Source organism: Pantherophis guttatus, chromosome 1 (genome assembly GCF_059756535.1).
Source record: "Pantherophis guttatus breed Tessera chromosome 1, ASM5975653v1, whole genome shotgun sequence".
Classification (NCBI taxonomy): domain Eukaryota; kingdom Metazoa; phylum Chordata; class Lepidosauria; order Squamata; family Colubridae; genus Pantherophis; species Pantherophis guttatus.
In genome coordinates, this window is record NC_142063.1 from 102,985,676 (window position 1) to 103,129,854 (window position 144,179).

At 39.0% G+C, this 144,179-nt stretch overlaps 1 protein-coding gene across 1 annotated transcript; it reads left to right on the top strand.

Annotated features, from left to right (window-relative positions):
- Window positions 1-9,201: 9,201 nt before the first annotated feature.
- Window positions 9,202-113,795, top strand: LOC117665248 (receptor-type tyrosine-protein phosphatase eta). Its single transcript, XM_060687725.2, has 25 exons — window positions 9,202-9,530; window positions 78,904-78,922; window positions 80,379-80,594; window positions 83,512-83,778; window positions 84,040-84,306; window positions 85,185-85,451; window positions 87,411-87,677; window positions 90,597-90,857; window positions 93,087-93,362; window positions 95,578-95,835; window positions 97,384-97,647; window positions 98,662-98,793; window positions 101,496-101,697; window positions 101,839-101,957; window positions 103,273-103,360; window positions 104,428-104,466; window positions 105,037-105,045; window positions 105,429-105,516; window positions 105,802-105,892; window positions 107,671-107,744; window positions 107,831-107,965; window positions 109,213-109,332; window positions 111,075-111,235; window positions 112,364-112,499; window positions 113,053-113,795. The coding sequence occupies exons 1-25, from the start codon at window positions 9,480-9,482 to the stop codon at window positions 113,212-113,214; spliced, it is 3,969 nt and encodes a 1,322-aa protein (XP_060543708.2). The 5' UTR covers window positions 9,202-9,479; the 3' UTR covers window positions 113,215-113,795.
- Window positions 113,796-144,179: the final 30,384 nt, after the last annotated feature.

The window sequence follows — 144,179 nt, forward strand, 5'->3', positions numbered from 1 at the left end:
ACTGGAATAGGACATCCATGGCATCAGCCACAGCATCATCACTGGGTGGCGATATAAAGCTGGGTATCTTCATTTCACTAGGAATACCACACCCTGAATCATTGAATAATTTCTCCAGCAGTCTCATGTAGGGTTAAATAGGAGAGATAAAGAGACGGGGTCATGCAGCACCCCACAAAGTAAAGGATGTGGACTGGACCTCCACCCTCCTATCAACACCACTTGGAACTGGACCTAGAGGAAGAAGGAGAACTAACACAGCACAGTACCACCCACTTGTAACTCCTGGAGTCAGTCCAAAAGAATAGCATGATGAATGTTATTGAAAGCCGCTGAGAGATCAGAAAGAGTCAGGATGGACATTCTACCCCATTCCGCTCCTGCCAGAAATCATCTAAAAGTGCAAATGATGCCACCTCTGTCCCATATCCCAGCCTGAATCCAAATTAAGGGGCTCCCAATAATCTGTTTCATCCAGAGTCCTTTGAAGCTGCAGTACTATCATCTTCTCCACAAGGAAGTTTGGAAACTGGACAAAACCTGCCTAGACTGGTTGGGTCAAGTAATGGCCCCTTGAGAAGGGGGTAAAGGGGGCTGTGATTAATCCTTCCATCAAGGAAGAATGAACCACTGCCCAAACCCAATCATATATCCCCTCCCAGAAATAGCAATAGCACTCAGATTTATATACCACTTCATAGTGCATTACAGCCCTCTCTAAGCAGTTTGCAGAGTCAGCATATTGTCCCCAACAATCTGGGTCCTCATTTTCCCGAGCTTTGAAGGATGAAGGCGGAGTCAACTTTGAGCTGGTCAGGATCAAACTCCTGGCAGCAAGCAGAGTTAGTCTGCAATACTGCATTCTCACCACTGCTCCACCACAGATTCTCCCAGGCTTGACCAGCCAGGATGGTTATCGATCTAATACAGTGATTGCCAAATTAACAGCTACAAGAACCCTGTCATACTTCCACTTATATTCTTATTTAAACTTTTCCAAAGCCTATAATGCAGATAGAAATGAAGTTCAGAAGCTGATTCAGCAAACGCAGAGGGTACTTTAATTATTCAGAGAGTTGGGAATCATATATAAAGTTTAATAGACTACCATAAAACTAAAAGCAACCTATTCCCATGATAGTGATTTTGAATTTTATTGTAGCAGGCTGAAATAAGATATTTTCAAAGAAAGAAAAAATAATACTTCAAAGAAGAAGTTACTAAATGCATGTGTTCTTTGCAGTGTGTGGTGTTCTTGATGCAAATATAAACAGTTGTTTTCCATTTGTTTTTCACTCTTGAGGCTAGAATAGTAAGACTCAAACAATGCACTAATAAAACAGCCCTCAATAAGTTTGATCATGGACATATTTGGAATAAACACAGGAATCCATGGAAGGAAAATTGTTATACCCCTCCATGATTTCCCTTGTGCTCAATTTTCTTAGGATTTATCTGGCAAACATGATGTATTAACACCTAGAATGAATATAATGCCACACCGGCCTTTGGCAACACACAGTTTCTTGGGAGTAAAAAAAAAATTACACTTTATTTCCAAGAAACTGTGTATTGCCAAAGGATGGTATGGCATTGTACTCATTCTAGGTGTTATCATATCATCTTTACCAGACAAATTAAGTGTGAATTATTTCTAAATATGGAATAGCCGTATTTCTTTACTTTTCTAATTCCTCTTTCTCCAAGATTTCTTTTTGTTGCTGTTCTTTTGCGTGGAATATTGGTATTTTAAAGGCAATAGATGAGAAATGGTGAGATTTTTTAAATGATTACTACGACCAGCAAGGTAGCTTTATAACATCCAGCAGAGCATATTAAACTTTCTTACAATTTACAACATTTAAAACTGCAGTTCTATTGAAGTAAGTCATTCTGACTTCAGTAAGATTTTTTTCCCTAGACAAATGCATTTGGACTGCAGCCTAAATTTCTTTAAATTTAAGGTATTGTTCTGATATGTGTTTAAAAGCATATTCCTCCAAATAGTGCTTATGTTTTAAGAAAGCATGAGCCAAATTCCTCTTTCATAATACAGAATGTCTAAAACTCAGAGATTTCTTTCTTTCCCAATACTAGGGTTGGCTCAAAAATTTAGTATTTACAGCATGTGGTTTTAAAAGAATGCTAGGAGGGCGTGTATTTTTTTCTTACGTTATTTTGGACTTTTGGTTGCCCTTGTTATAAGCATTTGGTTTATGGGAAACCAATAAGAGGGTGACTCATTGGTGTTTTCCCCTCCCAAGTGTAAAATAATTGATCATCAATGTGTCAATCTAGAATAAACATTTTCACTGTTTAGATTAATGCTAACTTCTCAATTTGCCATTCTGACAGCTCTGCTAAAAGAATGTATGCAGGAAGTTGATGGTGTCAAGTCCTGGAAATCACTTGAACATTTGAGTTGCGCTTGAAAAGTTTTGAGACCTGGTGATACGTCTCTTTCAATGTCGCTTCTGGTAAGGACTGTGATCCCGAGCTGCTTTGGTCATCTGTGGCAATTCTGTTAAGTCTACCCTTTATGTCAGATGTTGTCCTTCTGCCAAAAGTATGGTTGTCCATACTTTGCTGATTGCCCAGTTGAACTATTTTATCAATTGTTGTAAGAAATATCCTTCTGGATTCATTCCAAGTGGGGAAAAAGACACAGGATTCATGGAAGTTGCTTGGAAAGAAGGTTTATTGATGAACAGGATCACATGGCTTCCTGAGCAGAAAAGGGTGGAGATGCTGAGAGTGCCTTGGTTTTATGCCCTCTCTGGGCCCCACCCTAGAGCTGCCTGTTCCTGTGTAAGAAATGCATTCTGATTGGTCAATCTCCCAGGGGGCAGGGGTCTTAGCTAACTTTGTAGGCTGTCTGTCTCCCAGGTGCCATGTGGTGAGTTTCTGTTGCTAGAAGGGTCCTATTATGTCTTGGAGGCCATGTCTTTTGTTGCGGATGAGCTGGCTCAGGCCTTAATGGCCCATTGACAAAGGTGAGGGCCGGGGTGAGTTTCTGCTTCCCTTTTAGGGGAAATATTCTGCCCTTTTAATATTTCCTAAAATATTTCATTTTTCTAGGAGAGGTGTGGTTGCTAACTTCCTACACTATCAATTGTAATGGATGATATCAATTATCTTCATGGCATCAATATCTTTGTCCATCCCTATGTCCTTGACTTAACAACCACAATTGAGCACAAGATTTCTGTTGCTAAGCGGAACAGTTGAGTGAATTTTGCCCCATTTTATGACCTTTTTTGCCACAGTTGTTCAATGAATTGATGCAGTTGTTAAGTTAGTAACACGGTTGTTAAGTGAACCTGGCTTCCCCATTGACTCTGCTTGTCAGAAAGTTGCAAAAGGGGATCACATGACCCCAGGACACTGCAACTGTCATAGATATGAGTCAATTGCCAAGCATCCAAATTTTGATCATGTGACCATGGGGATGCTGCAGTTGTAAATGTGAAAAACTGTCATAAGTCACTTTTTTCAATGGAGAACTGGCAGTGGAAATTTTGAGTTCAGAGAACCGGCAAATACCACCTCTGGCTGCTCCCAGAGTGGGGTGGAAATGGAGATTTTGCAATATCCTTCCCCCAGGAGTGGGGAGGAAATGGGGATTTTGCAGTATTCTTCCCCTGCCATGCCCACCAAGCCACGCCCACAGAACCGGTAGTAAAAAAAATTGAATTCCACCACTGATACAATATAATGCAACTCCATTGTACCAACTAAAAGAAAACTAGAGCCATAAATCGTAAAAGGAAAAAATGGCAACAATTTCTGTTTCCATGTTGTTCTAAATAGGAAGCAAAGCAACACTTCTGTTTCTTCCAATAAAGCTGATCCTAGCAGATTTCTCTTTTGAGTTCTGGAAACTTGCTACCAAATTTAACTTTTAACTTGGTTGGTCACACCCGGTCATTTCCTCCATGAAACTGTGAGACTGAGTGATGTATTTGCATAAAGGGAGAGTTTTAGGACGAAAAAAAAACCCCTCATGCTTGGTAGTCCATATCCATCCCTTCCTCAAGCAGCCCCAGGCAACAGATCAAGATTTTTCCTGGCCTTGAATCTGCAAACCTAGACTATCCTCGGTAAGGATCCTCTTGCAAAGTGCCCAGAAATTAAGTGGAAAAACCAGGAGTTCTTGTAAATCCTGCAAATGAATTCCAGATGCATTGGACAAAAGGGCACTGTGGTGCTCAGGAAGGTGGAGTTATGAGCTCTGTATTCCAACAATACCTGTGTGCCTTTCTAACCACAAGGTAACCCTGGAAGGCAATAGCACAGCTTTCTCCTCTGTCCTTAGTCATGCTGGTACAACTAAGTCTGCTGGATTTCTCTATGCCTCACTTCTATTAAAAATAAAACTTTTTAAAGAAAACAGGACAATTTTTTCCAGTAGGAGAAAAGGATCTACATAGGAGAAAGTAAAAATAATAGAAAGGATTACTTCACAGAATAGGTGAACTCATTTATTAAATCATAATTTACTGAATCAAGACAATTGCTTGGATTTTATCCATACATTTGGCTAAAATGAGATTGGCTAATTTTTGTTTTTATGTATTATAGAAATACAGCTGTAGAACCACAATCTAGACATATTAAGTCTACCTCTTTGGGTGAAGCCACCTAATGAATAATGTCCCATTTCTTCTGCTGCATGATTATTTATGCTGATTTATGCAGAAGAAATGGGACATCAATCCGTTACAAACACAAACAATAACGATATAGAAGCCCCCAAGTTACTTTGTATATTCATTACATAGAAAGTAGGACTCCACAATTTAATAGGACTGCAGCCTGTTATACTGCTCTAAATATTTATTTTGCTGATTAACCGTTATCCATCTCTTCAAACTAGATTGGGGGGAACCATAAAATCTGAAAAGATTAGCTACAGGGGACAACAAGCAGTTACAGTCTTTAATTACTGCAAACTGAACTTGTTTTATTTGTGTTTTCTCTTGAATAAAGTACATACCTTGAATCTGGAAGAGGGGAAAGGTTCTTGATCCTGTGCCAACAAACATAACAAAACACAGCAAAGTTTTGATTGAGTTGCTTTATTAAGATTAGTTATGAAGAGTGATGGAGAAATCAAGTAACAGTGGAAAGAAATATAACAAACTACTTTGATAAAGTTTCCGAACACTGAACATCCAAGATATTCCAAGATGACAAATAACTGCCTATAAGTGACAAACACACAAAAAAATTAACGTAGCATAGGCTTTGCCATTCACTTACCCAGGAGGAAGTTAAATTAAAAAAAAAAAAAACATGACTGAATGGAAGAAAAAAGAAAAAGATCAGTAGGTAAGTCATTTTCCATGGTTTGAGCCATATTAGAGATTCATCCCCATATCCAGTTTTACCTAACTTAAAGATCCACACCAATTATTCATTGAGGCCATGAACATATAACATCACCCTCCTTCTGTCCCTTGTCCATTGCAATTGTAGCCTATACCTGTTCTTTCCTTGCTCTTTCAGAAATAACAGTAACAGAATTGGAAGGGATCTTGGAGGAGACCTGTACTAATAAAGTTTTTCCACTTCTGCCACTGAAAGTCATTCTAAATGCTCTGAGATAAACAGGAAGATGGATTCATGTCCTGCTCTTACTGAGTACCCTAAGGCTCCTGAAATGATTGTCGTCCTGGACATTGATTTTCAGGGCCATTTGGTTTTAAGCAGGGTGAAATCCAGCAGGTTCTGGAGAACCGGTCGTGGAAATTTTGAGTAGTTCAGAGAACCAGCAAATACCACCGCTGGCTGGCCCCCGAGTGGGGTGGGAATGGAGATTTTGCAATATCCTTCCCCCAGGAGTGAGGGAATGGGGATTTTGCAGTATCCTTCCCCTGGAGTGGGGTAGGAATGGAGATTTTGCAGTATCCTTCCCCTGCCACGCCCACCAAGCTACGCCCACAGAACCCTTAGTAAAAAAGTTTGCATTTCACGACTGGTTTTAAGCAATAGAAAATCAAGATTCTCCCACCATGCAAAAGGGAAGAGGAACTGGGAAAGGAAGGAAAGATTGTGTTTTTTTTTTACCAGAATTCCCCCTGGCCCTGGAAAGCAGACATGGAAGGTGAAGATCATTTGCTGCCACTTTTCCAAGTAGATTAGAGAATTGGAAATAAGGGAGAAGCTCTTCTGGGTTTCCCCCCATGCTGCTTACCCCCCCTCCACTTGGACGAGAGGGGAATGAACAAAAAACTGGTCTTTTGGATGCCAGTTCTTCTGATAACCAAAAGCAGTGGTAGAATTCATTTTTTTTTACTACTGGTTCTGTGGGCGTGACTTGGTGGGCATGGCAGGGGAAGGATACTGCAAAATCCCCATTCCCACCCCACTCTGGGGCCAGTCAGAGGTGGTATTTGCCGGTTCTCTGAACTACTCAAAATTTCCATTACCGGTTCTCTAGAACCTGTCAAAACCTGTGAATTTCACCCCTGACCAAAAGTTCCATGTCCCCCACAGGTCTGCTATTCTGCCACTCGCCGAAGCCCTTCCCCTACATTGTAGATTAGACGGAGGAGCAAAGCGTGAGAGCTTTTTATGCATGGGTTGATTGACCTTGTGGTAAGCTGTTAAACATATTCCCCTCTGAAGTGGACCAGCAATGCAGCAGGGAATGTTTATACATCCCAAACCATCTTCACAAGTTCAACGTTAAGGTGATGAAGCTGCAGGTCTGCCCCTGGACAAGTGTTTAAAGGGCCTCCCCTCTTTTCTGAAGCTGTGGATGGTCGGTGGCTTTATTAGAGGGATGCCAAAGCCACAGGGGACACCTTTAAAACATTTAATAAGGGACATTTCAAGCTGGGAAAAGCAGCTGTGCTGCCGCACTTACATGTGGTTAAAGATGATAAAGCAGCTTCCCAAGGAGTGCTGCTTCCCCAACTTTAGCTCTAATCCTTGGCAAGAAAAGCAGGAGCAGGAAAGGAGGGACTGGGCCTTCTCTCCCCATTTCTTTTATCATGGATAGTGAGAGAAACAGGGAGAAGAGCAGCAAAGAACAGCTCCTCTGGCTCCAGTCCTGATATCCCACAAGTCTTCTGCTGCCAATAACTGGTATCATGTGAGGAATTATCCACTTCTCTTCTCCTCCAGGGTCTCTGTGCCATAGAACTCCAATTCTGTTTTACTGTCAAAATAGAATTGGGAGTTCAAATTGCAATCCGGTTTTCTTTGAACTTCTGAGTCGGCTACCATGGAGAAGAATCCTTTCTTCTGCCAATGCGGCTGATGCATCAGATAAAGGGCGTCTGGTTCAAGAAACTCTAAGTCAATTTGTCAAGGTACAACAGCTTCTTTGTTTGGTCTTATTACGTTGGTATTTTGTAATTAAAAATTCTGACCATGAAACCAGACCTTGATCAAGAAGAACTGGGTCATATTCAATGCCCAGGTGGAATGAACTACAGATAATTAGTTATGCGCAACTAGACAGCCATTTCATACCGACTTTTATTCTGCGTTAAAAGTTGTTAGAACGCCAAACATCAAAGCATGCTCTCTAAATTCCTTTTGTACAAAATTGAAAGCAAAATAATTAAGTACTGTACAGTGTAGCTGTACTGCAGACTTCTCATTTGATTGGCAACACATGCCTGCTTGCCTTAATTTTTTTTTATAACAGAAGCAGAAGTGAAATCTAAAGGTGGCTTGTATGGTGATAAATCTACGCAGCCTATTAAAAAAGGCGCAAAGAGGCTTTGAAACCAGCTGCTGGTCCTTTTTTTTTACCCTTCTGTTATATTTCTGTAGAAGAAACATCTCCCTGTATTCAGTGGAGCCATTTTCTGATCATTTTCCAACTACAATTTTCTGTTGCAGCTGGTCTGTTGCTACAAATCAACGAGGCTGCAATCTTATGCATACTTGATGGAAATAAATTTTGAGAGTTAAAGCAGTGACTTTCCAAAGTGATAATATATGACTGTAAAAAGCTGTACATTGAGAAAGAACAAGAGAAATATAAGCATAATTGAATTATGGATTTGGCGATGTTGCTAAGAATATCATGGCCCCCATAAGGAGTAGGAAATTAAAGACTGACGGCTCACTCTGAGGCAGTGATCAGCAGCTGAAAGCTCACTATATGAGGCAAATGGATGACAGATTAGGGAAAATGATTACATTTGTTTTAAGGAAATCAAAAGAAATGAACTGAGCAACATAAAGTGATTTTGAAAGATCTGTGGATTGTTGCTGGGGTCCACAGATTTGTTCATAGAATGGTTAGGGTCAAGCTTGAGTGGTCAGCCCCTAACATTACACATGTCTTCTCACAACCAGCACCTAACACTAAAGTACAAAAAATAGTCAACCTGTTTGGCAAACCCAGTTCTTGTGCCACGACAAGAGGTCGGTTTGTGCCCCTGAATACAAAACCATGGCAATCACTGCAAAGGCGGATGCTCATTTCAAAGCGATTTAATCCCAGTTAAGAAGGCAATAGCAAACCCCCACCTATATTGGTGTAAAACATTGGTACGGATGGAACCACAAAACACTGCACATGACCTGGCAACTTGACATTTTTGAAACGTTCAGGAGATGATACACTGCAACCGTTTCATGCACATTTTTTTTTTTGTTGCAAACTCCTTCCTTTGGGTAGTTTACACACCACACTGAGTCATGGGTCGTTTGGTAACCTACTGAATCAAACAAACATTTAAACCTAAAAGCAGGCAAAATGCACGCTTTTACCACAAGGCGTGAATTCAACGCAAAGAGTTTTGCTTCCCAAGATCCTAGTCGTCCGGTTGCAATCCGGGTATAACAAGCACTCTCCCACTCTCCCAACAAACCGGAAGATCCCCCCCAATCCAGCGGCATTTTGAAATCTCCCCACGCAGAAAATAATCTCCGCGAGGAAGAAGAGGAAGGAGGGGAGGCAAAAAGCTTCAGGAGAGCCGCTTGCACCCTAAACCCCGACCCGGGGGAAGAGAGAGGGAGGGAAAGAACGCGGGCTCGAACAACTTCCTAATCGGCTGCCAGCAGCAAATGCTGGGGGGGAGGCGGGGGAACCAACCCTTTAACTGCCGCCAACGTGGAGCTTAATTTCTGTCCTCTGGAAACGGCAGCGGCGGCGTGGAGGAAGCGATGAATGGTCAGAAAGGGGCGGTGGCTGACTCTTTGCCCTCCCCAGGCGGTTGCCGTGCCGGGGTTTCTGCCTGTTAGTTCGCGTCTCGTCCCTGAGTTGTCCCAGCGGCCGCGGGGCTGTGGGGGGAAGAAAAGGCTGCAGAGAAAGGAGCAAGAGGCGAGGAGAAAGGAGCAAGAGGCGAGCAGCGCGGTTCCTCCGCTTCCCTCCTCCGGGGGCTTTCATTTTTTCATTTTTTTATTTTTTTGGCGGGCGGTTTAGGAGACTTTCTGCCATGACTACATAGAGCTGCGCTGAGTGAGCGCGCGTTCCCGAGCTACTGCTGCCGCTGCCGCTGCTTTTGGGCACCATGAGGGGACTGGCGCAGGTTTTTTTCCTGGTTTTGCTGTACCTCGGCAAGGTAAGGCATTTGGAGGTTGAGGTCCAAAGGAGGGGGTGGTGGTGGTGGTTGGTGTGTGTTTTGTGTGTTGGAAGAAAAGAGGTCAGTCCTCTGCTGGAGAAGTTCTCGGTGGTCTGGCCGTCCCCCGCCTCCCCCTCCCCATCTCCCCGCATTCACCTCTGCCGCGGGTGAGGTAGCCCCTCCCCCCCTTTCGACAAACTTCGTAAACGCCTCCCGCTTTCAACTTGTTTTAACTTCCTCCTTCCTACCTGTTTACTCCCCCCCTTCTCTTTCTCCCCCATCCCCTCCCCGCTGCCATCGTCCTTGTGACACCGGGGTTTTTATATTATTTGGTTTTTTTTCTTTTCCTCCCCAAGCTGGGAAGTGGGAAAAGGTTTCACTTAGTCGCTCGGTTCCGTTCAAGAAAAGGAGAAGCTTCTCGCGCAGGTTTTGCTTGATGGACGTGCTGGAGGGTTTTTTTTTTTTTTTTTGTGGGGGGGTGGTCTTGCACCAGAGGCGTTTGGATAACCCCCCCGTCCGTCTTTGTGCAACATTAGGCGCCCGAAAAGCTCTTCGGGTCAATGGGCTTTTTAGGTTTTGCCATCCCAGAATAAGGGCCAGTCTCCCTCTCTGTCTTAGGAAACGGGCAATGGCAAACCTCTTTTGAAACATTGAAACACCTTGGCAAGAAAACTGTGCAGGGACTGTTCGCCAGAAGTCAAAACCTGCCTGGAAAGTATATACTAACTAGGCGAAGATTTAACTCTGCAGGGACAATTCACGAGTGATTGCGAAAGCCTGCTTGGTGGCAGCGTATAATTATGGAATTTGTTTGCATGCATTCCCATGTCATTCATAAATCAAACTTAGTTAAGCATTTTTAGAGGAGACTATTGGGACTACAGAAATCCGGACAATGCTACACGAGAGCAAAGAGTGAACTGGTTTTGCTCTGTTTATTGGTTGATTTTTGCATTCCAAATATTCTATCTATCCCTAACATTGGAATAAAAGATAAGCGAATGTACAAGGTGTTCAATTTGTGGTGTGTGGCCTGTCTCATCCATGATGCTAAGCCACAGTCACCTCTGTTTTTGGCTACATGTTATGTCACTTGCCACTTGGATTCACAAATCATAGTTTGTAGTAAAAACCCCAGAACTGAAAGCAATGGCTTAAAACTCTGAATATGAGCACTCTAAAGCATTTTCAAAGTTGTAATTTTCAGTGTGACAGAAAGGTGAAATGGTATGTGAGTGCAAAATGACCAGTTAATAATAATAATAATAATAATAATAATAATAATAATAATAATAATAATAATAATAATAATAATAATAATAATAATAATAAAACACTGTAAAGACCAAGCAGGAGTCCCTCTGTGAACAATTTCACATATGGTTCATGGTTTACTGTTTTAATAATGTCCTGTAGTTTATTCAATCTTGGTTAAGCTGTGGTTTAACCTTACATGAACCTAGTCCTAGCCTATGCATTCCTGGGGTTGCGAATGTGTATTTTAAATGTTTATTTTGTGAAGTGATTTCTCAATTTGTCTGAAAAATCATTGTGCCTCTAATCTAATCTGATCTAATCTAATATTTAATCTCAAAGTATACCTAATAATTGATTTGTTTGGTAAACCTAGTCTTTAATGCTGTGGTTTATATACATACATACATACATACATACATACATACAAATATACATACATACATACATAAATACATATATATGTGTGCGTGTGCATGTATGTATATGTGTGTGTGTGTGTGTGTGTATATATATATATATATATATATATATATATATATATATATACATACACACACACACACACACACACACACACACACACACACACACACACAAAATTAAAATCTCGGGCGTTTTCCCGCGTCATGTTAAATAAGTTAGTTAAAATGTTTAAAATTCTGGTTAAAATCCTAGCTTAAAATCTTCCAAAAATCCTTACAGAGCACTCTGCAAGGTCCTTTAAAACCTTAGCTAAAATCCTACCAGTACCTTAAATAAACTAAACAAGAGCCTGAAGATGACAGAGTTGTGAGCCTGTCGAAACGTTGCTAGAAAGAAAAACTTTTAAGGTACTGGTAGGATTTTAGCTAAGGTTTTAAAGGACCTTGCAGAGTGCTCTGTAAGGATTTTTGGAAGATTTTAAGCTAGGATTTTAACCAGAATTTTAAACATTTTAACTAACTTATTTAACATGACGCGGGAAAACACCCGAGATTTTAATTTTTTGCATATACACACCCGCAAAAACTTAAGACATATATAATATATATATACATATATATACACACATATACATATACATATTGTGTATATATATATATTGCTCTTTGTACCCCTTCTCACTTTTAAGAACTATGGAGGTCAACAAAAGAGTTTTTATTTGTATGGGTTATATTTATCAATATTTACCATACCAAAAATTAATATGGACACATTAATGGAATACTTACTAAATGGTCATTATAAATGATATAAATTATCATAAATATTAAACCATTAAATATTAACAAATAACACTTTGTTATAGAAACTGTACAACTATTTTGTAACAAAGAGAAAAGTGACCTTTTAATTTTTGGCAAATATCTTCATTTTGATTTTGTGGATCCTAAGAGGATCTTTGAGAGGGGGCTTGGCATCCTTCGACCACACTTTCAGAAATATTCTTCAATTCATTTCAGCTTTAACGGAGTTGGAAGGATGCAGTTTTGCTACCCTTCCTATACTTGCTGAAATATTTGCTTAGTTTTTTTCATTTGCACTGTGTTCTTTTTTATCTACTTGTGGTTTAGCGTGCTGATCATAAAGCAAAAGGAGCAAATCTTCCTTCCCTTTTTCCCAAATACATATCCATTTTAATATGAGTTTGCAGAGGAAACAATTATTCTAATATGCTATTACAAAATGAACAGATGGTAGATAGCTGAGATAACCAGTAGAATGGAATAACAAATAACAAATGCAATGTAGCATTAATTCATTTAGGAACTTACAGAAGGGGAAAGTCATGTTGGATCTAGATTAATTTATCTAGAGAAAGATAGTGCATCTCTGCTGTAGTTCAATCTCAGTTATGGAAACTATACCGGCTCTCTAAATCCTTGTAGATTCTTTAAGAACTCCAAATTTTATTAAATACTTAGAATTCTAATGCAAAGGAAGAAGGATTATTTAGTAAACACAGAGCTAAAGTGTAATTATATTCACTTTATTTAAATATAAATGTCATCAAATTAAATTGTACACTTTGTCTAGCATTGTAGTGTATTGTAGTGGTTTTTCAAGGACTTGTTTCTAGAGACTAAAGCCATCAAAAACAAAGGCCTGGTTCACATGTTGTACTTAGCTGGGAATTTTACCAAGATTTGCAGAATTATGCTATGCCATAGCTGCTTGAATTTGGTATATAGAATATACTATAATTGTCTAGATTCACACCCAGTGATAAAAATGGTGTGATTTAGGATGAAATTGGTCTTCAGTTTATACAATACATGATCCAGGCCATTGGGAACCCCAGCTTGTGAATACACACATTTTTAAAAGATTGCCTCCTACATGTGATGCATTTGCCAGCAATCTTCCCATAAGAAAGATGTGTAGCCATGCCCAACTAAGGAATACCCTATGAATTAAAAAGGAATTAGTGTTTTTTACAATGAGATGGAGAACTTTTGCCTTTTGATACTGCTGAATTACAGCTCTTAGCATCTGTCCCCACTGGGCATGCTGGCAGGGGTTACTGGAAGTTATCATTCAGCTGCATCTGGAGGACTATATGTTCCCCACCCTGGTTAATGATATGGTTGGTCTTTTTCAGGTTTAGTAATATTGGCAGCAACAAACTTTCAAACTATTGTTACTGCAGTTACTAATTTGTAAGATTTATAAAATACTTTGGTCTGAATGGCTCTTAGGAGTTTGCAATTATCTACTTTTGCTGGAGAACTTTAAAAACATGGTGCTTATTATCAGAACTTTTTCCTCATAACATTGGATATATTCGGCAAGGCATTGACACCTTTTTTGCAAATACATATCTGCCCCATTGCTACTGTTATGATACACCTAACTATAAACTGATCATAGAGGCTATGTTTGCAGTACATACTTGGCTAAAACATACTTGGTTGATTGTGTAATTTACGTTTATAGTAAAATAGAAAACTTGATTTGATTTTAATGATTCTGTTAGCATTTGGGCATACAGCAGGATCTCAAACTCTGAGGTCATTCAGTACTAAGGATCTTCTAAGATTATTTAAGATAATCATATCTGCATACAAATGAACCTGGAAAATTAGGTATCCTTGTTATCACCTTCCCTTTCAGTATAAACCAGTTCTTCCCTTCCATCCCTCTGGAATCCAGGAGAGGATTGAAGGGGAGGAAATCCTCACCCGCCCTGGGTCTGACTAAATACCGAAAGGGAAACAAAAACTTTGTAGCTCAGCCAAGCTGAAGTGGATAAGAGAAGGTCACCAGTCAATTCCAGGATTTAAACAAAAATCAACTTTATTAAAGGTATCAAAAGAACATAGGAGTCCACACATAACAGACAGCCGAAAAACATAAAATACCCCCCCACACACACACAGATATACACGCACTGAAAGCTTTTAACTACAGCTACATAACTTTCAACCTTACTTGACATAAACTCCCATCCAGGATTCTAGCCAACTTTCTCTCAACTCACTTCCAAACTCTTTCCCCATTTCGACAACCTGAAAGACCCCCCCCTTCTTTTCTTCGATTGGCCCTTGTGTTTGGTGACTGTGAGCACATAAGGCTGGCTTGTAATTTAAAGGGCTGACTGTGCCCCCTACGCAACCTAATAGGGGTATAAGTAGTTATGTGTGATCGAAGTATTGTTGAGATCTTTCACTATCAATTATTTCAATATTCCAAAAATATTTGGCACAGGTGCCTTAAATGCCTGCAAATGTAACTGAGAAATGAATAGCTATTTTATTTAATGATCAAATCATTATACATTTGGCATCCTTAGAAGCCAGTGGAAAAATATAATAGGAATGCAAAAAGCATGTATTCTTCTACAGATAAAATTTGCAAATATGAGAAGGCACAGAAGTACAGCACCATTGCATCATCCAAGACTTAAGAACTTTAAACTTTAAGGAACTAACATGGTATTAAATAAAGAGCTAAAAATGCTATTTCTTAATGAGTGGGCTCACACTTTGTATCAAGTCATAATTTAGGATTTGACTTAGCAAGTTGATTGAAAAGAACGGTTAATGTTTTGTAGTCCATGATTTATTGCTTAGCATAAAGCAACATTTTTATGGGTGTGGATTGTACTTTTTATAGTAAAAAAAAGAAACCGGCTGCCGAAGGCCTGAAGGTTACACTAGTGACATCACTGAGGATAAACCAAAATGTTCAGCCGCATTTCAGTGTTGTTACCTGAAGCACTGATGTGTCTCATTGATATAGATTGAAATAGATGCATTCAACTTACCAAAGCATTAACCTTGGGGACTACGGGATGCCTGCCTCTAGCTTAGTATGTTAGTAAATCCAAACAACTGTTTTATTCAGTCAGTCATTGAATGGGACATGAAGCTCATTCTTTCCAGTGCTTATATATAATATTCATAGCAATGCTTTAAGAATACAGTGACCTGATAACTTATGATTTACTGAATAAACTAAATGGTGTCACAGAACTAAGACATAAATGAGGTCTGCAAATCACAATACTTTGCCCAACCTTTGAAATAATTATGATACAATGAGATTTATGAACCCAACTATTCACTTTGCTGCAATTCTGCTACCTTCCTCAGTAAGAAGTCAGTTTAAAACTCCAAATTTTGCCATCTCATAGCCAGTAAACACCTTCACCTTCAAAACAAACTGGAAGACTCTCTGAGATTCTGAAATCCATCACAGAATAATGTGTCAGAGGAAAAGAAAAATGAGGGAGAACAAAGCTTCATGGATACTAGTATGACAAGTAGTAACCCGGCGGTTCAAGGTGGAGTTTGGAGAGTCTCAGTTTGAAAGGGGTTTTGTTCAAACTTCAGCCACAGGTGCTACAAAATAATTTCTGAATTCCTTCCATTAGAGGGTTGGAGGAGGCAATGAGCAGTAATGCTGTATTCAAGTTCTAATAGTTACCACAGAAAAAGAGGAAGAAGTCATTGCCTGGAGAAGTGAGATAGAGAAACTGTCTGTCAATAATTTGTTTTCTTGTCTTGCAAATGAATAGCAAGGGCAGCATGGAGAAGCAGGCATCAATAAATTGCCCGTGTCACTGAAGAGCATTTGCCTTCCTGTAGATTTTGGAGACAGAATTTAAAAATGAAAAGGAGGTAGATTAGCCATCATCCAGAACAGAATCAGTAATTGAGCAATGGTTACTGTTTCTAATTGTCTTTCCTAGATTATTGCCATTCCAAGCAAGCAATTTGTAAATGTTTATAGAATATGCTAAAGACACTGTTGCATTATTACTGTTGCAAATTGATTGAGGTGCCATTGCAAATACAGTTAATCCTCAAATTATGACGGTAATGGAGCCTGCCCATTATAGTTGTAAGTCATAATGTCAAATGGGTTGATCATGTGACCCAATTTTACGATGTTTTTTGTGGCAGTCATATTGTAAGTGCAAATGCTACGGTTGTTAAGCGAACCCATTGTTTGCTATGACCTGTTTTGCTGAAAACACAGAAGTGATGGTTTTCTGCAAAACTTCCATAAAATGTGGTCATGTGACCACAGGACACTTCAAACCACCATAAATAGAGTGATGTTGCTAAGTACCTGAAGTGTAGTCACATGACCGAGGAGGTGATCACTGGAATTTCAGGTCTGACTCCATTTTCAGATAGGTTGTAACTTTGACTGTAAGTTTGACTATAGTGATAGTTAAGTCCTATAGTTAAGAGGAGGAGGAGGGAAAGTAATAGTTTATGACGGTAGATCAGTGTTCTTTATAAAGAAGGTTACATTGCCATGTGGAGGTGGGATAGGTTACTTTCCCAAAGTAATCGGCAGCTTCTTTTAGTTGGTGTATTTATTTATATTAGATATTATATTAAATATTTGTGCTTTACAGATAGTCCTTGACTTACAACAGTTCATTTAGTAATTCTTCGAAATTATAACAGCACTGAAAAAAATTACTTATGTAAATATTTTTCACAATTACAACTGTTGCAGTATTCCCATGGTCATGTGATCAGAATTCAGACCCCCTTGGCAACGGGTTCATATTTGTGGTGGTTGCAGTGTCCTGGGGTCACGTGATCCCCTTTTGCGACCTTCTGTCAAGCAAAGTCAATGGGGAAGCTGGATTCACTTAACAACAATGTTACTAAATTAACAACTGCAGTGATGCATTTAACAACTGTGGCCAAAAAGTTCGTGAAATGGGATAAGGCTCACTTAACAATTGTCTTGCTTAGCAACATAAATTTTGGCCTCAGTTGTGGTTGTACCTATTTATATTAAGTATTGATTTAGGCAGTGCTGTACTCATCTAGATGGACTAGCGTTTGAACTAACTTAGTTCACACAATATGCTACACCAAAACTAAACACATTGTGCCTTAGGGCTGTGGCAGTAAACCTAAGACATGTGTCATATGTGATGTTCCATATTATTTTTGGTGACATGTCAGGCCTGCAGACCCTTTGGAGAAAGCCCTGCCCTCAGATGGCTTCTAGAGCCTCCCAAAAGCATGCAAGAACAGGGCAGGCTTTCCCTCTGTTTTTTGAGACTGCAAGGTTACACAAGAGCATTTTCCAAACTTTCTAGGCCTCGTTTGACCTGGAGCTGCTTTGGATGGACATTTTGAAAAATATTGTTATTAAATACATTAAAATTATTGATTATTCTGTTATAAATTGTTTCTCTCTTGACCTGGGAGCACATCTTCCCCCAGTGACACACCAGCAGAATCAAGATAGGTAGGGGTTCTCCATCACTGGTTTAGTGTAATAATCCCAGCAGGAATTGTTCAGTGTACTGTTACCTATAGGAAAATGTCAATCCACTTAAACCCAGATTATTTTTTTAATGTTACAAAGAATCAGTGCGGACAAGGCAAGCAGTCTTCCTGGGGTATAAAGGTGAAAAAAAAATCCCGCATTATCTGAAGTGAATCTCTCTTTCTACTGGCCAGCACTAAATATAACTTCTTAGTGCAGTAGAAAGAGAAATTAAGCATTGTGATATGATATTCTTTATAATATTTTAATAATATATAGGCAGTTACCTAGTTTAAGAACAAGTTCCATTTCAAATTCAGACTTTTAATTCGAATTTGTAAGTCGGACCTCATCTCTATGAACAGACTTGTTGTTAGTTGCGAAGTCATGTCCAACCCATCGCGACTCCATGGACAATGTTCCTCCAGGCCTTCCTGTCCTCTACCATCCTCTGGAGTCCATTTAAGCTCACACCTACTGCTTCAGTGACGCCATCCAGCCACCTCATTCTCCAGCACCATAGTTCAAAGGCCTCAATTCTTTGGCGCTCAGCCTTTCTTATGGTCCAACTTTCACAGCCATACATTGCAACTGGGAAAACCATAGCCTTGACTATTCGCACTTTTGTTGGCAGGGTGATGCTTTTTAATAAGCTATCTAGATTTGCCATAGCTTTCCTCCCCAATGAACAGACTATTACTAAAAATGGTGGATGGCATTCTCCTTCCTTGAGCCACTGAAAACGATCTGTATATTAAAAATATGCAATTTCAGCAGTTCATTAAAAACACCATACGGCTTCAGCAGTTCATTGGCTGGATTCCATTTTAGAGTAATTGGCAAACCTGGTTGTCCTTGAGTTTGACAATTGTAACCATGGGATCGCTTGTAGATAAATTCCAAGGTGAGTTTTATGCACGTCTGTCAGTATTTATCTCTCAATTATACTTAATGCAAACAGCTAGCTGTTAAGAGAATTTTTTTTATGTTAGAGAAGGGAATAACTGAGTTTTAGATCTGTTGATGTATAGTATGATTTGTAGCTGAAGAATGCTGGCTTTATATCTAGCAAACAAAATGTTGCTGCTTCCAAAAATAGTGCATGCAACATATGGACAGTTTAAGGCAAGAAAAAGTAATCTACATTTTTTTCTTGCAGCTCAGTCAAGATCTGCTAATTGTTGACAATGCTGAAGGAAGAAATAAAGAATTGAGGACTAGTTCCAACTTAAGTATTGTTAATCAATGTCTCTTCACTGCAATATAAGAAATTTGTAACTACAACACTTAGCAAATAAATCATAACAGATTAATATTTTACATTCAGAGTAGCAATAGCTCTTCAGCCTGTGGAATATGATTCATTTTTTTCAAGCAGCTCAGATAATTTTACAACTCAGAGAAGTAAAAACAAAAATGCTTTGAATTCTTGGCTTTTGTGAAGTGCACTTACAGTATGCCAGTTCCTATATCCTGATGCTCCATTTAGGATTTGTATTTAACCACTAGTGAAAAATAATTTTGGGTAAATTGATGCTACTTACCTCTTTCCCCAGAGAGTATAAAACACCCTTCTAATTTCATATTCAACTGCTTCATATCCTCACACATCCATAAGGTGTTTTGTACCTTTTGTTTGTTTGTTTCCAAATTACTTTTGCCAGATTGTCACAGTAGTGTTAGGACTTTCAAATTTCTGCAAGCGTTTTCTTAAAAAATTCTTCCTTGCCATTGTTTAGGAATTTCTTTTGGAACAAATTAAGGAGTTTTAACTAGAGACAACTTGTTTTTAGATTTACACATATTTGTGAATTAACTAGAAACTTACTTACCAAAAGGAGGACCATAATCATTCTCTGAACCCTTGCTTTTCTGTATCTTTTCTGTGCCATACCTATGAAAACTGAGCAGTTGTCTAATTGGCAACAGGTTGTTGGCAGATGACAAAGGATAATGACAAAAATTAATGGCACAGGATCAGCCGGCTTTGGTAAATGAAATATGCGTGCTTGGTGGTGCCTTGCTGTAATGGAGATGAATAGACTACAGAAAAAGATCGCTTTTTCAGTCACTATGGATTAGAATTTTCAATTGGGTGATAAAGCCAAAAACTGCAAATAGAGGCATTGGACATGTTGCAAGATGCATTTAAAGCAGATGTACTATTAAATAGATTATCTGAAGTATCTTGTATTAGAACTATAGAGATGTAGTGATATGGGCCTGAGGTCCCATAGTTACTGTTTTACAGATTCTTACTGCAAAAAATACTATAGTTGCTTAGGCTGCATATTGCAGTAATTAATAAGAAAAAAATTGGGCTAAATAAAGCCTTCTTTTTCTAATTTCATTTTCAGTATTTTATTTTTTAAATTTGCAGTGAAAGCTTCATTTTCCTTCTGTTTTTTCCTCTTTGTATTGGCTAAGCCAGTCTCCTTAAAGAAACAAATTCTTAGCTTCAACATGGGTTCCAGCTGCTCAGAAAATTAGCAGCCAAGTTGCTTTGGGAGATTCTGCCTCTCTTGAATGGTGAAAGATGACTGTTTTCGTCTCCCTCCTCACTTTAAGTGGTGTGAAAGCGTCTGGTTATACTGCATTGCTCACTTTATGCTGGGCAGTGATAAATGAGCAGCAGGAACACGAACAGAGAATTTGGTCAGTAAAAGCTGTTCTAGTTGGCAGGTTGGCACTTCTCACTGCAGCCAATACCACTGTCGGTCTTGTTATTTACATTGGCTGGCCTAATCTGTGCTCTGTCCAAACCCCCTTTGGTTGTACTAGATAGTTTTTGCAATTAGATGAGACTGGGAAAGCGATAGGAACATATACGACTAAATGAGTATCTATCCAACAGATCATATATGTCAGACAATTCAGTGGGTAAATGCTTAATTCCTATTCCATATTGTGACAGCTTACACTCTTAACTATAATTCAGTTTATTTTATTGAATGATTCGTTTTGTATCTGTTATTGATTACTCTTCACATTAAAATCTCTTGGCCTCTGGGTTACCTAACTATAAACGAGAACCGTGTATGTTTTGTTTAGTGCATGCTGAATACTTAATGACACTTTTGGTGACTGGGTATTCATTGTTTAAAAAGACTTTGCTCTTACCTTAATCTTAGTGCGTAAACCAGGCCATTGACCCATTCCAATAAACTGGGATGTTTTAAAAATCATGGTTTTATGTGATACAACTTAGCTTATCTGTTTGGAGAACCATGCAGTTGGAAGCTCAAACCACTATTTAAAGTGTAATTACTGTCATCAAGCCTTTGATTAAATACCTCTGGCATAGAAGCCCATGTTCCAATAGAGGCAACAGTCCATGGACAATCAATGTAAAAAAAAAAAAAAAAATCTCCAAATGCTTGTCTGAAAACCATTTCCCTGAAATTTCCATTTGTTGGTTCCAGTTCTGTTCTCTAGAAAAACTATTTTATTTTTATTTATTTTTATTATTTAATTTAATTTAATTTATTAATTTAGTTTTTAGTTTAGTTTAGTTTAGTTTATTATTTTATTGCCTTCAATTTCTGGCAGAATAGGAATCTTCATATTGACTACCTTGATCCCACCAGGTTAATCTCTGTTTAAGAAGCAAATGTGGTTTTTTTGAGGGACTGTTATCTTTAATTTTAGCACGAGAGCCTCTGGCCCAGGAACAGTAGCATGATTCATTTTATACTCTTGGGCATAACAAGATAATCCTTTGAATTAATAACCAACTTCAATGTAGCTGGAGATTTTTTTTACCAGGTTCTTAATTATCTATGATTTCGTTTTCATTTTGCTTAGTCATGATTCTTAATATGTGATAAGACCTGGGATTCTTATCAGTTAATAAGGCTTCTGCATAGTTCTCATGTGGTTACATGTTTATCATGAAAAGTACAGTAATCTCTGTTCACAATATTATAGTAAGCCATAACACGGTTTACTGATTTTGGCTTAGTGAATCCCACCAATATACTTCATTCAATAAACTTACCATGCTTTGTGAACCTAGATTTTTTATAATGATATTGAGTAGAAAAAAATTATCTCCAACTTATTAAAAACTTTATGGCTTCAGTAGGAAAATGTGCTTTCCCTGCTGTTTCATCATGGATTTCAAATTTAACAATTCAAAGTATATAACCCTTCTGAAAAAAAATAGCTGTGTGAATTATTTCTAATTGCTTCACTATAATTCAGGATGTTTTTTATTTCTTAAATCTGACAGAACATTACCTTAAATTTACTCATGTGTATGATGAAAAGTTGTGTATTACATTTATTTCTCTCTGTGTGTGTGTATAAAATAAAAATTAAATTAAATAAATTTCATGAATGGTATAATAGTCAATGTGATATAGACCAACCATTGGGAATTAGTAGGAATATTTTTATATTCCTACTAATTTTATTATTAGTATCGTTTAGTATTAGTAGTATCGTATTAGTAATGATACTAATATCGTTATCAAAATAAATTACCTTATTTTGGATCTATGGGAGCATAATAAACTTATCTGCATAAACAAAAACCAGGAAGTAATGCAAAGTGGAGTAAATAGAACTAATGATAGGAAGATTTTTAAATTTAGTCTGTTTAGATTTGCATACCAGTGTTTCTGTCAGCGGAATAAGCCATAGATAATTGGTTTAAGCTAAACCACATCACACGAATCAAAACTAAGCCACAGTATGGTTTAATATAATGGGATTATTGCATCATTTTCTTGTGCCCTATTTGTACATGTCAGGAAAGGAAGTAATTGTACAAGTATAGGACCAAGCCCTCTCAATTTTTTTCTGTAGCTAGAGGTTTGAATAGATTAAATTCATAACATTCTTGCATCATTATGTTGAAGCCAGGAAACGTACTAAACAAAATTGAATTCACAGTTACATTAATCTGCTATTAGAATTTAGCTTATTTTATCACCAGTTCCTGATGCAAATATAGTAAGTGAGGAATCTGCTGAATCAAAGCAAAAGTCTGATTTGTTGCTTCTTGCAATGTCTATGATGAAAGGAGACATTGCTTGTGCTCAAGGCTGAGGTAGCGCCCTCCTGAATGCTCATCAGTAACAGTAACAGAGTTGGAAGGGTCCTTGGAGGTCATCTAGTCAAACCCCTTGCTCACGCAGGAGACCTGTACTAGGGATTCGAACTGCTGACCTTTCTGATCAACAAGCTCAGTGTCTTAGCCACTGAGCCATCAAAAGTGCCTCACCTAAAACTCAGAAAAGAGAGGAAGCTTTCTGACTGCTTACCGTAGTTTTGAGAAAAAAAAGATAATACAACAAAAATATTCACAATAGGGAATGTTCAAAATACAGGTGAGTTCTTGTAGTCTATAAAAGTGGGAATTCTGACCCAAGAAGTCAATCTTCACCTCAGCTCTGACTTTATAAAAATCTTAGGAAAGCTTCTACTTCGGCTTCCAACTTCTGCCATATGAAGTCAATGACAACAGTTACAAAACTTTTGTTGGGATTACTAATATCTTTAAATATTCCAAAAATGCTGCAGCTATTTATATGTTGCTACCAAAATAGCTTGTAGTAATTAAAAAATGAAAGCCAGTTTGATGTATTGGTTAAGGTATCGGACTAAAAACCGTGGGACTGTTAGATTTAGTCCTTGGGCACAAAAGCCCGGTGACCTTGGGCCAGTCACTCACTCTCAGCCCTAGGAAGAAGGCAAGGGCAAACCACTTTCAAAATCTTGCCAAGAAAAATTAAGAGAGTAGTCCAGGGAGTCAACAATGACTCAAAAGCATACACAAACTCAATAATAGTCACACACTGTGAAATCTTAAGGGAACACAGTACATACCATCTCTCTCTCTTTTTCTCTCTCTCTCTGTTTCAAATATAAATCTAAGGAAGAAAAGTATTGTCATAAGTGTCTGGAAGAATCTTAAATAATCATTTGCATATTAAAGCCACATATGTATTTTCATAGTCACCTTCAGTCTGCCAATTATTATAGCTTCTGAAACAGTCCTGAGTTGTAATTTTTCCCCACTTAATAAGATCTATGATAGTTTAACTCCGAGGTCTTCAAACTTGGTAGCTTTAAGACTTGTGGACTTCAACTCCCAGAATTCATGGCTGGCTGGAGAATTCTGGGAGTTGAAGTCCACAAGTCTTAAAGCTGCCAAGTTTGAAGACCTCTGGTTTAACTGGTTGGTGTTTACCTTCATTATTCAATTAATTCACATTCTTTACACATATCTAGGGAACAGTTTCCTGTTTAAAGTGAAATAGGGCGTCTTTGGGTCACTGCTGATAAGCTGCTATCGTCTTGGATATTTCAGTAGTGGGAAGAATGTTCTGGCCTTTTTCAGTTCTTACCAAGTCCTGCTTTATTGATGGCAAAAAGAATTTCCTTAACATTTGAATAGCTCCATGTTCACTAAAGAAACTGCTGCATATGTTTGCTCTGTAAGCGAGTGCCAGGAGATCTCTCCTTTCTCATTCTTTCTCCTAATCTCCCTCTGGGTGATTCCTTGAATTCTTAATGCTATACAACCTAACAAAAGACTTTGGAGTAAGCGTGTTGAATATAACTCTGGTCCTCAGGTTTTTCACAGACTAAAGTTCAAAGGATTTTTTTGGTAGCTGATAATTGTGGAGAAAATATGGCGGGAAAAGGTATATGCTTGCTGTTTCCTCAAGTGATTTTTTTAAAATTCTTGTTGTTTTACTAAACAAAAAGAGCCCCAAAAGAATATGTTATATTATAAAAGAGGGGTGGGAGGGAAGAAAGCTAAAAAAAGAAACAATACAGGGCATATAATCACAATTATAGATGTATATATGAAGTTGTACAGTAAACATTTCAGTGAGTAGAAGACATAATTTGTTACAATCATCCATATCTAATACATTTTGATAAATTATTGATTTGTAAATTGCTGGTGACATCAGTTCTGCAGACACTGAATAAATTGGAGTTTTGTATTTATATTTCAAATGCTATTGAATTTCTATTCTGTCTTGTTCTTTTTTTTCTTCTTATCTCACATTGTACCCCACTTGCTCTAGAGCTCACAATAGGATCCGTGAGGGCTTCCCCTAATTGATTTGATCTGTACAATAATAACCTTGTGAATTAAGTTGAACTGGAAGAAAGTAACTAAACTACTGTTTCCCAGTCCAGTATCTGATCGAACGGCACTATTGACTGAGGACTTCACCTTGACTCTTCCTATTTCTATTCTTACACCGTAATCATTCCATTAGCTTATGTACTGTAGCAGAATTGTAACTGATGTGGAAAAAATGGAAGAAATATTGTGAACAGAGGTTTACAACTTGTAGTTCATAGGTGAAGTGTTACTCAAGATCTTTATGATGATTCAGATAGTCATAATAGGAATTAATACATATTAAATTTTAGATAAAATGACACTGGGCGAAAATCTTGACAAATTAAAAAACTGGGCCAAACCAACAATATATAGAGATATTAGATGATGATAAAACATCAGCTAGCAACATGATGTGGCTGCTAAAAGAAACAGTGGTAGCCTTAAGACGCAATATTAAATGAACAATGTCTAGATCACAGGAACTGATAAGTGTACAGGTAGTCCTCAATTTATGACCAACATTGAGCCCAAAATTTCTGTTGTTAAGTAAGACATTTGTTACTTTTTTTAGTTTTGCCCCATTTTACGACCTTTCTTGCCACAGGTATTAAGTAAATCACTGCAGTGGATAAGTTAGTAACCTGGTTATTACATGAATCTGGCTTCCCCATTGATTTTGCTTGTCAGAAGGTCGCAAAAGGTGATCCTGGGACACAGCAATGGTCATAAATATGAATCAGTTGCCAAGTGTCTGAATTTTGATCATATGATAATGGGGATGCTGCAAAAATCGTAACTGTGAAAAATGGTCATAAGTAACATTTTTCAGTGCTATAACATTGAAGGGTTACTAAATGAAATGTTGTATGTCAAGGACTACCTGTATTCTATTATGTTTGAGTCTACAGGTAGTCCTCAATTTAAAACCATTCATTTAGTGACTGTTTTTCAATGGTATTGAAAAAAGTGATTTTTGATTGGTCCTGACACAACTGCCATAGCACTTCCATGGTCAGGTGACCAAAATTCAGGCCCTTGGCAACAGGTTCAGATTTATGATGGTTACAGCACCGTGGAATCATCTGATCATCATTTGCAACTTCCCAGGCAGCTTCTGACAAGCAAAGCCAGTGGGGGAAGCTGGATTCATTTAACAACTGCATGATTCACTTAAGAACTAAAGCAAAAATGTCCATAAAATTGAATGTGGCTCACTTAACAACCGCCTTGCTTAGCTGTGGAAATTATGGTCCCAGTTGCATTAACTTGAGAATTACCTGTAAACATAATGCCTCCTGGTGACCACATGAACCAAATCCATGGAATTTCTGGCAGTATTTTCAGAACTGGTTTGCCATTGCCTCCTTCCTAGGGCTGAGAGTGAGTGACTGGCCCAAAGTCACCTGTCTGGGTTTGTGCCTAAGGCAGGACTAGAATTCATGGTCAACTGGTTTCTAACCAGCTGGTGCCTTTAATCACTTCATCAAATTAATTCTGACTTCTGGAATGCTGCATTGATATAGAGTGCCTCAAAGACAGCAGCAACCGAAATATATTTAGGCAGATAATGATAAGGTTGGTGAAGCTTCTGGATATCAGATCTTGTAACAAAATTTCCTGGGCTCAAAATGATTTCACAGAGTCATTTATAATTTCCTTGGCAGTAATATAAAAGTGTTCAGAGCACCTATATGACAGAGAGATGATAGATTAGATAGATAGATAGATGATAGATAGATAGATAGATAGATAGATAGATAGATAGATAGATAGATAGATAGATAGATAGATAGATGGATGATGGATGGTTTGCTATTGTTGCCTCAATTTATCAGGCTTGTTTAAAGCCATGGTATGGCTCTTATGATCTCCTATAAAAATATTGAGCAGACCAAACTCTGCTTGTTTTTTTCATTTGGCAAGATTCATTTGTTCCAATGTAATATGCTGCTTAGTAGATTTCAAAAAGTAGAGACTCCATCAGCAACTAGGCTGTTGGTAGCGCAATATTGGAAGAAGGACTCTTTGCCTACTATTGAAGAGTGGATATTGAAAGTAACGAACCTAGCAGAAATGGCGAAAATCTCAGCGTACTTGAAGGACTATACACAAGAAAGATACGTATTGGAATGGAGAAGATGGATTGATTATATTCAAAATAAGTATCAGACAAGAAAATATCAAATAGTTTATGAATGAACGTTAAGTATTAGAAGTATTATGTTATCTATAGTGGAGTTAAGGTTTCAGGGGGGGAGTTAGTAGTCTGAGGATAAATTAATCTAGTTTATGATTGTTAAATGAAATACCTTGTATTTTGCTCTGGGAAGTCTGGGGGGGAGGGTGGGATGAGGGGAGGGAAAGGGTGGGGGGAGCATGGGGGGGAAGAAAATTCTTGGTTTTTTTTGTAAAACTTTTCAATAAAAAAAAAAAGTAGAGACTCCCTGCCTCTCTGTATTTGTAACCATTTTCTGTTTTTGTTCAGAACTTCTGATTCTATTGAGTCAGTTTGATATAATCTATAGAATGACTTGTATAGTATTGTTTTGCCTTGCACACAAAAGCAGAATTATTCAGTAAAACAAAAGCACGCTGGGATATTTACTTTGATTTCCAAATTAGTTGGAAATAACTTAAGCAAACATGAATTTATGATATCAAACAGCAGAGCTTCTAGAGGTGAATCAATGTTGTTTGTCTTGTTAGCAAGAGGATGCTGGTTTCTTTGCTTAACCACTAGCTCTGCTGTGAAGTTTATTTCATCTCAAATGTGCAATATCATTTAGGGATGGACCGGATTCATATCTATCAAAAGATACTTGTATAACTACAAGTAATCCTCACTTACTGAACAGTCATTCAGCAATTATTCAAAGTTACAGCAATGCTGAAAAAAGGAGACTTATTGATCGGTCCTTGAATTTGTGACCATTGGGACATCCCCACTGTCAGATGAGTGTGAGCCAGCCACACATTTGCAATTATCACAGCGTCCTGTGATCAATCAATCACATGATCATCATTTTCAGCCTTCGCAGTCGGTTCCAGAAGCCAAAAGGAAGTAGCAAGTTGTGGATTGTGGAACTGGCATTGTAAATTGGTATGGTCATGTGACATTTTACTTAATGACTGTGCCACTTACCAATAAAGGTGCTGGTCCCAATTGCCATCAGTAAATGAGGACTATGTATTTGTACTAAAGTAAAGGAATATTATTTCAACGGGACCAGGACAATACCTCGGAAGAAGTGAACTTCTCTACTATGCAAAACTTAACTGACAATGCACTTCAATGCCTCCTATGGTCATTAATGCTTCATGATGGCCAAGTTGTTGATTCTCCCAGAAAATAATATAATTCTATAATAATATAACAATAATTATAGATTCTAATTTGAAGACTTGAGATAAATGTTTGTTTATCCTTGTAAAAACTAGATAGTGGAGAGTGATGCGCGTGAGTTTTGGTTAAATGCCTCAATTTGCTTTGCTCTCAAGAGCATGTACTACAGGCTTCTCAGGCTCCAGATGTGTTGGAATTGCAACTCCCAGATTTTCAGTCAAATGGGTTGAAAGGCGATCTGGGAGTTGAATTCACTACATTTAACTCTCCTTTGGATTAAGCTCAATTACTGATGACTTCATGATCATATCCAAATAGTTTTCTTGGAAACATTAAAAAGTGGTTTGCAATTGCCACTTTTGGGGATGCTTTTTCAATTACCCAGCTGAGGCCATAATATTTCCTATTGGGTCTCCCATCAAAGTTTTAACCAGGTCCAACTCTGCTTAGCTTCCAGGCCTGGGCAAGGTCAGCCAAGTGCTATCATCTGCTGGGACATGTATAGTTTAGCTTATTTTTTTTCTGGCTGGAATTAGTGCTGTCCTTGTGTTTTTCATTTGTTTGGTACTGCAGTTCAGTTCATCTTTGAAGATCATTGTCACTAAGTTAAAAGAACACTTCATCTGTTGCCCTAAACCACATCTAGATTTAGGATTTTTAGATGCAATTTTGCTTGAAAGTTGTATTAGCAAACTCAATGCAGTCTGTTTCTTGTTTTAGTTTTGTGGGTTGAGAGGACAATGAATACTGCATGACTGACTTTCTAACTTGTCTGACTTAAAAGCAGAAGATTTAAAATAAGGTGAAGAATGTAATAGTCAGGGTAATTTGTTAGAGAGATTACATATAAATAAAGGTTTGGTGACTTCATTGATTTTGTCATATAGTATTTTTGGAAACAACATCAATGAGGCATGCAGTTGCTTCTTTACAAGTTATGTTTTAACTTTTCAGTTAATAGAAGTAGCCCTGGAATTTCCTGGTCATCTCTCATCCACTTACTAACCAGATCTGGCCCTACTTAGCTTCCAAGTCAAAATATGATCAAATGCCATGGTCTACAAAGATTGGTCATGCATGGTTTACTTAACTTAGGTGGAAGCTGAAAGCAGAAGAGAAAACATAACCCATTTCCATTTATATTAGATTTCTTTTCAAAAATCATGTAGTAGCCATGGTGAACTAGGTTTAGATATATTAGGGAGAACTGAGGGCATGTGATAGGCCAGTGATGGCAAACCTTTTTGGCACCGCGCGCACATCTGGGCTGCAATCAGAAAGTGGAGCTACCCAGGGGGCATGTGTACACCCGAAAATGAACTTCAGGTTTCAGCTACTGAACTTCCGGCTTCAGCCAGCTACTGTTCCGGGTTTCTGGCACACATCTGCACGCAATGATCACCTGGCCAGAGCACATGTTCACTCATGCAGGAAAATGGAAAGTCAGCTCTTCCAGTTTCCGGCACTGCCGCATGATCATTGTGCGAGCATGTGCGCCAGAAACCGGAAGAGAAATGGGTGATGCCATGCATGCCAGGCAACATGGCTCCGTGTGCCACTTTGGGCACATGTGCCATAGGTTCACCATCATGGTAATAGGCTTTCTCTCAAAATAGATGTCACAAAATTTATCCCTTCGGAAAACAGCTGCTGTAATAAGCATGGCCAAGCACAAAAGGCCACAAATGTCTCTGAAGGGCTATCTCATTCTGATAAATGTTGAAGTGAAACATTCCTTCAAAATAGGAATGAAAGATGTAGGCACAAAGCAGGCACCTGAAGGATGTAATGGTTAGCCAGTTTGTAACTTTAATGTCAAAGTGATTTTCTTTACTCAGCAAAATGTTTGGTTGAGGTTTGGCTGATTTTGGCTCTGATGTGTTTTGCCTCATTGAGGCAGAGGACAGTGCTGTGTCTTCTTAGCAAACCAATATTTTAATCCACAATCCACAGTGGCAGAAAAAAAATCTTTTTACTGTACAAGAAACGCTATTGCAGTTGCTTGCTGCTACTTTCCTTCAGAAACTAAACTCAATTTCTTTTTGCTTTTTGTGCTAAGCGGGTGGATTTGCTTCTAACCACTGCAGCAAGAACGATGTCAATGGGGCCTAATGTGGATATTCCGGGGTTTGCTTTCTTCATTCCTACATCTCATTTATTTTGCTAATTAACATTTGATGAGGCAGATATTTGTGTTGAGGACATCATGTTGTCTGTTCCTGAATTAGGAGACCTGATCAGCCACATAGTTCAAAACACATTTTATCAATGTTCTCAGTGGTGTCAGTGTATGCAAACTAGTTTCTAATATAGGCATGGCATACTGGCCTGTGTTACTAAAAATTAGAGCTGTAAGGGACCAGGATAGAGCTGGAAGAGACCTTGGAGGTCTTCTAGTCCAATTTCCTGCTCAAGCAGGAGGCTATACAATTTCAGGCCGGTGGCTCTCTAGTCTTTTCTTAAAAAACCTTCACTGATGAAGCATTCACAACTCCTGAAGGCAAGCTGTTCCATGGTTAATTGTCTGTCCTCACTATTAAGAATTTTCTCCTTAATTCCAGGTTGCTTTGCTCCTTGATTAGTTTCCATCCATTGTTTCTTCTCTTACCTTCCGGTGGTTTGGAAAATAAGTTCACCCCCTCTTCTTTGTGGCAGTGTGAGTGTTCCCTCAAATATTGGAACACTGCTATCATGTCACCCCTAGTCCTTCTTTTCTCTCGACCAGCCATACCAATTTCTGCAACCATTCTTCATATGTTTTTGTCTCCAATCCTTTAAACATCTTAGTTGCTCTTCTTTGCACTTTTTCCAAAGTCTCAACATTACATATATGAGAGTTACATATACTGTATAAATTATTTGAGCTCTTACTAAAGACAAACAAAAGTGTGTTCATGTGGCATTATTGGACTATATTGTCACTGTTTAGCATGTAGTGTCTAAGAAACTATGGAGCAATTAGCTCTTCCTAAAACTGAAAACAATGCTGGTGAAGAACAGAGCAGACATGACATATGGAATAAAATGCCTGCAGGTTTAATACACTTGATATTATGTCAGTGTCTAGCTCATTTGTTATGAATTAATCTTCGCATATGTATGAAGAAAAAATATTTTTGGAGCATTTTTTAATTCTACTCTTTGGCAAAATGAAAAAAAAGGCAAAAAGATTATCTGAACATCCTAAAAGGCTCAGCAGTACAGCTTTTCTTGCCATATAAAAGGTACCTGAAAGGAGAAGCGAGAGAGAAGGAGGGCATTAGAGCAAGACTCCTGTGTTACAGTGAAAATTGGAACTTTCATTTCTAAGGGAAGTTCTTCAAAAAGAGAAAGGCAATTTTCTCACAGATGACAGCTGTCAATTGTACTACATTTCTGATTGAACCTTGTCTGCAATAAAATCATGCCTTTTAAGTTTGTAAATTTTTCCTCTTCTTTCCCAGCTAAAGGTCATCTACAAGCATTATCAAGGTTCTCCACATAATTTTTTCTTACTACATTTTTACAACCTGCCATCATAATAATAAACTTATGAATTATATAACTTGTTTAAAGTTATGGCATCTAGCAGCTAGATTAACATGCTCATAAAAATACCATAATTCAAGCCAAGTGTTCATTTTATCATACATTTCCTCTAAATTGACAAGCATATCATAAATGTTTTTTTTTGTTTGTACTTCCCTAATTTTGCTTATAGCTGCTGTGCATACTTTTCAGCCAGAATTCTTGTCAGATGACCTCTCGAGCACACTTAATCTTCCTGTTATTTTTGCATTCAGCCTTCCCTACTCTAAGTTATATGGAATAATAAAGTATTATTCCAATTGTCGGGTGTAGGCATAGTCTTAAGTTGTATGTTGAACAATTTGTACAGACAACTCCATAAGCAGACCATATCCATATTTTGACATTTCTCTAGATGTATCTTCTACCTTATCACTGATCAACATTCATACATGTAAGACTTCCTTTTCATCTTCACCATTTCACCTAGTTTTAGGTTACAGGTAGTCCTCAATTTATCATCACAATTAGGCCCAAAATTTCTGCTACTTACCAAGGTTATTAATTGAATTTTGCCCCATTTTATGATCTTTCTTGCCACACTTATTAAATGAAGCACTGCAGTTGTTAAGTGAATCTAGCTTTCCCATTGACCTTGCTTGACAGAAGTTTGCCGAAGGTGATCGCATGAACCTGAGACACTGCAACCATCATAAATATGAGTCAGTTGCCAAGCATCTGAATTTTGATCACATGATCATGGGGATGCTACAACGGTCATAAGTGTGAAAACTCGACTTACCACCATAATTGAGGCCAAAATTTCCATTGCTAAGTGAAGCAGTTGTTAAGTGAGTTGGGTCTCATTTTATGAAATTTTTGCTACAGTTTTAAGTGAATCGTGTGATCATTAAGCAAGTCTGGCTTCCCACATTAACTTTGCTGGTCAGAAGCTGCAGTGCAACAGTCATAAATACATGCTAGTTACCAAGTGCCTGAATTTTGAATATGTGACCACACTTGCAACGTTCGTAAGTGTGAAAATGGTCACAAATTACTTTTTTCAATTCTGCTGTAATTTCAAATGATCACTAAACAAATGGTTATAAGTTGAGCAGTACCTGTACGTTTGTTTTAAATGTGGAACATTTAAAAAAAAAGATTCTAAATTTAGTATGCTTTTAGGTTCTTTTTCAAAATATCTCTACTAAATACATTTTTGACACAATTGGATTGCATCAGAAAGTTGCTTCTTTAACAAATCTTGTCCTAACATATAAACATATTTTTGACAATTCTAAAGCACCTATTGCTAGATTAACCCAAATAATATTTATTTAATGTTATTCAAACCTATGAATACTTCTATTAACTTCCCTTTTAATTGTGTTACTTGGGACATATTTTGAAGTAGGAATGTTATCAACACCATTTCTTCTTCTAAATAATTTAACAAATATGCAAATGACTAGAGCTGCCAGTTCTCAGCAATACGTAATGCCTTCCTAAGTGAATGTCTACTGAATGAACTGGCTATCTACTTGTTCTTTTTATCCTCTGTTCTTCCTTGATAGGATAGGAGTCTGTTTTTGCTGGCAGAGCACTCCGGCCACCACAGGCACCCCCAACAGGAATGACGTCGAGCTGGCCACGCCCATCCCGGCCCCTCCACCCTGGCCCCCCGAGGTCAAACACAATCCTGATGTAGCCCTCAATGAAATAAGAGTTTGACACCCCTCTTCTAGAATATACACACCGGTATAATTTGTGTCAAGTACTTAATTAGAGGATGCAAAGGACCTGAATATATTTCATATTCAGTAAGATGCATTAGTATTTAAAATTAGCTGCCACTTTCATTAATTTGTAACCTTCCCCTAAAATAGCAAAAACATATTTGGTCAAAATGCCTTTATATTAAGGCTCAAAAACAAGAGTAGCACAATTTTAGTTATCCCTGGCATTTAGAATCAGAGGTTTTTTTTTTTTTAAACTACATGTCATTTAATAAGACACAGTGGGTGGGCACATATAAGCCAAAATTGAATTAACCTCATTGTGGTTTACTATGATCTGTCAACCTAATCATTTGGCTGGTCTGAGGGAAAAATATTTCTCTTTCAATCAATAGCTAAACTGGGGATTAGGGGATATCTGGGCATGGTTGAATGGAGGAGAAAATAGACAAGTTTTTGCCTACTGTTCTGCTCAGCTTTGTTCAGTTATTTGATTGTGAAGTGGGAATTTTCTGTTCGTGCAACTCATCCAAGATGAGAAAAAGGAATTCAATTAAATAGATATACACTGTTTCCCTGAAAATAAGACACAACCAGAAAATAAGCCCTAGCATGATTTTTCAGGATGCTTGTAATATAAGCCCTACCCCAAAAATAAGCTCCAGTTAAGATTGTCAGCAGACAGAGGTGTTTAGTACTGTACTTAGACCTAACCGGAAAATAAGCCATAATGCATCTTTTGGAACAAAAATTAATATAAGATACAGTCTTATTTTGGGGAAAACATGGTAGACTGGAAAGGTCACAATGAAGTGCCCACCCTTAGCCCAACTTAGACAAATAAGAAAACTAGCATTAATAAGAACATGGAAAGTGCTAGAATATTTGTCCAGAAAGAACTCTGAAGAATTACCAAAACCTGCTGGAAACTATTTTTATCCTAACAAGAACTTTAGCAAAGGAAGGTTAACCAAGCCCCAACTGGCTATAAAATAGAGTTAACATCCCTTTTTATATGACATTAGCAAATTGTACTTGCATTTGACTGTCTTTTCCTCATTGTTTTTTTATAGTGTAGCATTGTGATTTTATTTTATACACATACCTAATGGATTAAAATGAAAGATGAGGGAATATGTACAAGCAAATGCTGAGGGGAAATATAGCATGGCCTGGGTCAGTGTACTATTTTTATATATGAAACAAAAATTTTTTGACTTCTCTAATTTTCAATCATTTTTAAACAGGAAAAACAGATTTATGAGGGCATGCCAGTGCTGGGAACCTGAATCTAGCTGTTCCAGCATCAAGAACCATCATGCTGAAAGTTATAGTTCAGTGACACTTAGTGAGTCAAAAAGTTCTTCCTTTTGATGGAACAATATAAACCCAGTTGCTTATTCATTTACAGAGTACTATGAGTGTATATTGATGAAGATTCTCAGTTATCCAGGTAGAGTTGTCTGGAAGTTGTCATGGCAATAGGACTTTTTTTCTTGTCAGTTTGAAAAGTTTTGCTGCTTCAGTCCGAGCAAGTTGATTAAGGAACACCAACTTGCTCAGATTGAAGAAACGTATCTAGATAAGGAGCAAAATGTTTCAAACGATAAGGAAAAGAAGTTCAGTTGCCATAACTCATCTTCCAGAGTCACATGAGTGATTTAAGATGGGGAATGTCTTCTAGGAGATTCTAATTGTCATCTGTTACTCCATAGTACTAAAAGTTTATTTCTTTGTTTATTCATTTATTCATTATATTTATGTAGCTTCCCATCTCACAGTCAAGTCACTGTTGCTGGTGTACAATGATATTTTTGTGTTAGAATTTGAAAAACCATTGAATAGATTGAGCAAAGAATTGCAACTAATGTCTTCCAGTACATACAGTATATGGATATGTGAAATAGTAATATGATGATAATTGTGACTTAACAATTTTGAATATTGTTAAGTAAGGAGGAATAAACACGGTTACCAAAAACAAAGTTCTGACCAGCAAGCTGCGGTTCATGTAAAATAGCTCTACTTGGTAACATAACAGGAAGTTTAAACTTTTTCCTTGTGTAAACTGTTTTTGAATTTCCAGCAGAGCTCCACCAGTTCATATTTACAGTATCTTTGTTACAACACAAATAGTCAATAATATTGCACAATACATTTGAGACACACAGAATTATGTTTCATCTAATTAAAGAGAGAAATCCAAATTATGATATAAAGGCAGTTTCTTATGATCTTTTTTCCACTCCCCTCCCCCCCCCCAATGTGGCCCGCATGACTAAACGTCATCTTCATGAAATGCCTTGTCTTTGCCATTTGGAGAAAACACTGTGAGAAAGTGGGTAATTGAATGTACTTGGCATGATGGCAAGAGCACTTGGAGCTGCTGTCATTTAAGCCTTAGCACCTCTGTTCAGATTTGCCCAAAGGGGAAAACTGGAAGAAAATTAAAGAAGACTAACAAGAAAGCCTCTTACAGTATTTGAGACAAAAGAGATGATACACATGGACCCATATCCATCAAATAAAAGCAGGCAAGGTGCTCATTCTCTGCATTTAGGGATTTTTCCTCTAGCCACATAATTAATGCATCCTTATCTTTTCATTGCCTCTGTCACTCACAGAAAAATAAATACAGTCATTGATCATAAGGTAAAGGTTCCCCTCGCACATATGTGCTACTCGTTCCCAACTCTAGGGGGCGGTGCTCATCTCAGTTTCAAAGCTGAAGAGCCAGCACTATCCGAAGACGTCTTCTTGTGGCCGGCATGACTAAACGCCAAAGGCGCACGGAACGCTATTACCTTCCCACCAAAGGTCTCTATTTTTCTACTTGCATTTTTTACGTGCTTTCGAACTGTTAGGTTGGCAGAAATATAGGTCTGTATACTTCTATACATAGAAGTATACAGATTTCTATATACAGAATATATATATATATATGTATATGTATATGTATAAGTATATGTATATGTATATGTATATATACATACATATATACACAGATATGTGTGTATATATATATATACACACACACACATACACATCTGTGTATGTATGTGTATATATATAGCCTAGAAACTAGTGGATTGGGATTTCACTGAACTAGGGCTGCAGAAAAATCTTGGTTTACGTAGGAAGAACCTGGCTAAAGAGAAATACATATATATGTGTGTGTGTGTGTGTGTGTGTGTGTATGTGTATGTGTATACACACACACACACACACACACACACACACACACACACAGAAGTATAGAAGTTCATAGGTAAAGGTAAAGGTTTCTCCTGTTCAATCATGTTCAACTTTAGGGGCAGTGCTTATCTCTGTTTCCTAACTGAGGGGGCCAACATTGTCTGAAGACACTTCCGTGGTTATGTGGCCAGCATGACTATGTGCCAAGGGGCAGGGAATGCTGTTACCCTCCCACCAAAGTGGTATCTATTTATCTACTTGCATTTGCATGCTTTCAAACTGTTAGGTTGGCAAGAGCTGGGACAAAAAACAGGAGTTTATCCTGTCACGTGATATTCAGGTCTCGAACCAGGCTGTCAGCTTTCTAGCTGACAAGCTCAATGCCTTTAACCATTGATCATAGGGTTAATATCAATTGTGAATTGGTTTTTTAAATATTTTAATATTAAACCATTAATTAACCATTAATATTTTAATGGTTTGCATTTTAACAGCAGCCCATAGATTTTGACTAGTATATTCTAACCTGCATTTTTGATTGCCTAATTTTTTTTCTGTTCTCATGTTTACTTTTAGGGTGCTTCTTTTTGTGACCCTTTCATAAAACATTGTGACCCTGCAAGGTTTTAAAATCTAAGTTCTCTAAAATCATTAGAAGACAATTTCAAAAGCAAGAGATATTTTGACATCCTTTTTCTTCACTTCAGTAGCCACCACTTCAGTGATGTAATGAGAAAAAGTCCCAGGAACTTATTTTATGCTTAAATGCTCCGAATTTCACTGTTGAGCCAAGCAGAAACAGTATTGAAGCAACAAGCTGGTTATTCTAGTTAGTATAACCCTGGCTATTCAGGCTACCCAACGCATTCTAGTATAACCGGACAACATTTCAACAAAATCTATTCATTTCTCTTCAATAGAAAAGGGTATTTTCATTTGGCAGGCTTCTTTTCATTGAGTGATGAAATCCATGTAAGTTACTTTTTGAGGCATGAAAACTGCAATGTATTGACAAGCCAGAGTTTTGATCTCTTTCTGTTTGGGCCATAGCAGTGCTGTTGTACTGTTGCGCTTAGCATGACAGGAAAACAGATTGTTATAATAATATATGATAGGAGATCACAATGCATAAGAAGGGAAAAAATAAGTGGTCCACAGATAGTTCAATGGAAAAAATATCTGAGTTAATTGAGGTACATAGCATGTCACTTCATGTATCAAACTAGGATAAAGATTTATTTTTAGCAAAATCTAATATTAAATGGCCTGTGGCTGAATGAAACCTTATTCAGAAGTGGAAGTTTTGATAACTTGTAATGCACTGCTTCCAATGTGTGCTAACCCATGGTTAACAGAACACAGTTTGCTGAATTAATCAAATTATTATTATTATTATTATTATTATTATTATTATTATTATTATTATTATTATTTATTCAATTTATATACCGCCCTTCTCCTATTGGACTCAGGGCGTTGCACAGCCAAGGATAAAAACATACCAATACAAAATTCAAAATCAATTAAAAGAATTATACAAAGCAAGAGAATTGCTTGGGATCATTGAATTGGTCCAAGTCATTAAGCCCAAAATTAACAAATTGCATTTTAGTCTCTCACCTGTTTCTGAAACCAGCCTTGAAGTACGACAGAATATATATTTTTTAACATTTACATTTTCACCTGTCTTTTTAGTCACTGTATTTATATCTTGGCCTTCCGCACAAAAGCATAGGATAGCAAATATAAGATTACTTTCAGCAGTGCTTTGGGTTTTTTTTAAATAAACATAACTCATGACTTTAGGTACAATTATATAATGTCCCTGAAAACCTGATTATTCTCCCAGGCCTTGGGGTTGGGTGATTGTGAGACCCTGTCTCTTTTGTCTTTGAGGTTTTTCCCCTTCGGCTGTATATAATCTATTTTTCTATGCTACTGTTTCCTCCTTTTTAAAAGTGTAAGCAACCCAGAGAGTCATCTAGAGTCAAGTAGTCTGTGAATTGTAAACAGACAAACATATTGGTGATCTTTTTTTCTCTAACTAAAATTGTAATGTAACGAATAGACTTGTCAGGTCTGTTCCAAGGACCCATAGATCACATCCCCATCTTTAGTTCTATCTATGCTTGCAAATTATTAGGTTTTGGGGGAAGAAATCCATTTCAAAATGAACAGGTTCAAATGTATCTGGCAATTCTGCAATTATATTTGCCTTTTTAAGTGAAGGTTTTTTAATGTTTCCCCCCGATTTATGTGATAGATATATATTTTAGTCATTATAGCAGTCTTAAAGTAGAAGGTCTGACTTTTCTAGTTAACAGACTTCCAAGATAGGGAATTATCATTAAGGTTTTTTTTTTCTATTTTGTTGCATTTGCTAGAGACAAGCATGATCTCTCAATTGTATCTTTGTGTGGTTCCATCTAGCAAATTACAGAAAATGTTCTGTGTGAGTGACTGTCTAGTCTGATGAAAATTGTCAATGGAGCTATTGTCTATTTTTTAAAAAAAGATATTGCTATTATTAGAGATGGCTGGACACGAAATGATTTTAACCACTATCCTGAAAAAATGTCAGTACTGGTCTCATTTACTGGGCTAATAACACTGCTTTGAATTCAGATATGGAATTTAACTGAGACGAATGAGAGAGCTTCTGTTCTGTCCATTTGGCCTGTCTCTGATAGAGCAGATTACTTTAGAGTTTGTAACAGTAATCCTGTTGTGCATAGTTCATCTATTGCTGGCTTCTATAAAGTACCATTGTAGGGTAAACTTTATGATGCAAGCTACTGTAGTTTTTAAAAGGCCATTTGAATAAAATAGAACTTAAAATGGCTGATGAGGCCTATTTAGTCAGTTTGGTTTGCATAGTAAATGGGGAAAAGGGTCAGCTGAGATTGCATCTAGTCAGTAATATACTACAGTCTGACTGCATTCAGTTTACATGGTGAAAATGTATAAAAAGGCAAGCCAGTCCCTCTTTAACAAGGTTTTGTTCTTTGGAGGGAAAGGCAGACAGTTCTGTCCCTTTGACTTGGCAAAGTTAGATACTATTTTGCAATGGTTTCTTTCTTTTACAGTAGGTTAGTGGCTTTCAGACTTGTTAATTGTATAATTGATTAATTAATTAATACAAAGAGATGTATGAAGATGTATTAGGATGCTGTTCCATCTACAGAATTTAGTGCATTGCAAACATCCTCTGAATTATTCCATTACACACTCTTGTTCATGTGTAGTAAGTATCAGACCGTTGTGCCCTATGTCCTTCATGAACAGAAAGTAACTTTTGAACTGTGGCTGTGCAATGTAACAAAAGAGTGATGATTGTATTGCTGGCAAATTGTCCATTACCATTCCCATTTTGTTTAAGAAGTATCTGATAATGCTTTGGGAAATAACGGGTTCCTCAAAGCACAATCTTCTTGAAGAACCCTTTAGCTGGGCCATGACTTTGTTTTCACGCACATGTATTTTGTGTGAGAAATGGCAGTCTTCTGGAGATGAACCGTTCCATAGACATAGACACTATTTTGTTCGGTATTACCAGAATAGTGTGTGATGAAGCCTTGGGAAAATGAATTCATTGCCACAGTAGAGTTTCTTTGGGGAAGTATATTTATAAAACATCTACTTCCTTTTCTCCCAAAGATCTTTAAAAAAAAAAAAAGATTTATATGCCGCCCTTCTCCGGAGACTCAGGGTGGCTTACAATGCGTTAAGCAATAGCCTTCAAACTTTTGTATATTTTATACAAAGTCAGCTTATTGCCCCCACAAACTGGGTCCTCATTTAACCTACCTTAGAAAGGATGGAAGGCTGAGTCAACCTTGAGCCTGGTGAGATTAGAATTTACAGTAATTGCAGACAGCTGGTGTTAATCACAATGCTTTTAGTCTGCAGAGCCACCAGGCCCCATCATAAAGGAGGAACCAGAGAATTTCAGTTTTAAAAAAACACAACATTTTGCATTTCCACTTGTACAATCCAAAACAGTAGTCTCAGTGTTTTGAAGTAAAAGTACTGTAGTCAGGCTGGACAATATTATCTTTTGCACTAAATTCATGGGCTCTACGTAAAAGTAAACCTTTCTTCAGGTCAGGCTTGACTCCTAATAACTTCTTGGATATAGCCATACAGTTTTCTTAATTGTAATGTAGAACAGTTTGTCATTGCTGTCTTAACTTCTCAGTATACTGCAACGTAAAATTCTGGCTTTCCTTTAGGATCCCTTATTGAAATACTAAGTTAGACCCTGTTTATTTTCTGGGTTGACAAAGATGCTGCCATGTAGTGACATAAATTCTCTAATAATCCCTTCTTCTGTGTTGATGTTCCCTGGAGATCTTTCATCGAAGTATGAACCAGGCCCAACCATGCTTATTTCTGAGTTTAGATAAGGTCAGGCAGATGATGCTGTCAGCTGAGATGTACAGTATACTCTGTATTCCCCTCCCCTTCTAATATGCTGTTGTTGCTTATGTTCTTCATAATTTGAACAAGATTTTTAGCCTTGTTAATTTCTTAACTGATTTTTTTTTAACTTTTAACTTAGTTTTTAATTGTGTTTTAGTCTTGTTTTTATATTGTTTCTATGATGCTGTTTTTAAACAACCCAGAGTCACTTAGATGAGATGAGCAGTATAGAAAATAGACAGAGAGACAGAGACAGAGTGATTGATTGATTCAAAACAATGCCTATTTCAATAAGCACTTTTATCTCAGTGTATTTTGAACTCCAGAATGGAGACTAGGCCATAAGCAACCTTTAATTCTTCAGAGGTAGAATTAATGCTTCACCTTCTTTTTTGTATCTCTAATTTATGTTTTTTGACAAACAGACAACCTCTGAAAAAAGAATACAAAATTCCATGTATGTTCCAAGAAGAGTGCATCCAAATTTCATTTCAGGACTGCTTATTATAAGGAGGGGTACAGTAGTTAGATGCTAAAGCCTATTATTTCAATCTCCTGCCAAAACGAGTTCTCAGAACAGTATATACTCGTGATGGCGAACCTATGGCATGTGTGCCAGAGGTCGCACGCAGAGCTCTCTCTATGGGCACACATGCCGTCGCCAGCTGGTCTTCGGGTTTCCGGTGCTCCGGCACATGCATACGCACAGGTGTTCCGGTTTGGACACTCGGTGCCAAAAAGGTTCGCCATCACTGGTAGATACTATACATTTTCTCTTAAATTAGTGAATGCTTCTCTTTTGGGTTCATGGTTTGAACAAACAGATGAGACAGTAGGAGCAGGTGTGCTATTCAGCAGGTTCTGACAGGTTCTGTAGAACCGGTAGCGGAAATTTTGAGTAGTTCAGAGAACTGTCAAATAATACCTCTGGCTGGCCCCAGAGTGGGGTGGGAATGGAGATTTTGCAATATCTTTCCCCTGGAGTGGGATAGGAATGAGGATTTTGCAGTATCCTTCCCCTGCAACACCCACCAAGCCATACCATGTCCACCAAGCCACGTCCACAGAACCAGTAGTAAAAAAAATTGAATTCCACCACTGAGTAGGAGAGATCCTACTCCAGGATCAATTCTTACCCTTTTTGGCAAAAATGAATGGAAGAAAAAGACCTGGATATGATTGGTATGCATCTTGTGTGCTGGTGTTGGCCCTGAGATATTGTTTAGAAAAGAATGAGAAATGGGAAAGAAAGGTTGTAAGATTACAGGCTTATATAATTTTAACTAGGACTCATGGCTCAGAAGGACTGGGTAATTAACTTCCCTTCCTTCCCCTCCTCTCTCCCCTCCCATCCACTTCCCAGTTCTGTTATGTGAGGAAAGCAGGTAGTAGTTGAGGCTTTTCTGTTTTTAATAAACAAACATGCATTTGTTTCAAAGGCATAACCCATTCATAGTCCAATTTAGGAAATAAATTCAAAAGTCTAGAAACAAGAAACAGCTCCAAAGGTATAGACGTGGTGTAACTGGCTACTCTTATCACATATTTTTGAAAGCGTATATTGTATTGTAGAGATGATATGTGCTTTGATTTTTAATTAGGAACATTCTGTGGCTGTTCAGTGAACTTCTGATTCCTTTAGCAAAATTCTTACTGGAAGGGTCTACTCCATACTGTCATTTTATGTTTAGTAAATATTCACAAAACTGTAATGTTAATAAATAACTAAATGCTAATCTCAGTTGCAGTTTTACTTGCTTTCGTTTTTGAAAGGACAAGGAAATGCCTCTCATATTGAGCCTAAGGAATTTTTATATATCTTTTGTGATAGGCAAAAAATGTTTAAAATATTATTTATCCCTTCTTTCATAAATTGAAAGAATTTATGATTCTTTATATCTGATTATAATATATAAAACAATTGTTAACACTGAACACAATCTTGTTATGTGTAGAAAAGAGTTCTTGACATTATCGCAATCAGATTATGTGAATAGTGCAACTTTAACTTGGCATCAATGGAAATAATTTAGTATCAGAAGTTAAACAAGAAATGTACTTGCTTGGCACTTTAATGTTATTGTGATTGGCACCCGTAAAACGAGAGAGAAAGAAAGCAGAAACGCAAATATAATTGTTTCCTGGAACGTAAAATATTTTGTAAATTGTTTCCTGGAACTTAAAATGTTTTGTGATTTCTGGGGGTCTTAATGGGGGTCTTAGAAATGTATACAACAGTCCTGATTGAAATAAAAAAAATTGGAAGGTATATCAGCTCATGTATGTGATTGAGCAGTATTTTTCATTTTTAAGTAATTTTCCATTTCTAGAAGTAAAAACTACATAAAGTGAATATATCCAAAGAGTTAGATAATTAGGAGAAAATGGAAGAAAAATTATGCAACTTAATATCTGGAAAAAATGTGGAGATATATTTTATTAAGTTATTCAACACTTGCATTATTAGGAACCTTTTAAGAAGAGCAATTGCAACCATTTGCTGGATTTGTTTTCAAACTGATTTTCCTTTCAATAACCAAGTAGTGTTCCAGATAAGAACATAGCAGTAGAAAATTATTTTCATCTTTTTGTCTTTGTGGAAAATGCCACATGGTCTGTGCTTCTGAGAAGTGCCAAGAACCTTTATTGCAGCTGTAGCACTACCAATGTTTGTGTGTGTACCTTTGAATCAATCTTGGATTGTGGTGACTGCCTGGACAAGTATCTGCGGTTTTCTTGGCACCATTTTTGGAGGTGGTTTGCCACTGCCTTCTTCTTAGGGCTGGGAGAGGGCCAATGGTCCCAAAATGGGACTCAGTGGGAGAGTACCACACTGGAGTGGTTACTAGATTAATGGCTCTTCCTGCTTCCCCACCCACTTTTTATTCTTATATCACTGTATCATTGTTTTCATTTTCATTGTTTATTCTGTTGTTCCATTACTTTACTATAGTTATGTTTACACTTCTTTTCATTTCCATATGTTTATTATTATAAGCCACTTAGTGTACCCCCGCAGCAAGATAGGTGGCAGATAAATTTAACAAGTCAATAAAATCATGAAGCTGGCTTTGTCCCTAAGGCAGAATTAGAACTCAGTCTCATGGTTTCTACCTTGGTGTGTCAAACTACATCATCCAACTGGCTTTCCTTTTATCTTTTAGTCAACCAAAATTTTCCATCACAGTTTGCAGTTGCTCAGATCTTCATCATTGGCAGAAACATATATTTTGTAGCCTTCAATTGTTGCATACAAGTAGTCCTCAACTTACAATCAAAATTTGTGCCCAAAATTTCTATTGCTAAGCAAGACAGTTAAGTGAATTTTATTACCTTTCTTGCCACAGTTAAGTATTAAGTAAATAATACTTAGTTAAGTGAATCTGGCTTCCCCATTTTCTTTGCTTGTAAAAGGGTCGCAAAAGGTGGTCACATGACCCCAGGAAGCTGCAACTATCGTAAATGCATGCTAGTTGCCAAGCGTCCTAATGGGAATGCTGCAACAATTGTAGATGTGAAATACAATCATGTCACTTTTTCAGTGCCATTATAACTTCAAACAGTCACTAAACTAATAGTTGTAAAATGAGAACTGTTCTGCTCTGTAAATACAATTAATTGTATAGAATTAATCCTGTTTTGCGTGTTTTTCTAAAATCATAATTCATCTCCAAATATGGGTAAAATGCAAATTTCTCTGGGATATTTTATTTCTTTACTTAACAATGACAGAGCAAGTGTCTGTTGTAATAGACTTCTTAACATCAGATCTAACTTTTTAACAAAAACATGAATGCTCCTAGAGAGGCTCTGGAGCCAGGTGAGAGAGAAAAATGGGCCTTCCCCACCACCACCCGAGGCTCTCCGGAGACAGGAAACAGCGTGTTTCCCTACTTCTGATGGGCCCAAAAGGCCCCTGCGCGCCGGAGCTGAGCTCACGTCCCCACTGATTCAGCTACGCGTGCCACCTGTGGCACACGTGCCATAGGTTCGCCATTATAGCCCTATGCCACTTCAGAAAAATGGTTGTCCAATCTCTTCTTAAAAACCACAACTTCCCACCCACAATTTCTGCAGGCAAGTTGTTCCATCAATTAATTGTTCTAACTATCAGGACATTTTTCCTTAGTTCTAGATTCGTTCTCTCCTTGGATAATTTCTATCCATTGCTTCTTATCCTGCCTACAGGTGCTTTGGAGAATAGGTTGGCACCCTCTTCTTTCTGGCAGCCCCTTAAATAGTGGAACACTATTATCATGTCACCCCTAGTCCTTCTTTTCATTAAATGAGACATACCCAATTCCTGCACCATTCTTCATATTTTTAGCCTCCAGTCCCCTAATCATCTTTGTTGCTCTTCTCTGCACTCTTTCTAGAGTCTCAACAAAACTTTACTTTTCTCTACATAGAATTTCATTTTGTTAGATAGCGCAAAATGTTAAAGTCTGTTAAGATTCTTCTGAATCTTGAGCCTATGTTCTGAAGTATTGGCTATTCCTGCTGCATATAAAAAGTTGGGTGCCATATGAATCAAACAAAGCATTTTTAAATATAGTATCCTTGTTTATAATTAAGAATCTGCAGAGTTACATAATGTGAAATAAAATGAAGAAAATAACTTCCTCCTGGCAATTAGGCAACAAAACATTAGAGATGTACAACTCAAAATATTAGGTAGGTGGAACATTAATAGCTTGCTAAATCGTGTGGACTTTTTAAAAAGTATAAAATAAATACTTGTTGGATGTAGTTCTCTTCTTTGCTTTTTTCAGTTTCTTGGTTACCCTCTTTTCATTCATTATCCATACCATGGTGTAGTAGACACTTCGTTAGATTAACCAGCAACCACAATCCTTTATGTCTAGAAAAACAAACACCATTGGCAAGTTCTTCTAAGCAGCTATTCGAGTCTGTTGCCTATCAAGAAAAGCATTCCTGCACCTTTATAAACAGAACAATTTATTATTTCGCTTCTCTCAAGACTGGGCAGCCGCTCCCAAACAAGTCATGCTAGCTAAAAGATTTCTTGATGACAGGTACTTTTAAAAGGATAAATCAATATATTGCTGTGTTTGACTTTCTATGGCACTTGTGTAGGCAACCTTCTTAAGCAATGAATAAGAAACTACCCTAATTCTGGCATTTTCAGTAAAACTTTAGTACATCACTGCATTGGAAAAGAATATTATGTGAATGGGGCTCTACATTTTAATTAGCTGCTACCAAATAGAAAGCATTAGGGCAAAACAGAGAAGCTATTTTAAGAGCAAGAGGTGTCTTTGCATCTCTCTCCCTCCCTCTCCCCAGCAGACATAGAATTTCCTCTCTTTTCATACAATAGGTAAACTGTTCCCTGTTCAGTACAATTTTACTGTACAAATAGATACATGAAAGGAAAAAAATTACAAAGTACATGCATTTCTGGTCTGATCTTCCCCTTTCCATAAAAAGAAAAAGAAAATGGTCGTTGCTTACCTGAACGACCTTTTATACTCGACGTTCAGACACTCCTCAGTCTGGGTAACAATCACTCCTATTTGCACAGCTGAGTGTCAATCAAATCCCTCTGGAGCTGGATCCACCTCACTTCCTGCTCCTTCCTCAGACTTTTCACGAAGACAACTTGGTTCAAGAGCATTAGGACAGCCATGAAGAAAAACTCCGCCAGGTAGTGACACAGGAAGCAGACAGCTACAGAGGGAAAGAAAGCAGACCTCCACCAAGGCCAGACGCGGCGAAAAAAAGGGAGGGACAGAGTGTCTGAACGTCGAGTATAAAAGGGTCGTTCAGGTAAGCAACGACCATTTTCCTACTCGCCGTTCAGACACTCCTCAGTCTGGGACATACCCAAGTTAGAGAAGAAAAGGGAGGGAATTAAGCCGTAGACTGGCCTTGTGGAGAGATTACAGCCTGTAATACCCTTCTGCCAAAGGCAGCATCTGCAGAAGCAAACTTATCCAGCCTATAGTGACTTACAAAGGAAGAGAGGGAGGACCATGTGGCCGCCCGGCAGATATCATCTACTGAAGCCTGGGTAGCCCATGCCGCTGATGTTGCAGCACTACGGGTAGAATGGGGCAGTATACCACCCGGGACAGGGGCCTCCCTTAATTCATATGCCTTAGATATACAGGCCTTGAGCCACCTGCCCACTGTAGCAGAAGAAACCTTCTGACCCAGGGAGGAGGGAAGGAAGGACACCAGCAGAGCCTCAGTCTTGCGAAAGGAGGCAGTCCTTTTAAGATATCTTCTCAAAGCCCGTCGCACATCCAAGGTATGCCATCGCCTCTCAGCAGGATGACGCGGGTTCGGGCAAAAGTTAGGTAAGACCAGTTCTTGGGCTCGATGAAAACGAGTGTTCACTTTGGGAACGAAGGCAGGGTCGAGGCGTAGAACAACCCGATCAGGGTAGAAGACACAGAGGTCACTTCTCATGGACAAAGCTGCAATTTCAGATACTCTGCGAGCCGAAGTAATTGCCAACAAAAAGGCCATCTTTAAAGACAAGTAGCGTAGGCTGGACGAAGCAATGGGTTCGAACGGTGCACCCGTCAAGGCCTGCAACACCAAGGTAAGGTCCCAAGTGGGGTAGCGGTGAATCGGCGGAGGCCGCAAGTTTGAGACCCCTTGGAGAAATGAACGGATTCTGGGATCCTGAGACAAAGGAACTCGCGCCTCCCCAGACAGGACAGTGGCCAGAGCCGCCACCTGTCGACGTAGTCTCGCAGGGGCCAAGCCTTTGGAGAACCCCGCATGCAGAAAACGCAGAATGTCCGGAACTGACGCTGTTGTGGGATCCACGTGATGATCTCCGCACCATCTTGTGAAGGTAGCCCATGAGGCGTTATAAATACAAATTGTTGATGGTCTTCGAGCTGCCTGAATGATGGAGATGACGTCTTCAGACAAGTTGTCCTTGAAGAGCTTTATGCGCTCAAATGCCACACGGCTAATCGAAGCCACTCTGGTTCCGGATGACAGATGGCCCCTTGAGTTAACACAACCTTGTCGGGTGGAATCCTCCAGGGCGGTTCGACCGACAAGTTCTTGAAGTCGGCGAACCACTCCCGACGAGGCCAATATGGCGCTACCAGCAGAAGATTCGCCTGCTCTTGAATAACCTTCCGAATGACTTTGGAGAGGATTGGAAGGGGGGGAAGGCATAGAGGAGCCCCCTGGGCCACGGACTCCGAAGAGCATCCAGACCCTCCGCCGCTGGAGATGGGTAGCGGGAGAAGAATCTCGGCAATTGGGCGTTCTGAGCCGTCGCAAACAGGTCCACTAGGGGAAGGCCGAACCTCCTGGACAGGTCCTTGAACAGGCCGGGGTCCAACCTCCACTCGGCGTGATCTATTTGGTCTCTGCTGAGCCAATCTGCTTCTCGATTGAGAGTCCCCGAAATGTGTTCGGCTTTTATCGATGAGAGGTGTAGCTCCGCCCACGACAGAAGACGCTCCGCCTCCTGCATTAGAGTCCAGGAGCGGGTCCCCCCTTGTTTGTTGATATGGGCCTTGGTGGCCACATTGTCCGTTAGAATCAGAAGGTCCTGGCGATATACGAGGTGTTTGAAGTGTATCAGGGCGAGACGGACCGCTCTGAGCTCGAGCCAATTTATATTGTGAAACAGTTCCGTCGACGACCAGACACCTTGGGCTAACTGACTGTTGAGGTGAGCCCCCCAGCCTCGCAGACTTGCGTCTGTGGTCAACACCATCCGAGCTGGTTCCAGGAATGGGGAGCCCTTGTCGAGGGCCGGAGACAGCCACCACCTCAGGGAAAGGCGCACAGGAGCTGGGACTGTTACCTTGAGAAGGGACTCTGCTCGACCTTGTCTCTGGTAAGGGAGCAGGAACCATTGAAGGCGACGAAGATGGAAACGCGCCCACGGGACAATGTCTATGCATGAAATTAATTTTCCCAGGAGCTGGGAGAGTGTCAGTAAGGTCACAGTCCTGTGTAGTAAGACTTGAGACACCAGTTTCCGTATGCTGATCTGTCTGGAGATAGGAAGACCACACACAGGCTCGAATCTATTGTTGCTCCGAGATGCAGAATACGAGACGTGGGAACCAGATGGCTTTTGGCAAGATTCAAAGTGAACCCGTGGTCTTGAAGGGTCTGAAGTACTAACTCCCGGTCGTGGGTCGCTTGCTCTAGGGAAGACGACAGGATCAAAATGTCGTCGAGGTAGCATGCCAGACGAACAGGAACCTCTCTGAGCGACGCCGCCACTGCCGCTAGCAACTTTGTAAATGTCCTCGGAGCGGAGGAAAGGCCAAATGGCATAGCCCGATATTGGAAGTGGTGGTCTCCAAAGGCAAACCTGAGGTACTTTCTGTGTTACTGGTGAATAGGAACGTGCAGGTACGCTTCCTTTAGATCTACAGATTGCATTAGATCCCCCCGTCGGATGCAGCCGAGCAGAGACTTGAGGAAATGCATTTTGAACCGACGGTATACGATGTGATGATTGAGACGTCGTAGGTTCAATATGCCTCTCCAATCGCCCGAGCTCTTCGGAACCAGGAATAGCGTTGAATAAAAGCCGGTTCTGAGTTGGTCCGATGGAACTTGTTCTATGGCCTGAATCTGCAACAGATGGCAAATCTCGAGCGACAGCAGAGATCGCTTCTCCGGCTGAACCGGCCAAGGGCAGTGAACATAAAAGTCCTGTGGCATTGTGGCGAATTCCAAACGTAATCCCTCGGTGACAGCTTGGACAATCCAGGCATCCGAGGTAGTAGCTGGCCACAGGTGAGAGAAGGCCTGGAGCTTGCCACCGATCGGAACCGGGAACGGTGAGTCACTTCCCACGCCTGGCGAAACGGCCAGCAGATTGCTTGAAGGGTTGTCTAAAGTTGGACTGTCGGCGACCACGGTCACGAAAGGACGTCCTGTCTGAAGTTGGCTGGTACTGGAACTGCGAGGGCCGGTAATAAGAGGCGCCACCGGCGCCTTGGTCCTGCCGAAAGGGCTGTCGGTTATACGGTACGTAGCGTCTGTCCTGGCGGCGAAAAGAAGTAGGCAACACCTTCTTCTTGTCTCTGTTCTCCACCAGGACGGGATCCAGGGATGATCCGAACAAGGCAGGGCCCCTGTAAGGAGCAGCAGTCAAGCGCCACTTGGACTTGGCGTCAGCTCTCCAATTACGGAGCCACAAGAGACGTCTTGAAGACACCGTTGATGCCAAAGCACGGGAAGCGAACTTAGCCGCGTCCAAAGATGCGTCCGCCGAATATTCAGCGGCTGCAATAAATTTTGCTAGGTCTTGTTGCAATCGCGCATCTTCAGGAGGAAGCCGTTCCTTCAATTGACGCAACCACACCAGCGATGCCCGATTAAAGAAGGAAGAAGAGGTTGCGGCCCGAATGGCCCAAGCCGCCGCTTGATGCGTCTTATGAAAGCCCATCTCGGCCCATTTGTCCTCAAACTTGAGGCCATCCCCCAGCTCACCTACCAGGATGGAAGAAGATGTAAGGCTAGCCACCGGATCATCAATCGTAGGTAACTGCAGGAGTGCATCCAGAGCCGGAGCCGAGGCATAAAGCTTTCGATCAAACGAATTCGGACCAGATAATGAAGCGGGGCGGTCCCAAGGCTTCTGGATGACCTGGCAGGAAAGGTCAGGGCACGGAACAAAGTCCTCATCAGGTTGAGGCAGATTAAACAAATGACTGTTAGGGCCTGCTGGAGCAGATGAAGAAGAACCCTGAAGAGGGGTGGAATCCATGTTAGTTGCTGCTTTTGCTTTGCGAAGCAAAGAGCGAAACAAGGAAGGCTTAAACAGGCCTGGGAAGGCCGGCTTGTCCTGAATCTCCTCTTCATCCTCCGACATCTCAAAGTCCTCTAGGAAATCGTCCTCCCGGGCTGATTCCGACACAGGACCATAGGGAACAGATTGGCGTTGTTGTTGATGTCCACTAGGAGGATGCAGATGAAAAGCAGGCGCAGGAGAACAAACTGGGACAGGAAAGGCACCAGTGGATTGCTGTAACCCCATTTGGAACATATGGGACATGGCCTGAGTAAAAAAGGACTGAAAATCCACAGGCTGACCAGACACAGGACCCGCCTCAGGGCGGAGACCAGCTGCAGTGGGTGTAAATGTAGCTTCAGGAGCTGACCTAGAAGCCTGAGAAAGGTGGCTAGCAAAACTGGATGAGCGTGACCTGGCACTAACACAGGGCTGATTAGTAGCAGACAGTGGAAACCCCTGAGAAGTAGATGGGCAATCTTCTCTTAACCCACTAGCCAAAGTAGTTATAGTATGGGAGGCCGAGGGGTCACAAGCCACCTTCTGGCCTAGATCTTCCTCCATAGGCCCCGGGCAAGATTCTTGAACCTGTTGCCTGGCCTTGGCAAACTGTTTTTCTAGCGCCTTGTGCCTACGTTGGGCATCCTTATCTACAGTGGCAGATTTGGAGGACTTCCCCTGTTTTGAGCTTTTTGACTTCTTCCCCCTTAGCTGTCTAGGGGAAGGCACTGGGGAGGGAGAGGGACTCCTGTCCAGATCTGAAGAAAGAGCGACTGCCTCCCTGTCCTCCATGAAATCAACTGACAGTAGCCCCAACAATAATTAGCAATGAATTGTAAAAATACAGGTATCTATTTCTAAATATAATGAATTAATTAATATTAATTTTTTTTTAATAAAGTGATTCCAACAACTTTTTACAAGAAAAGGGGGCTTCAGATATAACGAGGCAACAGCCAAACTATCAAATTCTTTTTTATATATATATATATAACAACCAAATTTAAAGAATTTGTACTTCCCTTGAAATCCTCAGGCACACCTCTGCAGACAGTTGAAAGGCGCAGGTATGAGCAGGACAGCGTCCAAACCTGCAAGCCACCTAGCGACCCTGGAAACCAAAGCCCAGGTCGCTGTGCCCCCGGAGCAGCTCAAGGAAGCGGCGATGGTCTGGCCCAAAATGGCGGCCCGCGAGGAGAGATCCAACAAGTCCTAAGCCAGGCGAAACAAAGCGCCTATGGCCGGACTGAAGCTGCAACGAAGGGGGCAGTCACAGACGGTCCAAAACGGCTAATGAGTATGCCAGCCGGCAGGGACTCAAGCCGCTAGGTTCGATGGCCGCTAAGTCGTTTTATAGCCTTGCGCGGTGACTGGATGCAAATGGCGGCCAAAACAACAGAAAAATAAGGCGCCAGCCAAGCCAAGCCGCTAACAGCGGCCGGAGCCCCGAACCGCCGAAATGCACTTGAAGCTTCACCCAGGTGAAGGCAGTTAAAGCGCAGCACTTTCACCACAAAAAGAAATTATATTGAGCCAAATTACAAAGGAAAAAGATAGAATTACGAGTCAAATTTAAAGGAGTAACAGACACTAAATGCACTTGCAATGGCTGAGTGAAAAAGTCTGAGGAAGGAGCAGGAAGTGAGGTGGATCCAGCTCCAGAGGGATTTGATTGACACTCAGCTGTGCAAATAGGAGTGATTGTTACCCAGACTGAGGAGTGTCTGAACGGCGAGTAGGAAAAACAGCAAATCAAGCAAAAAAAAAAAAAAAAGCACCACAACTATTTGGATGTCTCATGGGACCCACTCATATCAAATTAGCTTCATCCAGAGTTTTAACTGACCATGAGAAACTTACATTACTGGACCTAAGCTTTCGGACTCATGCTAGAGCCCATCCTCATTATTATACTCTGCTAGAGAGAAGTTCCCTGAAGATGGGCTCCAGCAGAAATCTGAAAGCTCGGAAAACTAAACCTCTGGTTCCATTGACTAACCCCGATTGGATCCTGCAATATTATTCTGGGACACATATATTTGTGTCCATTCCAAGTCTGCTTGTTTGTTTTAATATATTATTTATTTCAAGATCAGGAAAGTCACTGCTATGCTACAATCAATTTTATGGGAATTTAACAGCTAAGATATACCATTATTAAATGTCCATAAAACCTGAAAGAAAAAGAATTTGAATGTCCCAACAAGACAGTTAGAAAACATTTTAGCCCAGGGCAGTAATACCTCCAAACATTAGATTGATAATACTGTCAAATTGTTTTTGCCTCCTGACAACCACATAGATAGGGGGGCAAATCAATTAGAAACAAAATCTGATTTGGTCATTCAGGTCTTTCAGTGGTCCAAACATTAGAAGGACAGGTGTTTATGGTGTGGGGGGTAACTCTTGGCAGTCAGCAGTATATACAATCTGATCATTATCATTTACTCCAATAAAGCTCTAATGAAAATCACGAACATACCCACAGAGGAATTACAGGCACTACCCACACAACTCACTAATTACATCATATATTTTGGCTACGGGAATATTTTTTTTAAAAAGTACTTGACTTCTAAGTAGTTTTTATATTATGTCCCATGAATTTGCCACTTAACAGGGTTGGAATGAACACTCCCTTTCTATGTTCTCACTTTTATAACCCAAGTTATTTTAATGCCTCTGTGCTTTTGGTTTTCATATATAAATCACATGTTTTACTTCATTGTTTTAAAAGTTAATTGCATTTCTATTAAAAGGCTATTGAAGAATCAGATTTGTGCCAGCAACCACTACAGGTTTTTTCCAATCAAATCATGACTTATTTTGAACTTGATAATATATATATAAACCTTAGCATTTACTCTGATAACCTGCAAGTCAGCTTCTGGGTGAAAGCAAGCCTATAGTCTAATCAACGATTAAGTCATTTTGCCTTATATTTGTGGCTCTGAATGTATTCGCTGCAGGATACAATACTGATGTAAGCCAAAAGTTATTTTTATCATATTTTTGAAAGTTCTGTTTTTCTTTACATCTCAGAATAGGAAAGTAAGATGTTTGGGTCTGTTAACATCTGTTAATTTTCATAATATATAACCCAGTACATCAATATACATTTCTTCAGTCTGAGGAAGTTTCAGAAGTAAAGCAGAGCGATAGAGGGACAATCTATTTATCTGGGCTACTTTTGTATGCAGTTTAAGGCTACACAATTTGCCCTGCACACTAGCCAAAGTTTGGCTTTGTTCTTTATTTCTAGGGATTCCTGAAATAAAAATAAGATGAAAAAGTCAAAGAAAGAAATTGCAGTTTGAATTGCAAGCCCATCAAAATAACACTAAAGCAGAGAAGGTTCAGCTTCAAATTGTTTTCAAATGAACTGCCATTAAAGTAATGTTTACATAAGGAGGGACCATATATAAGCAAACCTACTTTTTTAAAAACTTGTGCGGTGCTGGAATAATTTCACAGGAACGGAAGTACAGTATTTTTATGTGGTTAAAAAGAACCACTCACAATTTCCAGCACATTGCAAATTCACTGAATTTCACAATTCTGTCTAATAGAAATAGAGAACATAAGGAAATAAAAAGAAATCCCAAATGTAAATTGGATTGCAGCGAGAAGACGAATCTCACTTCTGGCAGAATTAAGTGTTCTGACCCTTTCATGAACTCTAAATAGTCAGCTCATAATTTCACAAAGCATTTGAAATGGAAAGCATGTTGCATGATGTTAAGAATCTGAGCCTCTCTATCATTTTGTTTTGTTAAGTAGCCAAAGAGTCGAAAAAGAAGATTTGTGTTTAAAAAAGTATCTTCTGTTGATTGTTATCTGATGGTGAATGTTTTCTACAGTGTATAAGTTGTCTGATACTATACTTGCACAGAAGGCATTATGCCTATATACATAATACACATTTGCACATTATTTAAATATTGTAATATGACTTAGGACTTATTACCAATATCAGAAACCTCAAGAAACATGAAAAGCTAGGCCATCTTTTAACACCTATGTCAGTCATCCCTTTACCAGTTTGGTCACCTTCATCCTCTCCAACTACTTTTTTATTGTAACTTGATGTGGGTATTATACTAACTCTAGCCTCCAGGTGAATGCCAAGGCTAAATAGAAAGCAAGAGGAAGATTATGGGGGAGATAATATTTTGTAGAAATTCTCCAATGGAAAACCCAGAAATAAGACAGAATCCAGAAATTGCAGTGCTGGGGACACTTATTTTGATCATAAATAGCTCAAACCGCTCAAACACAGTATTAGTAAACTATAGCCCAGTGATGGCTAACCTTTTTGCCATCGCGTGCCAGGAGAGGGGGGGGCAGGGGAGGGTCACGCACCGCTTGCCCACACCAATAATTTTATGCGCCCTGTCCTGCGCATGCGCGCGCAACCCCCCCCCCCCGGTTCCTGGCACGTGATGGCCTGGTAGGCCCGTTTTTCTTTCTTACCTGATTCCAGATCCTCTCTATTAATCTGTGGAGGGCAAAAACAGCCTTTTTCGCCCTCTGCAGATGCATAGAGAGGATCTGGAGCCAGGTAAGAAAGAAAAACGGGCCTCCCCCCACCCAGCCCTTCTGGAGGCAGGAAACAGCCTGTTTCCCTACTTCTGGTGGGCCCAGAAGACCTGAAAATCAGCTGGTCGGCACGCACATGCGTGCCAGAGCTCAGCTGGCATGCCCACTGATATGGCTACACGTGCCACCTGTGGCACGCGTGCCATAGGTTCACCATCACGACTATAGCCCATACTGAACAATGACACTGAATTTTTCAAGGCATTGGTAGCAAGCCCATTCTTACAAACAGGTACCTATCCAACTTGAAGCAGCTCCTCACAAGCAGCAAGAAACAACAGGACAATAATGCAAACTTGGGTATCAGATATTTACTTTGTCCCTAACCCATTAGCATCATCATAGGCCTGGAAGAGCATATGAAGGTACCTCTAATGGGATATATCCCATCATCTGCCAGCAACACTCCTTTGGACAGACAGACATACTTTGTACAAAAGAATTTTAATGGGCACAAATCTGAAATCAGGACTCAAAACAAGGGGAAAAAAATAATATCAGAGTATTTCAGTCTCCCAGGATATTTTATGGCAGACCTCAAAGTTACTGTTTTGGGAGGAAAATGTGACTTTAACACCACTGAGAGAGAGATTGTTGTGAATTCACATACATCAAAAGGTTTCAGGCAATCTCAAAAGATCTGAACATAAACAATGAGTTTTAACACATTACAATTGTTAATTGTTAAGGTGCTTGAGATGTGTCTCACATTTTATCTGCACTACCAATCTATATTTCCTTTCATTCCCACTTGCCTCACCTCAAATTAAACCTTACACAGCTCTAATGATGCTTTGCATCTGATGAAGTGAGCTGCACTCACAGAAGGGGCGTTGGTCTTACCTGACACGCCTCTTCTCAGTGCGCTGCGGGAGAAGCTTATGCCTTCTTATAAAATTTGTTAGTGAGCAAATGTGCTACCAAGTCTCCTCCGGATTTGACCACTGTAAACTGACATGCCTCTCCCTTTACAATATATACTACGAAAATTGTGACATTAATTTTTCCAGAATAAAACTTCTGTGTGCAAGTATGGAGAATTTTAATACATCTCATGATAATGCATGCATAGGTCTGACTGGCCATAGAAAAAGTTTATTTCTGATTTTCAGAAGCAGCCCTGGCACTTTATACAGATATTATACAATGTCTCTATAAAGAGCTAACATAAGTTAAGAGGGTGTGTGTATGTGTGTTTGTGTAAAATAGCACAATTGTAGATGTTCTGGCTCATTAGGATAAATGAAAGTACCTAGCTGGCTACATTATGGTCTGAAAAATCAGAAGAATGAAAAATTTGGGAAGTGATAAGTAGCAAATAATGTGAGGAAAAAAAACCCCAATCTTTTAAAAAATTGAGTACAGGTAATGAACTGAATATTGTGACAGAATCAGTGGCTAAAAATAACAAATTGTTAATAGAAATGAGTCATCCAAGAAACAATTTAGTCTAAAGTATGGCTTGGCTATTCTCCTCTCTCACGTAACCCAGCACAGTCATCTCTTGGCCAAATAATAAGCCCTATAGTACTTTCTCCCCTCTTTTTGGCAGCTGAAAATGAAGAAAGCTACTAGTGGATGCATTTGAATGAAAACATTTCTGTTGAAAAGCTGACTACGTAGTTAATCATCAGCTGTATATGCCAAGTACTTTTTAAAGGTATGTTGGAAGGTAAAAACCCCCAGCCAGGCCATATATCAACCCTCCCCCCCACTTTCCATTCATTCTGCAAGCAAAAATCTCTCTTGATCCACATGCAGTTATAAAAACAGATGAAACCTTTTTCATCCTATGTAAGCTGAAACTGACAAAGCTCAGCCAGCCGTACCTGGGAAACCTCCTACATCACAGTAGTGCTCCTTAACACCAGATCCTCAGAGCCAATCCCCCTCCCCCATAAAATTTCCACACAGAGTAGATTTACACATCTAAGATCAGCTCTACCCTCAGGGCAAGAAATAAACTTCCTCTCCAGACGTTACACATCCCCAGGGCAAGAAAGCCTCAATTTACACACTTCAGGATCAAAGCTCATTGTTACTATAAATATTACTAATCTTAGCTTTCTGTGCGGCCTACCTTTTAATTGATGTACTGTACATTGTGCTGTCAAAATACAATCTCTGCTCATAGATATGACATCACTGATCCCAAGCATCTTCCAACATTTTAAACTAATACATAATATACTAATGATAATATAATAATATATTCCTTACACCTATTTAAACATAGTATAATAACAGTAATTTTATACCGTATTCTTATACAATTATACATATCTATACCTACATATACATATATACAATTCACATACATATTTATCTATAATAATGTATATAATTCTAGTCTAACACTACACATTTGTTTCAGCTATCCTCCTTTTATCTAACCATTCATAGAATATCTATGTCCAATGTTTTTAATTTTGAACTACTAATAAAAAACTTTTTAAAAAAGAAAATACTGTGTTTCCCTGAAAATAACACCCTGTCTTATATTTTTTTGAACCCTGAAATAAGTGCTTGGCCTTATTGCCATGCACTCAAAAGCCCGATTGGGCTTATTATCAGGGGATGTCTTATTTTGGGGGAAACGGTATAATCTCTGCTCCAAGTGATTTGCTTTGTGTGTTCTATGGGGAACCAGGCTAGATTTGAACCAAGCACTTTGCTTCTAAAAGGTACAAAGAACATTACAGTATCCTCAACATTACATTTGCGGGCTCTGCCCATTGCAAATAATGCCAAACAGAGGTCATTATTATATAAGATGCTAAAAAATGCTATTTCTTACTTGATTAGAATAGATGGTGGATATGAGAAAGTTCCCACAAATGGCACAGAAAAAAAGTTGCAAAAAAGAGGAAGTTGCCAAGAACTACATATTTTCATTTTTTTTCTCACTGTTCCTGCTTTTCAGGCCTTAAAAATATTCTAGACAGGAAACCAAAACCATGAATACTAGCATTACCTATATTGTTGCAATAACAGAAACCTGAAAGCACTCCCCACCACCCTTTAATTTTTGAGAGAACCTGGAGAGATTCAAGAAACTGCTCTCCTCCCCTGGGAATATTATTATGCCTAAATTGCATTTCACACCAATTTATCTGTATTCTCAGTTGTTTTATGAAGCTTAAGCACTAAGAAATGAAGACAGGTAGTCTTCAACTTATGGCTACAATTGGGATGAGAAAGGACTTTACCTAGTTCTAAGGCAAATACATCAGTATATGAATCAGTATTAGAAAAGTTTAGGAAGTAGAGAATCTTGATTCAAAACAAAACTTTTGAACTTTCTCATAATTGAATTCCCCTGAAGAAAGTTGTTGTGATGAGCTTCAGTTATATCATGAATGGGAATGTAGTATCAAAAACTCTATTCATAGACACCAAAATGTAGTTAATGCTACTCAAAAATATTTCATGGAAGACACTTACTCTGGTTCTTAAGCACATCTACCATATAGTTACATAATGAAGTGAGAACCATCTTTCCCTTTGTAAAGCTGTGTACAAGTGAATAATACTGTATGTAGCAGGAAATTATTAAACAGAAAAAAATGTATTTGAAATATGATGCATTGTTGCTTCATTCTGCTTTACCAGTATGTCATATTTTATGTTTTAAACATATCTTCATTCAAAATCCAAGCAGTTACATAAAATCAATAATGAACATAATAACATTATTTAAAGAAACATACGAATACATCTAAGGAACATAAAGATAATTCTCAGGTATTAAAATGTTCTATATGTGTTGGTCAGCGATAATATTTTAAGCTAATAATGAAAAGAATTCAACATCATCTCCATTTGTAACTATATTTGGATGGAATTTGAGAGCATCTGAATAGAAAAGACCTTCATTAACAAGCAAACACAATGTGTACCGTAATTCTTTCACAGTTGATGCATTCTAGTTCTATGTAAATTAGTTTCTTGTGTTAGAAATCTAGTTTAACTGTGGACAAATTGGAACAGGGCTGGATTAGATCAAAGGTGAATCCAGCATTTAATTCCCATGGTGGCTGATCATTTCCTAGTGGTAGGCCCACAGAGATGTGACTAGTATATTAGCATGCTCTTGCTCTCTTGTTTCTTAGCAACTGATACAGTTATGTGAACTCTGATACAATCTAGAATTTTGTAGAAAATTCCACTGTTTACAGAGATTCCTTGTATTATTGTTATTTTTTGAATCTCCCATCATTCAGCTTGGACTGATGCCTGGAAAATTCCCTGTCCTAATGTTTTTTGGATGGGGGAGCTTTCTTAATACTTATATAATTTTATACACCGCTATTCATTCTTTCCTGTTTTTATTGTTGTTGTTGTTGTTATTTTAAAACTTCTCAGATGCTCTACCGTATCCTATGAAGACCATTGCTCCAGATCACTTTGGTTACTTTTATTCTGTATCTTTTCTGCTGTGTAAATACTCTATATGCAGTGTAGCAATAACATCTCTTTATAATTCTTCCAGATGGGATTGCAGCAAAACTCAGTGAAAGTCCAAATAAACAGTGTCTATTACATCCACCTTATCCACATAGTCGTTGATAGCTTCGAAGAATGGTACAAATATGTGAGAAAGGATTTATTTTGGGAGAGATCACATCTGTACATCTTCCTATTGCAAATGAATAAAATATTAATGTAATGTTGTTTAATTAAAAAAAACCTTTCAACATGGAAATTTAGGATGGCAAGGAGAAGTCTGAACTAGATTAGAAAAACTTTCTCCTTGGATTTCTAGGCAAATATACGTAGGGAGGTTTACTAATAGACTGGTCTGGAGTGGCTGGCTTGTCACCCTTGTTTCTAGATCATTGTCTGTAAACATACATTTTGCCTAATCTAATATCCACTGATTTTCTCAAATATCAACTGCTGGGGATTTAGCCACTAAAGGACATAGATTGCTAAACTAACTGAACCATTGGTCTGATTTTACAAGGACTTCCAAATGTCCTTTTGAATGGCAAACTAAATGGGATTGCATCCTTCTTTGTTTTACAAACTAGCAGGATATATAGGAGCTTGTATGAAAAAAAGAATCAACTTTCTAAAATACAGGTAGTCCTCGATTTACAACAGGTCACTTAGTTATAATGCCACTGAAAAAAAGTGACTCATGACCATTTTTCAGACTCGCGACCATTGCAGCATCCCCATGGTCACATGATTTACATTCAGCTGCTTGACATTCAGCTGACTCACATTTATGATGGTAGCAGTATCCCAGGGTCATGTGACCTCATTTTGCCACATTTTGACAAGCAAAGTCAATGGGGAAACCAGGTTCATTTCACAACTGGATTACTAATTTAACAACTGCAGTGATTCCCTTAATAAATGTGGCAAGAAAAGTTGTAAAATGGGGCAAAACTCACTTAACAAATTTCTCACTTAGCAACATAAATTTTGGGCTCAATTATGGTCGTAAGTTGAGGACTATATTTCATAAGATTTATATTAATAATATAATAAGGATTTTTTTCCTCTTTGTAGAATCAGCTGTTTACATTATTCCAGTTTTCCCTGAAACAGTGATGAAGTGTACTAACCTATCATATATTAGACCTAATTTAGCATGTAATGTTGCACTTTTAGAAATCCTTAGGAACCCCTACCCCTATTAAAAGAGAGGGGGTATGACCCCTCCTGCTATAATTTCTAGACACTCTCTGTAGAATATCGGTTGTACTTAATGCATTGAATCATAAATTATTCTTGGTTCAACACATCTGGAACACATGAGATTGAAGAAAAAGGTAGTCTGAAACAACGAGGGATAATAAAATTTTACAGGAAGTCAATAGTCAGTGGGAATGATGTCTGTCAGGCATTATGGACCGAAAACAGTTTGGATAGTTTTTGTCTAGAAAATACATAGTTGTCATATGGCATCAATGAAGAGATGCCCTTGATTGAGAAGAATTGGGTGATAATTGGGTTCTGTTTGGCTGCCTTGTAGCACTGTCAGTGTCACATGGTTACTCTTTGAGAAGGGAAAGGTTTGAAAAAAATGATTAAAATCATTTTGTTATATGAACTAGATAGTTATTATGGTAGATCTAAAAATAAATTAGACCACAGGTAGTCCTAGGGTTACAATGGCAGTTGAGACCGGGATTACTATCACTAAGCAATGCTTATTGCTTATTTAAGCAATGCTTAAGGTATGACACCATGTGACTGCATTATTTACGACAGCAATCTCAGGCAGTCCCAGTTGTCATTGTAGCCCCAGGACTGCATGGGTTGTTAAGCAGGAAGAGGCAGGAATCTCAGATATGGGGTGGAGTGACATAGGGAGATGGGGGAAGCCAGGCTGCGCATGAGTCAGGGGAAGGCCGGCAGAAGCTGCATGCAAGTGAGGGATACTACAGTGGAGAGAAAAGATGGGACCAACTTACCAGAGTGACTTGTGATCCCTGCTGGCATCTCCATTGACTTTGTTTATGGGAAACTGGCAGGGAAGACTGCAAATTGTAATTGTGTGACTGCAACTTCCTGCGACAGAGCTGCAAGCCGGACACCTGAGCCCACAGATCAAGATTATGTGAACATTGGGGTGCTGCAATTTTACTTTGAAAACTGATTGTACTACCATTTTTTTCAGCACCATCATATATTTGAACAGTTGCTGAATGAATGGATGTAAGCCAAGGACTATCTGTAAATCTCTTACCAATAGCAGCCTTACAAATCACTTTTTCTTCACAAGACCTAATGGGAACTAAGAATGGTTAGAGTTGTCTTCGCATAACTTGGCATCCTCCTGAAATGATGTGCTACAATCTACTTTTTATTATTAATAAAAATAAAATTTGTACATCGTCTGACTTCCAGTAACCGTGGCAAGGCTAGCTGGTGATATTAAAATTTTTAGTCTAGCATACTTGGAGTGTACTGATTTAAGGAACGCTAAATTATAATGTACTTTAACTTTGTAACCCTAAAAGTATTGTCATATGTTTTTTGGTATAAATTGGTTAGTTGATGGTTTTTAATAAAGTAGATACTTTCTTCTTTAAGAAGAAATTCAGGACAAGACAAAAAAAATACTTCTCTGTCTTTTATGGCAGAAACCACAATAATAGAACAAAATGAAAAGTAATAAGAAACGTATTCCACAATTTCCACAAAAAAATCTTTTTTTTTTGTTTTGATGTTTTTTACTAGTTGTTAAAGGACAAAGCAGAGTGGTGCTTAAAAGTTTGTGAACCTTTTTGAATTTTCAATATTTCTGCATAAATATGATCTAAAAACATTATCTGTTCTTCACACAAGTTGCAAAACTAGATAAAAAGAATTCAATAAAATGAAACAAAAATATTATACTTGTTCATTGATTTGTTGAGGAAATGATCCAAGGCTACATTTTTGGTGGTAAATGTATGTCAACCTTTGCTTTCAGTAACTGGTATGTTCCCCTTGGGCAGTAATAGCTGCAACTTATACATTTCCAATAATTGTGGATCACAATTCTGCATATTGGCTTGGAGGAATTTTAGCCCATTCCTCCTTGCCAAACAGCTGCAACTCAGGGGTGTTGGCTGGCTTCCTCTCATGAACTGCCTTTTTGGGTCCTTCGACATCATGTCTAAAGGGTTATTTAACATCAGGACTTCAATTTGTCCATTCCAAAACATTAACTTTCTTCTGCTTCAACTTTCTTTGGTTGTTAGATTTGTGTGCTTTGGGTTCTTGTCTTGATGTATGATCTATTTTCTCTTCAGCTTCAGTTCATTGACAGATACCCTGACATTTTCCTGTAGAATTTGCTAGTTCAGTTCAGAATTCATAGTTTCATCAATGATAGTAAGCTTTTTCAGATCAGAGGCAACAAGGCAAGCCAAAACCACAATAAAGAGCCTTGGTGGTGCAGCGGACTAAAGTGCTGTTAAGTAGCACTTAGCTGCCAGCTGCCTGCAATCACTGCTAGTTCAAATCTCACCAGGCTCAAGGTTGACTCAGCCTTCCATCCTTCCGAGGTAGGTAAAATGAGGACCCAGATTGTGGGGGCAGTAAGCTGAATTTGTATATAAAAGAACACCGTTCAGGGGGGGCTGAAAGCCCTACTAAGCAGGTATATACAAAAGTATGAAGGCTATTGCTTAACACATTGTAAGCCGCCCTGAGTCTCCAGAGAAGGGCGGCATATAAATCGAACCAATAAATAAATAAATAAATGTTTCACAGGTGGGATATGATTCTTATGTTGGGAATGCAGTTTTTGCCTTTCACCAAACATAATGCTTTTCTTTCAGGCGAAATGTCTATGGAGATTCTCAGTCATCCAGGTCATAGCTGTCCCAAAGGTGCTTTTTTCAAAAGGCTGCAATGTTCTTTTTGGAAAATAGTGGTTTTCTCCTTGCAACCCTGCTATGCACACTATTTTTCAGTATACTCCCAATTATGATCTCACGAACATTGACATTCCCAATGTAAGAGAGACCTTTAGCTCCATTGATGAACTTAAGTTCCTCCTGGAGTTCTTTGAGACCTCCCAGAGAATTACATGTTTTGTTCTTGGCAAGATCTTGGTTGGCTGATGATTCCTGGAGAGGATAACAATTGTGTTGAATTGCCTCCATTTGTATACAAACTGCTTAATAGTGAACTCCCTGGAAATAGTTTGATGGCCTTTTCCAGCCTAGTGAGCATCAACAATTGTTTTTGAGAGGTCCTCAGAAATCTCCTTTGTTTTGTGCCATAGCACACTTCTATATAGATGTATTGCAAAGATCAGACTTTGATAGAATTCTGTTCTTTAAAAGAGGCAAGATCTTCTACATTCATGCCTGATTATCATGCCATTGATTGAAACACCTGACTCTAATTTTCCCTTCCAATAAACTGACAAATCTTAGAGGTTAGCATATTTTTGGGACATACAAATAAAATAGCTTTTGACCATTTTCTGCAATAATAAATGAACAAGTAAAACCTCTGTGACTCACTTATTTAATTGGATTATTTCTATCTAGTTTTAAGACTTGTAGGGAGAAGAGAACATTTTAAATAATACTTATGCAGAAATATTAAAAATCCAAAAGGGTTCACAAATCACTGTACATGTAGATGGGATTGATTGCTTACATATACTGAGAAATATGTATTTCTCAATGAAGTTTCTATACATGCTTTAAACAGTTATTTGTGTGGGAGGTGAAAACAGTCATAACATAGTTAGGCATAACATTCTAGGCAGTGAAATAACAAATTGCTGCAGATATCTGCAGCGACTGTAGGCATAATGGAGACTCTTCAGATTTTTCAGATAGGTAAGAGACTATCTGGAGACTAAATCATATGAAGAATGGTTACAGGAACTGGGCATGGCTAGTCTAGTGAAGAGAAGGACCAGGGGAGACATGATAGCAGTGTTCCAATATTTGAGGGGCTGCCACAGAGAAGAGGGGGTCAAGCTGTTTTCCAAAGCACCTGAAGACCAGACAAGGAATAATGGATGGAAATTAACAAGGAGAAATTCAACCTAGAAATGAGGAACTTTCTGACAGTGAGAACAATCAACCAATGGAACAGCTTGCCTTCAGAAGTTGTGGGAGCTTCATCACTTGAGACTTTCAAGAAAAGATTGGACTGCCATTTGTCAGAAATGGTATAGGGTCTCCTGCTTGAGTGGGGGTTGGACTAGATGACCTATAAGGTCCCTTCCAACTTTGTTAATCTGTATCTAATCTGTAAAATAAATTAGTATTTCTTAGGAATATTGTCATAGATATTGCTCACTTTTGACCATGAGAACTTAGTAGAAAAAGAATTACCCGGGTTTTCTCTGAAAATAAGACCCTGTCTTATAATTTTTTGAACCCAGAAATAAGTGCTTTGCCTTATTTTCGGGGAGGTCTTATTATTTTGGGATGCGTGGAAGAAACCAGAGGAAATGATGGGGACTGGCTGCCCATGCATTTAAATATTTTCAGGGAGAGCTTATTTTCAGGGGGGGCTTATTTTAGCGCATGCGCTCAAAAGCCCGATTGGGCTTATTATCAGGGGATGGCTTATTTTCAGGGAAACAGGGTAGATACATCTAATGCATTTTACAATCTCTGAGTTGTGTAGGTCACTATGGCATGAGGCTGTGAGTTTTACATCTTGATACCAGAAACCCAAAAAAATTTTGAATTAGCAAATAAATCACTGAAATAGTTACTGTATAAACTGAGCAAAGAAATATTACAATTGCAAAAAGGAAAAAATAACAACAGAAATATATGGAAATGCAAAATATATTTATGAAATATTATGGAAAATTATACAATGGTGAGGAGATTTAAAAAAAAAAAGATGAACATTTAGAGTAGAAAGTGCCTACATTAATAGAACAACAAAAGCAGATGGACCTATAGCAGTAAGAGAAATAATGGATGCAATAAAAATAATAGGAAAAGCTCCAGACCCTGGTGGACTATATACTACAAATATTTTAACAATAATTTGACACTGTCCTTACAAATAGTAATGGACTCTGTTTTTTCAGAGTCTTGGAAAGCAGCAAATACTGCTTTAATACACAAAGAAGTTCAAAACCCAACTTTACTAAAAATTTACCATCCAATATCAATATTAAACAATGACTATAAAATACAGCAATTTTAGCAGAAAGCATAAAAGCTGTTATGAAATATTATATGAAAAGCAGTGTGAATTTTTACTCAAAAGACAACTGAGAGACAATACATATAGTAATTGGGACAAGAATTACAAAATCTTAATTACAGCAATCTGTTGAGAACCCTTTCCTTTTGTTAACCAAATCCCACCAGTTGTTAGGCAAAGATCTATCCTGATCCAAGCCTTTCTTGATTTGATCCCTCCCAGCCCCAAGCCCCTCAGTAAGCTAAGAGCCGGCCTCCTGTGCCTCCTCTTGAATTCCCCCACCTGTATACCTCATCTACCAACATTTCTGCCATTTTGGCCCACTCATTTTAAGATTAGTTATTAGGAATAATCGTGTACTGTAAGTAGTTTAGTAAATAATAAGAATGAGGCGCAGGTGTGCAGGTTTAGAAAAATATCCATATCCCTCTGAGGATTATGTGAAATTATGGTTCACACAGTATTGTTTGCTATATTTAAACTATATTGGGGAGTGAATTAGTTTGCCCATGAGCAAATAAACAGTGATTATTTTTTCTTCTTCCATAGTTTGTTCTGGATACAGCTCACATTTGCTGCTGACACGTAAACCAACATTTTTTCTGAAAAATTTTCAAGATTGAATCTGGGTTGGTCACCGGGATCCACTGACCAACCCAGATTCAGTCTTGCAACATTATCCTGGGACTCGTACATTTGCCTTCATTCGTAATAATTTTCTTTCAGTGGACATTTCAGAGATGCGTCATAGCTTTTTCCTGCATATTCTAGACTAATTCTAAATTTATGGTTCCTGAACTTTGCTCACTGAGCAAATTTTATTATACTTCGGTTATGATTTGTATTCTCAGACACATGAAAGTGCTGACTCTTTTTTTGTGCCATTCCTCCAGTATTCTGGTACACCTGCTAATAGAAATCTTACTTTGTATGTTGGATCAAGGTGGACTCACTGATTTGAGGGAGAGAACTAAATATGAGGATCATTTACTTCTCCACTGCTTCTTAAGAAATTTCATATGTTTATTTGTCCAGTAGGCCGATCGTTTTTTCCATGGGACAATTAGCACACATTTTCGCTTTGTAAAATGTGCATATGGCAAATGACTAGGCAACCAGTAATCCAGGTAACGTTGTCATAAGGATTAAAGAAGATCCTTCAGTGAGATTGCTCTATAGCGCGACCCGGGGGTCCATTAACTGAGGCGAGACCAGGTTAAGTCAAACAGGAACTCTTTATTGCTAACAACAGCTGTAGAGGTTTGAGAGAAACAGAACAGAGAACAAGGAGTTTGACAGCTATTTATACTGTAGCTGTCAAACTAAGCAACCAATAGGAGGGCAACATTCTCCCGCCGGCAAGTCCATGCGTCCTAGCCAATCAGGGACGCCCGTCGTAAGTCGAGGACTTAAGAGAGATTGTGCCTTGCCACATAACATTTTATTCCATATATTTCTGGGTAATTGAAGGGGAACTTCCAATCTAATATGAATCATCATACGCTGATGATTTTTTGCAAAGCTTTCAGGGGATTTCCTCTTCTTTTCTTGCTTCTTTGACTTTTTACAGTGTCTCTTTCTCCCTTCAAATTATCCTGTAGAGCTTCTGGATTTTCTTTTCAACTCTATAGGCATATAGTTGCATCCTTACTTTTCAACATTTATAGCTTGAATTTCCATATATTCTAAATTCTTAAGAAACATTTCTATAAATAAAGCTATAGCTATAAAACCACTTAGGCTTTGTTTCCTTTCTAAGACAATGAACCTCCTTTTCTCATATCTCTAAATATTGGTTTAAAACATGTATGGAGGTTGATTTTCCTCCTTTTAAAATTTGGGAGCTAGTGGATCCTTGTTGCTGACAGGAAATAGTCTCATTTCTTCATGGTTTTTTTAAATATGTCAGCTGAGCTTAAAAAAGTATTGAATTAAGAACTGTTTCACAAAGTGAGTTAAATCATATTCCATGTCAAATAGGGGTAGTCCTCAACTCATGACCACAATTGGAATCAGAATTTCCAAGGCTAAGCAAGGCGATTTTTAAGTGAGTCTTTCCCGATCTTGTGATCTTTTTTGCCATGGTTGTTAAGAGAATCACTACAATTTTAAATGAAACCCGTGGCTAAGTGAATCCAGCTTCCCCCCCCCCCATTGACCTTGAAGCCAGCTGGGAAGGTCACAGATGGTGAACACATGACCCTAGGATGCTGAAACCAACATAAATATATACCTGTTTTCAAGTGCCCAAATTTTGATCACATTACCTTGACGGGGCGCTGCAATAGTTTGTAAGTGCGAAGATTAAAAAGCATGCGTTGCTTTTTTCGGTGCCATTGAAATTTTGATCGCTCCCTAAACAAATAGTTGTAAATTGAGAACTACCTGTACTTCAGTACATATCTGCATTTTCAGAGACTCAAGAAACTCCTGAGATAAGCTGAAAAGCTATGTAACTATTAAGTCACATTTATTTGTAAAATTTATATCCCATTTTTTAAAGTATTTAGAAGGTCAAAAACAACATATCCTGAAATAAGATGTTTTAGTTACTTGTACAGTTATGGAGCTGTATTCATCAAGAATGCTTGTTGGGTACATAATGCTCATTTTTAGGTACAGACATATGGATATGTTAAAACATATTTCCACTTTTTAACTAAGATACTAAGTAGTATCTCTGTATCTAAGAATCAGAAAATAGCATATGATTGACCAGCTAGAAGGATACAAAGGATAACTTTCCAGATGAAATTGCAAAATTCTTTTAGTTTATGGTGAGATGGGGATCTCACTGACATATAATTGGTACTTTTATTTCAGGTTTTACTGGCTTTACTTCATTATTCCAACCTCTTAGGGTGCACCTTTTTATGTAGTGAAAAAGATAATAGACCTAACGTAAACACAACTTTTAACAATAGGATTTGTGATAAATTTATAAAACATACACAAATGTCTATTTTGTTAATATACATTAACATTTAAATGTCACAAAAATTTTAAAATAAAGAATTGCTGTATAACCTATCAATATATAAAATATAGCCTACTTAAAATGATAAACTAAAATAACTAAACTAAAATAACTAAAAAGGTAGAATTAAATTAAATTTCATAACCACAGCACAAATCAGCTATTTTTAAAATATATAGAAAGATTTAGTTTAAGATTTTTCAAAAAGAGAGAATTACCACTGAATCAAATTTATCTCGCTGCACTTGGTTTTACCTCCATAGTCAGAAAGTGCTTATTTCCATATTTCATTCTAAAGCACCTTTACAAAACGCCTCCTTTATCTTACCGTGTTTCCCCCCTTTTGACCCCCCCAAATAAGGACTTGGCCTTATTATCGGGGGGGGTCTTATTATTTTGGGGGTGCAGGAGGCGGTGAGCGTGGGACCGGATGTCCTGTCGCTGCTGTCGCCTACCCTCCCTCTTCTTCGTGCCAGCCGAGCAGCCCAACACGTCCCACCCCACCCCACCCCAATGGCGACAGCTGCTTCCCTTCCCCGCCATCTCTTTATCGAGAGGGGTGGCAGGTGGGGCGGGGAAGAAGCGAGATGCGTGGAGTGAGATGTGGCTCCCCTCCTCTTCTCCCCCCCCTCACCGGGCATGACAGGGCTCCTGCCCCTCAAACTCGCAAGAAGGTTTTCTTTTACAGCGTGTTTCCCTGCACACAACGGCAAAGAAAGCAATGGAGCTTGAAAGTTAAGACCTGCATTCCGCTTCTTGCCTGCCCTACTTGCCACCCCCAAATTGCTTCCCTAAAGGGTCTGGGTGACTAAGCAAAGGTCAGGAGCCCTGCCCGGTGAGGAGGGGGAAAAGAGACGGCAAGGAGAGCCACATCTCGCTCCACGTGTCTTGCTTCTCACTGCCCCACCTGCCATCTCTCTCGTTAAAGAGGCAGTGGGGAAGGAAGCAGCCAGGCTGCTGTTGCCATTGGGGTGGGGTGGGATGTTTTGGGCTGCTCGGCCAGCAGGAAGAACAGGGAGGGGAGGGCATGTCCCCCCCTTCCCCTCCCTCCAACCTCACCTTCTCAACTCATTTTGGTTGCACGGCAAGCAACCAGGGGAAATGGTGGGACCGGCTGTGCATGCATGTAAATAGTTGATGGGGGACTTATTTTGCGAGGGTGGCTTATATTATCGCATGCGCTGAAAAGCCTGATTGGGCTTATTATCCGGACATGTCTTATTTTCGGGGAAACACGGTAGGTTTTGCAGATTCTCAATAAGATAAACTTTTCATGTCCAAGCAGTATCATCTACAACTGCTTGGGGGGTGGGAGGGTGGGAGTTCCGGAGGAAATGGAGGGGGTCGAGCCTGTCCAGATTGTGTTTTTACCATCGGTACTGTGAGGGGGAGGGGTAGATATGGCGGGAGCAGGGGGCCATATCATGTTAAGGGAGCACGCACCCGCTGTCTCCATGCGGTAGCGTGCTCCGGCCCCCAAGGCTCCACTCGTTCTCCAGGTTGCACAGATCCTCAGGGCCCGGGCCTTCGGCTGATGTTGTGCAATGCCAGGTCCGCAGTAAATAAAGCCCCCCTCATTTGTGATCTTGTTCAGGAGGGGGGAGCGGACCTGGCAGGTATTACGGAGACCTGGTTGGGCCTGGAGGGAGGGGTCCCTCTGGTAGAAATGTGCCCACCAGGCTTCCACGCATTCCATCAACCGAGGTCTCAGGGGAGGGGCGGGGGAGTAGCGGTTATTATTAGAGAAGGTTTTAGGCCGAGGGAGACCACTGTTCCTCAGACGGCTGGTTGTGAGACCCTCCTTGTGAAGTGGGGTCATGGGGTTCAGATGGGTTTGCTGATCACGTACCTGGCTCCCTGCCACGTGGCAGCAGCCCTGCCCGAGCTACTCAACGTTATCGCCGCGGTGGCGGTTGATACCCCCAGACTTATGGTCATGGGGGATTTCAACCTGCCGTCCGTGGGTGAGACGTCTGAGGTGGCTCGGGAGTTCATGGCTTCCATGACGGCTATGGATCTGACCCAGCTAATTCATGGCCCTACGCACAAGGGGGGAAACACACTGGACCTGATTTTTGTCTCTGGACAGTGGCTGAGTGATCTCGAGATAGGGGACATAGTCATCGAGCCCTTGTCATGGTCGGATCACTCTCTCCTTCGCCTTGATCTTCGAACCGCTGCTCCCCGCCGCAGGGAGGCGGAACCGATAAGATGGTACCGCCCCAGGCGCCTGATGGAACCTGATAGGTTCCAGACGGAGCTTGGGCCAATGCCTGAGGTCCTGGCTCACGCCTCGACTGGAGACTTAGTGGCCGCCTGGGATAGGGCGGCCGCTGGAGCTCTGGATCGAGTCGTGCCTTTGCGGCCTCTGACCCGGCGCCGATCTCACCTGGCTCCTTGGTTTACTGAGGAGCTGAGGGAGATGAAGCGCCGGAAAAGACGCCTAGAGAGTAGTTGGAGGGCCAGTCGCACTGAATCTGACCGGACACTGGTAAGATCTCATATTAAGAATTACCTAGTGGCGATAAAAGCAGCGAAATGGACTCATCTTGCTGCTCTTATTGCGTCATCAGATAACCGCCCGGCCGCCCTGTTTAGGGTGACCCGCTCCCTGCTCCACCAGGAAGCGAGGGAGGACCCCTTGGAGGGGAGAGCCGAGGATTTTGTTCAGTATCTGTACGACAAAATCATTCAGATTCGGGAAGATCTGGACTCTGACTGGGTAGATCCAGTGGGGATGACGGAGGCAGGTCCTGAGAATGTTATCTGGGATGAGTTTGACTCTGTGACCCCTGAGGATGTGGACAGGATTCTGGGTAGACTGAATGCGACCACATGTTTGTTGGACCCGTGCCCCTCCTGGTTAGTGCTGGCTTCCCGGGAGGTGACGCGAGGCTGGCTCCAGGGGATTATAAATGCTTCATTGAGTGAGGGTGTCTTTCCCGCCACCTTGAAAGAGGCGGTGGTGAGACCTCTCCTCAAGAAGCCTTCCCTGGACCCGGCAATATTGGCTAATTATCGTCCAGTCTCCAACCTTCGCTTTGTTGCGAAGGTTGTTGAGAGTGTGGTGGCACGACAGTTTCCCCGGTACCTGGATGAAACGACGTATCTAGATCCGTTCCAGTCGGGCTTCAGGCCTGGGTACAGCACGGAAACGGCATTGGTCGCGTTGGTGGATGATCTCTGGAGGGCTCGGGACAGAGGTTGTTCCTCTATCCTGGTCCTATTAGATCTCTCAGCGGCTTTTGATACCATCGACCATGGTATCATGCTGCACCGGTTGGAAGGGTTGGGGGTGGGAGGCACCGTATTACGGTGGTTCTCCTCCTTTCTCTCCGACCGGTCGCAGTCTGTGTTGACAGGGGGGCAGAGGTCGACCCCGAGGCCCCTTATATGTGGGGTGCCACAAGGATCGGTCCTCTCGCCCCTTTTGTTCAACATTTATGTGAAGCCGTTGGGCGAGATCATCCGTGGTTTCGGGGTGGAGTACCATCAGTACGCTGACGACACCCAGCTGTACATCTCCACCCCAGACCACCCCAACGATGCCCTTGAAGTGATGTCCCGGTGCCTGGAGGCCGTACGGATCTGGATGGGGAGAAACAAGCTCAGACTCAACCCATCCAAGACCGAGTGGCTGTGGTTTCTGACATCCCGATATAGTCAGCTGGTGCCATCGCTGACTATTGGGGGCGAAGTATTGGCCCCCACGGAGAGGGCTCGCAACTTGGGTGTCCTCCTGGATTCACGGCTGTCTTTAGAAGAGCACTTGACGGCCGTGACCGGGAGGATTTTTCATCAGGTTCGCCTGATTCGCCAGTTGCGTCCCTTTCTGGATCGGGACTCGTTACGCACGGTCACTCATGCCCTCGTCACCTCCTGTTTGGACTATTGTAACGCTCTCTACATGGGGCTCCCCTTGAGGAGCACTCGGAGGCTCCAACTGGCGTAGAGTGCGGCCGCGCGGGTGGTGATGGGAGCGACGTGGCGCTCCCATGTAACGCCTCTCCTGCGCGAGCTGCACTGGCTCCCGGTGGTCTTCCGAGTGCGCTTCAAGGTTTTGGTCATCACCTTTAGAGCGCTCCATGGCTTAGGACCTGGTTATCTACGGGACCGCCTGCTACCACCAATAGCCTCCCACCGACCAGTACGCTCCCATAGAGAGGGGCTCCTCCGGGTGCCGTCGGCCAAACAATGTCGACTGGCGGCCCCCAGGGGGAGAGCCTTCTCTGTGGGGGCACCTACTATCTGGAACGAGCTCCCCCCCGAGATACAGAGGATTCCGGATCTGCGTACCTTCCGTCGCACGCTGAAGACGTTCCTATTGACCTAAACTTCTCCTCTTTTAAATGGGAATTTTAAATTTGGTTTTAAATTATTGGGGTTTTAAATATGGTTCAGCCAAATTTATCTAACTTGTTTTATTTCTATTTTAAATTTTGTATTTATATGTTTTATTTCATGGCTGTTCACCGCCCTGAGTCCTTCGGGAGTAGGGCGGTATACAAATTTAATAAAATGTAAAATGTAAAATGTAAATGTAACTGATGTCAGGTTTTTGTAAATTAAGACTACCTAAGATTAGATGGATAGCCATTAGGGTTAGTCCTTGATTTACAACCAACTGAGCCCAAAATTTCTATTGCTAAGCAAGATAGTTGTTAAGTGAGTTTTGCCCCATTTTTAAGCCACAGTTAAGTGAATCACAGCAGTTATTAAATTAGTCACATAAGGTCATCACCTGACCCCGAGATAGTGCAACCATCATAAATACATGCCAATTACCAAGTGTTTGAATATTGATCATGTGACCTTGGGTGTGTGCAATGGTTGTAAATGTGAAAAATTGTCATAAGTCACTTTTTCTAAGTGCTGTTGTAACTTTCAACAGTCACTAAATAAAAGGTGGTAAGTCGAGAACTACCTGTACTCTGCATTGCTTTAAAGACTACATTGCTTCAATAAAAGTCCTGAAATATCTTATGTTGACAGCAGTATGTATATTTGGTTATGGAGAGAAGAAAAAGCAGAGTAAGAATCAAGGGGAATCAATTAGAAGAAATATAGTTGGTGATTGCTTGTGTTGAAGCTTAGATATACACAAATTATCATGTTCTTTCATAAAGAAGCATTAAAACTTCCTTGTATAAATTAATAACTTACTAAATTCAGAAAAGATACCATAAACAAAGTAAGTTAATTGCATATTTAAATTGTATGTTATGCAATGAAAAGAATTACCACATAAAAGAGTTTTTTGGACAAAATGTTCTTCCGTTATAGTTTGGAAGATAACGTATCGCCTATGACAGCAGATAACTTTTTAAATCACTTTAAATGCTAGATGCTTGCAAATAGCAATAAAAATACTGTCTTGCAACACTCTTTTTAACTATTACGAGGTTATGGAAAGCTACTGTGGGAAAGAAGATATTGGGGACAAGGGAATTGTCCAATGAAAATACACAAATACAAAGCAGATTATCAGGCAATACTTTTGACTACTATAATATCAGACCTATTTTATCTCAGGTCCATACCCTTTCTGTTGATTTCCCCCCTTCCACCCCCCCAATTAATTTACCAGTGCAGCCTAGATAGGTTTGAAACTCTTTCCTTATTAATCCAGTCTCTGGAGGTAGAAGGCACATTTTGTAGAGGAGGCAGCCATTCTTAGAAATGACAGTGAGTTCACAGTCACCTTACCCTTCCACCCACAAGTCAGAGGTGACATTGTTTTAAAGTCACTGAAGACTTCTAGTAGGAGTAACCGGAAAAGTACACTGTGGCTGTGTCCGTACAGCACAGTAAAATGAAATTCAGTGCAAGTTTTCTTCGTATATCTAATGCGCTGTGCCACAAATAAGCACATATTATGACTTACAATAAGGACTAATTTACACAACATGATGAAGTAAAAGGCTGACCTTACAGAACACACAGAACCACAAACTACCCAATCCAGTTTATCCAGGTTTAGTATACTGTGTAAATCCAGAATTTGCTCTCTCCCCCCCCCCCACATCTCTGTATTGTACTTTATATACAAAATACAGATAGTCTCGAGTTACGGTTGTAACGGAGCCTAGCCTGCACATTATGGTCACAAGTCATGATAGTTGTTCAGTGAAGTGCCCATATGATCATCTTGCATAATGGGCCCCCACACATGCTCTCCATTATACTAGTTAAGCAGAGCAAGGGTAGGAGAGACCCTTTGAGGCCTAATCAGACCCAGGATTGCCTGCCTCAGGCCTTCCAAAGCTTCCTCTACCCCGAGGCACTCCATGCCCTGCTTTTTGTCCCTTGTGATCCTTCCAGGCCTTGGGCTTTCTTCCCCATCTCTGGGCCCTGCAGACATTGGATTTGCTTCTCACTGGGCTGTGCAGAAGCTGCCCTGGGTGGCTGAATGGCTGTTTCGGGAGCAGGCTGCAATAGCCTCGCAGGGCCCTGTAGCCTCTGCCACTAACTTGAGGCTCCCTTGGGTGGCTGAGTGTTGAGTTGGGAGCAGGACAAAGGCCTGCAGGGACCTGGTGAGGTGGTATGGGCGAGGGAGATAGGCATGGAGGAGGAGTGCTGCAGCATCCCAGTGATTGGTGCAATGTCGAATGACCATAGGGGCACTACAGGAGTCATAACTTTGAAACCAGAGGATAAATAGCTTTGTGTATAGTGGAGTCCATCGTAAGTTCAAATTGTCACTAAGTGACTGGGCATAAGTCGAGGACTACCTGTATTAAAAGTGACTAATTAATAATTTAAAAAATGGTGCTAGAGGTATAGTTCCAGTGGTGGGTTTCACTTACCTTTGCTACCGGTTTGCTCACGCGCACTCACTATGCTCATGCGCATGCCTCTTCTGCGCATGCGCAGAAGCTTTTGCACGTGCGCAGAGCGTATTTGATGATGTTCGGGTGGGTGGGCAGAGCCTCCCGTTATCGCTACCGTTTGCCTGAACCAGGGCGAACCGGTAGCAACCCACCACTGCATAGTTCCTATCCTTTCAAATACAGTGATATTTAGGTCATAATAATTACATTGTTAATTGTTTCCGGGAAGCACAACAAACCATCTGACTAATGCTTAACCTTGGTTTTGGCCAGAAAGGGTAGCAAGTCAGCAAGGCAACCAATACCGACAAGTTTCTAGCTTGCACGTTGATTATCAAAAAAAGAGAATACCGGGATAAATTTTTTGTATCAAAATACATTGAGTAACAATTTCAATGAGTTTTCAAAGCAGTTGAGTACTGAGGTACCACTGTAAATCATCTTTAAGAGAGCAAAATACTGTGCAAAAGTCGGTATTTTAATTTAAAAACAACAAATCGGAAGAGCTATACAAAGATTTTAAAAAAAATCAACCTACCTGCAGTTTGCACTGACTTTTTCATTTATATAGACGAAAGTTGGATTTAACTTCCTGATATAGGCAAAACTAACCAGCTTCTTAGCTAAATCATTAGTTTATATCAGAAATCTGAAGGCTGATGAGAGCTGATAAGGAAGCATCTTGTTTGTTGATACATAAAATGTGAAATTTTTGGATTCCTGGCAAGTGATAGAGTTTATTACATTTACATTCTTCTATTTGTTCTTTTAAAATGAAAAGCCAAGATAAAAGCGGTAACTTAAATGAGTAAATCGGTGATTTCAAAATTCAAGCCATGTGTATGAGGGATTTTGGAGTTGGAGATAAGATTTAACTTTGCAATGTTTATGCAATAAATCCCAGAAGTTAATCAAAGTTGAATAAAATGCATTGCAGAAAAGGAAAGAAGGCAACCATGATCCTCTTTTAATGAAAGATAAATGTGTCAATACTAAGTTTTTTAATGTGTTTTCAGTGCATTTATGGTTTTATTCTGACCTCTTGTGGCGTTCTCTCAGTATTACATGAGATAATTCCCAGTGTCCTGTGTGCCTTATGAAATATGAATGATAGTATTAATATATTTGAATGTGCATTGATAGATGGATCATTCTCCTTAACACATTACCTCATGGAAGCAGGAATTAAATCGAATATGAAAGTAATTTTTCAACAGGAAATACAGATTGTAGAAAAGCAGATTAATTGGTGTTTTTAGAGACAATGTTCAGATAAGTTTAAGAATGTTGAATCCCTTATATAAGAAACTCCCAGACTTTCAATATTCTTGCAGAATCTATAATATTTCTGAGTTAGAATTTATCAGAAGTAGTAAAACTGCTGAACGCCCAATTTATATACAGTAAGACGAGAAATTACGGACTTTTAAAATGTATTTGCAGTACTTTGCTTAGCTTATAAACTCTGAGTTTCATTGTGAGGCCCTGAATGACCTTTGCATTCATGGACTTCAGGCTGGGCTGGGAATTGTAGGTGTCACTATACATAATTGTTAGGGGTGAAATGTAAAATGTGTTACTACTGGTTCTGTGGGCGTGGCTTGGTGGTGGGGGTGGTAGGGTAATGTGACTGGGTGGGCATGGCCAACTTTTTTTTTTTTTTAACTTTTCAAAGCATTTTTTCTTATGCTTTGAAAAGCCTCTGGCGATCTGGCAACTCAGTTGGAATCGTCAGAGACTTTTCAAAGCATTTTTTTTTACCACCTCTTGGCCAAGAGGTTGCAGAAAAAAATGCTTTGAAAAGCCTCTGAGGATCCCAGCTGAGCGGCATGATCATCAGAGGCTTTTTTTTTTTACTTTTAAAAGCATTTTTTTCGTCAGAAGAGGTTGTAGAAAAAATGCTTTTAAAAGTAAAAAAAAAAAGCCTCTGATGATCGTGCATCTCAGCTGGGCATGGGGGGGGGCGCAGGGATTTTTATTACCAGTTCTCCGAACCACCTGCCGCCATCGCTACCGGATCAGGCGATCTGGTCCGAACCGGGAGCATTTCATCCCTGATAATTGTGTATACTTAGTGTTATCTGGACCCAGACTATGCTTTATAAAGAAAGAGAAATGGAGAGCTATCTTCGCAGATCAGGGATGTCAAACTCAAGGCCTGCAGACTGGATCTGACCCACTGGGTGCTTAGATCTGGCCTGTGGGGCCGCCCTGGAAACAGTGAAACACTGGCCCGTGAGGCCTCTGCCAGTGAAAACGGAGTTAGTTTTAGTTTTCGCTGGCAGAGGGTTGCAGGAGGCCATCACAGCTAGAAATAGAGCTCGGCAGCCAGTTCTCACTGGCACATCACTCGGGCCACCACAGGCGCCCCCGACACGACTGACGTGATGCTGCCCATGCCCACCCGAGGTCAAACACAATCCTGATGAGGCCCTCAATGAAATTTACACCCCGGTTTAGATCATACAGAGACAAGTTTTGTGTTCAATGTAAATTGATTTCTAATACTAGAATTTATAGCTAATATGTATTCCTACCACTTGATTATCAGATGAAAGTTTTGTTTACAATACAAGTACTTCTCGTTTACTGACCACTTGTTCAGCAACTATTCAGTTACAATGGCCCTGAAAAAATGAGACTTATGACTGGTCCTTGAAGTTGCAGTGTACTCATAGTCACATGATTGCAATATATTGCACATATATTTACTATGGCTGCAGTGTCCCACAGCTGAGTGATCACCATTTGCAATGTTCCCTGGTGGCTTTTAACAAGCAAAGTCAATGAGAAAACCAGTAGAAAGTCACAAGTCACAGTTGTGTGACATCGCACTTAATGACCCCCACTTATTTGTTTAATAACCACAGCTGGAATTGATGTCATAAGTCAGGGCTGTCACATGACATCATGGTTAATGATCACACCGCTTCGCGACAGAGTTGCTGGTCCCTATTGCAGTCAGTAAGTGAGAATTATCTATATTGGATGGTTTCAATTAACACTATTCAGTAACGTTCAGCCATTTGATGGAATAGAATTAAATTTTACATTTGCAACTAATAATTTAACTGGGACATTTTTGACATTTGAGGACATTTAACTTTAAATGTCCCTCAAAGGGAAACAAATTTGAATCTGGATCAATATATTTTTAAATTTGACTGGTGTGTTAGAACTATAACATTGTTATAATATTGATACAGAGATATACAGTACAACTAGTACTAGTGTAATCCGTTGTATACAGATTCAAAATATTTTAACACTATGTATAATTTCTTGTTTTACAGGTAAAAGTCACTGCTGCATGTAAGTACTATGCTGTTATATATCTCACTTTCAGTATTATGCTTAAAAGTTTTCCCAGAATCAACACTGATGATTCTGTATTTGTATAAATACTTAAAACCACATACTTCTATAAAGAACCTAGGAAAGATCACGGTATTTAACCTATAATTTGAAATACACTGCTTTTCACCATAACAAGTTTATTGAATGTTGAAAGGGTAACATAATAAACTTCATATACAGAAGTAGATGGTGACCAGGCTTATATAGCATGCTAAGCTCTGATTAAGCATGTTTGTTAAAATAAATTAAATTTAAATTAAATAACTTTATTGTCATTGTACATGTATACACAGTATACCCATACAACGAAATTCACTTAACACCCAAAGACCAGGTCCAACACACATAACAATCCCCAAACACACTCCCACCCAGCACAATTTTCCACCCCTAAATCACCCAAACATCCACACGACAGACCAAGTAATACTGTCCAACAGTTTACTGATGGTGGCCCTTTAGTTCATTGTTGAGTGCAATTATAGCTCTGGGATAAAAACTATTCAGAAAACATGTGGTCTGAGTTTTAATTGTTCTGTATCTTCTGCCAGAAGGCAACAGTCCAAAAAGATTGTAAGCAGGATGGGAAGAGTCTCTGAGAATGTTATGCAACTTTCTCAAACAGCGAGATTTGAAGATGTCTTCCAGGGCTGGTATTACAGGTAGTTAATTACAGGTAGTCCTCACAACTGCAATTGAGCCCAAAATTTATGTTGCTAAGCAAGGCAGTTGTTAAGTGAGGTTTGCCCATTTTATAACCTTTCTTGCCGCAGTTGTTAAGTGCATCACTACATATTTGTTAAATTAGTAACACGGTGATTAAATGAATCTGGCTTCCCTATTGGCTTTGCCTGTCAGAAGGTCACAAAAGGTGATCCCATGATCATGGGACATTGCAGCTGTCATAAATATGAACCAATTGCCAAGCATCTGAATTTTGATCTCGTGACCATGGGGATACTGCAACAGTCATAAGTGTGAAAAACGGTCAAACTTCGAAGAGTCACTAAATAAGTGGTTGTAAGTCGAGAACTACTGTACAGTTGATTGGGTTCACACACAATAAATGTATGTGAATCTTGATACATTGGCTTTGTACTACCTAAGCCAGCCTTTTAATATCTGAAGCAGTGGGATATCTATGAGGGTGCAGCATACCCTGTTCACTCACTCTTTGCATTATATTCTTTGCAAATGGTCTAGTGAAGAATACATTAACAGTCCATCAGTACTATATGCCTCCTAATCTTAACAGCATCAACTCTTGTTCAATTCATGATATCTGGAGCTTGTATAAATTATAAACTATTTTCCCCACCAATTAATAAAGAATAAAAACTAAATAATGTTGCACTATGTTACGAAGTTCTGGTTATTTAAAAAATATCTTTTTCTTTCTTTTTCTGTGTAGGTATCGAATGCAGTTCCTTAAACAACGTAACAGTAACAGAAAAAACAATAAGCGTCCAGTTAAACGACAACTTTACAATAACAAGTGTAACTTTTCAAAATAAATCAGATGTGGGTCTTCCTGAGAAAGATTTAATATCTAATCTTTATCCTGGTTTTCAGTATATTGTTCATTTCAATAATACAAGTAAAAGTTGCTGCAAATATATTTTTACAAGTAAGTAATGGATTAGAAATTCCACAAAAATAGTTTTCAAGATCATTCTGATAGGATTGTCATTGTTACATTTTAAGATGAGAGAAAAAATGTATAGTAGGTGTTGGAAGGAAAAGCCATCTCGTTCAGTTCCAAGCTTGGGAGAAAGACGCTGGAAATAACACGGAGGTTGATTGGAAAGAAAGATTTTGTTTATTGGTGAACAGAACCACCAGGGTTTGTGATTCTGGGGGAACTGACCCAGAATCACATGCGGTTGGTGGTTATGCTTCATCATCTTTCCAATCAGCCTCCATTTTATTCCCAGCTTGGAACTGGAACTGGATTTTTCTTCCAACATTGGTAACTTAGCTCACTCAAATTAACTAATAATTAGCTCATGATTAAGAGATCACAGCTTTCTTTTTTTTCCTGGAACTAGGTGTAGCCAGTGAGAAAATGAAGACTGGATTTAACTTTGTCAGTATTGCCTTACTATCAGACTTCCTTTGGCTATCTACACAAGAAACTACAAAATTAAGACTTGCAAAGATACCAAATGTTTGATAAGTAGATATATTGTAGCAAAGTCCATGAAGCCATTGTGAAAGAATTCCAGGAACTAGGTTTTAAATGCAAGCCTTATGTATAATGTAATCAAAGTTCAGTTTTTTCTATCTTTTCCTCTTCTTGCATGTTTTAATCAGATAAGACATTCTTTGGAGTCCTTGGTACTTTCAGAGAGAACTGTGGGTTCCGCTGTTCATGCCTCTCCTACTAGAAAGATATTTTCTTCTGGGTGGCAGAAACAATTTCTACTGCTTTGATACTAGCTTGATCTAGTATAAGGGTAGTTGCTTCTGCTTTGAACTATGGTGCTGGAGAAGACTCCTGCGAGTCCCTTGGACTGCAAGGTGATCAAACCGGTCAGTCCTAGAGGAGATCAACCCTGACTGCTCTTTAGAAAGCCAGATCCTGAAGATCAAACTCAAATACTTTGGCCACCTAATGAGAAGGAAGGACTCACTGGAGAAGAGACTAATGCTGGGAACAATTGAGGGCAAAAAAAGAAGGGGACGACAGAGAATGAGGTGGCTGGATGGAGTCACTGAAGCAGTAGGTGTGAGCTTAAATGGACTCCAGTGGATGGTAGAGGACAGGAAGGCCTGGAGGAACATTGACCATGGGGTCACAATGGGTCGGACACGACTTCACAATTAACAACAAAAGTTGCTTCTGACTGTGTAAGAAGTGATTCTCATAGTTAATATTTGCCAAAGGAAGGTTTTGAATCAGCTGTAATGCCTGGTTATGTCATGAAAATTAAATTCTAGCACACAGGTGATACAGCAAACCAAAATCCATGTACTTATACCAACTGCCTCCCACCTACAATATCTGTTGATACAACCATCCATTAGCTGTTTGTTTTCAGGTGGTCGTGTGTTCTAAACAGACTGCGGTGATCACTTCCAAGGATTTTTGGTGTGTAAAATGTAGAGCTTTTAATCTCTATCCCCCAATAGTTTGGTTCAGAAACTTCTGCTGGCAGAAAGATCTCTCATCCTCTTCCCCCTAATAGCTCTTAATTCTGAGAGATTGGAAGACCTAAAAGACTATCTCAGTAATAGATCATCATGAAGCAAATATGTGTGGTCACTAAGAGTTGACGCCCATTTGATGACATATAATCAAATAAGCAATATGGAACTGGAGGGTAAGGTGGAAAAACTGTTACAAGGTACCAGCTTCCCTGTTAATCCAGTGGAAATACCTTACCAGATCTAAAGCTTTCTGTCTGTCAGTCCAATTCATTATTAGTTTTATAGCATTTGTTAGAAAACTGGAATGAGAATGGTAAAACTAACTCTCTTTCAGACTCATACATCTCTTCTATTTATTCTGTTAGGTCATTGCCTATTGCATCATTACTCAACGAATGGCCCCCCCAAAGAAATGGACCCAGCCTTTCTCTTGGCTCTGTCTGTTTTAGCAGTTTTCTAAGCCTGAACTTAGAACTTGGTGCGAATCCTTTAAAAAGGTTCTGTTTGGAGCAATTACAGTGAATTCCTTCATTTTCCAATTCTCCCACTCTCTGAAGATCGCTGTCTTGTGGTCTCCTCATGAGGAACACTATAAGGGGAACAGCTTGAGCAATCTCAAGTCCTTTCTCTGTCCAGATAGTGTCAAAGTAGCCAATCTCCTTGTAGGCTTCCTGTTTGTGGTTGCAAACATTAGCTCCACTTTCCACAGAACCATCTTCAGCCCACCATCTTTCCCAGAAGTCCAAAAACAAACAGATTTTCCATTATTAAAGAAGGGGCAGATGGAAACCTTCCTTCCCATTCAACAAGATCTTGCACAGGGCATAAAATGTGGAAGAATTTAAATATTGATTTCATAGTAAATAGGGCTTGCATTTGATACATAGTAGGTGCTGGAATTCTTTCATAAAGACTTTATTATCATATTTCCAATATGTCATGCTAACACGAGCCTCATAGGTTAATTTGTTAAATTTTTGCTGCACTACTTTAAAAAACCTTATCTCCAAACTGGTTGTATAGGGATGTAGACTGTAAATTACATTTTCTTTCTTTTCTTATAAAAATATAATTGCATGCCACAGGATAGGGTTTCAGCCTGAAACTTTCAGATAAAGGAATAATTAAGTTTTGCTACTATATCTTCCTTATTATTAAATTTTAATATTGGTGTTGCAGCATTTATTTATTACATTCTGCTTCTAAAGTCTTAATATGTAATAATATTAAACATCTTTTTAATTGTCGTACCTTAAAATGGTACCACAGTATTAGAAACAGTGAAAAAGAGAAGACGTACAGTAACAAATCGTAATCTGGGTTAGTAATACTTAATGGTATGATAAGATTTTAATTCTCTGATCAGAGAAAATTGTTTTCTGTTTCTTAAACAGAGCCAAGTCCTGTTCATAGTATTCATGCTGAAAATATCACCAACACAACACTGAACTTAAGTTGGAAAAATGATGATAAAAATGCATCTAGTTACACTTACCAAATAGTTGTTGATGTACCTGGTGATCTTCATAATAAAAGTTCTAATAAATTGAGTGAGCCAATTACTAACTTGCAACCTGGAAAGTCATACAGATTTAAAATATATCCACAAGTAGATGGTGGTAAAACTAAAGGAAACCCAAATGAAACAGTTGTTCATACCAGTAAGTACACTTTATTAAGTGAAGTGATTGGAGTAGTTAATGCTTATGGCTATTAAATGAGCTTCAATCATTATTATATCACTCTCCTTTATCACCATCTAAAACTAAATGTAAACTCTTTTTATGGAGGGAAGTACATATAATTAAGTCCATTAATTAATTTCATTAATTTCAGGTGTGCTTGGATTCTTGTTAACATTTTATGTACATCAATATTTTTTGTTTTATTTACTGGTAAAAGTAATTTTGTTTTTTTCACAGAACCCAGTCCAGTTTCTAGCATCCACGCTAACCATCTCAATTCCACATCAATAATTCTGACTTGGACCAATGAAGATGTAAATGCTTTAACCTATATTTACAAAATACTTGAAAAAGGACCTGATTTTCATAATGATATGTTTTCTAATACTGGAAATACAATAGTCAGTAATTTGCAACCTGGAACGTTATATAGCTTTGAAATAGCGGCACAAATAAATGGGACCAATATTACAGGAGACACACAAGAAATAAGTCTTTATACAAGTAAGTACATTAAATTAACAATGCAATTAGCCTGACTCTTAACTGGATGTTTTTATTTTGTTTAACTTTTCCATATGTTAAATCTAGGTTACAATAATAATATTTTGGGGTGTTTTTTTTTTTTTGTAAAACAAGCCCACTCCTTTCTTTGTTAAGACAAAAACACTCAATTTTTTGGCATTTTATTTGTAAACATCAATGCCACAAAAGTGGATTTATCTTGGAGGAGTACCTTGTGCTTCTTACTGGCTTGCCACATCAGGCCTAATTCTATTATAAAAAAAGGCAGAATCTCAGATATTGGGTTGAGTGAGCTTAGAATTTTCTGTATGGTTGAGAATATTGTAGCACTAGGGTAGTAGTTATTGGAAAAAAAATATGTTTCAGCTGACACAAAAGAGACGTTCTTTCTCATCTTTCTGTTCAGTGGAAGGATTCTGAAATAAAAATGAAATAAAATTGAGACAACTACAACTGGAGAGTGGAGGTGGGGAATAAATGGGCAAATTATTATTCCATACCTCTTTCACAGTTTATTTTACATACAGTCTTTGAAAACCTAAATAGAGTTTTGTATTTGTCAGTTTGATTCACAATTTGGTACAAATTCCATTCTAATCCAAGATAATTTGAAAGAAACATTTAATTGTTTTACTTAAACTGAGCCCAACTTTTCAGTCAACACCCAAAGCATCAATATTATAGCACTATAATAAGCTCCTAATTTGTCAAATAGAATTAGTAACTAGAGACATACTGTATGTTGTACGAATTAAAAAGTTGCAATTTACATGATGATTTCTAATCCCATAGAAAAAATGCTAAATATTTAATCTTTATTATCATTCAGTACGTAAAAGTCTTTTTCTCTTAAATAGAGCCCAGTCCAGTATATGATATTAAAGCTGAAAACATCACTACTACATCCCTGGATTTAACATGGAAAAATAATGATACAAATTCATCAAGTTACACTTATCAAATACATATTGATGGACCTGGTCATTCTGATAATGAAACTTCTGATACTACCTATGTATCAATTCCTTACTTGAAACCTGGAACATTATACAGGTTTGAAATATATGCACAACTCGATGATAATAAAACCAAAGGAGATCCAAGTGAAATAAATGTTTATACAAGTAAGTACATTAAAATAAGAGATGTGATGTATATTTCATTATTACATAAAATATTTATATAAAATATTATCTGCATGTGCCCTCGGAGGTAAAAATTATACATTTCTGATAAAGAGTTGAACAAAAGAGGGTACCATGTATAGTATGCTGGAAAACTCTTTCCAGCATACTATACATGGAAGAATATAAGTACAGGTAGTCATCGACTTAACAAGAGTTCATTTAGTGACCATTCAAAGTTACAACGGCACTGAAAAAAGTGACATGACTTTTTCACAGTTATTGCCGTTGTAGCATCCCCATGGTCACATGATCACAATTCAGACACTTGGCAACTGGTTCGTATTTATGACAGTTGCCGTGTCCCAGAGTCACGGGATCAGCTTTTGCAACCTTCTGACAAGCAAAGTCAATGCGGAAGGCAGATTCACTTAACAACCGTGTTACTAACTTAACAACTGCACTTAACAACTGTGGCGAGAAAGGTTGTAAAATGAGGCAAAACTCACTTAACAATTGTTTCACTCAGAAACATAAATTTTGGGCTCAATTGTTGAGGACTACCTGTATTTCTACATCATATATCATTTTTCTTGTGAAATATTCTGAGATTTGGTTTATTTGTACTGATTTATTAATTAATTTCCTGCAAATTTCCAGGAAAAATGTTTGATGAAAAGAACAAAAATAAAAGGCCTGGGGAAATCAGAAGTTCTTTTCTTTGCTCAGAAGATTAGAACAAATATGATTCTCTATTGTTGGCATTCCACACCTAGAAATTAACCTTTAAAAAAAAAAGCTTTGTTAGTCATCTTGTTGTGACATCACTTGCAAGAGGGCTTCTAAAATGGTCACAGTCTCGGTAGGGATACAGAATAAGCATTAAAGCATTAGGAATATAGAGATTAGTAAATATCTGGCTGATTTTTCAGTGCACGTTAATTCAAATTTATTCCAATCTAATAATTATTTTATATTCTAGGCTGAAAAGTTTGACGTTATAGAACTTTTATATGCATTTTCCCTAATAGGAGAATATCTTAATATAAATTACTAAATGGTCATTTGTCCAAATATTTAATACAAAATCATCCTGCTTTCTCTTATCGCCAACTTTTGAAATAGAAATTTTACATAATTTAAGCTAAAAATTTACTTCTCTTGGTGTACAGTTTTGAGAAGTACATTTTTAAGATGGGAAGAAAAAGTGCTTTGTATTTTGCTTAAGTCTTGTTGAGAGAATAATGCATGACAGCAGATATACTTTTATGCTAATATTCGTTTCATTTGTTTTTATGTATGATTTATATCCCACTTTTATTATTTTTATAAATAACTCAAGCTGGCAAACATACCTATTACACGTTCCTTTTATTTTTCCCAAAACAACAACCCTGTGGGGTGTGTTGGTTTGTGAGAAAGTGACTGGCGCAAAGTCACCCAGCTGGCTTTTGTGCCTAAGGCAAGACTGGAACTCACAGTCTCCTGGTTTTTAGTCTGGAGCCTTAACTGCTAGAATTCTACATTTCAATCCTACAGAATCTTCACTGTTTTTACCTCCTCACATTGCTACTGATTAAATTCACCCAAACCCTTAACTAGTTTCAGTGAAAAAGTGAATTACAGCTCCTGCAGATATTTTATGCAACAACCATGCACCTATTAAAACCACGAGGAATACTATACAACCTGTGTGCATCAATTGCACAATATATATTTACATTCATTAATCTAAATGTATTTTCCTTATAAAATACATATTATAACATATTATAAATACTATAACACTATAATAAGATCCTAATTTGTCGAATAGAATTAATAACTAGAGACATACTGTCTGTTGTGTGAATTAAAAAGTTGCAATTTACATGATGATTTCTAACCCCATAGAAAAAATGCTAAATATTTAATCTTGATTATCATTTGGTACGTAAAAAGTCTTTTTCTCTTAAATAGAGCCCAGTCCAGTATATGATATTAAAGCTGAAAACATCACTACTACATCCCTGGATTTAACATGGAAAAATAATGATACAAATTCATCAAGTTACATTTATCAAATACATATTGATGGACCTGATCATTCTTACAATGAAACTTCTGATACTACCTATGTATCAATTCCTTACTTGAAACCTGGAACATTATACAGGTTTGAAATATATGCACAACTCGATGATAATAAAACCAAAGGAGATCCAAGTGAAAGAAATGTTTATACAAGTAAGTGCATTATTTTTTATGTATTTTATAAGAAAACTTACATGAGCTGCACATCTCACAGTGACTCTGGGCCGCTTACAGAAATATAACTCCAAATAAAAACCCATAAACTCCCCCACCCCCATGACAACAATCAGACTATCCACTTGATGGGGTCCCCACATCCGTGGGCAAAACCATGTGCCTTTTGAATGAGTGTCAAGGTGGAGGTGAATTATTTCTGCAAGAATGATTTTTCCACATGGAAAGGGCTACCATGGAGAAGGCTGTTCTTCTTGGTCCCACTGAATGGACCTCCTTAAGAGACGGGATCTGTAACATACCCTGCTTCCCAACTCTGGTGGATTGGGTAGAGCACAGGTGTCAAACTCGATTGCGTCATGTGATGTATCATGACATATCGTGACTTTTTTGCCTTTGCGGAGCCAGGGTGGGCGTGGCTTGCATGTGACGCATCCGGGACGCATGATGCCAGTTTGACACCCCTGGGGTGGAGCAATGACCTCTTAAGAAAATGGCAGACCACAGCATCCATAAAATGCTGGAGCACCACCCTCTCCCATAAAGAAGCATTAACTACTGCCAGAACCCACCTACATGCCACCTCTGGGGAAGCTTTCACAAGCCAGGGACATGGATTTAAACACAGGTGGTTGTGCCTATATCCTTCCTAGGATTCTGTTCAGTTTTTTCAATAATGTGATTACATAAAATGTGCACTATATAAGCAAAGCTGTACAGGGGTATTTATGTTAAACAAAAGAGGCTACCATGTACAGATAGCTCTCAGCCTATGTCCCTTCATTCAGTGGCTGTTCAAAGTTTTGATGTCTATAGAAGTTCTCAATTTATTATTATTCAAACTTATTATTCAAACTTCTATACCGCCCTTCTCCTTTCGGACTCAGGGCGGTGAACAGCCAAAATAAAAACATTTATACATAACATTGCAATTAAAAATAGATTTAAAATAATTAATAAATTTGGCCCATAATTTAAAACTTGTCAATTTAAAATCAGTATCAAAATTTTAAAACCAACCCTAAAATCAAGACAGACCGGCTAACTGAAAAAAGTAAGTTTTTAGGGCCTGACGAAAAGTCCGGAGGTCGGAGATCACTCGTATCTCTGGGGGGTAGATTATTCCAAAGGGTAGGTGCCACCACAGAGAAGGCTCTCCTCCTGGGGGTCGCCAGCCGGCATTGTCTGGCCGACGGCACCCTGAGGAGGCCCTCTCTGTGGGAGCGAACCGGCCGGTGGGAGGCTATTGGTGGCAGAAGGCGGTCCCGTAAGTACCCCGGCCCTAAGCCATGGAGCGCTTTAAAGGTGATCACCAACACCTTGAAGCGCACCCAGAAGTCCACTGGAAGCCAATTCAGCTCGCGCAGGAGAGGAGTCACATGGGAGCGCCCCGTCGCTCCCATAATCCCCCGCGCGGCCGCATTCTGCACCAGTTGGAGCCTCCGGGTGTACCCCAAGGGGAGTCCCATGTAGAGAGCGTTACAATAGTCCAGACGAGAGGTGACAAGAGGTGACGAGTGCTTCAATCATCCAGGTCATGATTGTCTCAAAGGTGCTTTTTTCAAAAGGCAACTAGACTTTCTGAAGAAGCTTCTTGGATGAGAAGTGAAATGTTTTAAGAAAAAAAGAAGAAGAAGAAACTCCAAAGAAAGTCCAATTGCCTTTGGGAAAAAGCATCTTTGAGAAATCATGACCTGGATGATTGAGAATTTCTATAGACATCAAAACAGCCATTGAGCGATGGTACAGAAAAAATAAAGATACATCCAATCCTCAAAGTTTTGGCCATCAAATGACTCCCGTGGTCACATCACAGTCTGCTCAGTGTGCCAATTAGCAATTACATTGTTGCAGGAAACCATGCCATGTGATTGCCACTTGCATCCTTTGCCATCTTCCTGCAAGCAAGGTCAATGGAGAAGCTAGTAGGGAAGGCAGCAAATTACTCCAGTATGTATTCTTTCATTTGCATGTGGCCTACACTGGCCTTCCAGGCCTTCCTCTGTTTTCCCCAACTTGTATCTCATCTGCACCAGGCCTCTCAGCCTCCCCTAACTTGTGCAATGAAGTGTGATCCTATGTAGCTGAATGTGTGCTGCTTTGGGGTAAACTTTTCTGCATCTAAGTGTTATAATTAACATGTTATAGTAGATAGCAACTTGACATTATTTGCATCCTACCCTTTTTCTTGGGAAACATTCTCAGATTTGATTTATTTCTGTTGACTGATGAATTTTACCCCATGATTAAGCTACCTGCTAAAAGTATTTAAAGGACCAACTAATTATGAAGGAGAATCGGTGTTATGATGACACCATTCACAGTACTGGAAATTTAATGTATTGCAGCTCAACAGTCAGCCTGCTGCTTTGTTGTGGTGAATTTTGTAAAATGAGGATTGTATAGATTAGAAGTGAACTTTATTGTGAAGTTTTGAATGTTTTGTGATTTTTTATGCTGAGAGTTGAATATTATTTTATTCCAGAGTAAAATAATCAAGAAAGGATGTAAGCTAAAATGTAATTTCTTCTGTATGCGAATGTCAGTAATACACTATTTTTTTAAGATATGAAAAGAAAGTGGTTTGCATTTTGCTGAAGACCTAATTGGAGAAAAATGCATGATCATGGATTTATTTTGATTTAATATTCATGCTGCTGTGAAGGCTGGTTGAAAAGGGTGTCCACATTTCATTTCCCTGCCCCCACCCCCCACATTCCTACCTGGCCCTGATTAAGAACTCAAACCCTTAACTAGTTTCAATTAAACTGAATAAAATTCCTACAGATATTTATTCAACATTCATGCATCTGTTGAAACCATTAATTATCATTCAACCATGTCTGTCTGGTAATATTTTAGACTGAATAATATAAAAGCATTTTATTTCTTAAACAGGACCCAGTCCAGTGTATGATATTGAATTTGAAAATGTCACCACTACAACTCTGGATGTAAAGTGGAAAAATAATGATACAAATGCATCTAATTATACTTATCAAATATACATTAATGGAACTAGTTACTTTGACAATAAAACTTCTAATACTTCGTTTGTGAAAGTTGATGGCTTGGAACCAGGAACATTATACAAATTTGAAATTTATGCAGAAATTGATGGCAATAAGGGAGATCCAAAGGATACAAGTGTTTATACAAGTAAGTGAATTTAAATGATGTGACTGTACAGGAAGCCCTCGATGTATGATGGATCCTAGGATAATATGTAAATTTGATTTGCAATTTATTTGAAATTAAATTGACAAATTCTGCCATTATGGAGCCTAGAGCAAGAGAACAAGTACAGGTAGTCCTTGAGTAACAACGGTTCGCTTAGTAACCGTTCAAAGTTACAATGGTACTGAAAAAAGTGGCTTAGGACCATTTTTCACACTTAGCAACCATTGCAGCATCCCCATGGCCATGTGATCAAAATTCAGACACTTGGCAGCTGACTCATATTTATGACGGTTGCCGTGTCCCAGAGTCACGTGATCAGCTTTTGCAACCTTCTGACAATGTCAATGCGGAAGCCAGGTTCACTTAACAACTGCAGTGATTCAGTTAACAACTGTGGCAAGAAAGGTCATAAAATGGGACAAAATTCACTTAACAAATTTCTCACTTAGCAACATAAATTTTGGGTTCCGTTGTGGTTGTAAGTTCAGGACTATCTGTACTAATGCACAGATTTCACTGGTATCCTCAGTTTTATAAAGTGTACAAAATAATGTGCGTCACATTATGTTTCTAAACCTATTGAAATTGGAAAATATTGGTCCTCTATATATTGGAATTAAAAGAGCATAAAAGCCCAAAGAGATAAATAAGAGATAGTGCATCTGAAATAGAGCATATATTTGGAAAAATGAACAAATGTGACTAGTTGTATTTTTCAAAGCACTACTATAGGTAGTTTTCAACTTACAACCATAATGGAACCCAAAATTTATGTTGTTGTGAGGCATTTGTTAAGTAAGTTTTGCCCATTTGTTAAATAATTTTACGACCTTTCTCGCCACAGTTGTTAAGTGAATCACTGCAGTTGCTAAATTAGTAACCTGGTTGTTAAGTGAATCTGGCTTCCCTATTGACTTTGCTTGTTAGAAGGTCACATAAGTTGATCCCATGACCCTGGGACACTGCAACTGTCATAGATATGAACCAGTTGCCAAGCATCTGAATTTTGATCACATGATTATGGGGATGCTGCAAAGGTTGTAACTTTGGTCATGAGTCACTTTTTTCAGTGCTGTTGTAACTTTAATAATAATAATAATAATAATAATAATAATAATAATAATAATAATAATAATAATAATAATAATAATAATTCAAAGTCATATTTCTATGCCGCCCACTCTCCAAGGACTCTGGGCAGCTTACACCAAAGACAGTATACTAAATAGCATATTGCCCCCAACAATCTGGGTCCTCATTTTACCCACCTCGGAAGGATGGAAGGCTGAGTCAGCCTTGAGCCGGTGAGATTCGATCTGCTGATCTGCTGAACTAGCAGTCAGCTGAAGTAGCTGCAGTACTGCACTCTAACCACTACGCCACCTCAGCTCATCATTCATGAAGTGAATGGTGAATGGTCACTAAATGAACTGTTGTAAGTCAAGGACTACCTGTATTTGTTTTATACATTTATTTTCCAGATATATGCTCTATTTAGGGGAACTAATTATGTTTGGCAAGAATTTTTATGCTATATCTAGCCAGGATCTGAATTTTAGGCCCTATTCAAATAGCAACATTTTGCCCACAAAACCTGATTTGACCATCAATGTAGCGTATATGTAGAAAAGGAACACCCAAACACATACAAACAAACATTTTACTACATATATCCTGAAATTTTATTTAAGACAGAGCCAAAAGAAAGTATTAATACTAAAAGTTTAGCAATTTCACTTATGTTTTAAATCTTTACATGAGGAATATATTGAAATAATACTTTATATGTGTTTTTCTCTCGTTAACAGATATAGTTGACTGTGGTTCAGAATCTTAAATTTTTGTTACTGTTTTCACAAGTGATTCTGCCTTGTTCACATATACTTTGTATATTACTTGTCTTACAATAGATGGGAAAAATATTCTGATAGTCTCAAAGAATTGTCCTTTTTTATCTTTCTGTTCATTACAAATAAATTGAGGCATAATTGGCTGGGATGATGGAGAGTATTGTACATAAAATCCCATGCCTTTTTTCTGTATATTTATCTTTCTCCTGTGTACTCCTATATATGTTGTTTGAAAATCCACACATTTGTGTCTATACCTTTGTCAGTACTATTTGAGTAGTTGCATTCACTGTCCATAATAGTAACAAAATCTTTAATCACTTCAGCACCTAAAATAATACCTTTTTTTCTTAAACAGAGCCCAGTCCAGTTTATGATATTAAAGCTGAAAACATCAGTACTACATCCCTGGATTTAAGTTGGAAAAATAAGGATCCAAATGCATCTAATTACACTTACCGAATACGTATTGATGGACATATTCCATCAATACGTCCTTTTAGCTTCCCTTCTAGTAATACATATGTGTCAATTTCTCACTTGGAACCTGGAAGATTTTATGAGTTTGAAATATTTGCACAAGTCAATGGCAATAAAACCGAAGGAGACCCAAATGGAACAACAGTTTATACAAGTAAGTATATTAAATTAGGTTATTTTTTTTCCTGTGCATTATTTTTAAATGCACAGTATGGAGTTAAATCAAACAGAATGTCTTAACGTGATGAAAGAATAATATTTTAGTGCAGTATTAACTTATGATTAACAATGCTACTTGACATGTTACTATAATAATTGGGCATTGGGGATTGGAAATTATTTTATTTTCCTCTCATATGTATCGTCATGTGTAGTATATTTTTATTTGATGAAAGTACATATCTACCCATTACCTTAATTCTCTCAGAAAACAGTTTATATAAGTAAACAAGTAAATAAAATAAGTTAATTAAATTAAATAAGTATGTTAATATAATGCTTAAAGAGTATTCTTTACATTTGTATTATGTTTTCAAAGAAAACAAGAAGAGATTGACTTTGATATTTGTAGAAAAATTTCAACAGTTAAAGCCTTAAAAATATTTTTTGCTCTAAAGTTGAAATCTATTTTTCTTTTGTGCTTTCCACAAACCCAATCATATCTCTGAGTTTTTTCAGCACAAAAATTAGCTTTGTTTGATGGTGATAATACTTCTCCATGAAGTATTCTGCTTATAAAAAATGTTTAAATAAAAGACAAATGTTTGTACCTTTCAGGCACAAATAACTTGGAACAGGTGTTTAGCTCAAAGTACCTCAAGTTTATTGTTCTGACCTAGGCTTCCTGAGACAGTAAAAGGCACACAATTAGTCCCCAAAACCCTCTTTTTATTTCAACGGCTGTGAATTCTGTTCATTCCCAGCCCATGATGAGTCACAAATAGTTTGTAAAGAGTCCGACAGAAGTCTGCCACAGTCCTTCGGGATAAGGCTGATAAGCACCCACTTTTATCTCCCTTGACATGCAGTCAAAGACCTAATTGACCTAATTGCAAGGCCACATGGAGCACAGAGACAAAACAGAGCTTCAGAATTTAAACCAACCAGCAGGAACAAAGTTGCTTCCTGCAAAGGCTCACATGCCTTTGCTCCTCCTTTATGTCTTATGGGAAGGGCCAATCATCTGCAAGCCTTACTCCCGAGTCGCCTCATTTGTCTTAACTGTTCTTTCCTTCTGGCAGCTCTGCGCATGCGCGCACTGGGAACAGGCTCCACCTGTTCCTCTGCCTCGCTGACATCAGAGTCTGGAGGCTCTGGAGTCAGCACATAACTCCCAGATGGCCCTGTTCCCATCTCTGCCTCCAATGCAGAGCCCTTGTCCAAGCCTTCCCCAGACTCCAGGAGTGGCCCATGTAACTCGCCAGACTCCTCACTGTCCAACTCTGCTGCCAGTTCCGCAGGCTGCCGGCAGACCACATATGCTACCTATTCACGTATCTGATCTTCTAATGGTCAAAGCAAATTAGTGTTAGATAGGAATCAATGGGATTCAAGGAGGATTTAGGTCTCTTGTGGAAGCGGAGGGACTCTAAACTGATGATGCATTTGACAGGGTTCAGCCTGGTCATCTCCTACATCACCATCAGAATTTAAGAAAATGGTTATTGGAAATCTTGAGCCAGATCTCTTCTATATATTGGTGCTTTTCATTGTCACAACATAAGTCATGTTACAAAGCCTTTATATTTGCACAGATACTAAAACATTTACTGCATTGTGAATAATGAACCAGTAATCAGTGTAGTAATCATGTAGGTGATAGCCTGAAGAAGAAATAATTTGGAAAGCCCCTGTCTTCCCGTAGTTTGACAAATAAAAATAATCTTTTGTTCTGTTCTGTTCTATTCTCGTGTTGGCTATGCAGTTGATTTGGATTCTGATGGGTTCGTAGACTGGTTGTAGGTGAATGTGTCTGTTAATGGAATTGCTTGTTGAGTCCCAGGCTTTGATGAACTCACAAGGGTGGCGGGGTAGCGTTGCCAATGATTTTTGTATTCCCTAATCGAACTGATGCTGTTTGGTGTTGGTGTGGGTAAGGATTTGGGATCATGGCGTTTGATTGCCAGCCGGTGTTCGTGGATCCTGGTTTTTAATTGATGTGATGTTTGTCCCATGTAGAATTGGTTGCAATGGTTACAGCTGATTTTGTAAATTACATTGTTTCTTTCATCCTCCTGTATTTTGATTAAGGTATATTGTTTTAATGAATAATAAGCGAGATGAAGATAATGATGATAACAACAATGACATAACTGTCCTGGGCACATGTAGGTGTATGTGTGTATTCAAATACTTTTTTTCCTTTACAGAACCTAGCTCAGTCTTCAACATCACAGTCAAAGATGTCAGTACAACCATGGTCAACATATCATGGGAAAGTCCTGATGCAGCTGCTTCTACATACTCTTATAGGATACTCATCAATGGAACACCTAATAAAACATCCCCAACTACTAGCACTGAAATTTCAGAGCTAAATCCTGGTACTAATTATCAATTCAGCATATATTCCATAGCAGCAGATAACAAGACTAAAGGGACACCCGAAAACATAACTCATTGGACAAGTAAGTCTCTAGAGATGTACATACTAAAGATGTGCAAATTGCTCTGTGCACAGAATAAACATTTTCATATGATTTGTACACGGATGGAAATCTTTGTGCCGGATACATCTGAAAACTGAGTTGAAGATCTTATTTATTTTATTCAGTGTAACAAAAGCCACTGTAGGTGGGGAACATATTTAGAATTTTGGTACAGTAATAAAAATAAAAAATAACAATACGCAACAAAAGGTAAAAAGGATGGCAACAGGCATGATAATAACCGATAGGCTCACCTAACCTCCCAATCCATTTTGAAAGATCAGCTGTGTTGAGACCAACCTAATTTCAGGGGGAATGGGATTCTGAGGGCAAGTGCAATAGAAGAAAAGGATGTTTTACTTTGAACATAATCCAAAAAGAATATATTCTGGAATGGACAAAAATAGTATTCAGATATGCTGTTCTGTTTCAATTAGATGTTATACCTAGCAATTGGATGTTAAGCCCTATTATTTCTTTAATTCCCCATCTGGGTTAGTACAGAAACTAAATATTAGGACAGATAATTTTAAGAGATATTGGTCAATGCCACCAAGTCCCACGATTCCTGTAACTCATAAAAGATTTACTCTAGAGATGCACTTTTGTGAGATGTCTCCTTTGCAGAACAACTTTTCCTGGGGGTTGCATACAAAAGTAAACCTTATATTCTATCAGCTCTTGTACCACTAGGAGTCTCTGTCATTTCCATAATATATGGAGGGGTCCTCATTGGCTCCAGTTACTGGCTGGCTAACACATTAAAATTGCGTATTGATATAACAAACATGGTTACCAAAGTATTCTATTTTCCTGGGATGATGATATACCTTATAAAATGGTTGTTGTCCTATATACCATGCTAAACTACAAAAATAAAATCTAAACAAGGATAAAACTAACGAAGTCTACCATATATTGTATCTCTGACTGAACTGATTAAATGTGTTGAGTGAACCCAGTCAATATCTACCCGAGATTGTCTTGAAATCAGAAAACTCAGGACAAATAGAGGTCTAAAGATGATAGAAGATTGGAAAACAGATTACAGCAAATAGGAGCTAGTTGTTTTGTTTTCAATGACTCAATCCTGATATTGCATAAATGTAATTCTGAATCTTTTCAAGGTCATAGGGAATGCTTCTTCAAATGTTTTTAAATTTGTGACAAAGAGAATATTTCTAGTAGTGGAAATCTGTTCAGGTCTCCTCAAAAATAAATGCCAGTGAATCAAATAAAGCTTATTCCATAGGAATTGTTAATAGAATAGCCTAAATTTATTCACTGGGTAGATGAAATTTATTTTAGTTCACTATTTTTCTCCTTGTGCAATAATAAAACATGTTTATGTTGATATGGTTTTTCTCTTAATACCCCATTTGCATTTCTGGGATGAATAACTCTTTGAAAAAGAAACATAACTAAGGAAGAAGTTTTTCTTTCCTCCGTGCTGCTGCACTTTTTATTATAATTTGTCTGTTTATTAAATAGCAAATGGACAAACATAGATGTTCTCTTTTATTGTAGATCCAGCATCAGTGGATAGATTTGATTGCAATCTGGTAGAAAAAGAGCCACAATTAAGTCTAAACTGGAGCCATCCAAATGGAAGTTATGATGGCTTCAGAATTGAGGTCCTAAACAATAATTGGAACAAGACTTTGGAGAAAAAATATCAAACCATTGTAACAGGCCTGGATTACTTTACCACTTATACCATTAGAATTGTCACCCTTTCATATAAGAAAATGAGTGTTCCTCAGGAAAAAAAATGCCGCACAAGTATCACTGGTAAGCATAAAGCTACCTTGTATGGACTTGTTTAATGAATAAAAATGATACAGCTGTTGCATGCCCATCTGTATTTTTACATGAGAAATGTACTTATATGAAAACCACTGTGATTAATGCTTCCATTTTTCTCCCTGGCACCCCTCAAAATCTTTCTAAATTTCTTACTAAATTACTAGAGCAGATCTGTCAGATAACGTATCTGAAGAAAAATGGTACCTCTGTTCCTTTTTATATATTGATTGTATGTATATAACATTTTTAGATATACAGATGGGGGCATTTTCTTATTAATAAGTGATATGTATGTGGCCACTAAGTGTTGACACCAGCTTGATGGCACATAATCAGTCTGATTATGGCAATACATTTGTATCTCCATATCCTGAGGTGAATTATCTAATTGGAATATATATGTATGTATTAAAAAATTACTAGTTCAAATGAGGAGATGCTAGTCCATAAAGGAACATGGAGGCAGTTATGAGCAATTTTCAAAACGGCCTCTTTACATCCCATTCTGCAATTCAGCTTGGAACAGAAGGGTGGGGCGTGGTGTCCCATGTGGTTAGGATGTTGTATCAAAAGACCGTTGAGAGGTTGACGGATCAGCAGTTCAAAACCAAGAGCAAGCAGCATGACGGAATGAGCTCCTCTCCTTGCCGAGCTCCTGTCTATCTAGCAGTTTGAAAGCATGCAAATAAAAATAGATAAGTAGATTAAAAACAAGTGGGAAAATAACTGGGACATGAAATGAGCCCCCCCCCCCAGGCATCTCCTGGGCAACGGTGATGCCACCAGCTAATCCTTTCAACCTGGAAGTGCCTTAGTAGGTGCTTTGAACACAGATGTAGAAGTTGTACTTGGAACATGGGTTCATAAAATTTGTATGATGTGCTGAGGGCTGTTGCTTTGTGAATAAATCTCTGGGCAGTGATGGTTTGGCACAGTGTTGTTGTTTTTCCTTATTCCTTCCATATCCTGATAAGGTCATGGTTACTTTTTCTTTCCCAGATCCCCCGCCTTTGCTCGTGTCCCCTACTGTCAAGGCAACCAGCCACAACTCTTTCAGTGTTCAGTTCAACAGTTTTAGTTCAAGTCGTGGACCTATAACAGCATATGCAGTAATTATTACCACGTCAGAAGGTAAAGTATGCTATCCCCTGGATCATTATTTTTTATATTGATCTAAGAATGTTTTATCTTTATGCCATGAATATTTACTGTATATATGAGGGCTCTTTTATTTAAAAAAAAAAATGAAGCCAAAGTCAGTCAAAGCTAAATTCTAAACCAGCACTTAAATCCAGTATATGCCAAATGCAAAAGTCACTTCCTCTTGCTTTTAAAACTGTTGGGAAAATAGCAGTTACATTGTTTATCAAATGCCTAGATGATCTTGGCTGTTTTGAAAAGCTAAGCAGGTTGGACTTCATTTGATGGGAGACCAGGAATTATCATGATTGTGAGCTAAACTGAGAAGTAAAAAAAAAAAATCCCCAAGAAAGCAGTGCCAAGCAACTTCTATATTGTTGCTGAGAGCCATTTTGGTGTAATGGGGAAAGGGCTGGCACAGAAACCAGAAGACTTGCTTGCAGACCTCCCTTAGACATGAAAGCCAGTTTGGTGATCTTCAGCCAGTCACTCTCTCAGCCCAACTCACCTCACAGGGCTGTGGCTGTGGGGAAAACAGAAGGAGGAAGTATATTTACTGCCTTGAATTATTTTTAAAAGCAATAAATGCTGGATTTTAAAAAAATCTAATAAATATATTAAAAAACAGCACAGATAATTCAATGAAATCATCAACGGTTTTCCAAACATTTAATATTGTATCTTTTTTCATAAAATGTAACAGGAAATTATTCTGAACTATGAACAGCATATATCCGTGATGGAGAGCCTATGGCACGCCTGCCGGAAGTGGCACACAGAGCCATTTCTCCGGGTACGCGAGCCGTCGCCCGTTACTCTTCCGGGTTCTGGCGTGCTGACCGGCTGATCTTCATGCATGCCAGAAACTGGAAGAGCAGCCACCCGGTACGCATGCGCGCCCCAGGCAGCTGCTCTTCCGGTTTCTGGTGCACGCATGCGCACAGGCCACCTGGTCTTCCAGTTTCTGTCACACATGCGTGCACGAAGACCACTTGGCCGGTGCGCACACACGCATGTGTGCACACACGCTTCCGTTTTGGTACTCAGTGCCGAAAAGGTTCACCAATACTGGCATATATATTCAACTATGCTTAATTTTTGTGCTGAGATGGACAGCTCGTCAATCTATTTAATCCCCAAAGTATTGTATCTATATTTTGGTGGGATAAATGCACTATAGTGCAATGTGATGCAGTTTATTAATTTTAGGTGATTATTGGCAAAACAGTATTTTGTGTTGAGTGTTAGACAGTAATGTTCTACCTATCATTCATTATGAGACAGAAATGTATTTGTGTATATAAGATGTATATATACATAAATACATTTCTGTCCTCCAATAATGAATGATACACACATACAATTTTATATGGCCATCCATCTCAAAGCAGTCACTCTGCTGTGAATGTTGTAAATACAGCCCTGTATACCATCACTTCTTAATTTATTGAATGTGAGTATTTAATATTAGGAAATGCCTTTAGTTTCAAGATGGTTGATAATAGTATGTTATGAAATTAGCTCCCTGTATTTTGTCTGCTTTCCTTCCAAACCTCCAGAACAATTCAGTAGGGATCCATTTATTCAATTACAATAATTACAGAGTTAAGAAGCTTCTTGGATGAGAAGCGAAATGTCTTCAAAGAAAAACAAGATAGTCCAGTTGCCTCCTGAAAAAGCATCTCTAGTTAAATATTTCTCCTCTGTTTTGGTTTGCAAAACACTCGACACCTGAGTTTGCATTTGTGTGTTGTGATCACCATGAAGGCAGAGCTTTGTTTTGAAGAAAGATACGTTTAAAATAAACCTATGCTAAAGTAGTTTTCTAAGTCCTGTTGGAATTACGGTACATAATTTCTATAAATTGCAGGACATTTTGAATTGCAGGACATTTTGAAGGCAGAGATGAGACTTGTCCCTGTAGGAGATCAGCCATGTACCTGAACAATTGCTCAGCAACTATTTAAGGAGCTTCAAAACAATAAGCAGAAACTATTATAAACATCCTCCTTTGCAAAATTTGTAGTATTGTCCTCGGGGGTGGGTTCTTCTTACTGGTTCGCATCGCGCCCACGTGTGCACTCTTCTGCGCATGCGCTGAAGCTTCTGCACATGCACAGATCACTTATGATGACATCCGGGTCAGAGGGCGGAGCCTCCCACCGGTTTTACTACCGGTTCTTGGGAACCAGTCTGAACTGGGGACCACCCACCACTGATTGTCCTCACCAAAATACCCAATTTGGTCAAGGAATGTGAGCATTGGATATTTATTTCTTTTAAAAAGCAAAAACGGAAGTGAATTAAAAGGCAGCATAATCAACTTCAGAAACATTTAGCTGAAAGCAAGTATTTCTTTTTTCCCCAATGAATTCTAGAAACCAAATTAACAAAACACCATTTTGTTAATTTACTCTTAAAACTGTATATAAACCATTTCCAAAAGTGAATTAAATTAACTGTTTTTAGAAATTTGCACTTAACTTTTGTTCAGGAGTAGAAAATCTTGCATCTATAGAAATGAGATATGTTACACACCAACAAACTTCCCAAGCAGCTAACTAAATAAATAGTAATAATTCATCTCACTGGGGTTTTTTTTCTTTTCATTTTAAAACCAGTCTAATAGTATTTTATTGATGTGCTGCTTTTCATTTAACTTTAGCTTACGATGTGTTGTTCTTTCTAATTAGGTACAGTCTCAAATGAGACTTTAAAGTACACATATACTGATTTCAGGAGTAAAGAAACAAATACTTATGTTGCATATATCAAAACTGAAGAAAACCGTTCATCTTCTTCTACCAAAAATCAGGATTATGTTGTTGAAATAGGAAATGAATCTAAAACATATGGTTATTTAAATGGAAAATTAGATCCTCTTGGGTCATACAGGTAATTTTTCTCATGTTTCATAATGCAACTTTATAATACATGTGAATAAAACATGATGAATGAGTAATCTACATATCTCTGAAAACTCTTGATTATATCTCAGCCTAATAGCTATTTTCTTTCTTCCCTACCTTTGATTAGGGCACGTGTTGCCGCTTTCACTAGAATTGTATTTTTGAATGAGACCATTGTCAACCCAGAGAAGAGTTATGTCGCATTTTCAGATCTTTCACCATCCATTGCCTTACCTCAGAATCCAGGTATGGATCAAATTCTTTTTGCAAACCCAGCTCTATTCTAACCAAACCTTTGAATCTTCAGATTAAAATCCTTACTAAAGTTGGAGAGAAAATCAATATTGTATATTTAGAAATAGTGTGCATGCACACTATGCACTTACGCAAATGTGGTGCACTAGTGGTGGGTTTCAAATTTTTTTACTGCCGGTTCTGTGGGCATGGCATGGTTGGCATGGCATGGCTTGGTGGGCGTGGCAGGGGAAGGATACTGTAAAACCTCTATTCCCACCCCACTCCAAGGGAAGGATACTGTAAAATCTCCATTCCCTCCCCAATCCAGGGGAAGGTTATTGCAAAATCCCCATTTCCCCGGATCAGCTGGGACTCGGGAGGTAGAAAATAGCTGGGGGCGGGGCCAATCAGAGGTGGTATTTATCGGTTCTCCGAACTACTCAAGATTTCCGCTACCGATTCTCCAGAACTGGTCAGAACCTGCTGAAACCCACCTCTGAGCTGCATGCGCCAATCACTCATACAGAATCATCCATCCCCTCTCCCACCCACCCCCTCCCGGCCAGTCCACCAAGCTGGAAAGATTGGGGACCACTGTTCTAAGACATTTCTCTGCAGATGAAGCTGCAATAGTCTAATATGAATCTATCGTATCAGTGAATTACTGAAGCCAAGCTTTCTCCATCCAGATAGTTTAACTTGGTGTATTCTCCCTATTAAAGGAATCTGCATGCATACATGGGACTTGTTCTATGCTACTTTGAAGCTTTACATGTGCTAGCATATATGAGAATTCATACACTATAAATTTTACTTGGTGTTCTTAAGATTCAGGAACAGGGGCTGCTTTGCTGTTGTTAGCAGTAACAAATATAAGGGATGTGTGAATTGGCAATTCATTTTGCTTTGATGTAGTACATCATTCTATATCAGGGTTTCTGAAGCTTGGCAGCTTTAAGATGTATGGAGTTCAAATTCCAGATTTCCCCAGCCAGCATGCTCTATATCAATTCAGTTTTGAAGTTTTGAAGCTTATCCAATTTAGCTGGCTGACTTTATTAAGGACTAAATTGTGGCAATAAAAGCAAAAAAATAATAATAGCAAAATCAGAGCAGCATAAGTGGGTGGATACAATCATTAAAAAGAGGCATAAAGGATCTAAAAATATACATCGAAGAAAAATGAAGATCTAAAAAGAATGATAAAAAGCTAGAAGATATAAAAGACACACACAGAGAGAGACTAAGAGCAGGTTGAAGAATTAGATGGGTGTAAAGGAGCATAAAAGTATGCAGAAAACTATATCGCTTTTCTATTTTCCAGCTGTCATCACAGGAGGTGTTGTTGGAAGCATTTTGGTTCTGTTAGTTATTCTTACAATCGTTGGATTCATCTTCTGGAAAAAGAAAAGGTATAAAAACAACTTCATAATGCGGCTATTTTGAATTCCACGACCTATCGTGGCCATCTCTACTGCAGAGTCCATCAAGATTCTCCAAATTAATTAAGCCTGGACTCCCAGCATTCCCAGCTAGATTATTGTTTGTGTGGGGTTTTTTTAGAAATCTTCAGCCAAAACATCCAGTCAGCATAGCTATTAATGGATTATAGGAGTTGTAATTCAAAACACAGACAGTTTGTTTCTAATTTGTTCTTGCTTTAGATCTGATGCTACACAGATCTTTTTCTTGGTGATAAGCTTGTATTAAGTATACTGGAATGGTGAGGCAGGACTGCTACCGTGTTTCTCCAAAGAGAAGGCCGGATCTTATTTTCTTTTGACCCCCAAAAAAACAGCTAGGCCTTCTTTTTGGAGGGTTCTAATTATTGACTCACCTTGCAGCGGTGGCACCGATAGCCCCACCCTGCAGGAGCCCGCTGTTGGCCTACTTCTTCTGCGGCCACTTGCCGCCACTCGCACGCATCTGGAGCTCTGTTATTGGCTGCAGATGCCTTCCGGCAGGCATCTAAAAACAAAACAGAGGCCAGGGCAATGTGTGTGAGTGGCGGAAAGCGGCCGCAGAAAAAGCAGCCGCAGAAGAAGGTGAGACAGGTATCAGGGTATGTAAGGCCTGGTAAGTAGGGCAGCTCCACCCACCATCCCCATGCTAGCTTATTTTTTACCTACTTTTTAACTACCCCCTGCTCCCCGGGATGAGCAGGATCTTAATTAGGGCTAATCTTGTGGGTGGGGCTTAATATGATTGCATGCATTCAAAAACGTGATAGGGCTTCTTTTCAAGATGAGTCATCTTTTTGGAGAAACATGGTAGTTACTCAAAACTGTCTTGTCACAGAAAATTGAATACACCACCATTTACTAATTTCTGAAAACATATTTGTTGCCTACAGAAAAGCATAATTTATGGTATAATGTAAGTGCCTTAACTAGATAGATGAAAGCTGCACAACTAGTTTGATGTAAATATTAAGGAATGAAAATCCCAAGTAACTTGTTTTCAATCTTCACTTTTATAGGAAAGGTAGAAATAACGAAGTGCCATTTACTCAAATTGAGTGAGTTGAATTTTTTTTTCTTTGCCTAGTGTTCAGAAATCTTTGAATTTTTTTTCTGACCTTGGTTTGAAAATAGATGGGAGAGAGTGATTATATAAAGAATCTGCTGGATTTGGGCAGCCGCCAATACATTTAAATAAATAAATAAATTCCATAGCATTTCCAAAGCTTTACAAACAATTAAGGTTTGTTTTAATAAGCCATTTAATCTTTAAGGAAACAATTCACGCAGTTGCTAATTCTGCAAATGGTATCATGTCTAGTTTTATCTTAATAATAACAATGTTAAAGTTCCAAATGAAGTAACGTCTATAAGAAGCAGGGAAAAAAGGAACAAATAATTGGAAACAGCATTAACATAGCTTAAACATGGATAAAATAAATTTTTAAACCGATGCATTGTTTTCAAAACTTAATTAGAACCATTAATACCACAACAGGGAATTATTGTAGGGAATTCATTACAACCTTTGCTGAATCTCAAATATTATATATAAAAATTGTTTTGCTCAGTTAATAAAGACAATAACTAATTTATATTTTTCTTTTTCTTTCTTTTTTTCTTTCCAGACCTAAAAAGTAAGTAAATATTTCTAGCCTGAAAAAATAGAATTATTGTTTCTACCTTTCTTTCCAAATACTTACACATTCTGATTTCTGTTTATTTTCCAAGCTATATACATGATTTTTGAGTGAATTTTTTGTTTTACTTTACATGTTAAACGCTTCACTTGTCAAGTGTTTCTTTGCTTCACTTTGCTTTTGACTTTTAGAATTTCTAAATTGCTATTGACTCTCATTCATATCTTGATATGTTTCACCACTTCTCAATGGACACTTGACTCATATGCAGGGACATTTTTTGCATAATTAAGGAGTTAAGTCCCAAGTGACTCAGTACTTTTTTGTGGTTTGAACAAAACAGTACACTAAACAGTAGCTGCTGTTTTTGTTTTTTGCAGATCAAAGTTACTTAAAGTTGAAAATTACGAATCTTATTTTAAGAAACAGAAAGCTGACTCAAACTGTGGGTTTGCTGAAGAGTATGAGGTATGCTTTTTAACAATTCTTATTCGCACAGGATTATTTTCCTTGCGTATATGGTCACTTCCATTATTAAGTGAATTCTTGCAATTTTCAAGAGTTACATATTTGAGTGCATTTCATTCAGTAAGGAACCAAAACTCAATTGTGAAAACAAATTAACAAGCAGAAATAATAATTACCTCTTCCTGGTATCCACTGTTGCTAAAGTACAACAATGCTAAATATTCAAAAACTGTTTCTTGTGTTTTGAGACAAAAAAGTAATAAATTATATCTTTCTCTGTTGTAGGATCTCAGGCCAGTTGGTGCTAATCAGCCTAAATTCGCTGCTGAATTGTCAGAAAACAAAGGAAAAAATAGATACAATAATGTTTTGCCTTGTAAGTTCCCCATTCTATTTCTTTATTTACTCTTACTATTACCTAAAATATTTTAGCTGTAACTTTATAAAATGTGATCAGAACTTCCATTTGGCCAAAACAATTTCTGCTATGTTTTCTGCTTTTCTGTTTAGTTGTAATACAAAATGGAACTTAGATTTTGATTTTAAATTCTCCATATTTTGGGGGCCCTTTTTTTGCTGTGACAGCCTCCTGCTGCAACCCTCTGCCAGCAAAAACGTGTGTGGCCCTCTCGAGCTCCGTTTTCACTGGCAGAGGCACTGCGGACCAACCCTTTGCTGTTTCCAGGGAGGCCCCACAGGCCAGGTCTAAGCACCCCGCAGGTCAGATCCGGCCCGCGGGCCTTGAGTTTGACACTCCTGATCTAAGACATTCAAAAAAAAAAAATTTAATAAAGAGGACAATAGGTATTTAGTGCTCAAAAGCTCTCTCTCAGTAACCATGCTTCTCTACTGAGCTGCATCAAATTCTTATGTGTACCAGATAAAAAGCTATACATTGACCATTTTGAAAATTGCATTTGAAAATTGAACGTTTCTTTAGCTCCTTTCTTTAATGAAATTACTGGGATATGATTGTTTGAAGCATAATTAATGAAATGCTAATTTATTAGCACTTCCTTAAGTTTTAATACTTGACTTGAATAATTTATTTATTTATTTATTTATTTATTTATTTATTTATTTATTTATTTATTTTTAAATTTGTATACCGCCCTCCTCCCTGAGGACTCAGGGCGGTGAACAGCCAAATAAAAACATAAACTACAAACATTAAAATACAATTAAAAAGATATATATAAATTTGGCCCATGATTCAAAACAATAACAAACAATTAAAAACATTTTAAAAAATGTTAGGCCAGCCCGGCTTGCTGGAAAAAGAAGGTTGCTGGACAGCGGAAGGCACCGAGGTCTTGGATTCTCCTTATCTCTGGGGGCAGCTGGTTCCAGAGGGTAGGTGCCCCCACAGAGAAGGCCCTCCCCATGGGGGTCACCAGCCTACATTGTTTGGCTGATGGCACCCCGAGGAGGCCCTCTCTGTGGAGGGGTGGAGGGTGCTCTGGAGCACACAGGTTGATGGGAGGCCGTCGGTAGCAGCAGGCGGACTCGAAGATAACTAGGTCCTATGCCATGGAGTGCTTTAAAGGTGATAACCAACACCTTGAAACGCACCCGGAAGACCACTGGGAGCCAGTGCAGCTCACGCAGGAGAGATGTTATATGGGAGCGCCATGCGGCTCCCGTGACTACCCACGCAGCCGCATTCTGGACCAGTTGGAGCCTCTGGGTGCTCTTCAAGGGGAGCCCCATGTAGAGAGCATTGCAGTAGTCCAGGCGAGAGGTGACGAGGGCATGAGTGACTGTGCACAGGGAATCCCAATCAAGAAAGGGCCGCAACTGGCAGATCAGGCAAACCTGACCAAAAGTCCCCCTGGCAACAGCTGTCAGATGTTCCTCCAAGGACAGCTGCGTATCCAGGAGGACTCCCAGATTGCGAGCCTCTCCTTTAATTTAAATAATTAAATTTTACTGATAATGTTACATAGTTTGGTAATGCAATGTCTGCAAGAAAACCACCCAGCTCAGAGAGCACCAAGGACCTCACATAATTAAACTTGCTCGTAGCCTCACTTCCTATATTTTTTCACTTTGCATATGACTTTTCATAATAAATGCATTTTATTTATTTAATGAATTTTTCTATATTACATATAAAAAGCAAGACCTGACATATCCTTTTTTTTCTTCTTGCAGATGATATTTCTCGTGTTAAACTTTCCGTTCAAAATAATCCAACTGATGATTACATTAATGCAAATTATATGCCGGTAAGTCTTCCTGGTGTGTTTAAAACACATTATTTAGAGTGGCGAGTTTGTTGAAAAATTATACTGAGACTGTATTTTTATCACAGGGGTATAACTCCAAGAAAGAGTTCATTGCAGCACAAGGTCCTTTGCCTAACACTGTGCAAGATTTCTGGCGCATGATCTGGGAGAAAAAGATTTACACAGTTGTTATGTTGACTAAATGCGTTGAACAAGGCCGGGTAAGTGTTTTTTAAACTTCTAGGACCAGTTACAAAACATCACAACTATCTAGCATATACATGAGTGGCGTTATAATTTATTTAAAACTATTGTTCCTTGCTCCTTACCAACACAAACCAGTTTCTAAATAAATACAGATACAATATGTATTGCTGGCAAAGAAGTTGTTTATTTATTTATTAAATGTATTGGCTGCCCATCTTACCACAGGGTAACTATGCAAGAGTTACTCTGTGGTAACTATACAAGGAACGCAAACATACAGATTCTGTCCATACTAAAATATTCCAAATTGAGTTTAGAGGAAAGGTAGAAGAATGAGATCAAGTTTGACATGGGCAAAAATTAAAAGTAAATTATTAACAGATACATATTTCTATTTAGATTTAATTTATGTTTTTAGAGATAATAGCAATAGCACTTAACTTATATACCACGTCACAGTGCTTTTACAGACCTCTCTGAGTGGTTTACAGAGTCAGCATATTGCCCCCAACAATCTGGGTCCTCATTTTATTGACCTCGGAAGGATGGAAGGCTGATGGAAGGCTGGTGAGATCTGAACTGCCAAATTGCAGGCAGCTGGCAGGCAGCAGAAGTAGCCTGCAGTACTGCATTCTAACCACTGCTCCACCACAGCTCTTATAATGCTGCTACTAAGGAGAAGCTGATCCTCCATGTCTATTGACACAGAGCAGCAGATAATTAAAATAGTGTTCTGTGGCAAGAACAAAGAGATTTCTTGTAACTGTTCCCTAGATGGTGATTGGAATCATGTTAGTTTCAAGGTAAAAGAAAAACGAGAACCAGTTTGGTGCAGTGGTTAAGGCATCAGCCCAGTAACGGGAGTCTGTGAATTCTAGTCCCAGATTAGGCAGAAAGTCAATTGAGTGACCTTGAACTTGTCACTTTCTCTCAGTGGGTAGGAAGCAGTCAAGGACAAACCACTTCTGAAAAATCTTATCAAGAAAACTGCAGGGAGTTCTCCAGGCAGTCTTCAAGAATTGAACATGATTGAACATAAGAAAAAAGAAAGAGCAAAGCTGATTTTCATGGTTTCTTTAGTTCTCTAACTGTGTTGGCTAAGAATTCTGTAAAAATTGTCGTTACATAATGTCTGTCTGGCACAATGTTATGGGAAGCTGATTTATTATAGTATCTTGCAGCTGTGGTATCTCCAATCCAAGAAAGGATTTGACAATAAAATTATTTTACAGTATAACTTATGGGTCATTTATATTTTTAGACAAAATGTGAAGAGTATTGGCCAAACAAACAGTCCAAGAACTATGGGGATATAATGGTGGCCATGACTTCAGAAATTTTCCTACCCGAGTGGACGATAAGAGATTTCTCCGTACAGCAAGTGAGTTATGATCATATATTACAGAGCTTTCTCTTGATAGAAGGAAATTATCTGGGTTTTTGGCAATCAGGGTTTGGACCCTGGAGACAGAAACTGTGTAGATGACTTGTGGCAAAGCATGGAAAGTGGAATCGCAACCATTCTTGTCTTATTAGACAGCTGGGCTGCTTTCAGTATTGTGAGGCACAATCTCTTTCTGGGCTTCTTAGAAGAGTCAGGAGTGGGTGGCATTAGGTAAAGGTAAAGGTTCCCCTTGCACATATGTGCTAGTCGTTCCCGACTCTAGGGGGCAGTGCTCATCTCTGTTTCAAAGCCGAAGAGCCAGTTCCATCTCTAATCTCTTATATTCTTCCTCTAAGTTCTTTTGCATTTGCCTGTTTTATTTATTTCATTTTCCTAAATATGTCATTGCCAATCCTCTAATGTATGCTTTACTGGTATTCCACACGTTTTGTAAAGATGTATCTTCTTTCTTATTCTCTTTAAAAAAGAAAGTCAATTCCTTTTCCATATATTGTTGGAAATTTTTTTCATTTAGTAATTTTTGATTGAATGTCCATCTCATTTTTCTTTTTCCTTTTTTCCTTTCCATGTCATTATTATTGGATTGTGGTCTGCCCATACATTTATTCCAATATCAATTTCTTATATTTTAGCTACCAGATTTTATTAAGAGTAAATACAATGGCAATAGCACTTAGACTTATATACCGCTTTATAGTGCTTTATAGCTCTCTCTAAGCGGTTTACACAGTCAGCATATTGCCCCCCCCCCCCCCGAAGTCTGGGTCCTCATTTTACCCACCTCGGAAGGATGGAAGGCTGAGTCAACCTTGAGCCTGGTGAGAATCAAATTACCAAACTGCAGACAGACAGCAGTCAATAGAATTAGCCTGCAGCACTGCATTCTAACCATTGGGCCACCACAGTTCATTGTGCCATAATGCAGAGATTACTCTTATTTTTAACTTATTCCAGATAGAAGCAATATAGTACTCCTATACAGGTTTCAAAAGGGGGGAAATAAATTTTTCCACACCCCAAATTCAGAGGATAAATCTTTTTCTTAACGATCATAATAAATAAAGCTATATATAAATGCTTGTTGCCTGCACCTGCATTAGCTATATTTAATTCCAGTTAACCATCTTTTAGCATTTCCATAAAAAATAAAAAAAAAGTTGAATAGAAAATGTAGATCAGGAAATTTATTTGGTTCTTATGTGTCCTCATAAACTTAAGGGTAGGTGGGTGTTTTAGTTTGTTTTCCTGCTGTATTTATCCTGGCCAGTTTGTCTCTTACTACAGCTACCCTTGGATCTAATTTCATTTTTGCTTTTTTTTTTTTTTTTGTTTCCAGTTATGTTGATTTCTGCCAACCTGGTGCCCCCAATTGTGCAAAACGCTATTCCCAGAATTCCCAGTGAGCTTTGTTTTCAGCAATGCTGCCTGATAATTCTGGCAAATAGAGTTCCAACACAGCTGGGGGGGTCACTAGGTTGAGGAAAAATGTACATGTGCCAAGATAGATTGGATCTGCCTCTTTTTTCTTGTCTCGCAATGTGCATTTCCCGAGTTTGCTATCACAGGATCCAGAGTAAAGAGGAGTCACAATCGATTCCTTTGATAGCTTGTCTGAATAAAGCTTTTTTTAAAATAAATAAATAAAGCAAGTTGCCAGGAGGCATCCGCAGAAATAATTTCTTTGTTGAATTCTAACTTCTCTTCTGTATTTTGACAAGAGTGATTCACCAGAAAGTCATCCTGTGCGTCAGTTTCACTTCACTGCCTGGCCTGATCATGGAGTTCCAGAAACCACTGACCTCCTCATCAGCTTCAGGCACTTGGTGCACGAATTCATGAAGCAGAAGCCATCATCTTCTCCAACCTTAGTACACTGCAGGTGCAAATATAATACCTTTATTGACATTTAAGTATGATTCTGTGTAGTTGTGCTTGGGGTACAATGAGTGGCTGTCTCGCAAGGCTATTCATGGAAACAGCTGCTTTTAAAATTATAAAATCACGCAATGAGCTAGGAAGTAACAGTGACAATTGGAATTCTTTTGTGAAATGCATGCTATCAGTCTAACACATAAACACAAGGTACGCAGTACACAAGGTACACACAATCTTTTGGCTTTTACCTTGTCTGAACAAGAGAAGCTATTTTATATTGATTATATTTTTTGACCCTTGGATTTCTGCATTTTTCTTCTCCATGGCCAGAAGGGGGCATCTGGAACTTTTGTATTTGTAATTGGGGTGTGTTAATGAAATAGAACAATCAACTGCAGTTTTTGACTTGATGGCATCTTAACTAGTTGGTTTAAAAGAAACCAAATTTGAGCTATGATCAGTTGGCTGGTAAAGAGTCCTGCTGCCATGGGATGACTCCATGGGTTAGAATGGACTGAGATGAGAGCTGTGTGTATATTTCCAAGTACAATAGCATGTGCTATCATGCTAGGCATGTATCAGAGAGAGACTGCATTAGTGTGTGGGAGGGGGTGCCGCTTTGATAAATTGGGGTGAGACAAACTGTCCCTCGTGATCGTCTTCAGTCATTAAGAAATAGTGTTAGCTCCCTGAAGTGGCAGAATTTTTTGGGAGTCCAAAACAAATTAGATGGAGAGTTAAGGTCAGGCTCTCAATCATGAAGCTTTCTTAATAATAATACAGAAATGCTTTGCTACTGCCACCTTCTAGTATAAGGTTTTTTTTCTTCCCAATTTCCCAGTCTAGCCTGGAGTCATATGATTCCTAACAATCTCCCATCCATGTAATCCAGACGATGATGATGTTTCTGTTTATATACAGTACATTATATTTATAATTATATTGTATTCTAGTCCCATAAACAGGGCAGCTGGACAACTAGGGCATTAGTGTCCTTTCTTTTTTTCCTTAGGGAGAAGAGAGAAAAGTTAGGTGGTACTATTTTTAGATTAGATTGTAAATATAATGCTTGAAAAAGATAGTAAAAGAGTGAGATGAAGGTATTCAACTCTGTGCCGGTTTTTTTTAACAGCGCTGGTGTTGGGAGGACAGGAACTTTCATTGCAATTGACCGTTTGATACAACAGATGGAGATGGAGAACACAGTTGATGTGTATGGCAGTGTTTACGATCTACGAATGCATCGGTCTTTAATGGTACAAACAGAGGTATGGGGCAGTCTGTTATTCTAAGCATGCAGAACAAGCATGGGATACAGGTAGTCCTCGACTTCTAAGGGTAACAACTGAGAATTAGGGTTATAAGACATGATGGTCATTAAGTGGGCCACCACATGACAGCATCCAATTTTACGGCCTTAATTTGGTTGTAAAATGTCAAAATTCATGGTCATGTGACTGTGCAGGGCACTGCAAATGGCTGTAAATGCAAACTGGTTGCAAGCACCCCAACATGCAATCATGTGACAAGGCATGTGTGCAGCCATTGAAACTTCAAAAATGGGCCAGGTCTGGACAGATAACCTGGAACAATCACAAAGCGAGCACTACCAGTATGTCATTATTATTATGTTTATACAGTGCTTTGGATCCAATCTCCATAGTGCCTCCAAGTAAGTAGCAGTTTTTGGAGACTGAGTCCAAAATGTTACACAGTCCTCGTCATGATTGGTTTTAGACATGTGCAGTTTTCTCTTTAAACTGATGGATGCATCATCTAAAACCTATGATAAAAATTGCATTGTTTTTTTGCCCCTCTTAGGACCAATATGTCTTCCTAAACCACTGTGTTATGGATATTATTAAATCTAAGAAAGAGAAGAAAATGGATCTCATCTATCAGAACACAGATGCCATGGCAATCTATGAGAACTTCACACCATCATCACCATATATTGGGAGGGCAAATGGCTACCATGTATAACTACAAAGGAATGACCTGCTTCCCATTTGGGCCCTTTGCAGAGGAGAGGAAAAATATGCACTGCTTTTGTATGACTTTATATACAAAGACTTCAGCACCTGTTGTGAAGATGCACGTGTTAAATTGCCAGTGGAAACTGTGGATTCAATATAGTGTTAAAAAAAAAAAATCTATACTGTATTTTGCAGAGAATTTTTGCATTGAGGGTTGATAAAACAAAATATTATTGGTGAAATTAATGTTGGCTGAATAATAAGAATGAAAAATACAGACACTTTTAAATTATTTTTTAAACATGTTGATGTTCAGACTTCATAGGATACTGATTCTATTGTTCGTGTTCCAGAAATTAATGATGTATATTGGTCACTTTAACATTTAAATTCCACAGTGACTTCTCAAATTCATTTTATTTAAAATGAGAACACGTAAACCTTTTATAAATAGGATATTTTATTATGTAATTGTGCCTTTCTATTTTGCTAAAGACAAAATAATCAGAGATCTATATTTTTGTATTGAAATTCTCAGATGATGTCTAACATTTGAATATGATTATTTTCAATTTTTTTTACCTGGAATACCTATGCTTATTCCTTCCTTCTGGAAGTAGCAACCATTCATTTATATGATACTTTAGTCTGTGGAAGGTTTATTGCAGAATTCATTTGCTTGATCTTGTGAGCACAATCACTATCGTATCATATTTTGGTTTTATAAGAAGGACAAGGCTTTCTTATATGGGTAAATTAAAATTTATCCAATTTTATTTTCATGCATTGAAAATATTTCCCACTTGATATTTCTCCTACTTTTGATGAAAGTAGTCTTTCCGTGCCCTTTGAAGATCCTGGTTGTTCTGTTTCTCTGTACCATTTTCTTCTTTGACCTCAGTCTTATGTGTCCTTAATACTTTTCACTGCAATATGTATAATGATTAGAGATTTCCTCTATTGTCATATTTTGTATGCTTAGCAATACTTATGAATAGCTGTTGTTGATCACATTTGACAATAGTATGGACACCGCAAAAGAAAATGGTATCGAGAAATAGCAGTTGTTTATGAAACAAAAGGAAGTTAAGCTCTTACTTTGTGAAAATATGCTAATTTCTAAGTAAAAAAATAAGGGATGTCCAAGTAGCCATTGATACTTGTGACCTCAGGTTTATCTATTAGGGGTATGCAACTAATAATGCAAAGATGGAGAGGGTTTGTAAATGGATTGGCAACTTTAATTTCTTATCCATTTAATGGTTTTATCAAGTTTTTTCAATTCATAGTTCTTCAGGGTAAGAGTTTGAAGTAGTACATTTCTCCAGTGATCAATGCTTTACAGGATGTTCTTGACTTAATAACCACAATTGAACCAGAACTTCTATTGGTAAATAATGCAGTATTGAATTTTGCCTGATTTTGCGACATTTTGGCCTCATTTGTTAAATGGATCACCAAATCCAGGTTCTCCTATTGATTTTACTTATTAGAAGTCCCCTGGGAAGTTTTCAAATTCCAATTGCGTAAGCCTGTATCCATTTAAATACATATTAGTTGTCAAGTGCCCGAATTTTAATCATGGCCATAGGGGCATCGCAATGGTCATAAGTGCAAGGACAGTCACTTTTTTCAGTGCTCTCTTTGTTTTGCACAGTCATTAAACAAATGGTCGTAATGGATTTATGACTGGACGCTTAGTGACCATTCAAAGTTACCGCTGACCTTCCAAAAGCTAATAATTTTGATTTCAAAGTTATCAGCCATAAATCACTACCACCACCCTCCACTGCTACGGTCACATGACTGTATTTTGGACACTTGGCAACACACTCACCTTTATTGCTTTTGCCCCGATTTTCAACATTTTTTGTCAGTTTCTGGTGTTTGCTTCTGATTTCCAGCAAAAGACGCCCATTGTCAGGCAGAAAAGATTAAGACTGCACATAAAGTTCCAGTTAAACTGATTACTAATCATGCCTATGCATAGGAAGCTACTCAACTAACGGTTAGCACTATCTTGGTGTTAGGTAGGGGGGAATGAAATTCAAGAGGGGTTGGATTTAGTCCATTTGTGGCTATATAGAGACTCTAGGCTGATTCCTCTTTTGACTCTGCCCCCAGGTTCTTTCACTCCTTCCCCTACAACCATTGGGTAAAATAGATTTTCTTAAAGACCATGGCATTCACTTAACTGCCGCAAAAAAAAAAGTAATAAAATTAGGTCCAGTCAGGTGATGACCTGCTGCAACTTCGGACTGTAATTTTCGGCTCAATTGTGGTCATAAGTCGAGGACTACCTATAGTACTTTTCCATGCAAAGCAGGAATATCAAAAGTGGAGCTTATGGGACTTGAGAATACCACATCAACAGCTTCCTGCTTGACCATGATAGTTCAAGTATCTCAATCATGGCATATTGCTCAGATCTTTTAACAGCAATTTTTCTATTTTAAAAAGTAGTTTTTCAATATGCCTACCACAACCCCCCTTTTACCTACCTGACTTAAATTTAGGAGGCTTTGTTCCTTTATCATGGAGGGGATAGTCTACATTCAGATTTTATACTTGGTCCCCATCTCTTCACCATTACACTGCTTACATTCAGTAACAAAATGACGACTTTTCAGCATAACTTGTTGAAACGAGGGGAAGTATAAGCAGGAGGTCTCTGGGAGATAGCCTTCTCCCATTTCATCTCCTGACATGTTTGCAAATGATCTGAAATTTGACCCTTTGCTCTCAGGTTTCATTAGCATGATTTAGAGGAGAATTTGAAAAGTTTTCAATGAGAGGGAAAGTATTGTTAGCCCCTCAGAGGCTTCTATGCTTCTCAAAGAGGCCAAATTTGAGTTGCATCCTTCCCTTGCTGCCCCTAAGGCAAAAAAACAACAACCTACCATTCTTTTGATTTTCATGAAGTTACTTTAGAAAGGCAAAAGACATAAACAGAACTTGGTTTCCAGTTGCACTCAGTGGAGACATTGAAATTTGCATAATTAAATTTCATATTCAGATCTCAAAGTCAAACCAAGGATTGAATTTGCCTTTTTCTGAATCGGATCCCAAATTAAATCTAACTAACTAGCTACTTTAAAACTTGTTATTGTGTTGCAAACTGAATACTGTAGCAATAAACTCATGTGTGATTTCCCATTAAATCGAGCTTTATCGCACATACACCCTCCATGCATTCTCAGGTTTCCAGATACTTACAGAAGAATAGTAATGATTGGTCCACCACATGCAAAATAAAACAACATTGGTCATTTTCAGTGCCCATTTCAGAGCGAACGGTTTATCTAAGTTAATAAGATTATCACTTGAAAGCTGTCACTTCAGTTGATCTTGAGGACTGACCACAAGTGGCATTCTTAAGGGAGGAGAAAAGCTATGTAGCTTTAACTGTGGTTTGCATACAATTGTTGTAATGGCGTGTGGCATTGGCGGGGTGGGTACCCCTCCTGTCCTGGTTGTATTTTTGTGTTCTTTTCTGTGATGAAGATTTATTTAAAAGTGCAATATTTGATTTATTGAATGAATGATTGCCTCTATTTGAATAGAGTTTACTCAGGTTCATTATCATTCCTGTTTGTTCTGTGGTTTATATTCTTGTGCAAATAGTTTTCAAAAGCCTGAAGAACTCCTGTAGTTAGAATAATCATATTTGCTCTATTTCTTTTGACTAAAAAAATACAAAGATCTACTGAAACTCACAGCTGCAGATTTTTTATGCAGTGAAATACATACACACTCATGCATATGTTGCTGTAGACATATATATATATATGTATATGTATATGGCTCTGGTTTTGTTTTATTATGCTGCTGAAGTTTGTAATGGATACGATTAATGAAAAACGAAGGGTTCTGCATTGAATTACTTTTGTTGGTACACTGATCTTAAAATTATGAAGGCATTTTTAATGAAGGACGTGGTTTGTAAAAGGGAAGGGGATTCATATATTTCTTTTAGTCAATGCGCTGGCAGCATTAAATACTGGTATGATATTTGAGTGTATTATATTGCTATGTTGTATTTTAGTATTGTAGATTTCACTCAGCTTTCTTCAACACAACCCACCATTGCATTAAGCCTGTGAGCAAAACTGCTCGCCTTGTTCAAGTTTAAAATTCGGAGATATTCCAGTGTTATAAAGTTTGGATACAGATTGTTGTATAGAAATGTATATTCTGCTTCTACAATAACAGAAGTTTGTTTTGAGTGGCTTTTTTATACTCTGCTCCTTCAGTAAAATAGCACTGGATTTTGGTATGTTTGTCCAAATGCATTCTACTTGCCTTCTTTGGTTTTAATAATTTTGTCCTTCTGTCTTTCTCATTGTTACGTATACAAAGTGTATCATTTACCTGTGTGGGGACATTAAATAGGAAGCAGTCCACCTCTTAATGTAACTTTGCCTTTTCAAGTTGGTGAGATCCCGTACAGAGAGCCCATACAGATTATAAAAACAAAATTCCTTTTGGTGAAAACTGATGCATAGGAGAAAAAAAGCTTTGCACACAATTTAACTGAAAAAAGAAACTGCTGGAGGATAACAAAATGCTAATCACATAAAGGCTGAACCAGGGTGGCGCAGTGGTTTGAATGAAATATTGCAGACTACATCTGCTGCTGGCAGGCTGCCTGCAGTTAGGCAGTTCAATTCTCACCGGCTCAAGGTTGACTCAGCCTGCCATCCTTCCGAGGTGGGTAAAATGAGAAGCCAGATTATTGGGGGAAATATGCTCACTCTGTAAACCACTTAGAAAGGGCTGTAAAGCACTGTGAAGCGGTATATAAGTTTAAGTGCTATTGCTATTGCTAGAGCAGCCTTCATGGGTTTTGAGATAATCATAGTTACCATAGAAAAAGGACTTTAGATCTAGGATGCAAAATCTAGGATGACCATTAGAAGGCAGTGAAAAGATGCCGAAAATTGTCTTCACTGCTATCTAGCTATCTGCAACCCAGGTCTAGTAGCTACACATGCTTCCCATATAACACCAAACAACTGAACCAAAGTGATTGTCCAGCCGTGAATAAACAACTGCTGGGTCAGAAAGACCAGAATTTATGCCCCTCTCGTACTAGAAGATATGGTATCTTTTTATAGGAAAGCAATAGTAGAAAAATGTGCTTACCATTTATGCTGATAAATACACTGGCAAATTTTTTTCTTAATAAAATTTGAAAGGCCCGAGAATCAGCAATGAGCAGTGAGCAGAGTAATCTAAACCTGTGTTGTAAAAAACTCTAAAATCAAGACAAGGCAGAGGGAAGAAAGGAGATCAACTTTGTTTTTTCTTCTATAACTGGTGTTTGCAATTGTTCAGCTTCTACTGAAACCTTTTGAGTCTAGATAGAAGTTGGTGGCAGGACAGAACAGAGACCCTGGGAATTGTATTCCCAAACTTTCAGCTCTTAGACCTCAGAGGAAGAAGTTTAACCAATCTTACTTTGGCATTCTCAGCCAGGAAATCTAAATTTCATATATAAATTCAAATAGTTAACAGAAACTAGGAGGTGAATAAAGATGTTAGGGGGTTGCAAAAAGAATACTGTTATTTCCTAATTTCTTTCTCTGCTTTCTTTGTATTAATCATTTCCTCTTCTCAGCGTATCAGGGTGATGGTAGCAATTGCATCAAGATTGCAGCAATTGTGTTCTAGGTTGCAACAAGTGATATGCCGAGGCAAGTGGCATGGCTGAACCGGGATTAGGTGGATCAAAAGAGGGCACCCTGAATAATGTCCCATTTCTCTAACTGGACTATTTTCATAGTCCATCTCCAAAATGTGTTTCAGCTCCAAATATGTGTTCTATAGCTGCCCAGTTTGAAATAGCCACAGGTATTTATCCCTACCTTGATTAAACAGAATGGACTAAGATATTAAAGTACTTTTGTCTCAAACAGGCCTGGCCTGATAATGATGCAGCAATAAAGGACATCTAATTGCCAAAGCCGCTTAAAAGTTTAATGATTGAAGGGGCATAAAAGAAAATTATAAGAACATTTATTTGTGCGATTGCTGCATCCCAGTAAGGCGTTAGCATCTTCTCAGGCACCAAACCTGATTATCTCCTGCCTCAGTTTACTGATACCTGATGGCATTAGAAATCTAATCAAAGTGGCTTGAATAGGCATAGTTTTTCACTGGTTCTCTTGTTAAGCACTTCCTTTCGATATAGGCTTTGAAATGATCTGGAGCACCTCGGAGTGTACAAACCATCTGCTCTCTTTTTGCCTTAAAGCTCATGGGAAGCACCCGATTTTCCCAATTCAAAGGAAGAAGATTGCTGGGATTCTTGTTGGCTGTGTCTGCCCCAGTACCTGCCAAAGAGAGATGCCCTGCTGTGCCTACTTCATGGCTGATCTCTTAGGACAGGGGTCAGCAACCTGGGGCTCTGGAGCCACATGTGGCTCTTTCACCCCTCTGTTGCGGCTCCCTGTTGCTGGTCGGCTCCACAATTGATAGGGTTTTCGGTTAGGGCAGATAGAGGAAAAAGGATGCTGCGCTAGGAAGAGACTCTATGGTAGGGGAACTGGACTTCTGGTCGGCTCCAGAATTGAATGGGGGGCTTCCAGTTAGGAACTTTGTGGCTCTTAAGAGTGTTTAAGGTTGCCGACCCCTGTTTTAGGAGAAGGGCAACATCACACAAAAGCCCATCTATCTACTTTCTTTGAATGCTTGCCAATGGTTTAAACCAGATTTTTTTCCCCACCCAAAGCCTAATTTTAAAAAGGGAATGTTCTTTGTGCATTAAGTGTTGCTGTTATGACTATGTGTTCTGATAACAGTGAAATTTCAGTGTTTCCTCCATTGTACAGTTGTTTGCAGTATATATATATTGTCTTATTTTAATGAATTCTTTTTAGTGATATAAAAAGTAACTCAATAAAATATTGACATGAAGGTTTCAGTTGGCATCTTTCCTGTGTGATTCATTATAATGTAAACTTGTCAGGTGATCTTATTCTATGACAAGTTAAGATTTTTAAATCCCATCCTTATATTCGTGTTTATAAGCTTGAAATAGAGCATATAGATGAATCACTGCAAGGTATTTTGATGGGGATTTCATAAGTCTTATTCTAAGGGAGGAAAAGCAAAAAAATGGTTTGCTGTGAGAGCTCAGCCAGTTGTAGTTTATTCAATAAACTATGAAGATTTTACATTTAGAGATAGTCTTCACTTATTGAACACAATTGGAACAGGCAACTCTGTTGCTAAGCAACACAGTCATTAAGTGAATCCCCTCAGGTTATGTACTGTCGGATGACCACAACTTGCTACTTCCTGCTGGCTTTCCCATTGACTGCTGATCAGAAACCGGGCAAATAGCGATCATGTGACTGGGATACTGCAACCATCCTAAATGTATACCCATTGTGAGACACCCGAATTGCATTGCCCCAGGAACAACAGCCGCAAGTTTGAGGACCTACTTTTTCATCACTTGTAATTTTGAAGAGCTGCTAAATGAGGCGGTTGGAAAGTGAAGGCTACCTATACAAGGTAAGAGTCAGATTTTGTCTGGGCGTGGACGTAGGAAAGCCGCTATCCTTTAATACCGTGTTTCCCTGAAAATAAGACCCTGTCTTATATTTTTTGAACCCCAAAATAAGCGCTTGACCTTATTTTCGGGGAGGTCTTATTATTTTGGGGCGCGTGGATCAAGATGGGGCTCCTCTTGCCGTCTAATTTCCAGCTTTGTGTTTAAATATTTTCAGGGAGGGCTTATTTTCAGGGGAGGCTTATTTTAGCGCATGCGCTCAAAAGCCCAATTGGGCTTATTAGCAGGGGATGTCTTATTTTTGGGGAAACAGGGTAACAAAGATGAGCCACCTGATCCCTTAAAATAGGGAGAAGGAAGGTAAAGAAAGATCTAGAAGATAGTGGAAAAGGCTGTGCAATTCTATTACAGAAGGCTCAGCACTCTATCAATTCCATCACTGAAAGAGATGGATGATGTCACTGTCAGAAGCTAAGCAGGGTCATTGGTCTCTGCTTCTCCATGGCAGGTGATAAATTGTGTCAGATTTCTGTGTTGTTGTTTTCTTTTGAGCCATCTACTTACACTGTCTTACTATAGCAGCAGTGAGTGATGACTCCTATAAAAGGTTTTTAAAAGATGTTCAACAGTGAATACCTAACATTGGATTTCAGTCCAGGTTTTCTACTAAAAGCAATTCAAACACAGCTATCTTTAGGTCCATATTTTTGGATATTAGTTTTCCAAAGTTAATAAGTTACAATATTAAAATGCACTAAAATATTTTTCATCATCAGAAAAGATAGCAGCCACATGCTTACTAGTATTTGTTACCAAAGCTATTGTGTGATCTATTGCAAGCAAGGAGTATCTGCATTCCAGCATTAGATTGTTTTTTTGCTATTTCAAAAATACTGCTTAATCTGTCATTTAATTCTTTTCATTGTATTCAAAGCAGCTTCCAAATCCTAATTTTTATGTCCATTTTCACTCTGCTGAAAGTTTGTATCCATCTTCTAATATTTTTCCATACAGAATTTGTATTTTTTGTTCCTTTAGTTGTTCTGCTTTAATTCTAGGTTATTCTCCATGTCTATTTCTCTCCAAGATCTACTATTGACACTATCAAAACCTGGTCTATCCAGCATTCAGAACTTCTCATCCCCTTTATATTGGTTCTTATTGATTCTTGGGGTTCCCAGTTATCCAGTTTAAGTTTTTCTGTACTATTTTGTCTGATTCACTTATCTAGCCATATCATTTAATGGGGCATATATTTTCTCCCCAAAACTTTCCCCTTAATCCACTATTCTCATTATTTGTAGGAATGTAACATCCAACTATTGTCAATCTGTGCAGCCCTATTTCCACACCCACAATAAAAGAACTAGTTCATACTTTCTGGCATGTCTACTAGCTCAATAACTAGTTCACTGATTATTAAATTGATATTGAACTATTATTAAATCATTAACTGATTATTAAACCCTGCCTTTACTTCCCAGCATAAAACCAAAGGCCCAGCCCAAGAACAACGTCATAGAACAATCCCGTTGAAGTTTCTGCTCATTGGTTCTTATTAGTGGTGGGATTCAAGTAATTTAACAACCGGTTCTCTGCCCTAATGATTTCTTCCAACAACCAGTTTGCCAAACTGCTCAGAAAGTTAACAACCGGTTCTCCCGAAGTGGTGCGAACCGGCTAAATCCCACCACTGGTTCTTATCCTCAGGTGCTAAGTAGAATAAATCCACCCCCTCTGCTTTGTGATATCCCTTCATCTTCATATCCCTTTCTCTCCACTGATTAGCATTTTGCTAGGTAGGGTCCAATGCAGTGGTGGGTTGCCCCCAGTTCGCACCGGTTCTATAGAACTGGTAGTAAAACTGGCAGGAGGCTCCGCCCAGCGACTCCGACGTCATCAAAATGCTTCTGCACATGCGCAGAAGCTTCTGCGCTTGTGCAGAAGAGCGCATGCACGCGCAAGTGAAGCAAGTGCACGGCCCCGCTGCAAACTGGTAGTAAAGGTAAGTAGAAACCCCCCCCCGGTCCAATGCTCAAGTCTACAAGATCCTTTTGAACCTTGAGCCTAGTTTCTGAGATATTACCCAGTTTTATACCATCTGAAAATGATATCCCTTGACTCCTATTCACTCATCTAAATCATTTATAAAGATGTTGAAGACTCATCCTGGGGGTAAATTAGAACCATGAAAGTACAGCATTTCCTGTTCCAACTCATATAACTATTCCGTGGATAATTTTAGTGAATACTACCAAGGGTTCAGAAATACTCAGAGGACGATCAGAACTGTATTCTTCCAATCTTTCACATAGAACTTTCTGGCACAGTATCCAAAATGCTTTTGATGCAAAAAAAATCAGGTTCAAAAGCCAACTGGAATGGATCCAGGTAATCTGTATCTTCCAAAAATTATAAAGATGATCAGCCACCAACCTCTGAAAGGATATTTGTGATAGGATATTTGTTCTCAACTAACTCCAGGTTAAGGGATGTCTTCTTTAGGAGAGGCTGAACCATTTTTTTCAAGGTTTAATGAGACATTAACTACTTCTTGGAGCTCACCCTGATTGTCTTCCTCTGCTAGATTTTAATAATCTAGATCAACAAGGATCTAAAGCAGGAGTCACCAACTTTTTGGACCTCAGGGACCACTAAATTCATAATTTTAAATTCCACGGACCACTAATATGATCTGTCTAATGATCGGCTAAGTGGGCATGGCTAGGTGGTCATGTGACTGGGTGGGCGTGGCCAACTCACCTCCCTGCCCGGGCTCCTTAGGGCCCCAACAGGAAGCAGTTGTTGGAGCTAAGCAGCCATCACAAGAAAGAGTTGGCAAAACAGCTCAGTTCAAATTGGATCTAACCGAGAAGGAGGCTCAGTAGAAGCACCTCACTGAGGACTATGAGTATAGGCTTTCCAAGCAGAGGGAAGACCTGTGGTGGCTCAGAGGGCTGAAATGGTCAGCCAGTTCCAGGCCATGATGCAGTCCCACTGGAACAAGGTCCTTTGGCTCTTCGCCACCAGCGGCACTTCCCTCCAGCCTTCGCCCAAAGCCCTGCACCAGGAAGGAGAACTCAAGTTGGAATTTATGCCCCCCTCCAACCCATACAAAAAGACCTTTAAGCGGGAGACTCTCTGCAGCAACACAAATGTTCATTGCATGTATCTGTCCCAGGGGCTGTAGTTTGAGGACCCTTGATTTAGTGCAACATTAAAAATGCAAATAATTTTCTGCGGACCACCAAAATTTTCTCACAGACCACCAGTAGTCCATGGACCACCAGTTGGGGATCACTGCAGTACATATCATAGGCCAGTGGTCTCCAACATTTCTGGCTCTGTGGACCTGTAGCTGTGGCAGCAGGGAGCGAGAGAGGGGATGGTTTTCTGCGTGCACCCAATGCTTGCACAAATGGAGCTGTGTGCTTGCACGCTTGCCCACTTGCCCACTGCTTGCATGGCCCAGTTCCCAATGGGTCGCAACCCAGTACCAAGCTGTGGCCCAGGGGCTGAGGCCTCCTGTCATAAGCCAAAGAAAAACAAACATTTTGTCCTATCCACAGTCCTAAGAAACTGAAAATGATCTCCCAGAACATGATCAGTCAGATTTCTCCAGACCAAGACTCCCAAACTGCCAAAGCTACCTGTATAATAAGCCTTTAAGTGTTGAGTGTTTAGGGCAGTGATGGTGAACCTTATTGGCACCGAGCGCCCAAACTGGAACACATACATGTACACACACGCACTGGAGCGCTGGAAACCCACAGACCAGGTGGCCGGTGTGCATGCGCGCGCCGGCCACCTGGTTTTTGGGTTTCTGGCACACACATGCGTGCTGGCCAGCTGGTCTTCATGCACGCCGGAGTGCTAGCCACCTGGTCTTCGGGTTTCCGGTACTCTGGTGCATGCGAAGACCAGTTGGCCGGCGTGCATGCATGCGCCAGAAACCTGAAGACAGGTGGCCACCTCATCTTCGGGTTTCTAGCACTCTGGCGTGCATGTGTGCATGCCACCTGGTCTTTGAGTTTCCAGTACATGCATATGCGCCAGCCAGCTGGTCTTCACACGTACCGGAGCACCGGAAACCAGAAGAGCAGCTGGCGATGGCACGTGTGCCCACAGAAAGGGCTCTGTGCTAGAGGTTCGCCATCATGGTTTTAGGATTTGCTTGTAAATTCTGATTTTAACAATTGAATGCCAAGTGGTTACTTGGGAGAATTTTCCTCAAGAGAATCAAGTGAGAAGTTTTAAAACGTTAACACAATGGTATACAGGGTGCTTAATTTCAACCCTCCTATTTTAGTTGCACAATAACTTTGAAAAGAAGAAACGTTGAATGTTGACATTATCCAGTAAGCTTTATTGCAGACTGGGGATTTGAAGCTAGGTCTTGCCGTGAAAGCTTAACAAACTAAATTTTCTCCTGATGAACTTCCTTTTTAATCTCTCCTGCTTTCCTTGCATCCCTTTGCACCTCCTCCATTCTATCAGTAAATGCCAATTAAGATAGAACAGAGTTCTTCCACATTCAACTTTCAGAATTCTCCAGCCAGAATTCTGGGCGTTGAAGTCCACACGTCATCAAGTTGCCAAGGTTTAGGAAAACTGGGACAGAGGAGATTGTATTATTTAGGGGAGAAAAGAAAGAGACAGAGATTAGAGCCGGTTTGTATGAAAGCACATATTATTCAAATTTTAAAAATTAAGGGGGAGGTATTTATTTCATGTCGTCCATCTCCTTGCATTTCCCCTCTTCTTGCCTTCCTTTCTGTTCGAGGAGTGTTGAAAGAAAATATGTTGTGTAAAGCTACTCTGGCCCAGCCTACCATTTGCATGCATACTCCATGGTTAAAGCACATTCTACAGCATGACACAAACAGGATCCACATATTGTGCTAAGTGTGTTTAGTCTTGGCTTAACGCAATGGCAAACTGCAGTATTCTTTATGAATCTCTCCACGGCCTTCGCTTAAGAGATGCTCATGGGATTGCATTCAAGAAAGGGCTGTGAAAAGCAGCAACTGTGATTATCCATGCTGGGAAATGTTTCCTCAGTGGAATGGGAGCCATGTAGTGCTTTAATTGTTGTTGTGGAGAGAGCATACACTGTTTAGGGTAAGTGGTGGAAAGTACGGTAGTTTATAAGCTGAATGAAAGAAGAACACAGCCACTCACTGTCTGCCATTGGAAACCTAAAGGGAGCAGGCAGCAGGAATCACATTCCCTTGGGCATAACATACTTTTATGATTACAGAATGTGTGGCTCCGTATAGAGTGAAAACCCAACTATCTTCTTTGTTTCTGTGTCCCTCTAAACTCTTCCAGATCTGCTTACTACCTGGGAGTGAATCCATGCCTCCCATTGTCACATTCCCTCTTCCATACACCCCAGAAGCTAGGAGTTTCCTCTAGGGTGGTTAGTCACAGGCAGCGTTGCATGCAGTTGGCATGCAATGCTCCTTTCTGCACTTTCAGATGCTGGTCTTCCTTATTGGTTGATGCCTGCGTCTGCAGCCAAGGCACGAGAGAGGAATGGTCTCCTGTGGAGTGGATGGCGGTTTTAGAAGCTTTAATTGGCTGAAGCATCACTTCTTTTCCAGCTCCTTTTCCCCAAATGCTTGGATTGCTTGAGATGGGAGTGAAAAGCACATTGCTCTGCTGAAGGCTGTGGAAGGACTGCTTGGAGAACGACACCACACTCATGCCTTGCTGCACAGTGAGTAGATTCAAAGGCTCTCACTCTGCATGTTGTTCTGTGTCTGTGGATGATTTACTGACACACTGAATTAGACCTACAGCATCAGCAGACACTGTTTAACTGTGTGGAAATGTCCCCGCTTGTTTCTGAGATTCAGTCATTCTTGTAATGGATCGAGCGTGAACTACTGCATTGGGCTCTGCCTTTGATTAACTCTTTCGGTATAAAAAGATCCTTTCTGTGCCAGAGGCTTTTTCTGCAAGATGTCTATTTTAAAATATTACCTCCCAGCCTTAGCCTTTTGCCTATAAAGAAAAAAAAAATACTTAGATCACCAGAGTTATAAAAAGAAAAGAGGAAGGGAAACCTTTGCTGATTAATGTGGTTTCATTTGGGGTTTACTGATTTTGAAGTTGGAAGGGAGTTGTAGGTGGGTGTATTTCAGATGAGGGTTGTACAGCAAGGGCTGGGTTTCCAGATGAGTAAAACTAGGGCATTTTAAAAGAGGAGGGAGGGAGAGTGAGAGAAAGAGAAATTTCACTTTGACCAGCCCGCAAGTGTCCTGAGCTTAAAGAGACATGATGCTGCATTGCACCGAAATTACTCAGCAACAGTTCTCCACACTAGAAGTGATTTCCAAAAGTCCGGCTACTTAAAGAAAGGGTGGGTTCTCTCCTCCAAACCTTTGGGAAAGATGGCAGGGCAGCTCTCTTGGGCTGCAGGGACTGAGGAGTGAAAGCCGCAGCTGAACCTGAAAGGGCCTCCCACCCACACTTTCAAAGTGCTGTTGAATGTTGCAAGCAAACGCGTGCTCGGCTATAACCAGCAGACGGACGTGCCAGGATTTGGACCTAGCTTTTCATTAAAAATGAACATTGTACTTGACAGATGCAGTATTGAGGAATGGATGGTAGGAGAAGCAGCAGACTTGCCTAAGCAATAAGAAATTGATGAAGGGGAAGTATGTGTACCGGCTTCAGTTGCTTCTTGCTCACTCCTGACACTGTGATGATGCATCAGAGTTATCCTTCACAGCCTTGTTTTTTTGCACGCTACTTGGCAGGGTTTTGATTTTCAGGTGGTTCTCTCTGTTGGAAGGATCTACTGAGTCTGCAGTTCCTGATGGCTGTTGACCAACTGATGCCTGCAGCTCTCCCTGGGAGTTGTGCACACCCAGAGAAAAGGTGTCCTTATCCCTAAGCCCCACAGCCAGACTTTAACTTTCCTTTTTGCCCCACGTTGTCCCAGCAAGACCCAACTCAAGTACGTTGCAAAAAAAAAAGTGTACTGTGTATTACGTCCCTTGCCTCGGAGAGAGCCTGGATGGTCTAATAATTGCTTGTTGTCATTGTTCTCCATGGCACTATTTTGTTTGATTTACGTAGGCTTGGGGCCAAGCTGTCAAAAACAAGGAAGCAAGAATGACATGGTTTGCAGCAAGGTATGTTTTGTGGGGAAAATCCAGAGCCTTGGAAACTGTAAGAGGAATTTCCCAGCCTCTCTTACTCCTGAGTTAATTAAGGAGAAGTCAGTTTGAAGTGCTTTTTATCAGATGTCTCCCCATCTGGGTTGAATTGCTATGTACAGAATAATCTGTCAATTGACTTGGGCCTCAGCTTTGTCAGCCTCCCGTGGCTTCCACCAAGCAGACACTTTGATCCAAGAGCAAATGCATAGCCAGAAATCCCTCTGTAGCTTCATCCAATTGACGCGCCCGGGAAAACTTTGCTCTACCACTGTCGTCAAGGCATGCAAAGAAGAACTATAAATTAACCTTTAGGAGGAGAAGGCAAATTGGCCTCTCCCACTCAATCTAACAGAAGGGGCATATTGCAGACCCCATTGTCAAAGAGTTTTGGCTCATGAGGAACAGGGAAAGACCCTTTTCTACTGTGGCTCCCAGCTCTTTGGAACATCTTGCCACCTGAGGTAAGGTCTGCGTCTGCCCCCACCCCTTTGCTCTTCGGAAGGATTTTAAAACCTGCTTTGCCATTGATTTGGGATCCTGATGGGGACGCTCTGTGCTGTTGGATGACTAGGAAAATGGCACCACTGCAGTATCTTTGTCTTTTTTTAATTTAGTGTTGTTAATATTAACAGTGTTTATTATAAACCACCCAGAGTTGCTTTGCAGAGTGAGATAGGTAGCGTATAAATTAAATAAATAAATAAATGCAATTTTGGAGCAACTGATAACCGTTGCTCTAATTTGAGGATCCGGATCTCATCCATTTTGTAAACAGTTTGGAGATTTTCTTGAAGAAAAATGAATTATTTCTGTCCTGATCTAAATGTGCTTTACCCAACACTGTGTGCACACGTTGGAAATATTTATCTTCTTATGAGAAACCACACAGTCCTTATGAAGTGGGCAATGTCATTAACTATGACTTTTGGAAGCTACATGAGGGGAACTCCATTCATATAGCCATTTACCTGAATTGCTTCCCATGATCGGAGCATTTTAAAGGAATACCTGCACTTTGATGATCAGGTTGTGTGAACTAGGAAGTGGAGAACATAAGCGTGTTCAAGGATAGTAGGGTATTCAGAAATGTTCATTCTATAACAGCCTAGAAGTGCACTTAGTAACTGTGGACCAATCACTTCTCTTATGCTGGCTCAATATGGCTCATAGTCAACTCTGTCACTGAAGATCAAGAATATTTCCTAACAATTTCTGTTGGTACATAGAATACGGAATACAAAATAATAGAGTTGGAAGGGACCTTGGTAGTCTTCTAGTCCAGTCCCTGCTCAAGCAGGAGACCCTTTACCATTTCTGACAAGTGGCTGTCTGGTCTCTTCTTAAAAGCCTCCAGTGATGGAGCACCCTGAACTTCTGAAGGCAAGACGTTTCACTGGTTAATTGTACTCACAGTTAGGAAATTTCTCTTAATTCCAGGTTGCTTCTCTCCTTGATTAATTTCTATCCATTATTTCTTGTCTTACCTTCTTGTGGTTTGGAAAACCACCAGACTCCCTCTTCGTTATGGCAGCCCCTCAAATATTGGAATGCTCCTGTCCTTTCGTTCACTAGACTGGTCATGCCCAGTTCCTGCAACTGTTTGTTCTTCATATGTTTTAATCTCCAGGCCCTTAATCGTTTTAGTTGCTCTTCTCTGCATTCTAACTCACCATATCTTTTCTCATCCAGGGAAAGTCTGGCTGTAGCAGATTATGTATTGGTAACTTTTCCATTTAGATTATTAAAATATGTTCTATTTGAGTCTGCCCTTGTATTGCATTTGCACGTAAGTCCTTTGTTGTAGTAATGACATTGCCAAGCATCTATTGAACCAGGTTCAATATGTTGCTGTTGAAATGTAAGGATAGCTGACAGGTCAGCTTTGTTGTGACAGGGTCGATGGCTACAAATGACTGGAGAGGGGCTGAAAACCACAGAGCGCTATCTTATGGTTACTGACAATGCCATGGCTCCAAAGGGCTCTCTTTCCTGAAATGCACGCGATGGATCCTAGGGGGGAATGTGGAAAAAGGTTGAAACAGCTGTTTCATGTTCAAGACATGCAGTTTCAAACTTGTTGGAAATGTTCTGTTTGAAACATGAACTATTTCTAAATCATCAAAATTGTTCATTTTGAATGCAAAAGAAAAGGTTTCAAACTGGAAAATCAGAATTCTTGGAATTAGAAATGTTTTCTCTACAGCAGAGGTGTCAAACTCAATTTCATTGAGGGCCGCATCAGAGTTGTGTTTGACCTCGGGGGTGGGGGCTGAGGTGGGCATGGCCCAGGTGGGCATGGCCAGCTTGACGTCACTCGTGTCAGGGGTGTCTATGATGGCCCGAGCACTCTGCCAGCAAAAACAGACTCCTGAGCTCCATTTTTGGCTGCAATGGCCTCCTGCAGCCCTCTGCCAGCAAAAATGGAGCTCGGGGTATGCCCCCCCAAGCTCGGTTTTCACTGGCAGAGGCACCGTGGGCCAGTCCTTCACTATTTCCAGGATGTCCCAGTGGCCCTGATTTAAGACCCCCCTCCCCCCAGGCTGGATCCTGCCCACGGGCCTTGAATTTGACACCCCCAATCTAAGGTAACATAACATAAGATTGAGAATTTTAAATACAAGAATAAAATTAACAGAAACTAACAGAGCAAGAAAGAAAAGAGAAAAGGTGGAAAAAAGGGATGAAAAAGACTAAAATTGCAAAAAAAAAAGGTAGCAGATAAAAGAAAAAAGGAAAGATGCAAAGAAGTGACTTCCAATCTTCTTTGCAGCAGTTATAACTACAATTATATTTTAATCTCTCTCTTTAAAGTTACATCGTGAGTCTCTTCTTTCTATAATCTACCCTATCTAATCATCAGAACCATCAATCATTAACTTCATTTCTTTTTTATGTAAAAATACAATCACCAATAAATGTAGATATTGTCTTTTCTTTCATTAACCACTTCTGTCACGTTCACCAACCATTCCTCGGTCGCAGCTATTGTCACATTTTGCCATCCACAATAATCTCACTGCAGTTATCATACATAACCTACAGCAGAGGTCTTCAAACTTGGCAGCTTTAAGACTTGTGGATTTCAACTCCCAGAATTCTCCAGCCAGCTATGACTGGACCTATATGTTACCTACAGTAACATATTCGTCTAATTCCTCCCTGTTTCAACACAGTTTATGCGGCTTTGGCTTTCTTTCTCTTCTCCTTTTGTTGTTCACTTTTTAAATCAAATATGTTTTGAATTGACTCAACCCATCGGGTTTTCTTTTGTTATTATTATTTGTAAGGCACTTTGAGATTTATAATGAGAAGTGTCGCATAGATACAGTACTGTATATTAAGCAAATAGTTCAAGCAGCCTGACTGGTAAGTTACCGGTGACATATTTGTGAACAGCCCTATAATTCCAAACATCTCCTTCCTTATTAAAGGCTGGTGGTTTTTTTTGTTTTTTTTTTTTTTTTGAGGCTAGAGAAGAAGTTTAAGATATGACTTGCCCAGATTTAGTACATTTTTTATTGTACTAAAAAGAGCTCTCCAATGTCAGGAGGTTTACCTTTGTGATGCTAGTTAAGCCCTGTCTGAATTCACCCATTGCTTCATGGAGGATTTGTTTCCCATGTCCTCTTGCATGAAGAAAAGGACTTTCCTACTACACACCTTTTCCCATGGTGGAAACTGGGTAAACCGGTAAATGCCATGAGACCAAGGGTGAAATCCAGCAGGTTCTGACAGGTTCTGGAGAACCGGTAGCGGAGATTTTGAGCAGTTCAGAGAACCGGTAGCGGAAATTTTGAGTAGTTTGGAGAACTGGGAAATACCACCTGTGGCTGGCCCCAGAGTGGGGTGGGAATGGAGATTTTGCAATATCCTTCCCCCAGGAGTGGGGAGGGAATGGGGATTTTGCAGTATCCTTTCCCTGGAGTGGGGTGGGAATGGAGATTTTACAGTATCCTTCTCCTGCCACGTCCACAAGCCACGCCCACTAAGCCACACCACCCCTACTAAGCCACACCCACAGAACCGGTATTAAAAAAATTTGGATTTCACCACTGCATGAGACACTCTATGCCTTCCCCACCACTTCGTCTACATTTCATTCAAAGGAAGGTAGATCTGCAAATATATAATCCGGGCACAGACAGATTAGCACTTCCAATCTAAATGGTAGGATGGGAAGGAGTTTCACATGTGGTTCTACAGACCAGGTTAAGCCTATAGGCTCGGTGCTCCCTTTTCCTAAAATGGAAGGTTAGTTTAGCAAGAAAATAAAAGAAATTTTCAAGCCTTATAACCTTTTAAAAAACAGCCAAATCCTTCGTCTGGATTAAGAACTATCCAGCTACAATAAAGGTAGTCTTTGATTTACGACCAATATCTCGGTGACCGTTCAGAATTATGACAGACAACACTCCCCCCCCCATACACACACACACCCAAAAACTTCCCGTGACCCAGCTCTGAAGTTACAAGGACCATGACTGGAATAAACAGGCTCAATTAATTACATAATTGGCAGTTTCGGTTATGCTCATAAGCCCCACCCCGTATGGTCACGTGACTGTATTTTTGGCATTTGAGAACTGGCCTGCATTTACGGCCATCTGCAGCATCCTGTGGCCACGTGACTTGGATTTTCAATGTGTTTTTCTTCTAAAAACTGCCATTTCAGTTTCCGGGAAAAAACACCCCCCCAGCGAACAATGGGTTGACTTTAAAAACTGTGGCATTTGCTTAACAACTGCTGCATTAGTTTAATAACCCCAACATTTGCTTAACTGCTGCAAAAAAGGTTGTGAAAACAAGTCCGGTGTATACAATGACCCACTTTATGACTGTCACAACTTAAGTAATTAGTACCCTCAATCAATTACATAATTTCCAGGTTCAATGACAGTCATAAATTGAGGATTACCTATATAGAACAAGGTGAGGAAGATCAGATTTAGTAAAGTATAAAATGAATTATCTCTTCCTACTGGTGCCATTTCCCCCTCTTCAAATTCAGTTCTGTTTTTTTTCCTTCTTCTTTGGTTTAGTCAGCTATTGGAGTTTCACTGGTGGGATTCAAAAATTTTTACTACAAATTCTATGGGCATGGCTTGGTGGGCATAGCAGGGGAAGGTTACTGCAAAATCCCCATTTCCTCCTGATCAGCTGGGACTCAAGAGGCAGAGAATAGATGGGGGCGGGGCCAGTCAGAGGTGGCATTTACCGGTCTCCGAACTACTCAAAATTTCTGCTACCGGTTCTCCAGAACTGGTCAGAACCTGCTGAATACCACCTCTGTGGAGTTTGTCATGCATAATAGTTCACACTGGTATCTTGCAGAATATGGCAGACAAACGCTTGGATGTTTTTACCAGGGGTGGGTTCTAAATTTTTTTACTACCGGTTCTGTGGGCATGGCTTATTTTGTGGGTGTGGCTTGGAGGTCATGTAACTAGGTGGGCGTGGCTAGCTGGTCAGAGTCATTTCTGGAAGGTCCTCACACTTACGACCAGTCCTCGCACTTACGACCAGACTCATTTGTTTGCTTTTAACAGTGATCAACTGTAGGACGGCCCTTTGAAGCCCCGCGGCAAGAGTTTAAACAGTTTTTTTCCTTCTAGTCATCAGCTGGGACTCAGGAAGCAGCAATAGATTGGGGGTGGGACCAAATAAAAGGTACGAATAACGTGGGTGGGTGGGGGGGTGGGAGGGCAGGGGGGGAGAACCAGTTCGGTGACGTCATATCATCACCGCTACCGGCTCGGCCAAACTGGACCGAACCAGGAGGAACCCACCACTGGTTTTTACCCAATGAACCATTTGCTCATATTCCCTATGGCCAAGATACTGTGCTGTTCTGATAGACAAAGAGCACATGCCAAAGACATCTACCGTGTTTCCCTGAAAATAAGACCCTGTCTTATATTTTTTTGAACCCTGAAATAAGCACTTGGCCTTATTGCCATGCACTCAAAAGCCCGATTGGGCTTATTATCAGGGGATGTCTTATTTTGGGGGAAACAGGGTATTTGTTTTAGGATAAAACAAATAACTTCAGTTATACTGTACAGTGATAAGCATTATGATGGCTATGTAAATACTTCCAGATGAAGGTTTACATATGCATCAGCTGCATGTATGGAAACATTCCCACAAAGCAGTTTCCAGTTCTAGATTAAGGCCTACCAAACTTTAATGAAAATGGAAGAATGTTTTTCCATCTTTCCTGCTGCAGTAAAGTAAGAAGTTTAGAATTTTATTGAGATTAGATTAGAGTAATTAGATTAGGATTATAGTAAGGAGTTATAAATTATAAAATGGAAGACACAAAGTCCTGTGACAGGTTTAGAATCAAAATGGTGGCGTAGCAGACTAATAGCCTGTTATTAACATTCAGCTGTCTGCAATTACTGCAAGTTCGAATCTCCCCAGGCTCAAGGTTGACTCAGCCTTCCATCCTTTCTAAGGTAGGTAAATTGAGGACCCAGTTTGTGGGGGCAATAAATTGACTTTGTATGAATATACAAAAGTATAAAGGCTATTGCTTAATGCATTGTAAGCCACCCTGAGTCTCCAGAGAAGGGCGGCATATAAATCAATTTTTTTAAAAAAATGCATCGTTTAATCAAAAACAGTTTTGACTATAGAGCCAAATAGTTCTGACTTCAAAGAAGTCACTATTCAGGATATTGCTTTTTCCCCACTCATTGACTATAGCACTGTGAGAAAAATGTTTCCCTAAAACTGATAATCATGGTGACTAAGTCTTGTTCTGTTGCTATTTTAATTTTGCAATTAGTTATACTGATCAGGGTAAAGCAGAAAAACAAATCACCCGATTTAATATGCATGCAAAGTGGACACTGATAGATGAGGTATAGTGAATAAGTATGAACACGTATTGAGACGTATAACAGCCTGCGTCTACTTTGTTCTAGGCTTGCTGTAAGAACATATTAGCATGAAGATGAAATAAGGCGCACTGGTGCTTACAGTATGTGACTGATAGAAAACACTAGCCTTCATTTTAGAATTACAGGCAGGTCACTGATTTTCTGTCTTGACTTAATCACACCATTAAAATTTGTGAAACAGGACTGTGCCGCTTTGTCCACCATTCAAGCGTCTCTGCTTTTAAGTGATACAGGACATAATTATGTGGTAATGTTGGGCCTACCAGGTAGATGAGACCAGAATATCAATTCCCCAGCAGACTAGAACCATATCTTATTGAGATAGGCTATAATAACAGAATCTTGCAAGTCTGATTGTGCTTTATGTCCCCTCCCTCTTGTATGTTGAATAAGTGAATAAGGTATTTGCCCAAATGCCTTCTAAATATTATGGGGCTTCAAAGAATATTTTAGATTCTTTGCCTAAGTAATAGTTCTGTGTATTCCTGGCAAGATCATCTTCCTGGCTCTCTAGAGGAAAATACATCATTTCCCACCAAGGAAGCATTAAATCCATTGAGAAACTCCCTTATTCAACAGGAAAGCTTGATTTTGTGGTTTATAATCCATGTGCCATTGCTCCATTTATGCCCATGTGGCAGCTGCTCTTATTTGCCTAGCTGAAGGAGCAAGTTTGGAAAATGGCCACAGGTTTTACAAAATGCATTATCCCGCTAATGTTGAAGTGTAATTATTTCCAAAACACAAAGGAAAAATATGGTGACTTATATTTGCCCATCTCAAAAAGGACATCTACGTGTGTCTAAGTGTCCATTTTATAAACATCAAACAGTGTCGACTGGCGGCCCCCGGGGGAGAGCCTTCTCTGTGGGGGCACCCGCCATCTGGAACGAGCTCCCCCCGGAGATACGGAGGATCCCGGATCTGCGTGCTTTCCGCCGTGCCCTCAAAACATTCCTATTCCAGCAGGCCGGCCTGGCCTAACCTCTCTTTTAAACTGTTTTAAAATTTTTTAATTTTATATTTGTCTTATAAATTTGGGGTGTTTTAAATTTTGTTTTCTGGGCCAAATTATTTAATTGTATTTTAATGGTTTTTTAACATTTGTATTATATGTATTTTATCTTTTGGCTGTTCACTGCCCTGAGTCCTTCGGGAGTAGGGCGGTATACAAATTCAATAAATAATAATAATAATTTGGGCAGGACGTCTACCATAACCTTTGTTCCAAGTTGTTGTTCTTTAAGGCTGTTCTTAAAATCTTAAGAACTTTATTATGCATGGCTGCACTCTGTAGTGATCTACCGGAACTATTGTTTGGAGCAATTCTTTTTATAACGAAAGGTTTACAGTTAGTGTAAGGGCTCTGCTTACAAGCAGACTCATGACTCCCCTCATCTGAAAGAGGTATTGTTTTGACTAGGACACTGTGTTCAGTTTTATGATTGATGTTGTCCCCAGGCTCATACCTACATTACCTACAACATAGTTCTTGCAATATACAAATCTTCTACATGTGCTGCTTGCCAGGGCCAAGGAAGGGTCCAAGGTCATATAAACTTCTATATCCAGGGAAGACATTTTCCTGGGCATAATTTCAACTGGTAAAGAAAAAAAAAACAGAAAGTGATCCATCCCTCTTGATGAAATATTTAGGGATATGACATTTAACCCCCTCTCTCCAAAGGTCCGCTGTGCTGCCTCATCATGCCAGGGCAATAGGGTATGATTAAAGAATGCCAGGAGTGTATGCCAAGGATATTTAATCCTAGCAGGGTCACATAAGGTGTGAAGGCCATCCCTAGCTGCTCCGCTAAAGCAATATAGGAATATTACCATTTGAAGTCTTCAGGAGTTGTTGAAATATCTACACAAGAAAAATAAGAATATGTAAAGACTATAATTAAGGATTGCCAATAAATCTCTAGAATGACACAGTGGTCGACAGATTGGATGATGTCAGTCTAAATATCAATACCAAAGAAAGGAGATTCAGCAAATTCAGAAAGTGTCCAAATTATTTTCTTAATGTTACATGTTATCAAAATAATGTTTAGAATCACTCAATACATTTTAGAGTTCTACATAGAAAAAAAGAAATGCAAGGTGTTCATTTGGCCTTAGAAAAAGCTGAAGGACAAGTTATGTTATTACTGATGTATTTTGGAAATTGAGAAAGCCAATAGTAAAAAGAGGTCAACTTAAGCTTCATTGATTATTGAAAGGCCTTTGATTGTGTTGGTCCTGTCAAGTTGTAGAATGTGCTTAGAGAAATGGGGATCTCAGAACATCTCATTGTCTTGATGAAAAACCAGATCTGGATGGTACATGGCAAAACACATTGGTCCCAGTTCAGCAAAGAAATGAGACAAAGCTGTATACTTTCTTTTCATTTATTCAACCTATATGCCCAGAATATCAAGAAGCTGGAAAAGATTGACTGGAGCTTCAAAATTGACTGATGAATCCAGTAAAAAATGGCAGCTGTTTCCTCCCTCACTAGATCTTATTTTATCCTGGCAGAAAGGTTGCTTTCTTACCCTTGACACCAGTGTTTGGAGTCAAATGAGGTTCAGAGACAAAGACCTGGAGAGGGGCGGCTGCCAAGGTCAGTTCCTGCCAATGACCAGAGAGAAAAGGCGATGTAGCTTAAAGTTGTGCATTGCGTATGCTTCTGTGACATCCTGTTGGGGTGTCATGTACTGTTGACTGATGCATTTTGGGAAGCCTTGCTAGCAACTATTATGCTTGGCAGCAATTTATTCACAGAATATCTGTTGGCAGGCTGTGACATTTCTTCTTGCTTATTCTACAGAATGCACTGGTGACATCGCTGTCTTGAGAGTATATATAGCATCAAAACAATTTTGGCTTACACGAATTCTGAACTTGGAAGGAACACTATTGTTTTTAGTGGTGGTAATTTTAAAATGACAAATTATAATTTATGTGATGTTATATCTGTCTATTTTTGGCTTCATATTCTGGACACAGTTGTGGCCTGGTGATTTGCATTCTTCACAAGTCAAAGCTTTGCTGGGGTTTTGGCCCCAAAATGTGCCAAATAGTTAGCAAGCCTTCCAATTCAGCAAGGACCCTGCCATTTGTTGTGTAATTTACAGCAACTCTTACTAAAATGGCTTAAGCAAAATAAGAGTTTTCATTGCAACCAAAACCAAGTTATCATTTTCAGAGCAAGAATACAAAAATAGACATAGAGAACTTCTTAAACATATACATCTTATGTTTCTCATCCCCGATTCCTCCATATGTCAATTTTGATGCTACCATGTTCTGTAAGACTGAAATACAGTGTTTTGTGGAAATATTCTGTAACTTCTCATAAAATTCCAGACTGAAATGGCTGTTATACTTTGAAATAACCACAATAAATTGTGCTAATTAATTGCTAGGGAGATCCAGATTATGTCGATATGAATTAAAGTTGTGGATTCATAAATTTGAGTCCAAGATGCATATATTGACTTGAAAACTTTGGTTCATCCTTTAAGACCTAATAATATGTACTTTTTAATTGTGACATAAGGGAAATTCTTTAATTAAATTGCAAGCATTAATATAAACTGGATTTAATTTAATTTTAATTCGACTTAATGTAAATTCCACTAAATTAAATGTCACTTTTGTTCACTCATCTTTTTCTCCCAGACCTGCATATCTTTTAATGTACCCATCCACATGTCATTCAAAGACCCAAGTTGGGCTTTTAGATTTGGACCACAAAAATTTAGCCATTTACTAGATGGCAGGAACTGCATGAGGAATATTCTATTTCTTTAGGGCTATCTAATGGCCATTGAAATTTTTATAGCGGAGATGCAGTAGCCTTGCAATGTTTCAACTGTAAATATTTTAATAGTTGTAAACTTCTCACTTAGTGAGAGTAAGAAGCCATTTATCTAATAAAACCAATCAATAAAATAAAATCAAGCTGGCAGCATGCCGGCTGATAACCGGTGACTGAATAATGGTGCCGACTGGAGGTTGAACTGCTACCTGCAAGAATGCTTGAGAATTTTGGAGGCTGGTTTCTTCTTTTCTATGCTATGACCTGTATAGTGGGGAGTAGCTTTATATATGGGAGATGATGGGTAGTTGGGATAGGAGAACATTATAAGAGAATCTTCCTGAAAAGATTTCCTGGGTTGGGAAACTTCTTAGCAACTTCCCTATTTTTAGATTTTTTAATCCCCCCTTTATTATTTTTATAGATAACTGAAGGCGGTGAACATACAGAATAACAGAATCAGAAGGGACCTTGGAGGTCTTCTAGTCCAACCCCGTGCTCAAGCAGAAGCCCCTATACTATTTCATATTGTTCAATCCTTCGTAAAAACTTTCAGTGTTGGAGCACTCACAGCTTCTGGGGGCAAGTCATTCCACTGATTACCTAATACTAATACCTAATACTCCTTCCTCCTCCTATTTTCCCATAATAACAAGCCTCTGAGGTGAGTTGGGATGAGTGAGTGATAGACTGAAAGCCATTCATGCGGCTTTCATGCCTAAGGTGGGACTAGAACTCAGACTCATAGTTTCTGGCCTGATACCTTAACCACTAGACCAAACTGCATCTATAACATCAGTACTGCATTGCATCGACCAGTCATCAGGGCAGTGTATAAGCTCAAGTATTACTATTTATTCATCAGCTTCATCAACTCTGCAGTTTTGTCATAGTTGTCTTCATGCCATCAGAATGGTTTTGCAGTCTCTAGTGATGCCACTATGGAGTGTATTTTTATTTAATTTTGTGCTTTGGGGAGAAATGTATTTTTCACATCCAATTCCTGGCTGGTTAGTATAGTAGACTGCCAAAGCTGTAATAATTCGCATAGCAGTGCCAGTGGCAAATCTCTCCCTGTGGTGTTCTGCAATATTTATTTATTTATACAATTTATGTAGCTGCTCATCTCACACAAAATACAGGTTTGCTCATATATTCAATCAGTGACAATGAAACAATAAGATTTCAGTGTGATTGAAGTTTTAAAAATAATGTGGAACATAATAAATATCAATACGAAGTCTTTATAAGTACTAAGTACTACAACTGTGCTTACAATCTTACTTCAGCTTTCCTTTGCTTTAGTGCCCTGTGAAAGCTGTAGATGCAAGGATCAGTCACAAATTTACTTTTTCATCACCATTGTAACTGAGAACAGATACTAAATGAGGCAGTCATTTTTTAAATAAAGCTTTGGATAGTATTTTTTTAAATAAAAAATATTCTCAAAGATCTCAACATAATTTTGTTTAATTGACAGTAACAAGTTTCTAACATTTTTGTGCGTTTTCTCAATGGATATGAATGAACTATGGTGCAATGTTTCCAGGCATTCTAGCTGAAAAATTAAGTACATCTGCATTTTCTGTAACTGAAAAGATTTGGCTTTCATTCTAGCATTTATGGATGAAAAATATCTTGCCCTTACTTTAATTACTTTTTTTTTTTGCAACTGAAAAGACTTGGCTCTGATTTTATCTATGGCATTTATAGAGTGAACCTGCCTGTATTTTTCTTACTCTTATTTGAACAAAAGCTTGTATCACAAGTACAGAATGTTACCAATCTTCCTGAGTGATGGGGTTCCAATTTTCATGGAAGGCTATGTTGATAAGAGATTTTCATGTTGATAAGAGTATACATGTCTAAACAGTATACTTTCCTTACATGGATACACATAGAATGCAGGGGTTTTGGTTTTTTTTTTTGTGTGTGAAACATGTAGAGCTATGATAAGGTTTGAGATCACTATGTACAGACTGGAGAGGCTTAACACTTCCATATTCCATTCAGAGGTATCTGAAGGGGAAGGATGTGCATGTTATAAAGTCAAGATGGCAGATATGACCATGGACTTGAAGAGACCTTGATCTTTTACATTATGTTTTTTTCCCATAATAGATTCCTTAATGAATCTATTCAGTTAAGCACCCTACTACATATTCAATATAAATTCATCCTGAATAGATAGCAGATGAAACTATATGGCCTTGGAATACGGCCAGCAATACTTCTTCGCTACACGTTTAACCATGTGAGTCCACTCTGTGGTTAAAAGTCCACTCTGTGATTGTAACTTCTGAATGGTGCTTTGGCATTTTAGTTTCTGTGGGAAAATCAACAAATCCTCTTTCCCAAGAAATCTAGGTCATGAACATGACATATGTTGTTAAAAGATACTATCTTCACACGCGAACACACACACAGAGGCATACAGCTGGTTGGCAATACAGAAACCAGCCTAAAGAAAAATAAAATGTAGAACAGATATTGAAGGTGCTTCTGTATAAGCTACAGGTATGGCATATGGCAAAAGTATAAAAAAAGTCAAAAAGTCTTCTATATATTGGGTGAATGTCCCCAACTATAGCTGGGCTTGGAAGATTGCCCAACATTCATATATGGCATTAACTTGAGTTATTGACAACTGCAGCAAAATTCCATTGCAATTGATCACCGTGTTTGTTTTGGGACAGCTATTGTTCTATTATATAATGAAATCAATATGATATAAATGCAGGACCTTTCATTATTTGGCAGTTCCTGGCAAGCAATGAAGGTTACTACAAAATCCTGTAATAGGTCTAAACAGTGACTCACATAATGCTTGTCCAACTCACTCAATAATAACCTATTATTGTTTACAATTTTGTGAACCCAAGTATTGTAGTTTGTAATCCATGGTTTATGGCAAAGTAAACAACTTTTATTCATGTGTTTGTTAGATTTCTATTCCACTCTTCATCTGGGAGATAAAGGTAGCTTACATGCACAACTTCTTCATTTTTATACTTGTAACAGTGAGTCCCATAAGTAGGTTGGATGAATGAGGAGTCACCCAGTAAATTTACATGGCTGAAGATGGACCTGGATCTTCCTGACCCAAACTAACACCTTAATTATCAAGTCACACTGGCTCTCACTAAAAATTGCTTTGTAACTCAGCCTTCCAAAGTTTCTGAGATCATCTTTGGCATTTTTTTCACCTTGTAGGAATGTGTTTTATTAAATTTAGAAGCTGCCCAACTCTAGATGATTCTTAGTAGCTTCATCTTAAAGAGTAAGAAACTATAAAACGGAACAAAAATATCACACACATTTTGAAGGAGCAAACATAGTACACCAGAGAAAATCAGACGAGGGAAAAGTAGGAGCAACAGACTTCTGAGAAGCAATTGTGCCCTCAAAAGTTTTCCAATTTCCCTCTCATAGGCTAAAATTGGGCTCCTGTAGAAATAGCAAAGTAATTTTGGGAAGTGGGATGGAGGAGGGATATAAGGATAGAAAGAAGAAGAATTTTCCACCCAGAGACCCCACATCTGTAGTGATTTTGCCACCAAAATATTGTGATTTTTCAGGGCTGGATTTATGTTTCAGCCTTTAGTTTCTCAAGCTATTGAGTTGTACCTATAGGGTTGAAGCTCAGCTTACATAAAATGTATTTAATAGCATTTAAATTGCCCTAATTTGACCAGTCTGGGAAGTGATATTTGGAAATAACTCTTATTAGAGAAGCAAAACATATCAAGAATTTATTTTTATAATAATTGGACCTAAAATATCTGACTGTCCTAATAACAGGTCCAAACAAAGCAGTCCAAGCTAACCAAAAGTTAGTTAAAATGTCCATTTTTTCAAAATTTCATTTCTTTTCCAAATGTTACCAGTCTGAATCCTTAATGAAAAATTTTTATAATAAAGATGCTACAAATAGGTTTCATGTGTAACGAAGTCCAAAATTATACATTTCATTATTTCAAGCATTATAAGATATATGTTTAGTCCAGCAATTCTAAACATTTTAAAGATGTACATTCCAATATATAATCATGTCTATTTGAGCTGCAAAGCTACGTATATAACATAGAACTGAAGTATAAATCAACAAATTACAACACATATAGCAAAAAGATTTGACTGTTCAGTGTTCCTGAGATAACCACAATTTGTCATGTTCATTGAGATGCAGTTCCAATTCTTTTTCCAACACATTCATATGTGCATCAGTGGTGGGTTTCAAATTTTTTTACTACCAGTACTGTGGGCATGGCTTGGTGGGCATGCCATAGTTTGGTGGGCGTGGCTTGGCGGGCATGGCAGGGGAAGGATACTGTAAAATCTCCATTGCGTTTCCACTCCAGGGGAGGTTACTGCAAAATCCCCATTTCCTCCCAATCAGCTGGGACTCGGGAGGCAGAGAATAAATGGGGGCGGGGCCAGTCAGAGGTGGTATTTACCGGTTCTCCAAACTACTCAAAATTTCCGCTACCGGTTCTCCAGAACTGGTCAGAACCTGCTGAAATGCACCTCTGATGTGCATGCATACACAGATACAAACTAAGACGTATTTGTAAATATATTTGAAAATATGCAGTATGTCAATAATGTTTGTAAACAAAAAAATTGCAAAATAGTGAGAGGCCAGCAAAAGGAAGATGTAGGAGTACAGAAGATAGTGATTTTTGTTTGCTTATTTTAAATATTCATATCGGTATTTTATACAGGTTTGCCAACTGTACAAGTAAACCTATACAGGTTTAGTTGGTTAATAAACATTAATTTGAGAAAAAGAAAACAAATTTCTAACTGTAGCAATATGACTCGTGCAAAAAATGTAGGGTAGAAATTTGGATTCAAGCCATAATAATCCTTTTCGATTCATATTTGGACACTTTGTGCATATGTAAAGAAATCTATTGCTCAAAGACCTCTAGTACATAAGAGGGAATTTTCTAAGGCCTGGCTACCGGAAAGCTACTATTTAGCCTTTCTCTATCAGATTGTACCACCTACCTCCATCTTCCCATGTTGTTATTCACGGAAATAAAAACAAAGCAGCTTGTCTACTCATTTTGATTTATTCTTATTTTGACTTCAGCCACTGATATGCCATAAACTTCTGCTTTTAACTCTGAGTTAGCAAGATTGCATTGTTGCTGTTTAACACGTTTCAGTTTTCCTTCCCAAGAATGCAAGCACTTAATCATTACAAATGGTGTGTGAAATGGAAACACGTGGGAGAGAAAGGATTCAAATTCACATTTTATTCGGAGCATGACCAGATAAACATGTTTCAGAGCTTTCTCTAACCAGGAGTTGGAAGTTCTGACTGTAGGACTCATTTTTTATTCCTCGGCTTAAAGTGGCAAGATATGCCAGGTGAAGATATGTGCTTGAGTTCAGAGCAATCAAATAGCCACTCAGTTATGGCTCTATGGCCCCTTAGTATATCATGTACTCTTCTAAATTGCTTTCTATTGGGAAAACAAAAAGAGAAATGAAATTGTCATGATGTAGGATTCCTAAGAAACCATGGCCTGGAGGCAGGAGAAAAATACTTCTAACCCA

Excerpts from the sequence above, each read along its gene's own strand:
- LOC117665248 (XM_060687725.2), top strand. The coding sequence starts at position 9,480 with ATGAGGGGACTGGCGCAGGTTTTTTTCCTGGTTTTGCTGTACCTCGGC. Across the intron at positions 101,698-101,838 it reads GATCCTCTTGGGTCATACAG|GGCACGTGTTGCCGCTTTCA; the intron begins GTAATTTTTCTC and ends ACCTTTGATTAG. Across the intron at positions 103,361-104,427 it reads ATCTTCTGGAAAAAGAAAAG|GAAAGGTAGAAATAACGAAG; the intron begins GTATAAAAACAA and ends TCACTTTTATAG.